At 40.2% G+C, this 129,858-nt stretch overlaps 4 protein-coding genes across 6 annotated transcripts in view; 1 reads left to right on the plus strand and 3 right to left on the minus strand.

Annotated features, from left to right (window-relative positions):
* Positions 1–8,282: 8,282 nt before the first annotated feature.
* LOC144708055 (pentatricopeptide repeat-containing protein At4g04790, mitochondrial-like) lies at positions 8,283–60,678 on the minus strand. Of its 2 annotated transcripts, XR_013582628.1 has the most exons (17): positions 60,370–60,678; positions 60,191–60,253; positions 57,933–58,556; positions 49,664–49,843; positions 45,847–45,911; positions 44,591–44,698; positions 42,364–42,423; positions 38,589–38,684; positions 31,512–31,610; positions 13,732–13,851; positions 13,290–13,394; positions 11,741–11,905; positions 11,100–11,227; positions 10,957–11,026; positions 9,848–10,065; positions 8,746–8,971; positions 8,283–8,438 (listed from the first exon to the last, which is right to left on the minus strand). XR_013582628.1 is itself a non-coding variant. In XM_078581347.1 (16 exons), exons 1-16 carry the CDS (start codon positions 60,662–60,664, stop codon positions 8,827–8,829), a joined length of 2,541 nt encoding a protein of 846 aa, XP_078437473.1. In that variant the 5' UTR covers positions 60,665–60,678; the 3' UTR covers positions 8,650–8,826. The 2 variants fall into 2 exon arrangements, 1 of the variants encoding a protein (XP_078437473.1); XM_078581347.1 differs by lacking the exon at positions 8,283–8,438 and having other exon boundaries at positions 8,650–8,971.
* Positions 60,679–76,194: 15,516 nt separating this feature from the next.
* LOC144708061 (uncharacterized) lies at positions 76,195–77,222 on the minus strand. The gene has a single exon (XM_078581355.1). The coding sequence runs from the start codon at positions 76,786–76,788 to the stop codon at positions 76,537–76,539; it is 252 nt and encodes an 83-aa protein (XP_078437481.1). The 5' UTR covers positions 76,789–77,222; the 3' UTR covers positions 76,195–76,536.
* A 22,780-nt stretch (positions 77,223–100,002) lies between these two features.
* LOC144707859 (peroxidase 56-like) lies at positions 100,003–103,312 on the minus strand. Its single transcript, XM_078581108.1, has 4 exons — positions 103,036–103,312; positions 101,585–101,776; positions 101,343–101,505; positions 100,003–100,524 (listed from the first exon to the last, which is right to left on the minus strand). The coding sequence occupies exons 1-4, from the start codon at positions 103,246–103,248 to the stop codon at positions 100,103–100,105; spliced, it is 990 nt and encodes a 329-aa protein (XP_078437234.1). The 5' UTR covers positions 103,249–103,312; the 3' UTR covers positions 100,003–100,102.
* A 22,067-nt stretch (positions 103,313–125,379) lies between these two features.
* Positions 125,380–129,858, plus strand: part of LOC144707633 (TraB family protein) — an 8,063-nt gene continuing 3,584 nt past the window's right edge. For both annotated transcript variants that reach the window (XM_078580841.1, XM_078580840.1), the window contains exons 1-6: positions 125,380–125,962; positions 126,222–126,269; positions 126,427–126,486; positions 127,162–127,248; positions 127,895–127,999; positions 129,422–129,535. In XM_078580841.1, the coding sequence (XP_078436967.1) occupies positions 125,426–125,962; positions 126,222–126,269; positions 126,427–126,486; positions 127,162–127,248; positions 127,895–127,999; positions 129,422–129,535 (951 nt within the window). In that variant the 5' untranslated portion in view covers positions 125,380–125,425. The remainder of the gene's footprint in view (positions 125,963–126,221; positions 126,270–126,426; positions 126,487–127,161; positions 127,249–127,894; positions 128,000–129,421; positions 129,536–129,858) is intronic.

The raw sequence follows: 129,858 nt of genomic DNA on the forward strand, positions 1-129,858 counted from the left end.
TGACGGTTTTTTCATCCCAGGATGAAAAAATCTTCCTATCCACGAAGATGGAAACTGAGACGGAAATTCGTCCCGAGACGAACAGACGGGATGGTTTTCGTCCACTCGGACAAAAAACCGTCCCGTCTGGAGACGAACCGTCCCGTCCCGTCTGGAGACGGAAATTCGTCCCGAGACGAACAGACGGGACGGTTTTCATCACGTCCCATCCATCATCCACGTCCCAGACAATCCAGAACTATCTCTCCTCATGAGGCATATGCCTTTTCTACAAATATCACCTATCTACATCTCTTTAGAAATTCCTTAATACAAATCACATTCATAAGTTTGAGTATGTGATGCTTATAACAAAGTTCAAGATATGTGAAACAATAAGTGAAATGTTAGTCCCGAAGATTATTTATCTTTAAACATGTATCTGAAACCTTCTTATCCATTAGATATTCTACAAGGAAATAAAAATATTTCGATCGAATAACACAATCCAATCTTGTTCATATGATGATGATGGTTTGTCTTGTACCTATTTTTCTGCAGCCACTACAGATGAATAACAAGTGCTCTTTAGAGAAAGAGTTCCCAAAATTGATCTGCATGGTTTTATATCAAAATGTCTGACGCAACCTTAGTACACGAACGATGTAGGAACACAACTTGAATCCACAAGCCTTACTCTACTTGAAGTAGCTAAGTCCTGAATCCACAGAACTAGCTTCTCCAACCCTTGAGTCCACAAGGGGTTGTATTTGAATCCACAAGCACACAAGCACTCTCTAACAAAGAGAACACTCAGAGGGGAGAAACAACAGTTTCAACAAGACAATAGATTTCAATGATCCTCAGTCATGGGTACATGGGGGCCTTATATAGGCCACAAGAAGTATAGGGCCGTCCATAATGACTGTACCCATGACAAGACAAGTCAAAACATTGAGAAAAACAAATCTGACAAGCTAAAATAGAGGATAAGCAGCATGTCAGGCCTGAACATAGATATCCTGTAGATTCTAAGGCCTGTAGAAGCTGTCAGGAGATATTTGTGTGGCTCAAGAAGATCTTTATGTGACAAAACAGAAGATATGCAGATCTGACAAGTTAGAGCAGAAATCCTGGCAGAAGAAGAATCTGGCAGAGGATTTTGTTAGAAGATCTTATCAGAGGAAATCCTGTCAGAGATAATCCTGTCAGAAGATCTTGTCAGAGAAAATCCTGTTAGAGGATTTTGAGGGGCTCTAGGTATCTTTCTGCAGATCCTATCAGTTCTAGAAGAATCTCCTTCTTGGGCCACACAACTTGCTAATGGGCCTCAGAAGATGGGCTTTTGGGGTACATCAATATCGACTATGCTGAACTATATCATGGTTGTGTAATAGGACCTTAAACCTCACAGATCAAAGACATATCGTGAATGACCAGTTATGTTTCGACTATGACTTAAGACTTTTTATCAAGGGATTCATATAAACTTACTTGGAATGCACCAACAAGTCCAATTAAGTGATTGTGTGGTTACGACTTGATTGTATGCCCTTGGTATTAAAGGATACTGACAAAGTGAAAAAATGTGATGACATCCTTAAAAAATATAGCAGATGTATTTGAAAAAAAGTTCCTCAAAGATTTCCCAATGCATCAGTTATAACTAGAATGACAGATCACGGTGTGATGATTGATCATACCTTAAGACATTATAGATGGATTACACATATGAAGGATTGTACTTATATAGTAAATGATATAAAGTATTATCCAGCGATAAAAAAGGTTCTATGAAAGATTTTATGGACCCCTTAATATTGTGTAGAGCATGCAATGTAGCTTGTCATGTGACATGTTGGCAACTTGACCTATTTATTGCAAAGAAAAGGTTCCGAAGGAAGGGGTACTATGAGCCCTCTGTCCCAGTTCCCTCGCTGCTAGGAAATCTGTTCACCGGTTCCACCGACGTCACCCTTAGATAGGGTCATTCAGCTGATACAGAGGTGAGCTAAAAGTGGGTGGGTGTGTTGTCCCTATTGGGCTGGGCCCTTCCCCATAAGGGCCGACTTTAGGAGGCATAAGCGCCCTCTTGCTACCCATATGCAAGCCACCGTCTTAGCCTTCCTTGACCAGGATCCCTCCCACACCTGTAGCGTTCGTTTTTATTGCAGAACCTCAACTGTGTATCGATCGAAAGGCAGGCGCTACTTTAGGAGCAACCGACGAGAGTGGTGACGTCAAGTAAGTCCCCTCTCGATTCCCGACATGTTAATTCAATATGTTATGTATCAAAGAGTTGTTGGGATTATAGAGTTATGATCTAGAATAGTAAATGGGCCTAACGGGTCACATACACAAGAAGAATTTTACTAAGGGTTTTAATAAATAATATTATTAAGAATAAGAGGGTATAAAGTCCTTAAAAAAAACAACCATGTGATTTTCTCTTAAGTCCCCTCCTACTCTCCATAGGCTCCCTCCCCTCTACTGGGAATCATGGCCTCCAGTTGAATTCAACTTGATTTGCCAACAGAAAACCAAATCATAATAGATGAATATTATAATTAAAAAATATAGATCACAGTACCTTTGGAAGGATTGAGTCTGAATTTTTTTTGTTTCTATAATGAGTATCTTAAAGCCTACAGATGTTCATTCTCTAGACACATCCATGATATCTTCTTAGTGTTAGATCTCTTCTTCTTTCCCCCAAATTATGCAGCTAGAAATCTGATACCCTCAACACCTTGTTTCACTTGAAGCAAAACTCATGAAGAGTATAAAAACGGGTGCCCCCTCTATTTATACTATTTAGATAATTTTCATAAAATTATTTGGGGAATTTTTATTAATTTTTCGTGTTTCCAAGTAAATTTCATAGAAGTCCCCCTCCTTCGAGAATATCCACCAGCATAAAAAATTCTTATGTATGCGATGCTCTAGGACCATGTGTCTATGTAGTCAGTCAACGCTATTAATGAAGTATATATATCTTTATATATTAATATAGGATCAATTTAATCCAATCAACTTATTGAGTTTCAAATGATATGATCCCTGTTGTATCTGAGTCTCTTTCATCATTCCATCCCAACATAGGCATTCTAGTCATTTGAACCTTACATAATTCCTTCAAATAGGACGAAACTTATTGAGGTGGGCATCCAAGAAATATCAATACATGCCATTTGGCTCTTTGGCAATCCAACCCGCAGCTATCCCCCACCGGAGACGTCCACCTCAATAGACCCCCTCCTAGGTGACGTCCATTATTCTTGCCTCGCATCGTGCCAAAGTCCACCCCGACATTTGCTTCCCTGAGCTGATGACCATCCCACTATCTTCTCCCTGACTTCCCATCGTCCCCTCATTACAAAATTTCAAGGTTGTATTATTCTTGCCCCCCCATTGGGGTTCCAAGCTACACTTCACGCTCTAGAGATTCAAAGGAATATGTCAAGTCTCGCATGAAACCTTTACCACCATCATTTACAATGTACATACAATCTTTCCTCGGAATAGGACTCTTGAATGACATAGTTAACACTTAAGACCTTATCAAGCATTCTAGCTTTCACTTATTGTTGATAAATCATCAGAAAATACCTTTGCCAATATTTCCACTACCCTATCCATGCATCAACTACATCCTTTTCCATGAGTCACTCTTTCCTTATAACTAGGGAGAGTAATCCCATCTTGATTACACAATATTCTGCATGGGTTTGTTGCTGCATTTGATCAAAGACAGCTTGGAATCCAGTGATTGGAGACTTTTTTATTGTATTCAAACCAAAACCATTCATCCAAAAGGTTAATTTGGTATCTTAGGTCTAATAAAATTAACATAACCATGACATGAATAAAGTTGATTGGAATGATTTATAATACCATTTTGGGATTGATGCAAAAAATGAGATGAAGTTTTCCCCAGAATAACACTCATAAACTAGAAACTGGGATTAAATATGACATTTAAGGTTTTCGATTTATACAATGATCTTTCCATTTTCCTTAGAGGAAAGAGTGGATAAGAGCTTAATCCTCTGGGTAAAAGTATTGAAAAGAGAATATTAATTACTTTCTATTTGTAGGAGTTTTCTATTTTTAGGACTTAATTTTGATGTAATAAAACTAAAATAGTGAAAAAAATCATATGGATCACAAGAAGATGAGAAACTTAACAGCACAAAAGTAACATAAATGATTTAAGGAAAATAGGAATTTTTACAAAAGGTAATTAAATTATCTTAGACATTCGTACAATAGCGCCAGCTGAGGGGGATCATTGAGTAAGTGGAGTAGAGTTTTTTTTGCACTGTGGACTGCGATACATATGATGGTAGATATGTGGCCGATGAATGACATAATGGCCAAGTGATGTAGATTTACACCCACTATTGGCAACAGAGATGGATGCAGATATATGCAAGCAAATGACATAGTCGATGGTGGTGTGAGATAAAAGGTTTTTTCATCGTGCCTCTTGACCAGATCATTGCTCTCGAGAATGGACCCAAAATAAGGATTTTGCAATAAAAATTCAGAAGCAAATTCAAAGGGTGTATTTTTTACATAGATGGGAATTCTATTTATAAATACAATGGCCATGGATGGGTAGAGAAGAGAGAGATAAAATTAACCCCAAATTCAGCCTCAAACCCAATCAAGATCATAAAATATTACATTTTGAAGTTAAGACATTGATTATTCACCTCTCCTCATAGATCCGCATGACAGATCAGCAGCGTGGAAGAAAAATCTCATGATTCCCAAAGGTTCTGCATCAAAATCCTTGTTGCAAATTAAACTTCAACCATGTGATGCAATGTTTTTCTGTTTTCCCAAAAACTATAATTATTGTACTCAAGTTCACACCTTTATTCACATATTGACAAATATTCCTTGAAACCATTGAAAAATGGCCAATGATTGGCATGTAAATCCATGCTTCAGCGACATATTCATTCATAATCTTCCATGTGTACTGGCAAATGGTAAAAACTAAAAGGAACTTTGACAGTGTTAATGCATTTTCTCATCATTATTCATGCGATGCTGCATATCCTATTTTATATTGCATTTATTTTATTTTAATCCCATCGTTTTTTAATTGGATATGCATTTATGAATATAAAAAGGCGCAATAAAACTATTTTGAAGGGCAACATAATCCTTAGTCTCAACCAGTAATATGTAAAATTTGAACAAATTGGACGTGACACTTTTGATCAACATTTAAGAGTCATAGGCTGTCTGCAACCAAATTCATATGACAATCACCTTGCAACTGTTGAGAATTTCTATAAATAAATGATATATTTGGGCGAGTGAATTTATTTACTCAACCGTTGACTAATACATAAAATTGCACTTTTGACAGCACGACATAACAGTCATTTATCTATATATATTATAATTTCCCCACATTTCAAAACATTATGAAATAGATTAAATAACTAATTTCTTAATAAACTCTAAGTTTGATGCAAAGAATTTATCCCAATGTGATCTTAATAGGTAACTTCCTGAAAATAATAGGAAGATCAAATGTTTTAAATTTAAGTTCTACAGATGAAGCTTGATAAGTTTTATGTTCATGTAATTCTAGCGAAGATATGTGTTACAAACTTTACCTCTGTACAAATTTCACATGTTAGCAGTCCTCTGAAGTGAAATTCTACTAGCATAATTAGTGAAATTGTTTGTTTGAAAATTTATCAAAAGGTAATTGTATATTATTTATTAATTTATGGGAAATAAGACCAATATTTTCTCATTTAATGAAGGAAATAAACTTGTCAATTGCTCCTTAAGATCAATCCAGCATTTCAAAGTTAATCGTGTGGTTAATGCTTTGGCATAACATGCATTATGGGAGATCTTCCAATTCAGAATACACATCTGTGTGAGATGGTAGGAATTTAAAGACCTAGTATGCTCCTTAGTTTTAGCTTTGAAACATTGTTCTCTAAAATAAGTGGAAAGCTATGAACTATATAGAAAAAAATTAATTGGATTCTTGTTCAGGGAAACTAGAGAAGGATGAAAGCCATGTGAAACTCACTTTTACAGTGGTGAAGGGTGCTGTTTTTGGTTAATATGGAACCTTTCTGCAAAAACAAACCAGTAAATTGATGCTAGGTTTTTGGTGCAATTTTTTACTTTATCTTGAATATTCAAGGGGCAATATGCTCACATTTTTCTTCAAAAGTATTAATGAATAGTTTCTTCAGCTATTAGATAAAAAATGTAGATACCTTTAGAAAAATAGAATTTATTTCAAAAAATGAAAACCAAATATATCAGGCAGATTTCCAAATGTAAACTTCTTCCATAGTGTATTAGATTTTTTTTTTTTGAACAATAAAGAAGATCACCCAGCTTGGTGAACATCCGTACACGTGGACAGGGGGTATCTAAGCCAATACAATGGCCCATCGTGCCCCCCATACCCTCCACCTCAGCCAGGACCAAACCAACAGAATAGAAGTCTCTCCACTTCATTAATAGCCCTATCCACCGACATTGCCTTTCTCTTGAATAAGACCTCGTCGCGGTGGGACCATATCGCCCAAAGCACCACAAATCTCAGCCCCTGCTCCTTCTCAAACCCACGTTGACGCCGCGGCAGTGTGACCCATAAGACCGAACTCGACGTAATCTCTGCTAGCCCTTAGCTAGCCCATATCACACGGGCAAGCCGACATTGGAAAAAAAGATGCTCGCACTATTTTTCCTCCTCCGTACACAGAAGGCACAGTGATGATTCTGCCGAGAAAAACCTTTGACTTCTCACGCGGGTCATTGTCCGCTTTCTGGCGAGCATCCAGGCAAACACCATAACCTTCATAGGTATCTTTTGCCTCCAAATTGAGCAACATGCCCCTAAGATGATCGGGTCCTCATTGTGGTGTGTTCTCAACCTCTGGTATACTCCTCGATTGGAGAACGGGCCAAATGCCCATATCCACCCATCTGTCATCCCCTCCATTGGCTGCCAGTTGCCCAGTGTTTGCTGAAGGCTTAAGAAATCCTCCACCCGCTGATTAGAAAAGATGGCCGCAAAAGTTGGACACCACACTATCACAACACTCTTCCACCAATAATTGCCGATGACGGGCTAGGGCATACAGGTGAGGGAAAAGGTCTCGAAAGCGTCCATGCGACGTCCAATCATCCATCCAAAACCTAAAGTTGGCGCCATTCCCTAACCAAGGGGAACACCTTCCTAATCCCTCTCCAAAAGGCCGACTCCCCCCTCACCTTATCCATCAAATTCTCCCAGTCCAAATTGGAGCTGTATCGGTCCCTCAAGACATCCTTAATCAGGTCATCCTCCGGTCCCACGATCCGTCTAACCCGTTTCGTCAGTAGAGCCGCATTCAATGTATCTAGGTGAGGTACTCCAAGTCCGCCCTGTTTAGTTGGCGTGCAAATGTCTTCCCATGAAACCAACGCCATGCCACGCCCCTCCCCTGCATTGGACCCCTTCCAAAAGAATCTCCGCATGACCTGCAGGTGTTTCTCAACACCCACCAGAAGTTTAAACACGGATAAATACAAGGTTGGTATTGCTGATAGTACTGATAGCAATAGCACTAGTCTCCCCCTCGCGATAAAACTCTCTGTTTCCACCCCTCCGAGCGTCTCTCCACCTTCTCCACCACGGGTTGCCAATCTGCTTTATGTAATTTACCGGCGGATAGGGGTAGCCCCAGGTATCGCATAGGCAATGATCCCACTAGCGTACCAAGCGCACTAGAACACTGGGTCTCCTCCTCCGGCGATATTTCATGGGTACTCCATAATGTATTAGATCTCCTAAATATTTCATGGGACATCCCAAGTTAACAAAAATCATGACAAATTTTCATTTTCCAGATGGCACTCAACACATTTAATTTGATGAGTTCATCAATAAAGAAATTCACAAAAAATACAGCTCAAATTCTTGCTCCTAATTGTTTTTGAACATTCATGCTCCTAGTTTCGAATTCCAACATAAAACACTAAACCCCAAAACCATAAATATTATATCATGACTAGAAAATTCAGCTCCTATAATAGGGCATACAAATTATCATTTGACCCTCATCTAATGACATTTTAATGTTCAAATTACCTTTTCTGCAACGTTAACAATAATTAAATCGAGACTGCATTACATACTCAAGTTATACATTTAGTCGAGTCAACTAATTGTCAGAGAACATTACATATTAAAATTTACAATCATTTGGAGGATAAGCTCTCAACATATACATTTTTTTTTTTGGAAGAAACCCAAAGAATGAATCAATCAGAAAGTTGAGGAATCTAATCATAATAAATGATGAATTACAATGTTTCAACAAGACGCCAATCTTTAGGAAATGAGATAGAATGCAGAAGAGAGAAATACAGATAGATAGAGACATAGAGAGAGATGATAGAGCAGGGCAGCAGGAGGAAACCTACATCAAAATTGGGCAGATGAAGAGCAGGGAACACAACCAAATTCAATTAAACTAGAAGGCTCCCTACCCTTAATTCGAATGGAACTCTAGGAAATAAATTACATCCATTTCCTTGCAACAATAACAAGCTTTATTTTGTGAATGACATTTCGTTGTCAACGCTTTATTTAAATCACCCAGAAAGAATGTCGGCTTTTTACATTCAGGCAACAGCTAATCAATCTTCATCATTAGTTATAATTCATTCCAATTATCATATATACTGTAAAATCAACTAAACATGAGATGAGACAGGATTCTTTACCTGACGCTCATTCATCTTGTATGCAGGCAATAGGTTAATATTATAAATTAACTCGGATTAGATTGGCCTCCAACAATATCTTCATTGTATAAGATCATCGTCCCTCATGTAAGTGACCCTGCAGGCCTTCATGATACTGCGCACGTGTTTGTCACCGCATGGAATTATTTTTGAAATCTTCTCTGCAGCAGAGAAATCTCCCCCAGCCATCAACGCATGATACATCCTACAAAAAGGTGCGTCAAATAATGAGTTTTTATTGGAAATTATCTTAAATAGATTGATCCAGATTGAGATCAACATAGAGATAGAAAGGCAGATCTTTAAACTCGAATCACAATGTTTCGTCTTCCTTATTTATAGGGAGACGAGATTCCTAAGTTTAGAATGTAAAAAAGGTCACAAGGATGATGGAACCCTGTAGTTGTATCCTGGAATTGTTTCCAGAGATATTAAAAAAGATTGCGAGGAACAGCGAAACATGAATAGGAGAAAAATTTACAATGTTTCTTCTAGTATTTCGTGTGGCAGAGAAATTTCATTTCTTTTAGTGCCTGAAACTGGTAGAGAAACAAATCATCTTGAATACACAAGAATGATAAATTTTTGAGATGAAAAGAGAGAAGAATAAACACAAGCTGTACGAGGGCAATAATATGCTCAGACAGTAAAGCAGCTGAAAAATCAGTGGGTATGAAAATCCCAAAATAGTAGCTTCCCAGGAGGAGAAGAGAAGTGTGATGGATCGGAAGATACCAAATGCAATGGTAGAGGGAGGGAGAGAAGAGAGAGAGAACTAGACAGATAAATAGATAGATAGAGAGATAGAGAGAGTGTGAGAGAAGGAGAGAGGGAGAAGGATTGCACAATCAAATTTTTAGTAATGTGTTTTATGAATCTGTAATCACATTACTATCTATTTTAGTTGGATGAAATGTAATGGAAATATGCTCCAGAGTGGTGATGGCCTCCCATCCCACTGCCCTACATTCTGCCTTCCCTTCTTCTATTTTGCAAAAGCCGACTATATATGTATATATAGAATGAGCTCAATTCAACTTATAAACTAGAAATCATTAAAATGAAGAGAAGTAACCCTAACCTTAAGTAACTCAAGACGTTGAATGGCAAACCAGCCTTGCTGTATTCTGCCCAAATAGTCTTGCTGGCTTTCAGATCCTTTACCTTCAAGCAGGTACTGAGGAGAAAGTCAAGGCTGGCCCGGGATGGAAGAAGGCCAAGTTCGTTTTTCATGGCTGAAAGCAACCCCATGCCAATCTCCATGTTTTTGGGCTCGCTTTCCCAAATTTGACAAAATGCCTGCTCCATCCAAACCCAAGATAGATCATTCTAAAGCCATACCAGCATTTTACATCTTCTTAGAAAATCTCTACAAGAATTCCAGATGAAATCGTTTAGAAAATATTGTGATCCCCCAATACACTTACAGATTAGCTGATTAAACTCCGAGAAGACATTTTTTGACGAGATAAAAGTTTATTCAACAGTAAACAGATACCCAAGCTGATAAACTCATAAGCAGATTTTTTTTTCTTCACTTTTCAATGATCCCCTATGATGTGCCCACAAAAATCCCAAGGCTGTGGTTCTGTGCGGAAAGGGAACAAATTTAATGGATTTGAAAGTTAGAACAATTTAAAAAATGACATATTATTAGCTATGAGTTCGCTGGCAGTTTCAGTTACGAAGTATCATGCACACAGGTGTTAAATGTATGTAGAGTACTTAATTCCATTGTGGCTGGAGTCACTTGCTCTGGCACTTTACATGCTTTTTTCCCATCCCCTTTTACCAAAAATGAGTCAACTCATAGATTCTTCACAAAAAATATTTTGTGGTAGGGTATTTTTGTAAAATTTCATTTTTAGGGATCATAACCACATATAAAGGTAAGGAACCTCAGTCTCAATTGTGTCGAATTTTCATCTTCATCACACTGCCCGACTCTCAGGGCAGCAGGCTTCCTACTCTCAACTCTTCCAGCACTCTCAGTTCTCTTTGGCTCTCTCTCTTGTTTCTGATATCTATGTCTCCTCCCCAATTAATTTTCACATTATACAATGGCTTCTGTTTCCTTCTACATCGTTCTGATGATTTTTCAACTTTAAGAGAGGTCCATCATGAATAAAGCTGAAACATAGGACGAGACGAAAACCCTAGTACTTGCTATAAGACTGTATAGAGCCAGACCTGGTCAATGACAGCGGACATGCCCTCTTCATCCTTTACCTTCATTGTTTGAAGTAAATCAACTGCTGACCTGAGAAAAAATAAAGAACGGCAATTCAGTAAAGAGATACATTAAATTCATATCAACTAGAGCATTGTTGAACCTTAGGAGATCATTCTTAATGCAGTAGTGAATGACCCGGCCACATGCATCAGACCATAAACTTGAGTTGTCCAAATCAGCAAGAAGCTGGAGCAATCTCTTAATCTGTCCTTTAGACCGATAAAATTCCTAGTGAAAAAGAAGAAAAATAACAACCTTCCTTAGTGACAGATGGGAGGGAGGAGCAATGTTTACATTATCCTCTAGATAAAAAACCTTATTTAAAAAGAAAAGAGGGAGCTTAGAGAGAGAGAGAGAGAGAGGGAGAGTGTGTGTGAGAGTGTGAGAGAGAGGGAGGGAGAGAGTGAGAGAGAGGGAGAGGGAGAGAGAGAGGGAGAGAGAGAGAGGGAGGGAGAGAGAGAGGGAGAGGGAGAGAGAGAGGGAGGGAGAGAGAGAGGGGGAGAGAGGAGAGAGAGGAGAGGAGAGGAGAGGGAGAGGGAGAGGGAGAGGGAGAGAGAGGGAGAGAGGGAGGGAGAGAGTGAGAGAGAGGGAGAGGGAGAGGGAGAGGGAGAGGGAGAGGGAGAGGGAGAGGGAGAGGGAGAGGGAGAGGGAGAGAGAGAGGGAGGGAGAGGGGGAGAGAGAGAGGGAGAGGGAGAGGGAGAGGGAGAGGGAGAAGGAGAGAGAGAGAGCATCATAACTCACAATGATGGTCACAACGGCCTTGGGTTCAACCCAGCATCCCGATTCCTTCATAGTATCATAAATTTCCAGTGCTTCGGTTATCCTCCCCTTCGATGATAGTGCAATTATAAGAGCGCTTTTGATCTCATTGATGTGGTCAACTGGGATCCACTTGTCCATGATAACCTGGTCACAGATAACAATACCAACAACCAGGTTCAGGTTCCTTAAAAACTCTTTAAAAAGGATTTATATTGCTAAATCTTATCATCAGAGAGGAGCAAGAAAGATCATGAGACAGTCCCCAGAAGCCTACAATGTGTGGGGAGAATGTAGGCGTCAGAGAGAAATAATTTATGAGATGATCTTAATATGATCCCCGACCCACCTTCAAGGTTCTTTGCATCATTTTTGCCCATTAGGGCATTCGAATATTTTTCTTTACAGTATGTCTTCCCTTAAAATAGGGCAGATTTTCAATAGGAGGGCAGTCAAGCACAAAATTTAAGTCATTATTGTGTTCTCACATCTCTCTTTCCTGACGAAGTCTGATTCTGCTGCTTCTTCCCTCTCAGCAACGTACTTCCCCCCCTTATTGTTCACTTCTCATCCTCTTGTCTTCAGAGACAATCTTACCACCAATATCCGCCCCTCTCCTCTCCATCTCTTTTTCTCCATCGGTCCTAAACCAAGGGTAAACTTTCATTTCTCTATATTCCAAGTTACGTATGGATAGGATCCCTGCCAGAATCCTATTCGTTCCTTTTTGTATCTAGGGTCAGGTAGGTCATTTCAGTCCTCCAATGACATTTTAGTAATTTCACTGTTATTTTTTCATTCCTTCTGGGTCCTCACCTCAGCTCCCTGCAATTTCCTGCCCTCGTTATCATACCTCCTTCTCCATATCTAGAGCCAATTTCCTTTGGCCAATCCCTACCTTCTCTGTTCAACCTTCCCACCATTCTCCCCATCGATGGAAGCTCACACCAGTTTTGTATAAGTTTAAAAGGGGTATTTTCATCATTTTCCCAGAGTGTAGGGCTCCCAAAAGAAGGGAAGCCCATACATTATAAAAGTGGGCAGGATCCTCCTAAAGGGGACAGATGCTGATCCAGGCCTGGAGCCATTGTCATCTTCCTGTCTTTCTTTCTATTGTTCTCTCTTCTCTTCAACGATTTCTTCCTCTACTGACACATACACCAGATCCCCATCATAATACTTTTCAGGTATTAAACTTTTAAGCTCAATACCAGGATTCTGATTTACTCTAGCAACGTAAAACAGAAATTCACATAGAAGAGTAAAAATCTGTAACTTTACGGTGCTTTTCGCAATTGTTATTTATAACTTGTTTATCATTCTGATGGCAATGCTTTTAGGGGAATTTTGATGAAATTGGAAGAGCCGGAGCTTTCTTAGATCATTCATCATGAAAAATAACTTGTACATGAATTAAGACGGAATCAATTAAGCTCCACAGCCTTGGGGAAAGCAAATCAATTAACAAAGGTGTCGAAGTACATGAATGTTCACTCACAAAGAATAAAAAATATAGGCCAAAATCTTTTACCTCTTTAGCCCGAGAAAACTTCCCACTGTTCGTGTAAGCATTAATGAGAGCAATGTAAGTATGTTTCGTAAAGTCCGCTTGACAATGCTTCATTTCGTCAAGACACTGCATAAAAAATGTAAGATTATGAAAAATAGTTCACAACATAGATTATTTCTATTTCTGACCTCACCCTCCCGTTACAAAATGCTTAACATTCATGCAAATCATATTAAAGTGAGGAATCAAGTTAGAGTTGCATTATAAAAAATGAAACGGAATAGAAAGAATTAAAATAATTTTGAGCCTATGCATTTCATCCCAAACCATAAGTGCATCTTCAATATGACAAACTGCTTTTAAGCACAAGTCCCATGTCTAAATGCATGAAATAGATATGACACAGAGACAAAATAGTAAATTGAATAAAAATAAAATTTTGGGTTAATACATTGTTTCTTACATTATTAATATCTTCTTCACGGTTGCAGTTGAATATCAGGTAACTGAATGTTTCAGAATCTGGCTTCACATCAGCATTCTTCATTTCTTTGAGAACTTTAAGCCCGCCACATATATTTTTCTGCCAAGAGAAATCTAGATCACATCTGAGCTAAAATGAAAACACTAGAAAAACTTCGAGCCAGAAGATGATTTTTTACAGAAGACTAAAGAAAAAACAAGAGTAAGAGGAGTGTAAAGAGTCCACAATTTAGAAAACAAGTGTTTAGCTACAATTAAAAATGAAAATAATGAATCCCATCTTCTATATCATCCTTATTATCCCCGTTTTCAAAACACTTCAAAAAATAATATATATTTGTCTTCAGAATGAGGCCGTCATTCACCTGAGCTCCTTAATTTTGAGAAACTACAGTCACAAAAATTCATAAGAAACACATTAACTTGGGAAAGACAACTTCTTATGGCCTTCACCCTCTCCCATGCACCAGTACTCATCTTACCTTCTCACATGAGTTTATGTTGGAAATAGATGCGTGAGGCGTCGGGTTGGTTGCCATACTCATGCAACACAACCGGCTGGTGGCATATTTCAGTCAGCTTCTCCCTCCAACAGCTTGCACCCGCTCGGCCTATGAGCGTGAGCTGATGGGCATCGTCATTGCCGTACGAAAGTGGCACCACTGCCTACTCTTCTAGCCCTTCATCATCCGCACAGACCAGCAAAGCTTGGAGCACCTATTAGAGCAACATGAAGTCCACGGCAATTACAACAAGTGGCTGTGTAAGCTTCTTGCCTACTGCTTTGCCATCCAGTACAAGGCCATATATACAAATGTGGTCGCAAATGCTTTATCCTGCATTCCCCAGCATGACGACCTCTCCCTTAGCACCATCACCTGGTCTTACTGGGAAGATCTACCAGCCATCTGTCAGGAAGTGTCAGAGGGCCCCAAGCTGTCGGCAATCGTCCGTGATCTCCAAGTAGGCCACACTTCTCCCTTCTCTCCCCTCCCTCCATCCCCTCCCCCTCTTTACCCTCTCTAACAACGCACTCCTTTATGATGGGCAGGGTGTTGCAACCCAAATCCTCCAAGACCACACCATGTGATGGGGGACCATCTAACTAGACGAACTATGGGACGCCAACAACCTCACTGTGCAGCCCAAACCGACGCCCATGATCCTGACTTCAAGTACTCATGGTCGTGAGCGTTTATTTATTTTCTTGTATTTTGATTTCTGAACGATCGGATGGGCCATTGTGTTTGGGCCTTGTCCGTTGTTTTTCATTTTATTTGTTTTGATGCACGTTTAAGGGGAAATTGTTAGTGAGAGGCCTCTCCTAGTGGGTCATGTTCTATAAACCCACTAGGCTCCCTCACTTATCACTAACTCATATTCTCCTCTCTCTCTCTCCTAGGGTATATATACCCCTCCTCATGTATATTCTAGTTAAGGAATTCATTCTTCTCCTTCCTCCAAGCCCTAGCATGGAGTTCAACATGGTATCAGAGCCAAGCTCTTGATCCCCATCTCTAGCCCTAAGCCTGTGTGCGGGCTTCCTCTTCTTCTTCTTCTTCCCTCTCACCATCACCCTCTCAATCTGTTCTTTGCTTTCATGAACTCCTCTCCCTTCTTGATTTGGGGAAAAGGGGGCATTTCGTTCATCGCTGCTGCCCGCGAGCAGCCGCCATGAGCCGCCGCCGCAGCAGCCGCCGCGAGCAGCGCCGCAGGCGCCCGCGCAGCGCCGCCAGCGCCACCGCTCGCGCACTGCGCTCGCGAGCAGCGCCGCAGGAGCGCCGCGCGCGCCCGCCAGCAGCCCGCAGCAGCTGCCTCCCGCAGCAGCTGCTCGCGCGCAGCGCCCGCGCGCAAGCCGCCGCCCGCAAGCAGCCGCCTGCGCGCCGCGCCCGCCAGCAGCTACTGTCCGCCAGCAGTGTCGGACCGTGTTCGGTTCTTCGTTCGCTGCCGCTGCTGCTGTTTGCCGTCATGTCGACTACCTCCAGCATGGGCAGTGATCCGTCTGCATCCACCCCAAGCAGATTTCACCGCGGCTGACTTTGCCCGGGAACTCCCGTCGCCGAAAATCGGTGTTCCTCTCCCTCCGGCTCCGGATAACTGCCGTCTCAGTGCTCCGAACTTGATGTCGTGGCTGAAGTTCGTCGAGTACACTCTGCGCGGCCGTCTGCTCCAGAAACATCTCACCTGCCAGCCCCTCCTCGTCACGGACCCGCATTTCCCGGCCTGGAGTGCCGAGCAGTATTGCCGTCCACTCCTGGCTCTTGACTCACACTCTCTCGGGAGGTCTATGACAAGTTCCTCCACCTGACGACTCCGCGGGAGATCTGGGAGCACGCCCGTCGCTACTGCGGGCATGATGCTGATGACTGGAAGATCTTTACTTTGGCCGAGCGGGCGAGTGCACTCCGACATGGCACCATGTCCATTATGGACTATAGCCTTGCCCACCAAGCCCTGTGGCGAGAGGTGGACTATTACATGCCGGTGGGGATCCGGTGCGTCGACCGCCATGCTCTCAAGCTCCGCTACATGTCATTTCTCGACAAGCTGAATCCGAATATGCGGATGTCCGGCGCCGGGCTCTTCACTCCCAGACTCCTCTTCCGGACTTGATGGTCTGGTTAAGGAGTTGACGGAGGTTGAAAGCAGCCTTCGCCGTCAACGCCCGCTGCTGGACCTGCCTGCTGAGTCCCCGGCGAGAGTGCTGCCCTCCTGTCCCGCCCTCACGGAGCAACCTCCCTTGCTGCCCAAGCCTTCTTGGGCTCGGGCACGGTGGTTTGCTCTACTGCGTAAGCGAATCATCTTGAGGCCCGGTGCATCAAGAAATTTTTGACAGTACCGGGATCCGGAGGCCGCCTCGTCGTCATCAGCTCCTGCCTCGTCGTCTCGCCAGTCCCGCAGCCAGAGCCCATCTTGCCCAGGCACGGCCCGTCGCCTCTCTAGCTCCAGCCATCCAGCCATGACTAATGACCAGCTGACTGCCGAACTTGCCCGTATCAGCTCCCAGCTGGCTGCCCTGCAGACCGCGTCTTCTTCGCAGCCTACCGTGGCTCACTTCAGTGACCGGTGCGTTCTTCCTTCCCAAGTCAGATCAGTGGTATTGTGGACACTGGCCCTCCAAGCTCCCTTCGTTTGGATACCACCTGGGTGCTTGATATCGGCCACAGAGCATATGACCCGTTCAACCACCGGTTTCTGTCTTCTGGCGGCACCTTGGTGGTCGAGCTGTCCACACGGCGGGTGGGGACGACTTCGCGTGACTGGTATCGGTCGATCCATGTGGATGGCCTTGGTATCATTCACAACGCCCTTCATGTTCCGCCCTTCAGACCTTACTTATGTCACCGCGACTTCGTCGATGCGTCCATTGCTCGTTCCACATTCAGTCTGATGGGATCTTTTTGACTGACAAGGTGGGGAAGACTTTGCGAATTAGGCGCCGGATGGCCTACTGCTGTTGGGCGAGAGGGCGGTCGGGGACCGTGCAGCGGTGCTTGTTGACGGTCGAGGACCAGCGCGGGCAGCGGCTTCTACTCACTCACCAGCGGCTCGGGCATCCGTCTTTCCATGTTTTGAAAAGACTTTTTCCGACATTGTGTACTGGCTTGGACCTCTATTCTGTTGTTTGTAATGCATGCAAACTGGCGAAGCATCGCCGGGCCTCCTTCCCTCCGTCGACTTCTCACAGTGATGTTCCCTTATATTGCATTCATAGCGATGTATGGGGTCCGTCGCGACAGGCCAGCCTGAAGGGACACGGTGGTTCTTGATCTTTGTTGATGAGGCCACCGTTACACGTGGACCTACTTGTTGCTGTCCAAGAGCGCCGTCTCCTCGACTGTTCAAGCCATCTGCACCATGCTTCAGACTCAGTTTGGCCGGACTATTCAGCGGTTCCGGTCCGACAATGCGCGGGACTACGTCAACCAGGAGTTGACCTCGTATTTCACCGCCCATGGGATTCTCCACGAGACGTCTTGCGTGGCGACGCCCGAGCAGAATGGCCTTGCCGAGCGGCGTATTGGGTATGTCACGTCGACTGCCCGCACTCTCCTGCTGGACTACCACGTCCCGTGGACTTATTGGGGGGAAGCCGTTCTGACGAGTACTCATCTCATCAACCGGCTGCCCACCCCGACCCTCCAGTTCAGCCCTCCGCTTGACCGGTTGTCGGCTGCCTTTCCCGCCGCGCAGCTCCGCACTCACCTTCTTCCCCGCGTCTTTGGCTGCACGGCATATGTTCATGACACGACGCCCTCCCTGTCGAAGCTGGATGCCCGGGCGCTCAAATGCGTCTTTGTTGGCTACTCTTCGCTTCAGAAAGGGTATAAATGCTTTCATCCCTCTTCTCGTCGGTTTTTCGTCTCCGCCAATGTCACCTTCTCTGAATTTCAACCCTTCTTCTCTCCCTCATCTCCTCCGGCCCCCCACTTGGAGCCGGATCTGGTTCTGGAGCCCGCTGCTCCCTTTCCTCCCACCGTCGTCTCTCCTCCCACAGTCGTTCCACCCTCCTCTTCTTCTCCTCCACCGGTCGGCCTTCCTTCCTCACCCATTGCGCCTACTCCATTATCTTCCTCCCCCGAATCCTCGCCTCCTGCTTCCGCTCCCTCCCCGTCTGCTGAGTTCTCGCCTTCCTCTCTTCCGCCAGCCATTTCCGAGTCGTCTTCTTCTCTTGCTGACGATGACTCCCTGACTTGCCTATCGCTGCGTAAAGGGTCCGCCAGTGCACCCGCACTCCTTTACCCCCTCCTCACTATCGCTCCTTCGCCAGGTTGAGTACTCCTACCGCCTGTTTTTGACCCGCATCGACTCTGTCTTCGTTCCACGCCGCTTAACCGATGCTATCGCTTGTCCTCATTGGAAAGCGGCGATGGATGAGGAGATGCGCGCCTTGCTCAAAAACCACACGTGGGATGTGGTTCCTCTACCGCCCGGGAAGACGGCCGTCTCGTGCAAGTGGGTTCACACCCCCAAGCACAACGCCGATGGCTCCCTGGAACGCCGCAAATCGCGGCTCGTGGCTTGTGGCTTCACTCAGTCCTACGGCGTCAACTACTTTGAGACGTTTTCTCCAGTCGTGAAGATGGACACCGTCCGCCTCCTCCTGGCGCTGGCCGCTCATCATGGGTGGTTGATTCGCCAGTTCGACGTTAAGAACGCCTTCCTTCATGGCGATCTTACCGAGGAGGTCTACATGCATCATCCTCCGGGCTACCCTCTCGGGCCTCCGGGGACCGTCTGCCGACTGCGGAAGTCCTTGTATGGACTGAAGCAGTCCTTGCGGATGTGGTTCGGCCGCTTCAGCTCCGTCATGCGCGCCGAAGGGTACACCCAGAGCAATGGGGAAGCCACTCTCTTCTTCCGTCACGGCCCGGCCGGGGTCGCTATCCTGGTCGTTTATGTGGACGACATCCTGATCACCGGGTCGCACACTGCCGAAGCCTCACGCCTCAGCCGCTCCCTTGCACGCGAGTTCGAGATCAAGGCCCTTGGTCAGCTCCGGTACTTCTTGGTGCTCGAGGTGGCCTACTCGGCTCGTGGTATCTTCATCAGCCAGCAGAAATATACGGTGAACCTGCTGACTTTGACGGGTATGACCGACTGTGCTCCTGTGAAGACCCCCATCGACCCCAACGTCAAGTTGGGCGCCGGGTGACTCTCCGCGTCAGCACCCATCAATATCAGCAGTTGGTGGGGAAACTTCTCTGACCCACACGCGTCCCGACATCAGCTATGCAGTTAGCCTTCTCAGTCAGTTCATGCATGCTCCGCATGAGATTCATCGTCAGGCAGCTCACCGGGTGCTCACCTGAAGGGCTGTCCCGGGAAGGGTTTACTCTTCCCGAGCTCGTGAGCCGACTGTAAAGGTATACAGACGCTGACTATGCAGGCTCGGACATGGACTACCGGTCTACCACCGGTCTTTGCATCTTTGTCTTCGGGGCCTTGTGAGCTGGAAAAGCAGCAAGCAGGATCGTGTCTCGCTCGAGTGCAGAGGCGGAATACCGGGCACTGCGGATGGGGCCTCGAGGCTCAGTGGATTCACGGGGTGCTCCGCGAACTTCGCGAGTACACCCGTCCGATCCACTTTATTGTGACAACAAATCGGCTATTGCCTTGGCTCAAAAATCCGGGCCAGACGGGTCGCATCAAGCACATGGAGATCAACCGCTACTTCTTCAAGGAGCGGATGGACGAGGGCTTGTTCAACTTGTCTTTTGTGCCGTCATCCGACCAGGCGGCCGATGTTCTCACGAATGGATTATCAAATCCTCTCCCTGTTACCCTCTCCAAGCTTGGCATGGATGACATCCATACCTTCGCTATGGGGGCTGTTAGTGAGAGGCCTCTCCTAGTGGGTCATGTTCTATAAACCCACTAGGCTCCCTCACTTATCACTAACTCATATTCTCCTCTCTCTCTCTCCTAGGGTATATATACCCCTCCTCATGTATATTCTAGTTAAGGAATTCATTCTTCTCCTTCCTCCAAGCCCTAGCATGGAGTTCAACAGAAATCCCTCGTCATAAGACGGTTTCCCCTCGTCCATCCCTCCCCTATATAAAAGGATGGCATGCCCAAGGAAGCCTTAGAGTTTAATTGAAAATTGAAAGTCTTCCTCGATTGGGCTCCCCCCTTCTCTCTTTTGGAGTTTATCTTTACCGTTTCTAGATAGAGATCATGGGAGCTTCGTCCGTACGTCGCCAGATTCACCACGTGGAGATCACCCCATGGAAGAACCGCTCGTCGCCAACTTCTTCTCCCCTTATCGTCGTTGTTGCCGCGTCTTCTTGGAGCAATTTCAAGAAAGTCGCCTCGCCCAGATTGCTGGCCTGCAAGAAGCATGCTCTCTGCTTCCATCCCTATACGCCTGCGCCGCGCTGCAGTTCCTGTCAGCCGTTGTCCGCCTTGTTTCCCCAAGAATCTTTTTCTTGTGTGGACGACCTTACAAGAACGCCGTTCTTGAACCTTTCTCAGAGCAGAATCAATAACAGGCCCTCTCTTGAAGCTTTCTTGGAGCTTCTTGGAGTTTTGCTGGAGCTTCTTGGAGCAGATTCAAGAAAAGGCCCTCTCTTGGAGTTTTCTTGGAGATTCTTGGAGCAGATTCAGGAAAAGGCCCTCTCTTGGAGTTTGGCTGGAGCTTCTTGGAGCAGATTCAAGAAAAGGCCCTATTTTGGAGTTTTGTTGGAGCTTCTTGGATAAGATTCAAGAAAAGGCCCTATTTTGGAGTTTTGTTGGAGCTTCTTGGATAAGATTCAAGAAAAGGCCCTATTTTGGAGTTTTGTTGGAGCTTCTTGGATAAGATTCAAGAAAAGGCCCTCACTTGGAGCTTTCTTGGAGTTTTCTTGGAGCTTATTGGAGCAGATTCAAGAAAACGCCCTCTCTTGGAGTTTCTTAAAATTTCTTAGAGATTTTGTGGAGCTTCTTGGAGTAGATTCAAGAAAATGTCCCCTCCAAGAAATCACGGCCTGCAAGAAGCACGCCAATCTCCTGCTCATCATTGTCCTAGCTCCCTTTCCGGCAATCGCCTCTCCGCCTCGCCGCCAAGAACACTTTGGGTCAGTAACCCCGCCAGGTTCTACTATTTCCCTAATTTTTAGCAGTATTATTACTTACCCCAGTGCTGTCTTCTACTGCTTGCTCCGCTGCCGGTTTTATTGACGATTGATAGGATTAGCCACCTACTTGTCGAGAGGTAGGGATTTCTTGAGGTAGCGACTAAGTTCACTAGCAACGGAGGTCGTGGATGCCACTGGACATCTTGTGTCACTCACCACTTAGTACGTCTAGTTGGTCAGAATAGGTCATTGGGAGTCCTACGTGGACTAGTCCACTCCCGATCCATTTAATTGATCGTCATCTTAGTCAGCAGTTGTTGCACATTTCTCAATAAATTTGATCCTACTATGCATTCATCTTGCTAGTTACATATTATCTCGCTGTCTCACTGCGTTGTAACACAAGCCGACCGATTCCGGCATTCTCCGTGTTAGATCACCATGGCGGTGGACGGCCATGACGGTTTCCTCAAGAACTACAAATGCATTCTCCAGCAGTTCTTTTGGCAAGGTATGAAACATGATATCAAAAACTGTCAATGGGTGGCACGTCTGGCAACAAAACAAGACGTCACACCTTCCCCCCCCCTCGGCCTCTTACAGCCTCTTCCTGCGTCCTTGTGCATATGGGAGGAGCTTTCCATGGACTTCACTGAAGGTCTTCCCAAGTCCAATGGCCTCAACGCAATCTTCGTCGTGGTTGTCGGGCTCAGTAAATACGCACACTTCATTGGCCTTCATCACCCTTTTTCAGCCAAGGAGGTGGCTGACAAATTCATCTGGGAGGTCATTAAGATGGATGGGACCCTGTGCACCATCATTTATCATTCCAACAGCATCTTCATGAGCGGATTTTGGCAGCAGTTGCATCCTCTGCAATGTACCCAACTCCACCACAGCTCGACATACTACCTAGAGATGGACGAGTAACTGAGGTTGTCAACCGTAGCCTGGAGGCTTACCTTCACTGTTTTGCAGAAGATCAACCAAGATGCTGGAGTATGAGGTTGAATTGGGTCGAGTTAAGTTATAACACCTTGTACCACTAGATTATCAAAATGACTCTTTTTGAAGCCATTTACAACAGCGCACCCCACCCTCACCTTCTATGGCTCTGCTCCATTCCACTCTGCGAGTGAGATGTCCACCTGAATCTTCTTTGCCAGCATTTTGTCCGCGCCAAGGCCACCATGAACTTCAGTATGTGCCTCTCCCAATGGATATGAGTCCATCCCAGCCTAATGAATATAACCCTGCCATCCCTTGTATCATGTCAATGCTTAGCCATTTAAAGGGTAAGAAATCACATATAATTTTGATGCCTTGAAGAGAATATTTGATCCCCACGCATAGTCCTTGACCCTTGTTGGCCTCCCCATTGCTCAATGTAACTTCAAACAATATGGATGGGTCACTTCGAGAAAGAAATTCATCCACAAATCCCATGCACAAGTTGCGTGGATCACCACTGTCAATTAAGGCTGTCATTATAGTTCCGGATCATCCCGGACGTGGATGGTGGACGGGACGAATTTCGTCCCGTCCAAAGTCTGGTTCAGAGCAGGGACGTGGACGGGACGATTTTTTTGTCTGACGATACAAAAACTGTCCTGTCTATTCATCCCGGGATGAATTTCCGTCCCGTCCAGGGAAAAAACCATCCCGTCCCTCGTCCCGGACGAAAAAAACCCATTTTATATTTTTCATATATTAAAGGTATGTTAAAATTTTTAACATATTAAAGGTATGTTATATTTTTAATACATTATTTATTTTACGCAAATCCATTTGAGCTTCAAATTACTATACTAAAATGATAATGGCATGTCTACAAATGAATTTTACTGTTAATTAATGTGGGGATTGATTAATGAGTTTTGAACATTTTTCTAGAAATCTATTGAATTTTTTCAGAATTTAATTGACGAAGATTTGAATATTTAATTCGCAAAAGGATACAACTATGATAAAAATAAGAGTTTAAAGTAATTTTGAAAATCGGAGGGACTATTTTTCAATTTTTGTTGCATATATGTCCTGTGAACAGTTCTTGGTCGCGTGTTGCAGGCGTAAATATCCAATAAAAATAGTTCCAAGGTCTCATTCAATTAATATGGATTTTTCTAAGTTTTTAAGGGAAATACGGAGAGAGAATGTGGAGGGACATGTGTACAATTACTTTTGAGCAGCGTCAGTTTGCGCTCACGTAAAAAAACAGGGACTTTAATGCAAAATGTCACAACGGGGCCACATGACTAGATCTCAACCATCGGATGTGAATCCAACAGTTTTTCATCCTTCTCCGACTGTTCATCGTCCGAGACCTCCGGATGATCAGTTTTTTTGGCCCATGGGACGAAAACCGTCCCATCCGGTCGTCCCCAGGATGAATTTTTGTCCGGATTTTCGTACATTCCCTTGGAGTGGACGATTTTTTCATCCTGGGAAGAAAAAATCGTCCCATCCGCATCCCTGCGCTATAGCTGTAATTTCCTTCCCCTACAGCTCTCCTGTGAGCTTGATAGATCTTGGGTTTGTCCATCCTAGCATCAATTAGAGGGAGACAAGTGCAGATAATAGTTGTCCTTTTGAAAAGATCTCTTCTTCTTCTTCTGTTTCCAGGATTTCAGTTACCGCTGGTTCCGCCTTCTTTCTTTCTTCTTCACCGACTATCAATATCTGAAGAGTCATCTTGCATCTGTGACCTGGACCGAGTTTGTCGTTACAATGGTAACATAACCCTTCCTCTCTTCTTTGATTGAATTTGATACAAGTCTCCCTCGTACTTTCCTGGAGAAAAGGAAGAAGAAGAGAAGTCGTAATGTCACACATGCCACGTCAGACGACACACGAGAAGAAGAATATGCGGCACAATCCTGCCTAATAGTGAGGAAAATGAGGGATGACTCAGAACAGCTGGAAAAACAGTTGGGGCAGACTGGCTGAGCCAGAGATCCTCCCTTTCAAAGGAAGACGAAAGCGATTCGTCCCATCTATCGAGTCTAGTTCATCCTTCCATCGTTTCCCCTCTCTATCCCCATTCTTCCTGCACATTGTCTTTGGTTTGTCCACTTCTGTGACTCTTTTTTAAACAGCACTGCTATTCTTGGAAACCTCTAATATTTTCTTGGGTATGTTGAATCACAACTTGTGTTGGTCTATTTCTGCATCGATATTCTCCTGGGAGCATATCAGAATTCATCATAGGTGTGTGTGTAATATGTTTTTTTCTGAATTGCATCAAGTTCTAATTGCTTTGATTGGTCTTGGTCTCACCTCCTTCCTTTATGCCATTGGTGGGTGACTCTAGCTTTTGATACTTCCCTGGCAGCAGTGAGTTATCCTGACCCACGGAGGGTCTCCAATGGCCTGATGAAGTATGCTTTGATGCCTCCATCTGGCATTTTTTCGCTCTTTACAATTTGATCATGACAGGTTTGATAAATGGCCTGAAGTATTTTTCTGCCATGAGTGTGACATCCATCAACTTCTGAAGTCTGGTGAAGGTTTCTCGTGAGAGTTTAGCCTTGATATCAACTTTCAGCCCCTTTGCAAACTTTCTCATCATGATATCTTAGGTAATTGGCAGTAATTAAACGGAAAACTTTTCAAATTCATCTTGGTACTCTTTCACGGATCCCATCTGTTTGGTATCTAAGATTGATCCATTAGGTTGTGTGATAATGCATCACTGAATCTCCCACCGACTTGCAATTTGAAATGATTCCAGACTGCAAAGGTGTAGCGATACATGGTCCACAAAACCATTGTAAGGCTTGTCCTTCTGGATAAGGCATCACTGATTCAACCTGGTATGGTATTCACTCTGAAATATCTCCATGCCTCCAGTTTGTTCTTACCTATCACCGTCACCTTTTGGTTCTTATCTCCCCATTAAATGGTAGCACTCCTTCAACTTTGACTGACTTCTGACCTCTGCTCTGGCTTCCACTGATTTTGAGCTTTCGCCTTGACCAAGAACATCAAAACATGGCAAATTGTTCAACATCATTTTCTCTAACGCGGCTTGATTCTCTTCTCTGGAATGCCACACTGCCCCATAAAATGATTCTGTCAGTTTGCACATCTGCACCAAATTCTTCCTGCAATCTCTACCTCTTTTGCCTCAAGTCTTGTTTCCACTTCCTTCAGCGTCATGCTTGCCAAGATTGGGCTCTGATACCAATGATATGTTCTTGTATCATAATTGAAATATGACACTAACAGAATGGGATTTGATCTACTCAATATTTCAAGTGAAATGTCCCCCCTTGTCTCCATCTCCAGCCGAATGCAGCTCCGCCCTCCAAGCTCCTTTGTGCTCCAAGAAAGTGTGATGCCAAAGATGCCCCTCCGTGCTGCCCTCTACTTTATTCACAGTCCTCATTATTTCCTCTCTAAATTACTGGCCAAGAACTGGCGGTTATTCTGCCAGGTCAGTGCCACCAGGGCCTGTGCCTCTTTCCAACATTGAACCTTCCTTTTTCTTCTCAGCGCTTCCTCCTTGTATATACTCTTATTGGAATCGTATCAGTTACTTAATGCGACGACATTGAGAGGTGATTTTCTTACCTCGACTAGATAAAATGCCATCATGCTGATATATGCTGGAGATGGAAAATAAATTAACCTGGTGAGATTTATAAACATGAACTGCAGCCACCTACCTAGGTCTTTGTTAGAATCCAAGGAACAATAACTGCAGCCACCTACCTAAGTCTTTGTTAGAATCTAACTTGAGTAATGATCAAAGAAGAATATCATTTTGAATGATATCAAAGAAGTTGGCTCTATCTTCTTTAAAGGTACTTTTTAACCTACTGGACGAAAGTTCGCACATGCATTTCTACCAACATAAAGGCTTGGAGAGTTCAAAAAAATATTGGAGAACCTGCGGACTGAAAAGAGGGCTATGAAAATCTGCATCGGATAAGAAAGTTCTATACTTTACTAGTAGACAAAAAGGATATAAAAAGACAGTTTGCCTTAATATGTATTAGTGATAGACTATCCCTCATGGGCTAATGGGCCCTATTCTATAAGCCCATTAGCCCTATTATCCTCTCTCCCTCTTAGGGTACATATACCCTTACATGTACTCTGTTCATGTTATGTCATTACCTTCTTCTTCTCTTCCCCAACATGGTATCAGAGCTCCAGAGCTCCTTCCCTAGGGTTTGACATCGCCCACCTATAGCCGCCGCGCACGCACAGAAGCCGCAGCCCGCAGCCGCCGCGCACGCACAACAGCCGCAGCCCGCAGCCGCCGCGCACGCACAACAGCCGCAGCCCGCAGCCGCCGCGCACGCACAGCAGCCGCAGCCCGCAGCCGCCGCGCACGCACAGCAGCCGCAGCCCGCAGCCGCCGCGCACGCACAGCAGCCACAGCCGCAGCACTGCTGTAGCAGCACCATGCCGTTCACCGAGACCGACTTCCTGGAGAAGCCACTGTCCTACAAGGTGGCTCATCCGCTTCCGTCGGTCCCGGAGACGACACTCTTACGGGGCCCGAATCTACTCCCGTGGATGCGCTTCGTCGAGACCACCTTGAAGGCACGCCAGCTCTTCAAGCATTGCACTGAAGACCCCCTTACCGTCGACCACCCACATTATGCAGCGTGGGACGTTGAGGACCAGTTCATCCTCGGCTGGATGTATGCGTACACCTTGGCTCCAGATTTCCGCTACTATCTTCCGCATCAGAAAACGGTGAAAGGCTTCTGGGATCAGGTGCGCTCCTTCTGTGGCCGGGAAAGCGACTGGTGGCGTCTTTATTCCATTGCAAGTCAGGCCAGCAATCTCCGTCAGGGGTCGTTGACGATCTCTGAATATGCACTTGCCCACAAGAAGATGTGGGATGAAGTGGATTACTACCTACCGCCCGACGATCCGACGTCCAAGACGTTCCAGAATGTGCTTCTTCTGCGGATCATGGGCTTCCTCAGCGGCCTGAACCGCGAGTATGATGACGTACGTCGTCGTGCCTTGCACCGCAAGGAAGGTCCTCCTGCCCTCGAGGAGTTGGTGAAGGAGCTTCAAGAAGAGGAAAGCCACTTCCTCCTCCATGGGACTCCCTCCTCCGGCCCCCTGGGTGAGTCGACCGCACTACTTTCTGCCCTCCCTTCAGGAGGCAAGGCACAGTCGATCCTCCCTACGCCCACCTCCGCCGCTCCTCCAGCTGGGACGACGATTTGCTCGTATTGCAGCAAACTGGGCCACGGGAAGAACAAGTGCAAGAAGCGCCTGAATGACTGGCGAAAGAAGAAAGAGGCCGCTTCAGGCAAGGCCATGGTGGCCCATTCTGATTCCTCCTCCGCCAACCCCTCCCCAGTGACCATGGACCCGCTACAGGCAGATTTGGCCCGCCTCCGTGACCAGATGGCTGCCCTGCAGAATCCGTCCACGGCCTACTTCGGTGGCTTCGGTGCGTCTTCCACTCCTTCATCTTCAGATGCGTGGTACTGTGGTCATACGGCCTTCCACTCACCTGTCGTCTCCGATACGACTTGGGTCCTTGACTCGGGGGCTACCGAACACATGACCCCTAGCAATGCCCGGTTTGTATCATATGAGCGGCATCGTGGTGGCCGCACTGTCCTCACGGCCGGGGGTGGACGTCTCCGTGTGGCCGGAATCGGGGCAGTCTATGTGGACGGCCTTGGTGTGGTCCACAACGTTCTCCATGTCCCTGACCTGCGGGCCGTGCTTATGTCTCTGCAGCGCTTAGTTGATGCTATCTCCTGCTCCTTCCACCTACAACCTGACGGCATATTTCTGTCTGACAAGGTGGGCCGGACTACACCGATTAGGCGGGAGAACGGACTGCTGATGCTGGACGATGGAGGCCGCTCCCAGTGCTTCATGGTGCACCGGACTCTTCTCTCGGTGGCTGAGCAGCGTCGGGGACGCCTTCTGATGGAGCATCAGCGACTTGGACACCCACCTTTCTCCACTTTACAGCGTCTTTTTCCCTCGTTGTGTTCGGGCGTGCACCTTAAGACTATGTTTAGTGAACCTTGTCAGTTAGCCAAGCATCGCAGATCCTCCTTTGCTTCATCCTCGTCTCACACATCGACCCCGCTGTTCCGAGTCCACAGTGATGTTTGGGGGCCGGCCCCGCAGATCAGTCTGAAAGGGCGCCGCTACTTTCTACTCTTTGTGGACGAAGCTACCCGCTATACGTGGGTCTACCTCCTGACTGCGAAGTCGGAGGTTGCGCAGAATGTTCGACACTTTTGCGCCATGGTACAGACACAGTTTGGTCGAGGCATCCAGCGTTTTCGTTCCGACAATGCCCGGGACTTCTTCAACGCCGACCTCGCCTCCTTCTTTGCCGACCGGGGCATCCTCCACGAGTCCTCTTGTGTGGCCACGCCCGAGCTGAATGGCATGGCTGAACGTCGCATCGCCTATGTTACCTCGACGGCGCAGACATTGCTGTTGGACTCCAAGGCGCTGGGGCGTTATTGGGGAGAGGCGGTTTTGACGAGTACTCACCTCGTTAACCGTATCCCCACCCCACTCCTGGAGTTCTCCAGCCCCTTGGACCGGATGACTGTGGCATTCCCGAATGCTTATTTGCGGACGGGACTCTTGCCTCGCATCTTCGGCTGCACCACCTACGTCCATGATACTTCTCCCACACGCACGAAGTTTGATGCACGCGCACTCCGGTGTGTGTTTGTGGGTTACTCTTCCCTCCAAAAAGGGTACCGGTGCTATCATCCGCCTTCTCGGCGGTTCTTCATCTCGGCAAACGTCACCTTTGCCGAGCATGAACCCTATTTTGGGGACTACTCTACCTCATCAAGCCTTCCGCTGGATGAGGCTCCCTCGGCCCCCCCCTTGGGGCCAAGTCTGATCGTGGAGTCCACCACTCCCACTCCACCCTCTTCACTTCCGGATCTTTCTCCCCTTGATTCCTCTTCCTCACTTCCTCACTTCCGGGTCCTTGGACGTGTCCTCTACCTCTTCTTCGTTACCTGCCCTTCCCCCTTCGGCAGCTCTCCCTCTCCCATTGGTCTCCGTTCCTCCTTCCGGCCCCCCATCCTTGTCAACCCCCGGTGCGTCACCCTCCTCCTCTCTCGGTGACCAACCCTCGTCACCCCCCTCTCCCGGTCTACCCTCGCCCTCCGGTGAGTCTCCTCCGACTCCCGGTGTGTCGTCCACTGCTCCTCCCGGGGAGTCCCCCATTGCTTCCGCTCCTCCTGTCGATGGTGACGATCAGTTGGGGTGGCCTATTGCTCTACGGAAAGGGGTCCATCAGTGCACTAAGGCCCCCCTCTACCCTCTCTCTCATTACCTCTCCTTTGACTGGCTGAGTCCTCCCTACCGGTTGTTCCTCACCCGCATCGAGTCGGATCTCGTTCCTCGACGCTTAGCCGATGCTATCGCTTCTCCCCATTGGAAAGCGGCGATGGACGAGGAGATGCAGTCTCTCCTCAAGAACCACACGTGGGACGTCGTTCCACTACCTCCGGGCAAGAGGGTAGTGGACTGCAAGTGGATTCATGCCAAGAAGCATCATGCGGACGGTACTCTCGAACGCCTCAAGTCTCGGCTTGTGGCTCGGGGGTTCACTCAGTCCTATGGCGTGGACTACTTCGAGACGTTCTCTCCCGTGGCGAAGATGGAGACTGTCCGGCTTCTTCTGGCCCTTGCAGCGCACTTCCACTGGGCCATTCGCCAGTTCGACGTCAAGAACGCCTTCTTGCACGGCGACTTGACGGAGGAGGTGTACATGCAGCAACCCCCGGGCTACTCACTCGGCCCCCTCGGTCACGTGTGCCGACTGCGGAAGTCCCTCTATGGACTCAAGCAGTCCCCGCGCATGTGGTTTGGGAGGTTCTCCTCTGTTCTGAAGACTGAAGGGTACACTCAGAGCAATGGAGATGCCTCTCTCTTCTTCCGTCACCGCCCGACCGGTGTCTCCATCCTTGTCGTGTACGTCGACGACATCCTTATCACGGGATCTGATGCTGCTGAAGCTGTCCGCCTCAGCATTGCCTTGGCTAAGGAGTTTGAGAGCAAGGCCCTCGGCCTTCTTCGCTACTTCCTTGGCCTTGAGGTAGCCTACTCCCCCCGTGGGATCTTCGTCTCGCAGTAGAAATACGCCGTCGACTTACTGGCACTGACAGGGATGACCGATTGTGCGCCGGTGAGCACTCCCATTGATCCCAACGTGAAGTTGGGCAAAGGGGAGGATTCGCCGCTGACGAATTCCCACCGGTATCAGCAGCTGGTGGGGAAGCTCCTCTACTTGACGCACACTCGGCCCGACATCGCCTTCGCCGTCAACCTGCTCAGTCAGTTTATGCACTCCCCACGGGAGATTCACCATCAGGCCGCCCACCGGGTCCTTGCGTACCTGAAGGGCTGCCCCGGAAAGGGCCTGCTCTTCCCTCGCAGCACTGACCGGACAGTGAAAGTCTACACTGATGCTGACTTTGCCGGCTCCGTTGTGGATCATCGGTCTACCACGGGCTACTGCACGTTTGTTTTTGACAGTCTCGTCAGCTGGAAAAGTAGCAAGCAGGACAAAATCTCCCGCTCTAGCGCCGAAGCCGAGTACCGCGCACTCGCCGATGGGGCCTCTGAGGGCCAGTGGATCTACGGCATCCTTCACGATCTTCGCGTGGAGTATGCTGGCCCGATTCACTTCTTCTGCGACAACAAGTCGACGATCGCGTTGGCCAAGAACCCTGGACAACAGGGCCGCATCAAGCACATGGAGCGCAACCGCTACTTCTTCAAGGAGCGAGTTGACGAAGGGATCTTTGACCTGGACTTTGTTGCATCCGCCGACCAGGCAGCGGACGTCCTTACCAAGGGACTCTCCCGTCCTCTTCTTCAACGTGCCGTCTCCAAGCTCGGTATGGAAGATATCCATACTTCGCTTGCGGGGGGGTATTAGTGATAGACTATCCCTCATGGGCTAATGGGCCCTATTCTATAAGCCCATTAGCCCTATTATCCTCTCTCCCTCTTAGGGTACATATACCCTTACATGTACTCTGTTCATGTTATGTCATTACCTTCTTCTTCTCTTCCCAACAATATGAAAAGGAACACTCCAGCTATACTGACAACATATCTTTTCCTAGGAAAAGCTGAATAGGAAACAGGCCTGAGAGAAAAAAGAAAACCAAAAAGCAATTAAGGGTAAAACTAAAATAAGCAGATACCTGACAAAGATTATTACCTCTTTAAAGCATCCAATCATGACAGCATTGTAGAGGCTAGTATCTATTTCCATACCAGTTCCTTTCAACTCTGCAAGCAGATTGTAGGCACCTTCAAACTGACATTGAAAGGAACACAATCAAACGCCTTCATCACCAAGCAAGACCAGCTTCGAATTTATTATAATCAGAAACGAAATTAAAACAATTAATTTTGAAATTTAGTACAGTCACTAGAACAAAAAATAGCTCCTGATTGTGGAAATTGGGGAAATTGGGTTTTGAGATCCATAAGCGATTTGAGGAAACTGGGTTGTGCAAAAAAGAATCTCGACCTCAACACCACCCATTAATTCTAATAAATTTAATTTCCGTCAGGAGAAGGTGATGTATTGAAATCTACTTGAAGGGACAAAGGTTTTACTGTAGAGTGATTTAACAGTATTCACATTTGCATCAAAACATAGGGACCACTGGCTATTAGTTCACAGCAAATGAAATAAAATGAAGCCATAACAAAATATAAGAAAATACATCTTTGTCCTTTTATGTTGTATCCCGCAGATGGTGAGGTTTGATATGTCAACTTCTGATAAGCGTCTACTGAAGACTTACCAATCTAAGAAAAGTAAAGCCCAAGACGCGACACGTGCGGACTAAACCACACGTGCGAGGGTTTGAAATAAGGCGGGAAGACACAAATTGACGAATGAAGCTTCGAGAATATAAATAAGGAGGAAGGGGAAGAAGTTGGGGATGTGAGATCAGAATACAAGAAACTGCTGCCAGGAGATCCTCCAGGAGGGTGGTCGTCGTCTGATCCGGTCGGCGAATCTTCTACAGTTCGTTATCAAGGCCTCTTCCAGATCAGGCCAAATCACTCTCTCTTCTACTGTTCTTCTCGAGCTCGTCATACCTCCCAAGTTCTCTTGTGTATTGTTCCCACGGAACTCAAGAATATTTTGATAATCTTGTTGGTTATTGGAAATTCAACGTTATCTGCGCTACCTCTTGAGAAATTGCTGCGCTATACTTGTTAGATCTACAGTGTTTTAACAACTTCACTGACTGAAAAAGTTCTAGTAAATAAAAAAACAGTTTTGGTGAGAGTGGTGATTTGAAAATACGATTACTCAAATTGGTATGTGAATTTCCTTAGACATTTCGGTTGAGTACTTGTGATCCACTTTTCGCTTGGATCATGTACCTATTTCTGTTAGCTACACAAAAAATAATGTGTATTTTACGGCATCCAAAAATTGAGCCCTTTCAACTGATCCATCAAATTTGGATACTCGAGCTAGGAATATGACTAAGGTAAACATTATCATTGTTGCATAGAAATATTTAATGTGCTATGTAATACTCTCTCTAGTTTACACAAGACTTGAATATCATTACTGTGTTATGAGCCTGACCTTCACTGGTAAGGACTGCTAGGGGGTTTCCAAATATTCTATTCTGGGAAATCTGTGAGCAGTTTCCAAGAATAGAAGTCCTCTCAAGAAGGACGCCAAAACGAAGATGCCTCAGAGATTGGGATCTCCATGAGAGTGAAAGGGGAGAGCCAGATCGGCCTCTTCCCGACGTAGTTGAAGGCAAACTAAATTGGAGCTCCCTCCTGACGATGGTGGATAATCTCCAACTTCTGCCAACTATAATTATTGTGGAAAATTAATTCCCCTCACAGCTCCTCTGTCTTTATTTACAGCAAGATTCTTCCCCCAGCCTTATTGGAAGACAACATATGGCTTCAGGTCACTTCTTTTTATTCTCATGATAATTCCTTTCTGGGACCTTATAATTACTTCCTAGTCCAAAGACCAGTTGGTCCCCAATTTTTCTCCAATTGGAAAGATTGGGAATTGCTTCTAAATTACATCATGATCTTCCCAAGTTGCTTCACAGTTGGGCAAAATCTTCCACTTAACTAGTAGTTGGAGGCAGTCACCATTGTAGCTTTATGATGATACACATTAAGGATATACCTGCCATTCAAAATCATCAGATAGGTTGGAATATTTGGAGCTGCTTGATTGTTGCCCAAAGCATTCCTGAGCTTGGATATCTGAACCACAGGATGGATTTTTGTGCATGACCGTAAATCAAGTTTATAATTAGCAGGACCAATTTTTTGGAGAATAACGTAGGGCCAGATAACATTGCTGAGTTTTTTCTGAGGGTCTTTTTGCCAAGGACTTCATGTTATAAGGCCTGATCTTCAAAAATACAGAATTCCCTACTGAAAAGTGAACGTCTCTCTGATACGATACCTAATCCAATCACTCTCCTGTGTTTATCAGCTTGATCTTTCATACACACTTGGACAAATGGGTCTATTGGATGCGCTTCTCCCAATCTGCCTCGGAGTCTTGGACAGGTATGGCTCCGAGACAGTCAGGGGGGAGTTCCCCCTTCTGGAGCGGTCTGCGCCAAGCCATACCCCGCATCCACGAGTTCTTTGATCCCATTTGATATGGAGAGGATGAGCGCATGGGGTTGCTTCTAGTAGCGTGGGACGTAATATACATACCTGTGAAGCAAAGAGGGCTGGGGATCCTTCAACTGGAATCCATGAATTTGACACTGTCGACAAAATGGATAGAAAGGATTGACCAAATGGATAGAAAGGATTACGACTGCAGCGGAGGGTCTGGTCCGCAATGTCCTGAGAGACAGGTATGGCTACGAGACAGATTGGGAGAGGCGTTGGGTGTCTCAGTCACTTTGGATGCGCTTCTTCCACTCCATCTCCACTGGTTCAGAGCCCCTCGTTATTTACCGCTCTGAAGTGATTTGCCAGTGCTCGTCCAACAACTTGTATCCCGACATTTTCTCGATCCCTTACTTGCAAACGAAGTATTTGGATTGAGCGCCGTCTTCTGTTTCCTACCAAATGAAACAACCGAGTATTGGCATCCCCTTCATTCAGCCAAAGTTGTCGAGAGCGCTGCCTCAAATCAAGCGCTAGCTTTGAGTATTGACATCCCTTCCAAGAAACAATTACAAAAACACTACCCCTGTTTGATTTGATACACCTGGGAATGTCAAGTAGTCTCCCAATTTCCTTTAGGAATACTTCAGCAATATCTTGCAGTGAACAAAAGTGTTTGTTTTCCATGAAATTGGCAAACTTGCGTAGTTAATCTATCAACACTAGAATGGGCATGAATCCATTGGAGAGAGATAACCCTTCCGCAAAATCCATGGGCATGTCCTCTCATACCTTGTATGGAAAAGGTTATCGAGTCCAGCCAGATTTAACAGAGATGACTTGAAGGTTTGGCAGATATGACATTCAGATAAGTAAGAGTTTATTTTCTTCTTCATACCATGCCAATAGAACTTTGTGCAATTATTTTGTATGTCTTGAGGAGCCATCCATTCCCACCTCATCTTTTTTCTTGATTATTGCTTGACTGGAGAAAAGAACTGTTGGATAGGCATAACAGCAGATCTTGCGCAATGGCTTCTATTTCATTTTTATGCAAATAAGGGTAGCAGTAGGGTCTCGTAATGGTGGGTTTAGATCTGGGTACTAATTGAATTATATTGTCGACTTCTGTTTTAGGCAGCAACATCTTACTGGGATCGATTTTTTTTAAAAAAAACTCTTTCTGGGATTGAAAACCAAGGGATACTTGTCTTGAAATCTGTCTAAAATTGAAGATAGTTTCAGGGTATATACTGTCGATTTTGAAGTATTGCCTACCACATGTAGCTCCCAGAATTGTCACTACCTCAATATTTATTGGGCTTATTGTGTAGATGCAACTTGGGGTTTAAATTTCACATCAGTCTGTAAGATGTAGAGGGGGTCTGGCAAAAGAATTTTGAAAGTCTGTAAGTCACAGTTGGAGTAGAACCAGTCTAATATTTTTAGCCATTGTACTCCCAGACTACATCAAATTGACCCAGTGCCAACAGTAGAAAATCGTGCATAAGTTCCAAGTTCTGTATATGCAATGGTACTTTGAACAGATACCATGTGAGGATTTAAAGAAGCTACCTCCCAGCATGTAGAATGGGAATTGATAACAAAGGCAGGATCACTGAATTTATGAAGTTATATGAAGCTCCTCCATTAATAATTAGTATAACCTATATACCATTGTGAGGCTTCAAAGTAGGCAGCATTCATGCGCAGAGGCCTGTGTGCTTATTGTGAGGACATGTCTGTGTACTTGGACTCAACATAGGGAATCGAGTCCTTGAGCATGAACACCGCATGCATTATGAGTGGTAACACCCGTCCCTCATCTTTAAGCCAATGCCTGTTAGGTACTTGTGCTCGTTGGTGTGCAAGCACGGCAGATCAGGGCAGGCCGCGTGCTTGCTGTGCGTGCAAGCTGCCGAGTGTGCATGCACGCGGGTGCCAAGCACCACGTGCGGGACCCACGTGCTGGGTGGCAGCGACGCGGGTGCTGCGCATGCTCACCGCGTGCACTGTGTGTGCAGGCCGTGGAGCGGGAGACATCGCGCCCAAGACGATTTCGGGCGCGTGGCGCTTGGCGGGTAGTACTGCGGCGCCAAGGCTTGGGGCCCCGAGCATGGCAGTGCCAATGTGGACTGCGCGCAATAGTGTCAGCGTAGGTGCTGGTGGCGCGTGGAGCATTAAGGCTGGGACGGACTGGCGGGTGCGCCGAGGACCATGACTTGGCTGAAGACATCCCGCCATGCCCCGCGCGCCTCAAGGTGCATGAGCGCAATTACTCGTGCACATGGGCCTTGTCTCATTACCCCAGTATCACCTCATGTCTTCCTAATGTAATGGCTACGACTACAATGTAAACCATTCCGATATAATGCAATGACCCAATTCATGCATGGGGCTAAGTACCTACCTTCTCTCCTTAAACTCCAAGCAATCTAAAGCAGCTGCAAGAGACTTCCACAGCACAAGCAAAGGCTGCTCAATGTTCCTGCCCAACCTTTGAGGCCAGGACGTATTCTATTCGAGTGTTGTTTCTAGCTCTTGATTTGACCGTGTGACAACCATTGATACAACCCCAGAATTTTGGAGATGTTGAAAATGTAGTTCTCTGACCTAAACTGAGGTTTACTCTAGACAGAAACAAAGACCCTTCTGCAAAGGGACCATCATCAGTCTGCATCAGATCCTTGTCATCATTCTCTACTGGCACTGGTGTCCCATTTCCTTCTCTAATCAGAATGAGATTTAAATTCTTCTTGTATCTGTCTCCCATTACAGAAAAAACATAACCCTTTGTCCTGTTATTGGTCCTCCAAATCAGTGACTCTCAAATTTATTTGCATGTTGATTCTCACATAGGGATGACAAAGATGCATTTGTTGAATGGTTAACGCCCTAGTATTGAATTTGGCCTGAATTGGTAGTAGACATTCAGAGTTGGACTGGACACTATAGATGAAGAAACATTTTGTTAAGCTGCCATATTGGGGGCAGTTCAGTGTAAGGCGACAAGGACCTCCAGGCTCTGTACAGAATGCTAAATCAGACTCTGCTAGGAGCGAATTGACCATAGTTTCCCAAATCGGTTCTGATTTCGGGACGAAGGCCCCTGAAGTAAGCACTTTCTTCATTTTCAGGTTCTACTAGTGGCAGTTGAGTGACGATGGCCTCAAATTCAGTACGAATCATGTACTGAAGTATTTTGTTGAATCTCAAAGAGCTGCTGGAGTAAAACCTGAACAGGCAAACCTTACCTTCCTATAAAGTGTGCCTTGAAGTCCATCCAAGTAACCATAAAAAAATTTTCCTTAGTATGCAACTAACTGCAGCTTATCATGATCAACCATGGGATGAACACGGAAGAACTTCTCCACGCATTTCAGCCAAGCTTCTGGTTGATAACAATTAAAGGCAGGTAGATCTCCCCGCTGAATGCAATATCAAACTTTACTCCTCTTTTAGGTAAATGTTGGCATTGAGATTTGCCATTTCCTTCATCAGGTGCTCCAATACATTAATAACTTGGTTTTGAATTGCATCAACCTTGTTCACCAATACTTCAATTTATTCTTCCACTGGATTTGCCATATTCCAAGCATTGATTGGCTCTGACGCCATATTCCCTGACCTACAACGTCTTTTCAAGCCTGACCCGGGGAACATACTTGCCCACCATTTCAAGGCCTCTCGTCTCTCCTCTTCTGCTCTAGATCTTTCATTCATGCCTCTATTCAATGTTTTTATCCCATACAGTTACAACTACCTTTTTTTTAATGAAAGTTACAACTACTATTTGCTCCTCTGATTCCTTGTGAAATAAAAAAACACGTCTATATCCATCAAGGGACTATCATTGACCCTAATTACGGACATTTCAACAAGAAAACATATTCATACAGATCAACACCTATTCAACCCAAGTGACCCTAACTTAAGAAGTTTCTATCCAAATTAGTTCAAAAATCAAAACCACAAACTACGGTATTACTAAATATTTAACATAGAATACATAACTAAGACAATCTGTATACATGACTGGACATGAGACGTTTTCTCTAATACTTATGTCAAAAGTGGAAAAGCCAAGAACAACCATAACACAAAATGTTCATTCTCATGGCACATGAAGATGATGAAACTAACTTTATAATTATCAACAGTGAAGTTAAGAATTAGAATTTATGAAACGACCAAGAAACAAGTGGCCTCTTGGCGTTCATGAACTGCACAGAGAAGCCATCCTAGTGACCCTAACTTAAGAAGTTGCTATCCAAATTAGTTCAAAAATCAAAATCACAAAACTACGGTATTATTAAATATTTAACATAAAATACATAACTAAGACAATCTGTATACATGACTGGACATGAGATGTTTTCTCTAATACTAATGTCAAAAGTGGAAAAGCCAGGAACAACCATAACACAAAATGTTCATTCTCCTGGCACATGAAGATGATGAAACTAACTTTATAATTATCAACAGTGAAGTTAAGAATTAGAATTTATGAAACGACCAAGAAACAAGCGGCCTTTTGGCGTTCATGAACTGCACAGAGAGGCCATCCATCAGACAATTAATGTGCTCATTACTCTGAATATTTGGCTGTGAAATATGATTAGCTTTAAAGGATTGTCTCATTTGTAAAAAAGGGTTGCCTTACATCTTTAATCATTATATACAAGTTCATCATACTTCGAAAAGACTCCTTCTCAAGTTGTACGCCATGCCTCCGTGCCTCCGAACATACTTCACGAACCTTAAATTCAAATGCATAAAAAGATGGATCAGAAAAAAAGCCAGAAGAATCATAAGACCAGGAGAGGCTGCATAGTAGCAATAAAAAGGAAATAGGAACCATGGAGTTCGTACAGGGAACAGGGATAGAGAGAAACAGAGAGAGAAAGAGAGGTAGCCGTCATCAGCCAGGGTACGCTGTCACGAGGACCAAATCAGGAGGCAGCGCCATGGTAGTGACCACTGCCACATCAGCAGGTGCGGCCATGCCATCAGAGGTGCAGCGTCCTTAATACATTTTTTTCTACTCTGCACTCAACCTCCAAGCAGACAATGAAGCAAATCACTAACAGCTTAAGAGGGAGTGTTAGAATGCAGGGCTAAATGTCTCTCCGTAATTTATCTGGGGGTTTCTATGTAAAATTGTTTCTATAGAAGCTCAGGGTTTTATTCCCTTACACCCAGGACAGTGAGCTCCTTGTGTTTCCCTGCCTCCACTCTTTCTCTCTCTTTTCCAATCAGCCAAGAGCTGTCAGCCATCCCAGCAACCCCGTGTCACCTCCAGGGCCCTTCGCACCATTCCCAGCATCATCCTTGTCATCTCTCTGAACCCATCATTGCCATCAACCATCTTCTGGGATTATGCAACTTGATACTTGTACAATACGAGCATTCGAACGATGCGTTGTAAATTCGAGACACTACCACCACTGGCAGTTGGTCCTCAGGAATCACCATGATAAGGAAAAGGAGGAAGCATCACTCAACAAGTGTGATCATTCACACACGTGCAAGTTCAGAATCGTGAAAAGGTGAAAGAGAGTAACCCAAAAGAAAGGTGGTCAGGGCTTGACATCTGAATCAAAGCTTACTTTCTTGATTTCCAAGAAATCAGATTACTAGCAAATATATATACCAACTTCAGTTTTCAAAGAGAAGTGGGAATCAGGGGGAGAGAAAAGAGAATGGGGAGGACAGTGGATTGGTGGAGTGGACAATGCCAAAATTTCGAGTATTGGACATGGAAGCTGATCTAGTATGCCTTGTGTTCAGTCATTGTGCTCGTCCGTCCTGCTCTACTTCGTCTAGATTGGACCTGAAGTTCTGTAAACATTCCAGCACATCTTCCCATATGCATTCTTGAATTTACTGCAAGATTCCCTGTTAAGATACCTTTTTAAGTCCGGATCTACTAAAGTTGATCTTATTTGGAAGGGGATCTTAACATTTTGGTATCAGAGCCATTTCTATTCCTCGGATTAAATGACAGATCTAGAAGAAAGGTTGGAAGCATTAGCTAACAAAGTGGATGAGAATCAAAGCAGAGTTACTACTGTGTTGGACCCTATTATGCAAGAAATGGCAAACATGAACGCCCATTTAAAGAACATGGCACCACTGGTGGGGCAGTCCAGCTCAGTCTCAGAAATTCCAGTCAATTACCGGAGAGGGGGATAGAGTTTGATTGGATTCAGCAGAAAACTACTGTTAGCGAGTATCGGACAGAATTTGAAGCCAAATCTGATCTTGGAATACTTTACAGGGCATTCCAAACTGCGCCTCCATATGCTGTGAATACCACCTCAACTCACAAGCACATGTCAGTTCCTATGTCTTAAGCCAACATTACTAATGTAAGTCATTACAAGCCTTCAACCAACAATCAGATAAATTCAACTATGGGCACTCAATCCAACTCCAAAAATCTGCACTATGAGAAACCAGGTAGGAGGAGGAACCTGAGAATCACGGACTCTGAGTATCAGCAAAGAAATGATAAAGGTCTTTGCTATTATTGCAATGACAAATTTACTCCTGGACATCGCTGCAGGAAGAATCTAAATCTCATTCTGATCAGAGAACGTGACAAGACCCCTTTGCACTCAAATCCTATTCAGGAGGAAGATCTAATGCAGACAGATGATAAGCACATAACAGAAGAAGCTTTATTCTTGGTCCGGGTAAATTTGAGGCAGCTGCAAAGACAAACTTTAGCAGGGTGACTAAAATTGGGAATAAATAATGGATCCACTGTGGCAATACTAATCGATGGAGGAGCAACTCACAATTTTATTAACCCAAGTTTATTAGCAGCTTTGAAATCCCTATTTTAGCAGGTCCTTGTTTTGAGGTAATGCCGGGTGATAGTTACCGAATGTCATCTCAAGGAATTTGTCTTAACGTGCCTCTATATATGCAAAGTAAGGACATAGTGCAAGACTTCTTTCCCCTCTCATTGGGTGGATTTGATGTGGTATTGGGGATCCAATGGCTCAAAACCTTAGACTTGTTTTACTCGAACTAAAATTTGCTCACTCTGAAGGTGCTATGGCGAGACCACATATGTGCAACAATCAGATCCTGAATTTTGTCCGTATGGAGACACATCAAATCTTCAACCACAAGACACTGTTAGGAGCAAAAAAACAATTCAAAAGACTGCATGATATATGCAATCCAAATCAAGTACTGGTACTTACTCTTCAACTCGCATTAATTATTCCAAGTACAATTGTCTATATCCTTTGGTGTCAGAGTGGGGCAAGGTTTTACAACCCAAAAGGGACATAGATCATCGAACGCATTTAATCCCTGTTCATCATTGTATTCATCCGTCCTTCTCTACTTCGTCTAGATTGGATCTTAAGTTCTGTAAACATTCCAGTACGTTTTATGTTACACATGCGTTTATAAGTCCGGATCCACTGTTAAGATACCTTTATAAGTCCGGATCTACGACAGTTGATCTTATTCAGAATGGTATCTTAACATAGTATTCCTCTGTGGTTCTTGTTTGTACTGCTTTCTAGGACAAAAATTATGTGATCAATATATTCTAGAAGTTTTTTCACGATTTTATTGTTTGATCTGCCAATCTACGCCAGACTGCAACATTCGGCTCTGACACCAAATTGTTGATATCAGACATTTTCGGCCAAGGAAATTCTGACTCTAATACCAAAATGGTGTGATCCCGGGCACAAGGGAATAAAAACATAAAAAATCAGTAGAAAGGCATATAGACTATGAACACTTTTATATTAAAACCCTCAATAAATTAGGGAGTGACATTTCATCCTGCATTCTAACAGACGCAAAAGATAGTAAAGGGATGGATGGAGGGAGAGGACTAGGACACAGAGAAGGCAAGGAGGATGGCTAACTCACATGGGCCCTCAACTCCAATTCATTCTTCTTGGCTGCCCTCCTAAAGAGAGGGTTACAGATATTTAAAGGGGGAACTAAAGTAATGATAAAAGAACAAAATGCACCATAATGGGCTGAAATGATAGAAATAAGTCCTTATGGAGATAGGGGATTGTATTGAAAACCAAAATGCAATGTTACTCCAAGAATTTTTTTTTTGGAAGATTCTAGAAAATAGAAACTGTCAGGATCCACGTTGAATCATGCAGTCTCTCCTTCTCACTTTCTATTAGCACTTGACGGCTAGGGTTTGTGAGAAAACAGAAACGAAAAAGACATTCTTTACTAACTCATCGTAGCCTGTATAAATACAGGTTACATTGTTAATGGGCCGGGCCCAGTGACGACCCTTAGGTATCCTCATGGATAGTGGGTTTACCAAACGATGCTTTACAAATACATGACAGAAAAAGAGAGTTAGAGACATAAATAAAAGACTTTGGCGAACAGAAACAGTTAGGGAATGAAAAAAGTGGCCTAGATGAAGCACTAACCCAATCGAGTCGGCAAATCTGGCCCCGTCCCTGGACAAGGGGATCTAGAGTTGTACAAATCTGCGACAGTTTTGGAAACAATTCATGAGCCCACATAATAGCATTTCATTGAGAAATAATCATCCATGAATCACGAGCATAAACAATTATTTGGCATTCATATTATACAAAATGATCCTAAAGAAAGAATCCACAGATAACTCACATAATGAGAAAAGAATTTATGACAAATATGATTTCAACCTTGATATTAGGTTGTGTCAATGAAAGGGGAGGGGGAGAGGGTAGATGTACCCATAATCGGAGTGTAAAATAGGAATGATTGATGGAGAGGTCGAAGAGAGGAGGGAGGGATCAACCAGAGACACAGCGCCTGGTGATGCAGTGAAGTATACAGGATCGCAAGGGACTGGGATCACAGAGGGAGAGACATGACTTAGACATCAAGTGGGGGAGGGTACTTCAACTGCACTGGTACTTCTCGGCTACTCCTCTGGGGGGGGGGGGTTGTATTATTTAAAGGTGTCGAGATTACTGATGATCGAATGAGAGAAGATGGCAGAAGTAGAAGAGACAGAGAAGTTCAAATTTTATTCAAAAGGATAAAACATTACAGTAATACATCTATCGGTTTTATAGTAGCCGTCTAAAGGCTAATCTGCCATTGGCTAGCTAACGGCTAGTTTGACAAGCCGTTAGCGTAGTTAGTGGGCCCGACAGAGCCCAAAAGAGGCTTAAAGCTGGGCCCGATAACTCTCTTCTTTAAGCTCGGACTCTTCCTTGTATTTTAGCCCATATTTCAACAAAAGGGAATACTGATAGAGTCCTTACTTGGACCTATCAAAGATGGAAGAGGAGGATGCGCCAACCGTCAAACGTACCAGAACCCACTCGCACAGCAGGGACAGCTTATGCGTTTTCAAACTAAGAGTACGGGGGGAAAACTATAAAGAAAGCAAGAGGGCTATTAGTAGCAGATCATCTTCTCAATATTCTGGATAACAAGACGGCAAACAGAGGAAATTCTCCAGCTTAAGGAGGAGAGGGGTCTGATTGGGCCTGTCTCTCTCTCAACTCTCTCAGTCTTTCCCGATTTAACGTTTTCTGCTCCCTTCAGAGTGCATACGACTTCATAAATTGATTTGTACATTGGAATCCTACTGTTCTTGAATTAGGGATTATATAGAGAACTCAGATTTATTCACAGTACGTTCTCTTCAGGATCCACGATCCTCTCAAATACAAGTCAAAGACCAAATGACCTAAATGTCCCCAATAAGCTGACACGGAGTGCGCTGCCATGGCAAAACAACTGCAGGAGTTAAAAAGAAAGCCTTCAAAAATGAAGTGAAACTTTTTTCCTTTAAAAAAAAGCTTTCAGCACCAAAGATAACCTTGGGGGTATGAACTGTATCACAAAATCCATTAAAATGTAAACAAAAACTCAAATTATTAAATCGTGACGTGACTCCTTCAGCCTCACGATGGCGTTGTCCTCTCCACCATGTCAGCTAGGATTTCTGCCTTGTGTCGCCCTCGCCTTGCCCATGACCTGCACTCTTGGGACTCCAGCATAATCTCAAGAGCACGAATGTGCCTAGGGTTCATCATTCATAACATAATACTGATCAATATTGAAGGTCAACATTCTTCCAGCTAAAATTAAAAAAGAGAATGAAGACAGAAGGCCCCATATGTCTGTTAGAATTCCAGAAATTTCAAGGTGTAATCATTAAATCGAAGGAGATTGAGTAGAGCTTGAGATCAATTATGAGATTTTGATCAAGAGAATTCAAATGAGAGAGAGTGATCAGGAATACACGCTCTTGAAAGAGAGATAAGTTGCGGATCAAGATCCTGGAGCTTCGTTGTATTGATCTTGCTCCTTTGGCATAAGCAGATCTCCTGCCACTAGCCAATTGTCTTTGTGACTCCGACTTCATTGAGTGATTAATTACCTTATCGAATAGATTGACTGGTACAAGTGATCAACTGCATTTTTAGTTGATTCTCCTGCGCAAGGTTACTACTTGAACTGGCACATGCTCCTCTAGGCACTTGTGCTTTGTGCCTCATCTTCATTTTCTTTATCCACCAATAGGAGTTCAGGAGGTCCTTATCTGAGTCATTCTTGATCCGAAGTATGAACGATACAAAACTTCTATGCCACCAGTGAACAAATAAAATAATAGAATACAGAACGCCAAGCAAAAGAATTCCAATTCACCTTGAAAAGATTGCAACAATAAGCAATTAGTTTCTCATATGATCGGCTAGCGGGTTCCAATCCGACCTTTCTGTGAAGTCCTATGAACTTTGAAACAACTTCTTCTACCTACAAAAAAGTGTGAAATTGATCAAAAGCATCACATAAAAAGCATAACCGGGTCTTATGTTCATAAATTAAGCATAAAAATAAACAAATGATAACGAACACGTAACCTGCATTCTGAAAGGATTCATAGACCAATATGCATAGTAAATGTTGGCAATCGCCATGAAGCCAAACGAGCTAGAACAAAAACACGCTTTAGGTCTCAAGATAGATGGTTTCATCTTCCATACTTATTGGAAAGATGAGAACCCTAAGTCCAATAAATTAAGCCCATTAAGGATAAACCTCTCACTTCCAACAGAGAAATTTATATTATGACCTTACAGTGGGGCCTGTGGATCTCAAATGCTACACACAATTTAAGGCTAATCAGATCATTAAATTACAACTTTTATCTCATGTAGGGTCCTCGTTTCAAAAAAAAAAAAATCTCATGTAGGGTCGTCACTAATCTAGCCCAGTACGCACTTGTATATTCTGCCCTCTCTCTTTTAACCAGACAGACAAATTGTGCTGTTTTGATTATCATCCTCTAACGGTTTGTTCTGCCCTCTCTCTCTCTCTGCGCAATCCAAGTCTTTCATTGAGAATTCATTTCAATTTACCAGTGTTTAGGAATTTAATACCAGTCAAAACTCTACTTAAAAGTTGTGCGAACGATAGGGAAAGTAAGCAACATATCGAGTGGATAAGCAAATGCTAAAAAAAGGGAAATATTTCAGAATGAGAAGTACGAAAATAAGTCAAGGAGAATATAGCACAAAATAATGAAAGCAAGAGCCTGCCACAAAGTATTTAGGAAGCTAGCCGCAATTAAAACCTTTACAATGTATCAGTGGTATGGCAAATGATAACAAAGCAAATTTGAGAGTTAGAAAAATAATGAAAACAAGAGCCTGCCACTTAGAATTTGGTATGGTGCTGTAAGTAAGATCTCAACTATGTGAGTTTAACTTTAGGACTTCGCACAAAAAAATCATACACCAACATCAACCTGAAATTGAATCAATATAGATTCACCTGCTCTTACAAATAAATGCTGGTCAGGCCAACAAGAAGTATTCAATAATGGACAAAGATTCATAGATCTTAACGAACCAATCAAAGCAAGTTGGATGAAAATTTTAAGACCATGTGAAAAGACTTACTGAGAGATTGGGCATTTTGGAGGTGTAATCAAGTATCAACAACGAGATATCACTCTCTGCCACATCTAGAATAACAGCAGTCTTCAGATACAGGGATAAAATGATTCAACTCTTCAAATAAACAAATTAAATAAATAATAATAATTACGGGACAACATTAAAATGACTGATGAAATGTAAAACACCTCTGCAGCCTGATCACTTTTCTGTTGTAGGCCACTTCTGCATGGTTCTACTTTTGTTGTGTCGTTCTTCAAGCGAAACTTGGTACCTTACTGGGTCTATGAGAAACACTGACCCCGTAACCATCAGTATCCCTCTTTAAGGCAGCTTTGCTTAGGCGAAGGCATCCAAGACTGAACATGAGTTTCTGGCTCATTGATTCTCTCCCTCCCTCTTAATCATCATAACTCTCTCTCTCTCTCACTATTGGCGACGCAGATGTGTTTCATGAATGTCAGAAGCACCAGTCCAGTGCCTTGTGAAAATATTACCATGGTCACCTCCTTCCTTTGTCTCCAACTCTCATTTCCCTTCCTTGGAAAAAAATTTTGGACACCATTTGAAAAGTATGAGAAGTCTATTCAGTGAAGTTTTCATCTAACTACATTAGGAAAACCGATAAAACCTGGGTTGTATCAGACACCATGTACCCCAAGAACTCCACTTGTTCTTGTAGACCGAGACACTTTTTGGCTTCAGAAAGAGTTGATGCTTGTGTAAGAGGCCACACAGCTAACCTGTTTGTAACGCTCCTCGGATTTGCAGTAAATGAGCACAAACCTTTGGGAGAAATGGAACAGATTGTGGTGGCAGCCCGTGTCAAGGTGACGGCAGTGGATGGCAGAAATGGCTTCAGGATGAGGTGCAGTTTGTTGGTCAATCAATATAACAGAATGATTGATAAACTTTGTTTTTGAAGAAAGGAGGGAAGATCACTGGAGATCGGTGATGAACCCAAAGCTAATAATAAATGAACGTGAAATACATGACAGAGCAGAGTGGTCCGCTTCCCATCCTCCACTCCCTCCAAAACCAGTACGAAATAAAACTCTCCACATCTTGCAAGACAGTATCCATTGAGGCAGCCCTTCCTTAAACATAACCTCATTACCATGCAACCATATCACCCATAACACAGCGAGGAACCTACCCCACTCCATATGTTCCCTGCATGCACCTTCCCGGATCGAGCCCAGCAAGCTTTATTGAAAGTCACATCCAACCTGCTGAGCTTCTGGGAGTTCCATATTGCTCGAGCAAACAGACACTCAAAGAAAATGCAAGAGCAGTCTTCCTCATCCTGTGTACAAATGGGGCACACTGCCAAGGTATCTGGAAACATTCCCTTCCAGAGGACTTGTATCATAATGCATCTTCTTAAGAGCAGCCATCCAAAAATCTTTAATTTTTACGGAACCTTTCGTTTTCATAGGATTCTGCAGGTAAGAATGATTTACTCCTCCATTGGGTCCTCTTGGATCTTCCTGTGAGCATCCCAAACCGAAAAGGATGGGCCTCCCCACATCCAACTGTCCTATGTCCCCCTTAAAGGTCAAATGTGTAATAGAGACTGTTGCATGCTCAACAAATCTCCCACCCTCTGGTCTGAAAAGCCCCCCAAAATTGGATTCCATGTATCCTCCCAACAGTATTTAACTGGAACTTGAGTGTTCTGCGCAAGAGGGAATAGGCCTGGGAACTCCTACAATGTAGCGCAAGCTGACCAGTCATCTCCATCAAAGTTACATTAATATATTTACCATATAGAAGGCAAGATATTACTAATGCTGTGAGCTTCTATTTCAGTTTATGCATGCTACCAAATTCCGTCAGCGGCGAAAACGGAATGCAGGAGGCTTTGACCAGAAAATTTTCACGTGGATACTGATATGAGGGTGAGAGTCTGCACGTATGGTTCTGGCCAATGGAAGGGTATACCTGGAGTGTACCAAAGTGCAGCTGCACAAAGCCTCCTGGAGTGTACCAAAGCCTATAATCCCTTGTCTTAAAGTACGCTTCTTCCTAGCTTTCTCATGATTTTATAGAGAGTGTGACAAAAAAAACGCTCCACATCGGTTCAGAAAGCCAATAGATTGATGTGACCCTTTATCAAATCTAGAGCATTTAAGCCATTTGTCCCACAAGGGCATTTCTGTCGTTTGAACCTGCTATAGGTTGTGTGGTCATTTTAACTTTAGGTTAGTTTTCTTTTTAAATAGATGTAGCCATCCCTTGGGAAAGACAGACAAGAAGTAATTTGAAGATGTCTTCCCCCTCAACATGTCGATGTTGTTCCCAGTGTCCTCATCTCCTTGTCATCATATTCTTCCTTGTGCCTCTGCAGATGTTACTCCCTGCAGGATCAGCAACGTCCCTCTCATCCTGATGAAGATTTTACACCCCCTTATAATCCTACCTTCTCTCTCTCTGGATAGAATCTAAATCAAGGGTCTTGTCCGCTGTTACATCTACTCAAAGTACACTAATAAAATCCCAACCAGGATCCTGTTGTAGATGCCAGATGACCATCAAGGCACTTCATTGGTGAAGGCAAACCACAAAGAAAAAGATCATTTACACATCTTTTTTGTTTGAATAAAAGGATCGTTTACACATCTAGAGATCCAAAATGGAGTTCATACGACTCCATTGTGATATTAGTTGGAAGATTGGTCGGATGGAGGCCTCCTACAGGTGGAGCTTCCACAACTTTTGCCGTTGTACGGAATCCTCACGCCATGTTCTGAGAATGTTGTGATGGTGAATGCATGGAGTCCAACCTTAGAGGTGCTATGTCGAATCAGAGAGTGGAAGAATTGCTGGACATGCAATATGCGCTCATACATATTAAACCGTTGACCAAGACCCAAGATAGCTGAGAGTGGCGGTGCAACTCCTTTTTTATCAGAAATGCCTACATGGAGGTCAGAGGGGAGCATCGAAGGATTCAACAACCATTACAATATGTGGCCTACTGTGGAAACAGAAAGTTCCTAAAAAGGTGTGGATTTTCGGTTGGTTGTTGATGAGGCTGTGAATTGTGCCAAGGGGCCTCCGAAAAAAAATATTCCCAGACGCCCCAACAGAATGTGTTATGTGCGCAAGGGGTGAGGAAGACTGTTCTCATCTCTTGTTTTCATGTCAGGTCAGCAGATAAAATTCTTCATGGAGTGTAGTCTCTTGGGGCATGCTTGTTTAGACAGGGGAAAAGGGGGGACCATTTTAGTCATTGTGTATGTCGACTGTTCATCTACTTAAATTGAATTAGATTCATCGAGATATCAGGTGATCTGAAATATTTTTTCCAAAAACTAAAAATCTTTCAACAGAGAAAATCAAATAAGTTTTCTAGTATGATTCTATAATGACGTAAATAGGCAAGATGGAAGTAAAAAGAATAAATAAACAAGTTGAAACCACAGAAAGTTATAAGTGAAAGAGAATGCATCAATATTCTACAACAAGAAAAAAAATAGCAGAGAATATTGTTGAATTTAGTTCCCCTTGTGCAGCTCTAGTTTTTCCTCCAGCTCCCTCTCCTAAACCTCTCTTGTGGTGGCTAGGGTTTACAAAAACAAGAATTGAACTTCTTACTGATTCACCTATTACAGCTGGTTTAAATACCAGCCAATAAGAGTAAATGGGCTGGGCCCACTCATATTAAGTTATTCTCAAATGGGAATGGCCACTCATATTAAGCCACATGGGTCCACTGATATGAATCTGGCCCACTTACACATAAAGGGAAATATAAAAATAAAAGCCGGAAAATCAACAACAGCTAACAAGTAGCCTACACGATAAACACTCGTACCTCCACCCTTTAGGGACGAGAAGGAGTCCATAGCAAGGTTTTCAAGAGATAATTTTCCCAAAGTCTGAAATATTACTGATAAGTATTCCATTGATGAGACATGCCGCACATCCAAAAAGTTTAACAATTGCAACATCTCTTCCTTCCTATCACCAACACAGAATGCTAATAAATAATTTTCTGTCAAATAAATACATTGTATTAGAATTGTCATTTCAAGGAAACAATCGGATTTACATAATTAAGGATGAAACAATATCAAATAGATTGAAAAAATATTTACTTGCATGACATTATTTTTAGCCAATTGTAAACTGATAGATTCTACTCAAGGAAGTACCAAAGAAAGAGGAAACAAAGATCTGGTCAACGGACTGTTGTCCAGTTGAGTTGACCAAGAAAAGGAGAGGAGGTGCCTCTCTCCTATAAATAATGACTGGCGGACCAGGTATGGCATCTTTGTATTGTTTTCTTGGAGTCATACTCGACGGTTACTTGTCCGGAAGGCCTGAGCGGTGGGTGGGAGTCACCCGCTACTGATCTGGAGGGAGGAGCTTCGCCGAGTGGAGCCGTTTGTGATCGAGAAGGAGCTTCACCAAGGAGGGAGGAGCCATCACGATCTGCACTATCCTTGTTCTTTTGCAAGCTACATTGTCAAGTTTCAGTTACAACTCCAATTACAATATCAATCTAGTAAAGACAGTTTATTGATACTATTGTTAGAGTATCATAAACCATATAACTTTTGAACTTAACATTCTAAACATTCTAAAAAGGATCATAAGACAAGACTAAGCCATCAAACAATGAGCACAAGAGATGTCGTGTATGCTTCAGTTCTTGCCAAAGCTTCTCTATCTCGTCAGAGATTGGCCAATGGCCCAAGAAGACCTCTGGCTAAGAATGACCCACCATGGTGCTTCTTGACCTGCTTGGCAGACTAAAGCCTTAGGTTGGCCAAACTGTGGTCGCCTTTGAATCTTCCAGCAAGTTTCTATGGTGAGTAGAAGCTTCTTGCAATGCAAACATAAGCCGCTTTGGGTCATCACCTGAGGATTTTGCAGGGCTTGAACCCATGTGACTGCTTCTTCAAAGGTAGGAACTCAATGTTTGTTGATCAGCATTGTCTTGAGAATATTAAACTGGAAATTAAGCCTGAGATGAATTTTTAAAGTCGATCCTCCAAAACATGAGCACATTCTTCTGAAGCTGGTCGGCTGTGATACAGTTCAGTCTATACAGCTTCCAGTGTCGTGGCATGCTCATACATGCTCATATCTCCTTTAGCCTAGCTAAACGACTTGAGCAACAACACAGCAATATTTTACTTATCATTTTGCTTTGAACATAGCTTATACTATCTGGCCCATAGATCAAAATTTGATGCAAGGAGCAGAAGAGGTCAGTCGAAAGAGGTATCCATACTTTTAACAACTATGCATTAATGAGGCCATCAGCCTCTAACCAGCTCTCTAACAGTGGTCTGTTTTCACTGGGTGGTTCATCAGACAGATGTTTCATCTTGCGCCCAGCCATAGAAACCATCATCACATATTCTTACTATTCAAGTAGACTCGGACTTTTTGGCAAGGATGATACATTTACAGGAGATAACTTCAAATCTAACAGTGGGTTGTCTTTGCTGGCCATCTCAGACTATGTCAGGATCCCTTCTGGAACTGGTAATCTCCCTCTCTCACTCCTGGCGGCTAGGGTTTGGAAGAGAAGGAAGACGAAAAGCCACATTTCATTAACTTGCAGGATCTGTATAAAGACAGATCCAGTAACAGTTACATTCGTAATGGGCCAGGCCCAATAATGAGAGAAACAGGAAATAGTAAGAAATAGAAAGAGAGAAATAGGAAATTCGAAATAGAGAAATAGGGAAATAGGAAATAGGGCATCGGCTAACAACCCCCCGCAAGTTGGGTATGTATGTTAGTCATGCCCAGCTTGGTGGCTAGCCAGTGTACTCCTGGGCCAGGTAGTCCCCTAGTAAAGATGTCTGATACTTGATCAGCAGATCCAACATAGTCAATAGTAACAATACCAGCTTCAATCTTCTCCTTTATAAAATGGCGATCAATCTCAATATGTTTGGTCTTCTCATGTTGAACAGGGTTGTTAACTATCGAATGTATAAGTTAATGGGACTATACTTATGGGCTATTATCCGATTTATTTAAAATCGGATATATAACGGCTAGTCAAACTAGCCGTTAGAGCTAGTCAAACTAGCCATTATAAACAGACTGTATAAATACTTATGTTGTGCTAATGAAAGTCAAGCTTGTTTTCTCCTTCTTCCTCGTCTATATTCTATTCTTCTCGCCTCCTGCTCTAAGGATTCAGCATTGTTGACATTAACAATGGCATTTGCTGACTTATTATCACAAGACACTTTAATTGGGTCTTCTTCCTTGATTCGTAGCTCTGTCAAGATGCCTTTAATCCACAGTCCTTCACATATGCCCTGGGCAAGTGCTCGGAGTTCTGACTCTGCGCTTGATCTCGCAACAACCGGTTGTTTCTTACTTCTCCATGTTACCAGACTTCCCCCAATAAAAGAACAATAACAGGAAGTTGACCTTCGATCAATCACTGACCCTGCAAAATCTGCATCTGTATAGATATTTACTGATATTTTACCAGTCCATCGGAATAGAAGTCCTTGCCCCCACTGGCCTCTTCAGGTATGCCAAGACTCGATGAGCTGCCTGTAGGTGAATCTCTATTAGATCATTCATATGCTGACTCAATACTCCCAGCAAAGCCAATATACAGGCGAGTGTGATTGAGATAAGTCATCTTCCCAATAAGTCTTTGATAAGCTTCTTGATTAACGGGTGAACTGTCCTCTCCTCTTCCAAGTTTCACATTGGGGTCAATGGGATTAGCTGCTGGTTTGCAGGCAGTCTTTCCTGTTTCCTTCAACAAGTCGAGTATGTACTTGTGTTGTGAAAGGCAGATACCTTCCTTGGAGTGAGCCACTTCTATTCCCAGGAAATAACATAGGGTCCCAAGTGATTTATTTGCAAATTCCTGAGATAGGCATCGACCCAGTCTTCCAGTCTCCTCTATGTCACTGCCAGTGACTATGATATCATCAACATATACTAGTAGAGCATCTTTTCTTCCAATGTCGGCTCGCTCGTGCGATATGGGCTAGCCAGGGGCTAGCAGAGATTACGTTGAGCTCGGTCTTATGGGCCACACTGCTGCGGCGTCAGCGTGGGTTTGAGAAGGAGCGGGGACTGAGATTCGCGGTGCTTTGGGCGATATGGTCCCACCGCAACGAGGTCTTATTCAAGGGGACGGCAATGTCGGTGGACAGGGCTATAAATGAAGTGGAGAGACTTGTGTTTTGTTGGTTTGGTCCTGGCTGAGGTGGAGGGTACGGGGGGCTCGATGGGCCATTTGTTTTTGGCCTAGATCCCTCCTGTCCACGTGTATGGAGGTTCACCAAGCTGGGTGATCTTCTTTATTGTTCAAAAATAAAAACATATACTAGTAGAATAATCAATTTTCCATCTGTACTGTGCTTGAAAAACATAATGTGATCTGCATTACTTTTAAGATATCCCAGCTGCTTCAGAGACCTTGTAAACTTCCCAAACCAAGCTCGAGGTGACTGTTTCAGTCCATATAGAGCGTTCTTCAGTTTACACACCATGCAGGAATGCATTCTTCACATCATACTGAAATATTCCCCAGCTGAAATGAGCTGCCAGTACAATAAGTATCCTGACTGTATTCAATTTTGCCGCTGGTGCAAATGTCTCAAAATGGTCTATCCTATATGACTGAGTAAAGCCTTTTTCCACCAGCCGAGTCTAATACCTATCCAATATTCCATCAGAGTTGTACTTCGGTGAATACACCCATTTGCATCCCACAACTTTCTTTCCCTCAGGTAACTGTATTAGATCCCATTTGTGGTTGTCTCCCAAGGCCTGCATTTCGAGGTCCATTGCTGCTTTCCATTCTGGCAAAGACAAGGCCGCCTCTACAGATTGTGGGATCACCACATCCACCAGGTTACTCAGGAAAGTCTGGTACTGAGGTTACAATCTGTTATAGGCCAAGTAATTGGACATTGGGTAAATAGTCTTCTCGGTACAGGTTCTTACACCCTTTCGAAGGGCTATAGGCCAATAATACTGATCTGCTGGACTTGTTTGATCACTTGCTTTCTCAGGCTCAGGTTGTGGATTATAGTTACCTTCTTCAACTTCTCTGACGCCATTGTCCACTGATGTAATCTCAACAGGTTCAATCTGGCCAATATCAGCTTTGATTTCTGACGAGCTTGGTTTCACAGATGTACTTGAGCCTGACTGGGGGCCCTCTGCTTCAACACTTGAGGGCATCCATTCTAACCATGTACTGTCACTTCCTGATGGCTTCGGGTTGCTCTTGTGGAAATATGACTGCATCTCATCAAAGGTTACATCTGATGAAATAAAGAACTTACCAGTTGTGGGATGAAAACATTTGTACCCCTTCTGAGAGAATGAGTGGCCAACCATAGCACATTTAATGGCCCTTGGGTCAAATTTTCCTCGCCCTTGATTGTGGACATGAACAAATGCCACCGACCCAAAGACTCTGGGCTTGAGTCCTGTCTTCAGATCAACCTGCTTGAACATCCCTGAAAGAAGTTCCAGTGGACTTTGATAAAGAAGCCCTTTTGAAGGGGTCCGGTTTATCAGGTGGACTGAGGTGAAAACAGCTTCTCCCCACAGATTCTTGGGAACATGATTATGAAGCAATAATGTTCTTGCCATTCACACAGTATGGCCTATACGTCTCTCTGCTAGAACATTCTGCTGGGGGGTGTTAACGCAGGAGGATTCATGAATGATCCCATTCTGTTGAAAATAGTGGGGCAAAAACATGTTAAAGTAATCACGTGCATTATCAGATCTGAATCTTTTCACAGTGACCCCAAATTGATTCTTTATCATTTCCATAAAGACTTTAATAGTTTGAACAACTTCCATCTTGGACTTGAGCAAATACACCCACGTCAATCTTGTGGCATCGTCCACAAATATAAGAAACCACCAGTGACCAGATATAGTTGTTGTTGGGCTCGGACCCCGTACATCACTGTGAATGCAATAAGGTGGGTTATCACTCCTCCCAATATGATTACATGAAGTTCTTTTATGTTTTTCCAGTTGACAGGCATCACAAGATAATTGTTCAACCTTAACATCCTTGAATAGAGAAGGAAACCAGGTCTTTAACAAGCCAAAAAGAAGGATGGCCAAAACAGGAATGATCAAGCAAGATTTGAGCAGCTTCATGTGCTCTCTCCCTTCCATCCCGGACAGACTGCAGAGTGGAGGAACACGTTGCTCCTTCTTCAAAAAACAGCAATCCATCCTTAGCCTTAACACGTCCAGTCTTCTGGCCCACCACCTTATCATAAAAATAACATTCATCATTGTCAAGTATAAATCTGTAAGGAAGCTCTTTAACTAACGCTGGGTTGAAATTAATTGTGCCTTCAGCAGTGGAACATGTAACACATTCCTCAGCCTTCCTAGAGGATGAACCTCTAGATCACCGATACCTGTAACCTGCAATGTTTCTCCTCCAGCTGTTAACACCCTCCTTTGGCCATCAATAGGTCTATAGTTAAGAAATTTAGAAACATCGGGGGCCATATGATCTGTTGCCCCACAGTCAATGACCCACAATGTCCTTCTTGACTAAGAAAAAATATGTGCATCACCAAAGTAGGCTTTAGCCTCACCTGAGTGGACGAGTGACGTGGAGCTCAACATGCTCTTCAGTTTTTCAAAATCCTCCTCCAACTGCTCCAGCTCACCCAGCTGGCCTGAAGAAGTAGGCTTCACACACTCGGCTGCTGATGATTTTTGGGGTTCAGTTTGTGAATGAGTGGTTGTATAAGCCTTCCCCTGTTGAGTTGGTTTCCCACGCAGCTTCCAGCACATGTCTTGAGTATGTCGCCAGCGCTTGCAGTAGGTGCAGAATAGATCATCCTTATCATCTCCTTTCTTCACACGTCCCTGTTGAGTTTTGAGTTCGTTACCCTGCTGGTTGGAGTTGCTGTTTTTAGTCTCTGATACAGTAGGGCGTGGAAAAACTCCATCTTTTTTCTTAGTCAAGAAGGTTGTAGCCTCTCCCTTTCCAGGCTCCACCAGCTGCTGTAGCCTCATCTCTTCATCTGGAACGATACTGATTGCCTCCTCAAGATTTGGAACTCTCTCTCTCTGTGCAAGACCTGGCTCCTCAACGCCTCATACACCATGTTAAGCCCCATGAGAAACTTGTAGAGACGATCCTTCATCACATACTGCCATTCTGGTGACTCAGGATTCAGAATTGGCCTATAGTGGTCGATCTCCCGCTAAAGGGCTATCAATTCAGTTGAATATTCGTCCACGGACCGCTCTCCCTGCACCAAGTTAGTAGCACGAGTAACCAAGCTGTAGATGCGCCAGTCAATACCTCGTTTAGAGCTACTCCTCTGTGCATGGTCCCATATTCCTTTTGCAGTCTTCAGGAACAGAAATTTCTTGAATCTTTCCCCAGCCATGCTGCCCAAGAGCCAAGCATGAACCAGTGAGTCCTCTTGCTTCCAAACTTTGTAGTTTGGATCTTCAGAATCGACCACCCTAGTGAGGTGATCAAGGAGTCCCAGTCCATCAATAATCAACTCGACATACTGACTCCAGTGAAGTAGGTTTAAGCTATCATACTTCACCGACTCAGGAACTTTGGGAAAAGTAATCTGTGGAGCTTTCTCACGGTCTCGAAGAGACACCATCCTTTCTGATGAAGCTTGGCTTACTCCAGACCTTGTCTTCATCTCTGCATTGGCCATGACCAGGCGCTCCTTGCTCCAGGCAGGCCGAAATCACTGCTGGTGAACACAGCAGAATGCCCCCGATCAGGGCTCTGATACCATGTCAGGATCCCTTCTGGAACCTGTAATCTCCCTCTCTCACTCCTGGCGGCCAGGGTTTGGAAGAGAAGGAAGACGAAAAGCCACATTTCATTAACTTGCAGGATCTGTATAAATACAGATCCAGTAACAGTTACATTCGTAATGGGCCAGGCCCAATAATGAGAGAAACAGGAAATAGTAAGAAATAGAAAGAGAGAAATAGGAGTTTCATAATAGAGAAATAGGGCATCAGACAACAGACTACCTACAGGAGAATAGAGAGAATAGATAGAATACTGCAAGGTTGCCGATTTAGCCACCTACAGGAGCTTGTTCAGAAATAGGAATTCAACGTACGGCTCAGTAATCCTGGTGGATTTCTCCCGGAGCTCGACCAGGGACCAAAGGAAGGGAAAATGGATGGGAGTAAGGTTTGGTAATCTGGAAAGGTCACCCACAAGAGCTCTTCTTGCAGACTCAGATTGTGCCGCATGTTGTTGATGATAAAAAAACCAGAGGCAGTGAAAAAATGATGTGAGTGAGTTAGAGCATGTATGCCTGAATCAACGTCAGGTCTAATAACATGAAGGACAATATCATATCACCAGCAGAAAGCACATGGTCAGCAGAGCAGCAATGACAATCAACAGCAGAATGGTCACGGAGTACAGAAGTGAGAGAGAGAGAAAGAGATCACGAAAAGGGTTAAGAAAACTCTTTGATTGTCTGTCGTGAATCTGGCCCAGACCCGTTATACCAGATTGCTAAGGTATATTGGAAAGAGAATAAACTGGAACTTCCAACTGTGATGATGAGTCAAGGTTTCCATAACTCTTTAGAAAAATAGGGAATATCACCCATGGCTGGAGATCAACCCAAAGGTTTTATTAACTCATTACCAAATATAAATTTTCAAAAGGGAATATTTTACCTCCCCATATTAGACCTTGCCAATGTTTAATGGCAATTTAAGGAGGAAACTAATGAAAAACGGACTTTAAGGATTTAATCGAAAATGCAACTTATGAAGGGTTTACAATCTGTTGTTACAAAGGCAAAAGGTTCTCTTCATTGGAAAAGTTCTAGTTGGTGCGGCTAAGGTCTTTTATTTGCATAATTAAATACCGAACAGACATATAAATGGCAAAACTTTCTCTAGCATTGGTTGGATCCATCAATTTCAATGGGCCCAAACGATGGAAATGGTCTTCCAACAAGCGTCATCAAAAAATGAATATAGTCACAATGGAAATTATATCATTTCACACAAGAGTTGGTAATACTACAATTGATTATTTAGAAAAACAAGTCAATAAAATACGTCAAAAATTTCAGAAAATACCTTACCCGCTATCCTCATATCACTAATGCTGCCATTTGCTATAATTGAGTGAAAGCATTCCACGATTTTTTCCTCGTTTCTGGACTTGATCCACAGCATCATCTCGTAATATGAAACTCTAGGGTTGGCCTGATGAGATTCATCCTTTAGGATATCAATTAAGGAGTGGAATTCTTCTATCAATCCCATATCAATCAGGTACATGAGCAAAGGTCTGTAACTTTCTTCTTCAATTTTAAAACCTTTTTCTTTCATGGATCCAAAGAGATGAAATGCTTTTTGAACCCGGATAAGGGAATCGTTTACATCGCTGGCCTCTCGAGCTTTCTCAATGCAAAGATCAATCAAGGCACTGTATTCTTTGACACCAGTTTCTTTCCCAAGTTTACTGAGGACTTCAAGTGTATTCTCAGTGCCCAATACTTCAGCGGACTTTTTTATCAGGCGAGAAAAACGAATGTTGTGAGAGTTCTTCAGAGTCCACTTTGCCTTTCTTTCTCGATTCCTTTCCCTTTGCATCTGCAACTTGAAGATATTATGAGTGTCACGGGCCCCACAATTCTCTAGGACTGTACAGCAACCTTTATCAGTCCCTCGTGATCGGCCCACCTTCAATGATTCACTATCACCTAGATAGATAAATGTGATTAGAGGAAGACCAAAATTTACAAAGAAAGCTTTGGAGATCATAATACCGTTAATGTCTAATAAAATTTGATAAAAATAGATTAGAAGAATAATCAATCATAAAGTGAATATAGTTCGCAATGATCATTAGGGCTGGCACACAATGACGCTTTTTCATCTTCATCTGCATCTCTGAAGCCCATCACAATCAAAATTGCCTTTACCTTCTTCAATGAGGATGATGACTATTTAACATCAGATCACAATGATGATGAAATGATTAAATGCTCTATCTAAGCTTGGAGACCAATTGATGACAACAATGATGCCATATCTTGGAATCTATATAATGGTGACGATGATTCATCATTGAACGGTAGAAGCCGTTGATGATGATGAGAATGATGATGATTTTAACTGATCAATGGATACCACTGACAATGAAGACGATAATGGAAACTCTGATAACCGGGATAATGACGATGGTTTATCATTGTCATCATCCACTCGTCATTGTCATTGTAGATGTTGGAGCCTACTGGTCATCAATTTCAACGGAAAATGATAGCTTCTTTGATGCCAAGCCCTTAAGTATGAAGCCTCGAGGAAAATGAGCTTAGAGAACCTCAATAAAATTAATCAGTCAATAATCGTTTACTGGAAAAAATATTCTTTTATTAATATTGTACAAAGTTTATCATCATGCCCTTAGACAAATGCATTCTCTGTAATTATAACACACGTCGGTCAATAGAATCAATATGCTGGTGGTCCAACTAGAAGATTTGTTAACCTCTAAACAGCAAAGACCGTATCTTGTAAACTAGATGATGTCTAGGATGATTCTTTCAGGAAAACAATGTTGATGATGATGTTACAATTCTGGAATGTAGAACTATTTCTGAGTACGAAAACTTCAGGAATTTCCCAAAGCAGCGGTATCCAACCAAGAACGCACAATGCCGAACTGAGTTTAGAAGATAGAGAGAGAAACACAGGGCAGAATGATAGAAGAAACACAATAACCAATGGATTGCATCGGATCTATTCTTTCCTTTCTGGATCTGAGAGAACCCTCTCTGAATCCAGCCTGTAGCCATAGCTCCAAACATTGAAACCAATTCCCCTCCTTGACCGATCAACCTGGTCTTGTTTTTTTCTGTGCCGCTTCCCCCTAAAATGAGTTTGAAATCTCACTTGATAGTTGAGGCAAAAGTGTGTGATGACACCGCCTTCTTTTTTCACTTTATCAGATGATTCATCCTTGATAAAGCTATGAGGAAAAGCTGATGATTCATGATTGGCCTCAGGTGACAATGACGAGGAAGAAAACAAACAACTCGTGATGATGTTTCATCAATGTCATCATCCGTCATTGTCAATTTTGATGCCAAAACCTAATGGGCATCAATTTTAAAGAAAAATAGTAGTGCAATGCCACAAAGCATTAACATTAAAATTCGTGATGTCTCAATCTAACTTTTGTTTTGAAAGATGGCGAAGTCTCAATTTAACCTCCGAGAAATTGAGATTAAATGGCCACAAGAGAATCATCCTCTCTACAATCGTACAAGTAAAAAATTTAATGTCAAAGGAACTGAAAATTTCAATTGAAAATACATTCATTTCTGCGTACCTCGCAACGCGGAAGTGACGTGAAACACCACATCCACAGGCGATTTATCTTCAGAAACACCACCTGCAAACCAAAACAACAGCATTAAAAACCAAAACGTGAAAAGAAATCAGCTAACATTGCATTCTATACAGATGAATGCCACTGCCCTCAAAAACTAAAAACAATAAAAAAAGCACCTGCTCGCGCTTGCTTGAGCACGGACAACACCTTCGACGGGACACTTCCAGGAAATTCGGAGTTCTTACACGAGGGACCCAAATCGGAGATTCCTGGAAACTTTCCGCTGAGGCGTCCAGAAAGGATCGTTCTCTTCCAAGTCGCGATCTTTCCCCCCCCTCCATCACCGTCCGAGGAAGAGGAACCACTTTCTTTCAGGCTTGTGACGAACAGGGAGGACAGCGATTCTGCAGAGACGACTGGCTTTTCGATCGTCGACGCAGCGATGATCTCCTTCAACCTCCCGCCTCGCATCTCACTGCAGAATAGAGTTGTCAATGAACGACCATGAATTCATACTTATATAGTATAGTGCAGGGACGTGGACGGGACGGTTTTTTCGTCTTAGGACGAAAAAATCGTCCCGTGCGCGGGGTTGGACGAAAAACCGTCCGACAAGGGATGGACTAAAATCCGTAATGCTACATTAATTCCTTGACATTTTGCATTAAAGTCCCTGTCTTTTTTTTGCGCTCCCAAAATGACGCCGCCCAAAAGTAATTGTACATATGTTCCTCTACTTTCTCTCTCCTCCATATTTCCCTAAAAACTTAGAAAGATCCGTATTAATTCAATCAGACCTTGGAACTATTTTTACTGGATATTTCTTCCAGGATGAGGGACGGGACGGTTTTCTCCGGACGGGACGAAACTAGCAAAGTTGGGATGCGGACAGGACGACTTTAAAATTCTCTTTCGTCCTGGGACAAAAAAACCATACCGTCCGCGTCCCTGCACTGACAATTCAGATCGTCCAGAATTATATGTTCATCCTCTCTCTCAAATTCTCTTTGTGATTGACCAATTCACTCTGTACTTTTTCTAATCACTTTATAATTTACCATTTGATTCTAGCTTTATAGGTGGAAATCGTTTGACATAATATTCTTCATATAATTGGAAAGCAAAGTGATATTATATATACAAAAATTCAAATCAGCTTCAATTAGTGTAGTTTTTTTATGACAATATTATTCATATAAGGTTGATAGCTGAGTGATTAGGTGTTCAGAAATTCCCGCTAGTTTCAATTAGTTTGGTTATTCAGGACATATTTGTATTTTCATCCTCTCTCTGAGTTTTTTTATTGACAAACTCTCTCTAAACTTCTCTAATAAGATAATCATTTTCCATTTGATATTCCAATAAGTTTTATAGGTAGGACACACTTTAGGACATAATATTCTTTATACACACTAATAGCTGAGTGCCATTAGGTGTACAGAAAGTTGACATAGTTTCAATCAGTTCAGTTATTTTAGGACATATTTATATGGTCATCCTCTCTTTTAATTTTTTTTACTGACTAAACTCTCTCTAAACATACTAATCACTTTGTAATTTGCCAATTGACACTCTTATCATGTTTCGTAGGTAAAAATTATTTTAGCACATAATATTATTTATGTACATTGATAGTGGAGTGCTATTATTAGGTGTACAGAAATTCTACTTCGTTTCAATCGATTCAGTTATTACAGGACATATTTAAATGTTCATCATGGTTTTTAATTTTTTTACTGACTAACTCTCTCTTAAGCATATCAAATCAATTTGATTTTATATTCTTATCAAGTTATATAGGTAGAAATTATGTTAGGACCTAATGTTCCTCATATAAAATGATTGGTGAGTATGATTAGGTTTACAGAAATGTGCATAATGTTTTATATTTTTACATATTACTAGGGCTGAGTTCTATTAATAGATTTATTTTAGGACATAGTATTCTTCATATGCTCCTAGAGCTTAATGATAAAAGGAGGGCAAAGATTCCTCTTGGCTAACAATTCATATGACAATTTTAGGAAAGCATGTTATATATAATATGGGTGAAATAAAAAAATATGAAATAAATTGTTATCAATGAGTGAAACTATTTTGGAATTGATATTCAATTATTTCAGCCGTGAGATATAACTCTGATTAGCCTCAATACATATTATTATGCCATATTTTCAAAAACTGTAGATCCCATATTTCAATTTACAGATTTAGATACTTTTAGTCCCTTGGGAAAATGAATATCCATTTTTTTTTAAAATTATTTGATTATGCCAACTTTTGATTAAAGGTAACTAATGTTTATTATTTGAGATGAAAATATATGTTAGAGATATTCTACTGACAGATATTTTGAAAAATTATTGCATATTTTTCTAATGTTTTAGAATGACTATCCTTTGCCCTTACATTTTGAATCTCCTTTTTGTCTTATATTATGGGTCTCTAGACCAAGGGAACCCACCATAAGAGTATGGGTGAATAAGACTTCGATATTTCTTATTTTCTATCCTTTATGATTTCACAAATCTAATCCTCTTTCACTGTATTTTATGGCCGTGTCTAAATTTTTTTGATCCATAAATCGGTAATCTAGTCTGAAAATGGGATAAGTTCATAGTAGATGGTTGTAAGAGTACATGTTTTCATTTGACGAATGCCTTCAACTGTAAGTGGATCCCATAAAGTACTAGAGATGATGAACACACAGATTGAGATCATTTTATCCCACTTTTAACCTCCAATCATCAACTCATCTCCAACTAATTGTGTTAACTTCAACTCTTAGGATATAGAAACTTCAATCTTCTCGTACTAATTTCATTGTTTTTGTACATTCTCAAAACTTCTTTCAAATTAACTCCCTAGTCAGAATGAAAGAGCACAATTATTAATATTAGTCAATATATTTGACTTTCCCATGATCTATAAGGTTTGTTTTTTCATTTTCTTGTTAAATAGAATATCTAAAATATAGTGAAAATAGAATATCTAATTGTGGAGGAATGAAGACCTTATAATGTCTTACCTAATTATGACTATGAGTACCTAATTACAGTACTTAATTTGTCCATTTATTAACGTTTTGTTAAATAGGTCACATAGCAGTTAATCATAGTGTTTCAAATAACATGTAAATTAAATATTACTACAAAAGCTTGAATACTTTAATTAGGTAGTGTTCCATTAAATATTTTACTTCACTTCCTGATTACTTATCTTGTACTATTTTCACTATATTTTGTTTATAATTGTAACTTCTATTACTCAACTATATAATCTTTTTAACTATGTTTTCTTATCATCCTAAATTTTTCATTGCCCTACCTCAACCATTAAATATGTTTATCATGGCCAGTCCCTGTTGTTCATTCTCAATATACAAGTATCTAGTCATCTTGCAAAAGTTAATTCCAACTAAATGTTAGGACAAATCATGAGATTGTATATCATTAGACAAGTAAAAGGACAACAGTGTCTTAATCATGAGATTTCTCATAGAATATCTCTACAACGAGTGTTTGGTCTTGTTAGGTGCATTTAAGCTTGGAAAATAAAATATACAATGATTATTTTAAAAAATATGAAAATTTGTGTGTCATATGTTCAAGAATCTCACTGTCATACATTAATAAATCTGAAAAATCAAGTAGGTTAGTAACATTATCAAGTGCCAATGACTCTTAGAAAATTAGTTAAATCAAGGACGTCACTAACATCAAGTTTCATTGCTTAGAAGCTTCATTTATCCCATTTATAGATCTATTCAGCTTTCAAACCATATTTTATTTCCCATTGACCTCAAAGCCTTAAGGTTCTTCATGGACACTTCCTCCGTTAACTCACGACTTAGGAAATTCATTTTGACATCCCTCTGATGTAGCTATGAAGCCCTTAAATATTTGGAATGAGTCTTTTGATGAGACATGAAAAAGGTCATAACATTGATGTTGTTCCTATGTGTAAACCCTTTTGTAACAAGTGTTTTGGTCATTGACCCATATCTTCCCTTGATATAAAACTTCCCCTGATGTAATAAGTATACCACATTATCCTATGCAATTGTTGGCCTCCTCTCAAAATTCGGCTTTTATACTTAGGTTAAATGGTAAAATTACGATTTTACCCCTAATCACTAATTATTTTTATCCATCAATGTAGGATTGAGCTGAATGATTCAACCATACACAATATAAAGAGAAGATCAAGATGAGCAAATCCATAAAACAATCACCTCAATCAGAAGCCATTGGATCAAAAGTTATTAATAAATGATAATCAACCAATCTAAGCCGTTGGATCAATTTTTATTTATTTAATTTAATCTTTTACTTATTCCTACATGCAATGTCGTGTCATTCTCTGATTGGCCGATGCATTTGAAATTAAAATGGTGGGTTCTTTCTCGTAATGACACGTAACCCCTGCTAGAAATTAGAAGAAATAGAAAAATAAACATTGTACATAGCGGTGCGTTTGTGCTTCAAACAACCAATGAGTGAATGCCACGTCCCTTCCCCTGCGTGTGCTTTGAATGCACAGCACGAGAGGTGAAATTACCCCCTTGTAGAGAGAATTTTCTAGAATTTTGCAGAAAAGTGGCTCATTAAATATGTGTGTGCAAACCAACGCCACCTAGAAAATATTTATGTATGTCTTTTTCGCTCTCTCTCTCCATTTTTCATAAAACACCATGGAAAAATCGTGATTAATGTTAATAAAACCTTATAACTATTTTAATTGTTTACAGCCATGACTGAGGGCTGTTTTAAGGGGATAATTGCATCAAACTTTATAAATTTCTTAAAAACTCTTCTTTTCCTAATAAATATACTTTATTTTCATATAAAAATTCATTTCTTCCTCAAATAAATTCACAAAAAATTCAATAAAGTTCTAGAAATTATTGAAAATTCAATAATTTGTCCCCACATTAATTAACATAAAAATTAATTTTTAAACCTGCCATTTCATTTAAATAGAATTTTTCCAAGCATAAATAAATTCCCCAAAATTCATAAATTAACAAAAAATTTGGGAAAAATCAGAATTCGCTTGGAAAAATTAATTAACAAGTAATATATGATAACAACCTGATTTTAAACTCTTCAAATGCATATAATTGTGCTAATTTCTTGAATTAAAGACAGAATTTAGGGTGTTATCATGGCTTAAATATAACTCCATCATGGTGGTGTAAGTGGTGCTTAGATATAAGACACCAAAGACATATTGTGGATGGAAGGTAGTACTTTAAATATGACCTATGAGTTCTTAATCATGGAATTCTAAACAATCTTAATTTGGGTGCATCAAGAAGTTCACAAAAAAGATTAAGCGGTCAAGATGAGATAATCCACCCTAGTTATAAGAGGAGAAAAAAATTAAGGAATATGATTCTATGAAATCCTTGGCTAAGGTTGTGAAATATCAAAGAAGAGTTCTCGCATGATTTTCGAATGCATCAATAATAACTAGCAAAATCCATGCATTTTTAGATATTGATTCACTAGAAAATCATTTCGTGGTGCCTTTTGGGCCATCGTATTGATCCATAGTGGTATCTTATTGTTAGGAGGCTTGAGATTAGATTGTGCCACAAGTTGCTCTATAATATGGTGGCATTATAACTGAAGTGCAGAATGCAGTGATTCATGTTGTCGAATCCTCGTTCTTCAAGTGTAGGATAGATGATGGCCTTCTGAAGCTCAAAAATGATTGGGAATCATCTGAATTGTGTATCTGATGATCAATGAGTCTGCAATTCCAGATTATATCATGTGTCTTCTGATGGAAATATAAGTGGACGGCAAGCCAATCACACATTCCACATCTCGTTCCATGTTCATTAATAGAACATATTCATTATAGTGCACGTGTGATGCTTATAATGAAGTCCATGAATACATGATCGGACTTAGTGAATTATAATGAGATCATAATAAGGGGAGTACTAGTCTAGTGAATTAAGCATGTGTTCTAAACATTCCTATTCGAAGGATACACGAGAAGGACATCGAAGTATCCGGATAGAATAACACTATTTAGCCTCACTCATATGATGAGTATGGTCGGTCACGTAGCCATTAGTGTGGAGACACTAAGAATAGATAGTGGGTGCTCTTTAGTGGAAAGAGTTCACTAAATTGATCCATATGAATTCCTGAATGGTATTATACAGAACTGTCAATTAGGTTGATTCACGTCATGATTGTGTAAGTGGTCCTTAGACTTGAGACACCAAAGGCGTCTTGTGGACAGACGACGTTACTTTGACTATGGCCAAGGAGTCTCTAATCATGAGATTCTATACGGTGTTAGTTCGGGTACATCAAGAAGTTCACGAAGATGATTGAGTGGTCAAGATGGGATCGTCCACCCTTGGTATAAGAGGTGATAGCTCAAGAAAGACGATGTGATGAAGTCCTTGGCCAAGGAAGTGAAATATCGCAGAAGAGTTGTCCAATGATTTTTGAATGCATCATTACTAACTCGGATGACTGATTAGGATTGGAAAATTGACCGTACCCTAAGTTGTCTAAGGATCATCAAGTGGATAAGGTATTATACGCACACGATAACCGATGATGAACATGTTCCATGAGCGAGTCGATACAAACTCCTTTGTATTTTCTAGAGAACAAGGTGTAGCTTGACACCCCACGTGTTGGAGACTCGACCTTCGATTGGGTTAAATCGATCTAACATTAATTAATCTATATGATGATATAGTTTAATTAATTTGGAAGGCCAATAAAGGTTATTGGGCCACTGGAGTTGTTAACTAGACTGATACATAGGCCTAGATGGTCACACGTAAATGGTCTTTTGGACGTTGAAAGATATAATAGGGGAAGGCCCTGAACGAAATTCACTCAGGCCAGAATTGTTTAGGGGCCTTTCCCCTTCTCCACTCTTTCCACACCCCTTCTCCATCCCTGATGTGATTGGGACGAAGTAACGATGACGACGGAGATTGAATGGGGCTCGTTAATGAGAAGGAGGAGATTTGACATGTCGAGGATCGTATGGATACGTCTAGAGGCTGCACACTTGAGCAACTTGACTTGTCTCGCTCTGAATTCCAAGAAATTAAATAGGAGAAGGCCCTCAACGAAATCCACCCAGGCCGGAATTATTCAGGGGGCCTTCCCCTTCTTCTCCTTGATGGAAGGCCCTCAACGGCTTCAGAACGATCTCAAAGTGAGCATGTCAATGGTGGAATAAGTTCCCCAAAAGGTAGTTTCAATGTTTTGTTTTTAAAGATCGATTGTGAATCGATTGACATGCTTTTGCATCCATGGAACGTGTTTTCCATGGCCAAACCAAGGCACCGAACCCCAACACTCCTTTTTCCCCACACACCCTCTCCATGCTCGATGAGATCAGGACAGTGTAATGACGATGATGGAGGTAGAACAGGGCTTGTCAAAGAGAAGGAGGAGATCCGACATGCCGAGGATCACGTGGATACATAGGGCTGCACATTTGAGTAGCTTTACTCAACTCGCTCTAGGATCCAAGAAATCACAGGATGTGATCTAATAACATGATAACTACATGTATATTTTCATAGATTTTAGATGTTTTTGGTATTATTTAGAATGTATCATGTTATCACTCTAATTAACTAAATATTTATGCAATAGTATAAATTATAATTTTTGCACATTATGGTTGTTTTTTAGTAAACATCTTGACTTCTTTGAACTCAAGCAATTGTAGTACTGACGAGTATTTTATAGTTTCACATGTGCAGAATTTACAGGAGTGAGAAGATGGTAACTCTTAAAGAGTTAGAGAATTTGTGAGAGCTTAGTTATTCTACAAAAAGGCTTGAAAGGATCAAGCAGAGTTGTGGACCTTCAAGAGAGAAATCTAAAGAAGATGGGAAACTGCCTGACCTGTCCATTGGGATCTCAAAATCCTTATAAAGAAAGAAGCTAAATATTACAAGGGGAAGCTCCCAACCAATGGAGAAAAAGAGGCAAAATGGTAGGAAAATATAGTAGAAAATGCCCAAAAGGGTATTTTAGTAATTCTCCTAAATTATAAATAGAATTTTTCTCCCCCATTTCCTCTCATTATGGGCGTGATCCAGAAAGTGACTCGCCAGCAGGACAAGGCATTTTTCAGAATCCAGGTTGTTCAACCTGCTTAATGTAAGTTTATTGAAGTTTTCTCTTAATCCCATCTCTTTTTGTATTGAAAAACGCATGATCCTGGAAAATATAAGGATCCAGACTTGAGAGGAAGCATTGAGGCCTTATTGAACTTGCACCATGGCTTTAGGATCTTAGATTTCTACTTTCTCCATCATTTCCCATCCATTTACCCTTAAAATCCATTACTTTCCCACTCTAAACACTCATTTTCTCTACTCTCTCTTTAGAATATGTTTTTTCTCTCTCTATAAATTCATCCATATCCCTAGTTACTCCCCTAAAAATTTCATGAAAAATATTCTTCATTTGCACCTTCAAATTCTATCTCAAACTCCTACACTCTCTCTTTATTTTCTCTCTCTATTTCCTCATTTTGGCCCTTTTCTCTAGAATTGGTTCTTTCTCTCTCTAAACTTTCATCCATACCCATATTTCATACCCTAAAATTTTCATAAAAAACTCCTTAATTTACACTTTCAAATTCCTTCTCAAACTATCTCCACACCATCTATTCATTTTCTCTCTCTATTTCTTCATTTTCTCTCTTTATCCTCACATTTCGACATTTTATCTCGCTGAAAATTTTTATTTCTCCCTCTAAAACATCTTCCTAATTCTATCTAGACCCTCAAGCATTCCCCACTTCAAATCCCAAAAAAATATATTAAAATATCACTTTTATCATTTCAAAAATCAAAATTTCCCTCTTCTAATCGCCACTGAGCGCCACCGTGTGCTGCCGTGCGGTGCTTGTGCGGTGGGGACAACTCTCTGCCCGGCAGTCCGCGCATAGGCAGCAAACACTACCTCTGGGCACAGGGTAGCCCTGTGCGGGACTTAGTCAAATCGGCTAATCCTGACCATTGGGTTAAGCCCAATAAGGTTTAAGACCATTTGGCTAAGTCTTCACTTAGCCAAATTTGGCTGAACCTTAGTGGGCTGACCCACTAATGCCAGCTCTATACAAGCCACACCAGGCCCTCCAACCCATCTGGTCTGCTGCCGCTGACGTCGCCGCCATCGGTGTCATCGCTGCTCTGCCGTCGCCACACCGCTACCCGCCGCCACCGCCACTGCTGCAACTACCGCTGCCACCGCTGCTCTCCACCACCTCCGCCGCTGGCGATCGCTGGAGTAGGTAAATTGCATATTTTTAGTATTAAAAATATTATTATGAAATCAGTAAAAATCAGAAAAAAGTAGAAAAAACTATTTTCTGCATATATAATTCTGAAAAAATTCATATAATCAATTTGCAGTCATTTTAACATCTAAAAAAATTCTAAAAAAATCTAACTCTCATTTGTAATTTTTCTAGTGGTTTTTGGTGTAATATAAATTCCAGAAAATTATAAAAATATTTATTTTTGATTTATTTTGTTAAGAAAAATTAGGAACATTAGTTTAAAAATATTTTTTTGTGTTTTTCTTTGTATTTTGGTGTTAACTCAAATCATAAGAAATTATAGAAGCTACCTAAAAATCTAGAAAAATCCCAAAAATTGTATTTTTACTTTTAAAATCATTGTCTTCACCCCAATCTTGAGAAACAATTCTGAAATTAAATTTCTGCCTCTCTATGGATCAACCCCTTACTTTCCCTACATTAATTATAAAGTATTTGAGTGGAAAATTTTCATTAATATTGTTGGTTAAGTCTAGTGGCGACGACATCAACATATCGATACTGGAAGCACCACCACCGTCAACCAAAGTCAACGCCTCCACTACGGACATGCTGCCATCGTCACCAGACCAATTCAACACACTAGCGTCACACACGTCTCCACGCACGCATGCCCCTGCACGCGTCCTGACACATCGCCAAAGGCAGATCAACAACTACCCCTTGACGTGACATGAACCACATCCCTCTTCTTTATTTTTATTAATTTTATTTTTCTCTTTCCTCCAAGGCCTATATGTATAGGTCATTGTTTCAAGAAACAGTTTGGCAAGTCATAATTCAAGAATTGAGTTTTTGTTAGACTCTTCTTGGAGGACTTTCCCTAGCCTCCCCTATCCCCTTTCTCCTTCATGTTGCCGCGGCTGCGGCCGCCTTCGTCGCCGCCGCCGACTACCGTCTCTCTCACTCGCTTGTCCATCCTCTTCCTCTCTTTTCCTTTCTCCCTTCTTCCTTCGATCTCCCTCCGTCTCTCCTCTTCCAGTGCCGGCCACCCATCCAGGGTAGCCCGCGCCAAGCCCAGCGCCGGCCACCTATCTAGGGTCGCCCGCGCCAAGCCCAGCACCATCCACCCCCTTCAGGGCAGCCCGCGCCAAGCCCAGCACCGGCCACCCATCCAAGGTCGCCCGCGCCAAGCCCAGCGCCGGCCACCCTTCAGGGCCGCCCGCGCCAAGCCCAGCGCCGGCTGCCCCTTTCAGGACCGCCCACGCCAAGCCCAGCACTGGCCGCCCCCCTTCATGGCCGCCCACACCAAGCCCAGCGTTGGTCGTCGCCAGTGGGCCATTCAATGCCCGGAACGCCGAGCCTCGTCACGATCAGAATTACTCGCATCCTCTTCACGCACTCCGGTGTCGAGATACACTTGAACTCTTTGGTGTCGAGTGTTTTTTGTCCAGTGCTCCGCGAAAATTCATCCACCGCCGTCGGATTTGTTTCTAGATTTTCTTGGAATCTTAACAACTAGTGGATTAGGTTTACTCGTGATATTTTCCCGTGACGTGAATTCGGATTTATTGAATTTGGAGCTTGATTTAGTCGCGGTGGTTGAAGACAGTACTCCCGCCCTCGATGAGAAAAGGGATTGCACCACTAGTATTTCACCGGATCTAAGTTTTTGAAGCCGATCGTGTGAATTTTTGTGGTCTGATTTATCCCTCCTACCCTAAGGCCTTCCTGTCTCCATCTACCTTTGTCGTCCAACCTGTCCCTATAGCTTATTGTTCAACTTTCCCCTGAGTCGTCCTGCATCAAAGTCTGAATAAAAACATTGAAATAAAACCCCTGAATTTGGACTTATCACGATCCATATAAAGGTACTTCGTTTTATGGTTTTATCAATGTCGTTATGGTTCTGTTACACGTCTTCTACTGCATGGAATCTTTGTCTTCATCCAGATCTAGGCCTCTAGAACTCAATAGTGGTATCAGAGCCAGGCTCTGCCTTGATTTGGATGAAGAATGATATCAAAATCGTCCAAAACAAAGTGCAAAAGATAGTTTTTGCACTATTTTGGTTCATTTTCGTTCGGAAGCCTCATCTGTTCTGTTATGTGCTCTCTAGAGCTTGAATGTACATTGTTCAATGGGTGAACAGGGTTTGTTTAAGCTGGAACGGGTCCCCGTTCAGCTTGAACGGACGCGTGGCTTCCCCATGGCGGAACGGGCCTCGTTCAGCTTGAACGTGGCCTCCCCATGGCGGAATGGGGCTCCATTCTGCTTGAACAAGACCTCCCCTTGTCGGTGGGGCCCTGTTTGGCCTGAACGGGGCCTCCTCCTCAGGGCGGAATGGGGCCCTGTTTGGCCTGAACGGGGCCTCATCCTCAGGGCAGAACGGGGCCCCATTTTTTCCTGAACGAGGCCTCATCCTCAGGGCAAAACAGGGCGCCGTTTGGCCCGAATGGGCCCGTTCAGCATTGACAGGCCATTGCGGCCCGGCTCATCGGCAGCCCAATGGTGGCTGGAACTGGGACGATTGTGCCGTCAGGTTGCCATGACATCCTAATGTAAAATTGGGCTCTTTTTGGATTTTTTGATCCCTAAAAGTAACTATAAAATATGTGAAAATTTTGGAAAAAATCCAAATATTAAAACATGCATATATTACAATATACAGCTCCTTTATGCATGAATTTTTTGGGCTTACTTATCCTTATCAAATATTTTTCCGACTCAAATCTTAAATGTGCTCAAATTAAGCGTTTGAGTGGAATCATTTGATAATGGAAAAAATAACATGAAACCTGATAACATCCAATATAAATCAATAAGTTGTGCTTTCAAATGCATAAATCGCTGAGAGCATGTAGGTAAGATTGATTAAGGTGATCATCCATAAAAGAGTATTTTATAGTAGAAGTGTTCTACTAACCGACAATATAGCTGATACATAGACAAACCCGTTAACTCAATGTATTTTGAGCATCACTAGAAAATGATGGGTTTTTATACTAAGTGTGATTGACTTTTATCTAAGTGGAAAATTGATACTTTGGTTAGTAACCTAATCATACATTTCATATCTCATTCCATGTTCATTAATACAATGTACCCAACAAACCATTAACATATGACATATAGGTTCCATGAGTGAGCAAGTGCACTTCTTGGTATCTTCTAGAGTAGGAGGTGTAGCTTGTGACCCTACCGGCTAGAGAATTGACAAATTGATTCAGTTAAATTGATTTGGCATTAATAAATCTCTATGATGTTATAATTAATTAATTTAGAATGCCAATAAAGGCCATTGGGCCACAAGCGGCATTAAGTAGATTGATACATCAGCCTAGAGAGACACACAAATTGTCTTTTGGATGTCGAAAGATATACTTAAAGTTTTGAGTTTTATAAAAAATAACCACTTAGTATAAATAGGGGAAGGCTCTATTGAAATTCACCCAAGCCAAAATTGTTCAATGCTCTCGCCCTTCTTCTCCCATATACCCCTTGCTCCTGTCCATTCTCAATGTGATCAGAACGGCGTAGTGATGATGACAAAGGGTGAACGGAACTCGTCAAGGCAAAGGAGAATAATTGAGAGGATTGTGTGGATACTTCTAGAGGCTGCACACATGAGAAGCTCCACACAACTCGTTCAAGGATCAAAGGAAGAGATTTGATGTGCCAATGACCACGTGGACACGTCTAAAGGCTGTACATTTGAGCATCTCAATATGTCTCATTGGGGATCCAATAAATCATACATATGATCAGCCTAGTTGACTACAATTTTGTGAAAAAAAGTGAAAAATAAGATGATTAACATTGAAATATGTTAATCTGATTATGGGTGTAGTTGTGTCATGAGGCAGGACAATGACGGTGTCGTCGTCCTGATGAGTATCCGAGGATGATGCTCGGGTACCGAGATAGTGCAGGATGACGACTAGGACGTCATCTGGACCGGGGGGGGGGGTATTTGAGGACGATGCTCGGATGCCGAGGGAGATAATACGTGGAGGTCGTCGAAGACGGCGTCCGTCGGTGTGGACCTACCAAGATGCAACTATGTGATGCCATGCAAGCCTAGATGACGGTACGTGCAGGCCCTAACTCGTGGGGTTCACCGGGCTCCGTGTTCCGGGGCGGGCGACTGATGACGGTGATGGTGACCTCCTGACCCTCGTCGGAGCAACAAAGGAATCTACGGTGCTGAACGTATTAAATCGGTTGGTGCTCTCACGTAACGGACGGGCTCGGCCCATACATAGGGAAGACGCTCTTTGGACGCTCTCGTGTTTGTTATACTCTCACCTACTCTATTCCAAGCGCGGTGGGGTGCAAATCGAAGAGGTATACGACAATGGATAATTAACGGGCGGCTAGAGGAGCGAGGTACCTCTTGGCGACGTCGTCCCGGAGTCGTACGCCTATCAATGCGGAGATATCGGCAAGCAGGGTCGGTAGAGCTGTGCCGATGACGGCCTGGCGCCGCTCGACTGGTGGCGTGGCGTGGCTCAAGAGATGTGGTGCAGGAGCGGAGTCGAAGGAGGAGTGAGGCGCATGAGGCGTGGTGTGGACCATGAGCGTCATGGACCTCGAGCAGCGACGGCACAGACAGCGTGGCGACACGATGGGGGCATGTCAGCGGCGCGGGTGACAACAATGGCAACGCGATGGGGTGGTTCGAGCTGCGACGTCAGTGATGGCGGTGCGTGCGGCGTCCTATAGTTGAGGCGTGGAGTGCGGCGGATGGGCCCGCGGAGGTTCGATGGCAGCGGGATCTGACGGCCGAGCGGCGATCAGACTGGCGGCCTGGGGCTCTAGTGGCGGGGTCCGCAACCTAGGGCGGCCAAGGGTGGCGTTCTAGGGCTATGAAAGCGGAGCGGCGGCCAAATTAGTGGTCTGGGGCTCTGGTAGTGGGGTTTGCGGCATAGGGCAGTCGAGGGAGGACGAGGCGACTGAGGGCAGTGTCCTAGGGTTCCAATGGCAGAGCGGCGGCCAGATCGGTGGCCTGGGGCTCCGGCAGTGGGATCTGCGGCCTAGGGTGACCGAGGGAGGCACTAGCGGCCGAGGGCGACATCCTAGTGCTCTGACGACAGAGCGACGACTGGATCGGCCGCTTGGGGCTCCAGCGGCGGAATCTGCGATCTAGGGTGGCCGTGGCAGCGGGGGGCGGCCGAGGGCTGTGTCCTAGGGTTCTGACGGTGGACAGCGGCCGGATTGGCGGCACTTCGGGCGCCCTGGCGACCGACCGTGGGTGGTCCGACAGAATGGAACGGGGAGCGGGCGACGTCTGTCAGCCTTGTTCCCCATTCCGTTCCTCCTCTCACACTCTTTTTTTTTCTCCGTTTTTTTTCTTCCTTTTTTTCTTCTCCTCTCACAAAAGGACAGAACGGGGTATCCTTTCTTTCCAAAAATTCAAAGACTTCTATCTTTTTAGGGTGCCCTCTCCTTCCCTTATGTAGGGAGGGTGATGGGCCCTAAGGAGGGACCAAAAGAGGGGGGAACCCATTAGAAAAGGGGGCCCTCCTCTTAAGATCACTAATGCAGACGTCTTAAAAAAAACAAAATGGAAGAGGGTTCGAAGGGAAAATGGCGAAACAAAAAGGGCCTTTGCGAGTATAATGGCCCGAGAAAATCAAAACTATCTAGATACGTCTGCCATCGCCTTGGCAGGCCGATCTGGCGGGGTTCGAGCAGGCGGGTGTTGCTGACGATGGCGGGGGCTTCGACGTCCTTGATGGAGCGGGGTCTCGTGCTCCATCATGTCACATATCCCTTGAGTTAAATTTTTTCTACGTGAAAGTAAAAAATATTTTAGGTCTGATGTTTTGTCCATTAATTTTATATACGTGATATTGGAAATATAAGTTATATCATTCTTTTTTTCTTAGGGATGATTTTGATAACCTTTTTGCTTATATTTTGGAGGACAAGGATTGAATTCAAGGAATCAAGCAAATGAAGAAACATAAGAGGATTGAGATCCTATAAGTCTGTCTTCTTGAGGATTGATGAGTATCAGCTACTGCATTATTCATGATAGAAATTTAAAAATGCACATATTTTACAACCAATGTGCAAAGAACTATCTGATAGGGAATGATCTTCAGATTACATATGGCCATAACTTCTGGCAAAGAGTTTGGCTGAATTTTTGTCATAAAGTGATTTGTACTGAAAACTGGAAGATATTTAGAAACTGTTATAATTGTTGAAAGATTAAAGAATATGAATCATCCACTCTATAAACACCACTTCTTGATATCACAAATCCTTGTTTGATCTTATGAGATTTAAAATTTGATTAATGGTCATACTAGAAATAGGGAGAGAAACAGAAAAAGAATTAGTATGGAACAAGACAGAAGTAGAAACTCGTCAAGATTTATTAGACCATTATTTGAATGCTAAAGAACATGGACTCAGATTTTTCCAGGAAAAATATCTCTGCCTCTTCAAGAGCATAACTGAATGACTTAAGCAAAACACAGTAATTCGAGTAAAAAATCGTATGCAATATATCTCCATTAAATCAGTTACTCTTCGACTGAGATTCCTCCTCGATCAATCCTCGCTAAAGATCTAAACTCGTTCAAAAACAGCTAGGGAAGCCATCTATATCAGATATCCCTTGTTAGAGATCTCTCTATGATCTTTAGTGTTTTGAGAACTGAGAAGAAGAAATAAATTTCTAGAGAATGGAGAAGGGGAAACAAGGAGAAACTGCCACACACCCTTTGAATATGACTGAAAGTAGTGCAATTTACAAGGGATTACACATGATATTTATGAAGCCAAATGGACGGTTTTTGCTGCACAAGTCTTCGACTGCTCAAGAGTACCAGAGTGAGTCTTCGACTTTCTCTTTCCCTCTCTTACTCTCCTTCTCCCTCCAGAATAGTTACAAGGTATTCATCTCTTCCGATCTCTACGCATAATCTTACCCAAATTCCAAGTGGGCGATCCCTTCCACCTCGTCAAATCTCTTCAGCCTCTTGCCTGTAATTCTCCCAACAAAACCTAAATTCTATCTTTTAATATGCTGAAGAACATCAATTGGGTCCCCAGCAACTCAGATACATGACAGTTCTCAGAGACTCCTCTTCCTGCTTAACCTTCTCTGCCCTTCCATCAGCCACAACCGGCAATCTCTTCGCCATGCAAAGCGATCCAAAGCTGCTCTTTGCCTCCCTGTGAACAGATCTAAGTGAAGAATTCCAGCGGCAAATTCCTTGATCTTTCAGCGCCTCCACCAAACTCATGCTGGCTGCCACCACCCAAGATCTTCTTCCTCCAGAACTCATATTCTTCTTCTTCTTCTCTCTTTGGATTCTATCTTGGAGTTGTTATGTAAAGGGATTGGTGAAGGCTGGGGATTTATTGAGGTTGGAGATAGTGAAACCTGGGTGCAGAAAGCCGCTGTTTTTTCCGAAACCGAAGGTTGTAGGGGGGAGGAAGAAGGTGATGGGTAGAGAAAGAAAGTGGGTGCAGAAAGCCGCTGTTTTTTCCGAAACCGAAGGTTGTAGGCAGGAGGAAGAAGGTGATGGGTAGAGAAAGAAAGTGGGTGCAGAAAGCCGCTGTTTTTTCCGAAACCGAAGGTTGTAGGGGGGAGGAAGAAGGTGATGGGTAGAGAAAGAAAGTGGGTGCAGAAAGCCGCTGTTTTTTCCGAAACCGAAGGTTGTAGGCAGGAGGAAGAAGGTGATGGGTAGAGAAAGAAAGTGGGTGCTCAATGTCTGCTCCCAAACCCGGGGGACGAATTCAGGCGGTTTTGGAAACTCGGTTGGCAGCTGCCCATGTTTAGGAGATTTCAGTCCTACAGAATTTGACCCTGTATTTATATTAATATACATACTATAATTGCGGTCCAGCCTTCTCTCTCTATCTATCAGTCTATCTCTCGGTATCTATCTCTCTCTATCTACTTATCTCTTTATCTCTGTCTCTCTCTGTCTATTTCTCTGTAGTTATCTCTCTCTCCGTCTGTCTATCTCTCTCTAGGTATATCTCTCTGTATATCTATCTCTTTATCTCTCTCTCCATCTCTCATTATCGATCTTTCAGTCCACATCCATCTCTCTTTTCGTGTTTGCTATGTTCTATATTGGCCTCTTTCTCTGTATATCTATCTCTTTATCTCTCTTTCCATCTCTCATTATGGATTGTTCAGTCCGCATCCATCTCTCTTGTCGTGTTGGCTATGTACTATTTTGGCCTCTCTCTCTGTTTATCTATCTATCTCTTTATCTCTCTCTCCATCTCTCTCTCCATCTCTCATCATCGACCTTTCGGTCCGCATCCATCTCTCTTGTCGTTTTTGATATGTTCTATTTTGGTCCCTCTCTCTCTCCATATCTATCTCTATATATATTTCAGTCCACATCCTTCTCTATCTTGTCAGTTGTGATATATTCGATTTCATTCTCTATCTCCCTCTATCTCTCTCTCTAAATATATCTTTCAGTCCGGATCCTTCTCTCTCTTGTCGCTTCTGCTCTGCTCTATTTCGATCTCTCTCTCCCTCTCTATATATACCTTTATCTCTCCTTATCTCTCTTTACTTATATTTCAGTCCGCATCCTTCTCTATCTTGTGCTTTCTGCTCTGTTCTATTTCGACCTCTCTTTCCATATCTCTCCCTCTCACTCTATCTCTTTGCATTTATATATTTCTGTCCGCATTCTTCTGTATCTTGTCGTTTCTGCTCTGTTCTATTTCGGTGCCTCCCTCTCACTCTTATCTCTCTCTCTAAATATATGTTCCAGTCCGCATCCCTCTCTCTCTCCCTCTCTCTCTCTCTCTCTTGTCGCTTCTGCTCTGTTCTATTTCGGTCTCTCCCTCTCACTCTATATATCTATCTTTCAGTTTTTATCCTTCTCTCTTTTCGTTTCTGCTCTGTTCTGTTTCGGTACAAGTGCACATACTTGAGGTGGAGGAAATTAAATACTAAACCTTCAAATTTAAATTTTTGATGGCCTGATTTTGTGTACCAAAGGATTAGATATAAGATTTTAATTTTACGTTTATATGATATTCTGTTGGCGGATGGTAGATGGATACATTCAGTATATTTGATGGGTGGAAGGTGAATTATAGATGGTGGACGTGTAGATGGTGAATGGATGTATATATGTATAAATCGGTCTGATTTATTTTTTTACTATAACATTATAAAATGCTATGCATCACCTCCATAGCATCAAGATAATAGCATATTAAAAAGATGGTAAGATACTAACAAAACAATAATGGCAAGCAATATCACAAAGTTATAGATAGTAAGTAATACAACAGTTTGAATGAAGGGATGTGCTAAGAACATTTTGTAAAAGGGTAACTATTCATATAGATAATAAATATGTATTCAAATAGGTAATCTAAGTAAATACGGGTTTTAGAGACTAGCCCACAAATCTGATAGCACTAAATATTATAGCTAATATTATGATTATTAAGGACTTGAGTGAGAAAGGGTTCAGATAGCAACAGAACTTTTATAATCGTAATTTTTTTTGAAGAAAATATATAAATGACAAACAACTAAGAATTTTTTAGAATTAATAATAAAATATTAGTTTAGAGATTAGTTTCAAGGTTGAAATATTTATTAATCAAGGTAGATTAGATATTACTAAATTCTATTTGATATTGTTTGTGATACCATAAAAAGTTTATTTCAAGAATTTAACAAGAGTTAAGAAATATATAATACTTAAATTTTATTTTTAGTTATTTTATTTAACTTTTATGAATGTGACACATAGATGACTAATATAGAGTAAAAAATCTAGTTATAAAAATAAATTTAGGGTGTGTATTAAACTACGATTTCTAAAGATTTTCTGTCTATAAAGTATACTAAAATCCGTAAAAAATTTTCCATCTGCAAAGTATTTACATAGATTAAGTTCTAATAGCGTCGCGCTACCAATTTTGGTTAGTATAATTTTGAGTCAGAGAGAAAATTAAAATTAAAATTAATGTTAAGAAAATGTTTAAAATGAAAGCAATAACACTCAATGTTCGTTGATATAATATTTTCATTAAATAGCACATGGGATTGATGACGAATACATTGTCCAACTTAGTGAATTATTATAAGATCATAATATGCAGATCAAAAGTATTTAAACATTTATTATTAATATTTCTACTCAAAGGATACTCTAGAAGGACATCAAAATATCCAAATAGAATAGCCCTGTCTAGTTTTTCTCATAAGGTGAGTATGGTGGATCTAGTAGCCACTGTGGAGGCATAAAGACAGATAGTGGACCCTCTAGGGGAAAGATATTTCTCAAAATATCCATATGAATCCCTGGTCAGTATAATAACAAACTATTAGTTAGGTTATTTCACATCATGATTGTGTAAGTAGTCCTTAGACTTGAGGCACCAAAGATACCACATGGGTGGATGCTTCTGTTTTAAATATGATTGATAAGCTCAAAAATTAGGGTTTTAATTTGTATTCATATTTTTTAGTTTAATCAATAAAAATATAAACCGGTACTCTCTTAAGTAAACTTATCTAGATATCAGTGTAGATTTTCTCTACAAATAACTGTGATGGATCATTTAATAATCTTGAAATAGGTCCACGTCAACTCTATGAATAAAATAATAAACAACTTAGTCAATGATTTGGGCATTATGGCATCGCGATTTGTAGTGCCATAATTTCACCTTCTTACAATGATTATTTCAGCTAATAAATGGTGACGCTTTTGATTGGTCGCCATTCAATCAAATCAAATGGCAACACATGGTGGGGCAAAATTTCAAGCCAAAAATACATTTATAATCATTGAGAAATTAATACTAAGTTACAAAAATATAACATATTTATATATTGACATAGAAGATTCATATGTCCATGACTATATGGTCAAAAAAATTCACAAGAAATATATTCTAATTTAAAAAATTAAATTATTTAAGAATATGATGTCAAAAAATATTTTAAAAACAATTAAGTCTACAAAAATAAGAATATATCTCAAAACATAAATTGTACCATTTAGAGCTTCATAACACACATTTATAAATATTTTTAATGCATAAATATGTGAATTTTATATATTTCGATAATTTGCGTGTTTTCCATGATCTATGTTTTCCTAATCACAGGATTCCAGATTGACCATCTTAACTTGGATGTAGTAACAAGTCCATGGTATTGTAAGGACGAGATGGAATTTTATACCCTTGGTGTAAGAGAAGTAATATAAAGAAGATGATGTAATGAAATCCTTGACCAAGGTAGTGGAATATTAAAGAAGTGTTTTCCAAGGATTTCTCAAGACATTAGTACAAAGTAGGATGACTAATTTGGGTTTACTCTAAATCATACTTGAAGTTATCTAAGGAACGTTGAGAAGATGATGGACTATAAATACATTGAAACTGATGAAAATTAAGTTGTATGGGAGAGTTGACATACTCCTTTTTATCTTCTTGAGCACAAGCCATAGTTTGGCACCTTGATTGATCAATCTGTATTTTGGGATATATATTAATAATACTGACCAATAAAATTTTCCGGTCATTGGAGACATTAACTAAATATATACATGGGTAGAGGGTTACACCCAAATGTTCTTTAGGATGATGGAAGATATATTTCACAGTCATGGGTATTATGAAAAAAATTTGATTAACTGTAAATAGGATAAAGTCATGAAAAATATTCACCTACACATTACCTCTTTATATTCCATCCTTCTTCTCCCTTTTTTTATTGAGATAAATCTAGAGGATGAACACTTGTGTAACTCAACATGTCTCCTGTGAGAAACTTATATCATGGATCCACTTCATGCAAATTTTATTCATTAATTTTAAAGGTCCATTATTACAGTTTCATGTAAATTATGGCCTTAGAATGCAACTCTATGCAGGTGAGAATTGACAAAAAATGATGAAATTATTTACTTCTAAAGATTTAAAAATTAAATCTATTAAGAGTTAAGGGTGTTTCTAAATCTCTAATTTAATTTATAAATAGTATCATATTTTGATTCAGTAATCATTTTGATTGAATATCTTAAATTGATATTTATGTAGATAAATAGAAAACAAGGAAAGTAAATTATTAAATATAAGATTATCTAGTGACCTTGTGTTGAACAAATTCTACTATCATTTTTTTCCTTAGAAATGTCTATTCAAGCTGCTCATGCGTCAACCTCTAGAATTTATCCACATCATCTCTTAAACAATGTATCTCCTCGTGTATTCCTTTAACTCTACTTGAAGATCTGGTTGATCATCTAACCACCCAGTCATAGTAAAATGATATCTAATTTGGAGAGGGAGAGAAAAAAGGAGAGGAGGCCACCAAAGCCTGACATGGATAGACACCTGAAATGGTGTGCTTTTATTAATACTCTTTTGGAAATTTTCATTTAAGTCCTTATAAGATGAAGTAAATCCATCAAAGTCCATAAATCTTATGCATGTGATATGGACTCATAAGATATATGCACAATATGTTTTTGATATCTAGTTAGATATAATACCATATGGGGTTTAGATGGATCAATTTAGTGAACTCTTTCCCTAAAGATCACCTAGTATCCGACCTCAGTGTTTTTATACCAATGGCCACATGATCAGGCATACTTTCAGAACATTTTGATGGACATCTTAATTATCCTTTGAAATACAAATATTTAGCATACATGTTTAAAGACTAGTGATCACTATATTCTGATCTTATCATAAATCAGTAAGTCATTACGTAACACCAAGATGTCATTAAATGACTTAAGGATAACAGTTTACAACATACGATTTTGATTGGCTTCTCAGCCATTCATAAACCTATTTTCATTCATGACAACATACAAATCTTAGAGTCATTCCATGTAACATTTTATATATCTTATATTTATTCTAGTATACATTGTGGAGTAATGAAATTTATACATAATCTTTTAAGGCTATACATTCTCATTTAGAACATTTTCCAAATTTTTTATCTTTAATAAAATTTATCATTTCATAATGAGGTACTGTACATTTTTCAGCGAATAAAATGATGATTTTAAGTGGTCAAAAGCTAGTAGCTGAGAGAGGTGCTAACAACATTCAAGACAGAGGCACAAGCTAGTGAGAGCAGAGTGCTTAAGCTGGCCAACAATGAGAAAGCACCGCCGCACAAGGAGTCCCTGAAAGACCCTGACAAGGAGCTCACCAAAGGCCGACACCGACACAATCACATTCAGGGCCCACGTACATGCACTTGAGGGGATGTACTTTATTTCATTCACTCGAATTCCTGATCAAACTTTATATAGGATTTCTATTTCATAAATATTTTGAACATACTGCGAGCTGACCAGGACTGAAGCCCACACCATAGTGGGCCGATTCTTAAGTTGGGTTTTAATCTCAACCATCCAATCTTGTAAGGAGATTGTATACTATTTAATATCTCATCTTCTTTTATATTCTTTCCCTTTTATCAGCCTCTGATTCATCGGTGACGGCTGACAAAGATGGTGCGACAAATTAGTGAACCAATTAGAGGGGAAAATGTTGATGCGGACTGATGGATATAAGGTGGTTGTCAAATCAAATCACGCCAATATGTTTATATAAGTTTATTGAATAAAATATTATGTTTATTATTGTTATAATGTGATGTTTATAATGAAGTCCATGAATACGTGCAATGACATGGTGAATTATGATGAGATCATACTATATAGATGACTAGTCTTTAAACATGTATTATAAATATTCTTATTTGATGGATAATCAAGATGGGCATACAATTATCCAGATAGTATAGAACTAACTGATCCTACTAATACGAGAAGTATATCTAATCCAATGGCTATTAGTGTGGTGATAGTAAGGACAAATAATGGGTGCCCTTTGGATAAATAGTTCATTAAATTGAAATGTATGAATCCCTGAATGGTATCATACCATTCAGGTTGATTCGTGTCATGATTTTATAAATGATCCACTGATCTGACACATCAAGGGCATCTCATGGATGGACAACTACATTTTGACTATGACTTACGGGTCTCTAATCATGGGATTCAAACAACTCATATCTCATATGTGGTAAGAAGCTCAGAGAGATGATTGAGTGGTCAAGACAAGATCCTCCATCCTCGGTATATGAGGAGATTGTTTCAAGGAAGATGATGCAGAAAATCCCTGGCCAGGTTAGTGAGGATATTGGAGAAGGCGTTCTCCAATGGAAACCCATCAATACTAATTGATGGCGAGGACGCCAACACATCACTGTCAAACGCGTCGCCACAGTCAACCGAAGTCAACACGCCTGCTATGGACCCAACGGCGAAGTCAACCGAAGTCAACCCGCCATGGTCAACTGAAGTCAACACCAAAGTCAACACGCAACAACCATCGACAAGCACGTCTCCACCCGCGCACGTCCCTACGCGCGTCATGACACGACCCCAGATGCAGATCCACAACTGCCCTTTGGTGTGACACGGTGCAGGTCTTTAATTTCTCGTCATTGTTTTCAAGAGTTTTTGTTTAACTCTTCTTGGAGGACTGCCCAAGCCTCCCTATCCCTTCTTCAACCCTACCCCGTCGCCTCCGTCGCCGCCGCCACCACCACCCCCTCGCGTCGTCGGTCGTCAGTGGCGGCCATCTCTTCCTCTTCCTCATCTCATCACTCTCTCTTTTTCTCTCTCACACCTGCCATCCCTAGGCCGCCCAGGCTGCCCCTGCCAGGCCACCCAAGGTCACGCCCAGGCCGCCCCTGCCAGGGCCGCCCCAGCCAGGGCCGCCCACAACCGCCCAGGCCGTCCTTGCCAGGGCCGCCCATGAGCTGCTCTAGGCCGCCCCAACAGGGCCGCCCAGGCCGCCCCAGCCAGGGCCGCCCAAGGTCGCCCCAGGCTGCACCTACCAGGGCTGCCCAGGAGCAGCCCTAGGCCGCCCCAACAGGGTCACCCAAGATCGCCCAGGCCGCCACAGATAGGGTCGCCCAAAGCCGCCCCAGGCTGCCCCTGCCAGTGCCGCCCATGAGCAGCACTAGGCCGCCCCAATAGGGCCGCCCCAGGCCGCCCCAGGCTGCCGCCTAAGGCAGCCCAAGGCCGCCGCCTCAGGCCGCCCCAGGCTGTTGCCCAAGGCAACCCAAGGCCGCCACCCTAGGCCGCCCCACGCTGCTGCCCAAGGCCATCCAAGGCCGCCGCCCAGAGTGCCCCACGCCGCCTTCGCTGCCGACGCCATCCGACAGCGCGCGCCTAGGTGCGCGCGCGCCGCGCAGCGCTCTGCGCGCTCAGCGCCCGCGCGCGCTACTCTGCGCGCTCCATGCGGTGCGCTTCGCACGCGAGGATATTCGCCTACGCCTGACTGCAACAACGACATCTACTCTCTACCAGGGCCGTTCAACGCCCGGAACGCCCAGAATATTCCTCGTCCAATGGGCCGCTCAATGCCCGGATTTGCCCAGCCTCGTCACGATCGGAATTTCCCGCATCCTCTTCACGCACTACGGTGCTGAGGTAGGCCTGAACTCTTTGGTGTCGAAAGTGTTCTCAGTCCAATGTTTTCTTGAGAATTTTCCACGACCGTCAGAATTAGATTTGGTTTGGATTTCCACTTCTTCTCTCTCTTTCTCGAGTGTTTCTTCGTGACACGAATTTGGATATTGATTTCGGTGCTTAGACATCGTCGCGGTGGGGGAAGACAGTACTCCCGCCCTCGATAAGGGTCAGAGCTGCACCACCAGATTTTCATCGGTTTTAAAGTCCGAATTCGACCATGTGATTTATGTGGCTGTTTTATCCCTCCAGTATCCGATCCATCCCGAATCGTCCATCTACTCGTAGTCTGTCCCGTCAACCCAGTCGTCCATTCCTTCGTCGTCCATTCCTTAGTCGTGCATTCTGTAGCCGTCCTACATTACTAATCAAATGACAGATTAGGGTTTGGCGAGCAACCATACTCTACTTCATTCTTGAGTCTCATGAGGATGATGGATTATTCATATACGGTATGCAATGACTATAAAGGTTCCATGATAGAGTACAAATACTATTCGACAACTTCTAGAGCATGAGGTGTAGCTTGGCACCCCACGGGCTGAAAACTTAACCTATCAATTGGGTTAAATTGATCCTTAGTTAATTAATCTATATGTTGATATAGTAAATTAATAAGGTTCGTCAATATTTGTTATTAGACCATTAAAGTTATTATAGAATGATACGTGGGCCTAGAGGGTCACACACATAAGATCATAGGGGTATTGGTGAATATATTTTAGTTTATGGGGTTTTTAAGAAAAACTTAAATATAAATTGGAAAGGGGCACTCATTTCAAGCACCCTGGCTAGACAGATTTGAGAGCGCCCCCCCTGCCCCCACCTTTTCTCCACTCTGATCTCTTCTCAGCTCAACCAAAGAGTGTCTTCATTGTGAAAAGATATTCAAAATTTTCAAGGAGAATCGAAAATGAAGAGATGGAGATCCAAGTACCATATCATAGTGTCGAAACTTCTAGAGGCTGGATACATGAACGGCTTCAGAAAAATCTCAAATAAAGCAAATCAAGGGTGGAACAAGGTCCTCATAAGGTACATGTGATGTATAATTTTATAGATCGATAACAAATGGATTACACGCTTCTACATCATGATTACCATGTTTTCCATGGTTGAATCAAGGCACAAAACCCAACAGGGATAGGGTTCACCCGTCCCGATATCGGTACCGGATGCTGGTATCGGGACGGATGCTGTATCGATACTGGAAAGGCATTTTTTGGTATCCATTTTTTTTGATATCTGGATACCGGATATCAGTTTCGGATATTGGTTGCTACAGTGCCGATATCCGATACTGATATCCGTCTCGATGTCGGCATCTGTCTCCATCTCAATGGGGCAGATGACGATATCGGATATCGGATGCGAATATCGAAAACCGATATCTACATCGAATTATAATAAAAATACTTTAATTTATTAGATATCCTGCATTTCGCATAGATAACGTGGGCACGAGTGAACCGAAAGAGCTTTCTATATGGTCATACATCTCAACTATTATATACAGTTGCGGATTTTTAATTTTTTCCAAATGGGATAGAAGGATTCGGGTTTTGTGTTAAACTCGGAATCCCTTTATCCCATATGGAAAGATATAGAAAATTTTTTTTTCTATTTATTGGACGGTATACTCATTAATTAAATAATATATATATATACAACGCTCTTAAAATATAGCGATAATAGATACAAGCATTATTTTAATATTAAATAATTTATCGGCCTCATTTAATTTATACAGAGAAAATTTTCTAATATCTTCCATGTGGGATAACTGGATTCAGAGTTTACATTAACTTTGAATCCTGTTATCCCATATGGAAGAAAAAAAAATTGCACAGTATATATTAATGGGCATTGATCATAAATCATAACCATACAGTGCGTTTAAAACTAACAGGTAGAATGTGAGATATAATTTATTTTTATCGGTCGATACCGGTTCCGATATCCGGATATCAAAACCCGATATCTGACATTCGGTGTCCGTCTCCAAAATCCGGATATCGGAAAATCGATATCCGGTATCCGATACCCTATTCGTCCTCACCCCCCCATATCCGATACCGATATCTGTCTAACCCCTTCTAGACGGATATCGACTGATATTCGATATCCGATATCCGACACCGTCCAATTTTTTCCCGAATATTGGATATCGGTTGTCCGATACCGGATGACGGACGGATATCGGTTGGGCGAACCCTAAACAGGGACAATTCTGGTGGGGTGCACAGGGGTACGTGATAAATCAAGGGGTCCACAGCTGTGACTTAATCGCATCCATTGGACCCATCCGTGGGCGAGCAAACTGCACAGGTTAAATCCATCCTTCTCTATCCCTGGTATGTTCTCATCGATTGTTTGGCAGAGATCAGTGATGGGGGGACCATAGGCCAATCAAATAGCATGGAAGAGCCTTCAGATTGAGGAAGGTTGATGGTTGCCTAATGGGCCATCTGTCGTCGAAGGAAGAAGAGGTTGTTGTAGAGACCCTTCCAAAGTTTGTAGCACGTGTTTCAGAGTTGTAGTAGCTCCACCATAGCTCAAACATGTTGGGGAGAATCAGATAAGGTCCAAGAAGATAAAAAACTACGCCATCATGAAGGAGAAGAGGGGAAAATCACAAATTGAGGCTGGGGGTGGCAAATGGTGTCCCCACCCCATGTTCTTCAATTCAGAGCTGATTTGGTACCTTCCCTCGGTTGATCCGATTGAAAAATAGTCTATGAACACCTTTGATTAAATAAAGTCAGTCTGATTGGAGTTCATCTCAAATTTTTCTTTATAAAAAATACTGAAAAAATACTTATTAAATATTATAACTATAAACCCAATTCTATTATTAAAATATACTTATTAGTCATATAATATTATGGTTATTAACTCTTGATTCCTCCTAAGTCCTCTTATTATTTTCTACTACTCTTTCTACCTCATCCTTTTACACATAGTTAACTAATATCTTTCTGTTATCTATCCTAATTCTTAGCTCCCATTATTCCTTATCTTACATCTCACTAAAATTACAAAATCCATCTCACTTCTTCTCTAAATATAATATCTCTCTGCTTACCAGATCTATCTCTTCTAGCCTACATATAACTTACTAATCAGAGGATACTTACTAATATCTCTCTTCACCTTATATCTATTACTTCTTAATTACAAATCTAAACATAATTCTTCTACTACCTATCTTAACTTCATCTTCAATTATAATCCATCAATTCATTCCAATATACCCTATTTCCTAAATATTTCTTATGTATATGAAAATACTAACTTTAGATGTAATATAAATAATATCTTACAACATCTCTAGTTATTTCTTAGTCTCACTAACATCATCTAACATCACTTATAACTACAAACTATCTTAAAGTTTTCTCCATTTACCAATCACTTATCTTCTACCATCTTATCATCTTACCCTTTTTATTATTATTAATTATATGGTATATATAATTATATAAATAATATCTATCAATATTCATATTGGACTAACCCCGATCCTCATACTTTGAATTGTAAATCACTTAAAAAAACTGAACTAGAAGACAAGGGATATATGCTCTATCCAAGTGGAGAGTAGGCCAATATAATTTTTTAAATATTTAGATCAGGAAATTATCAGTCTTCTTATGCATTATACCAAACTGCTAAATCAGGGCTAACTGCATGAGTATTGAAATCGTTAGTTTCTAATAAGTGTAAAATTTATGGATAATGATTTTTTTTTAAAAATAATGATAAGACCTTACATTCAGAGTGTTTTTTTAGATTTATATTCAATACTTCTATTAAATCAATTAGAATTGGATAAAGAGCGTGGTTTCTTGTGGAAATCCAAAAAAACCCATTTTATCAACATACTATCATTCAATTTTTTTCATAAAACCGAAATATAATCAGAGTATAATCTTCATATAGTGAAACTTTGGGAATAAATTTCAAAGTGATACGAAGACGGCTTGCAATCTGATGAAAATAAGATAGCAATGAGGGACATAATTCTTCACACGGTGGATGGTATTGATGTTTAATAAAGTTAATTACTAACACAACAGTTATTAGATTCATATCATTATTTTTTCTCTTTTTATTTGCACTAAACTATTATATGTCCATGTTATAAAGCATAAATGAGTAAACCAATTTTTTAAATGGTATTATGATATTACTAGTTTTTGGGTAGTTTATGAATTTTTGTGAAATCATATTCCAATTCATGAACGAAATATTTTTTAAATTGAAATATATTTTTTGTGATTTTTTGACATTATATTTAAGTTGAAATTATATTTCTAACATTTTTTTATGAATAAAAATATTCGTATGGAATTATTCAATGAATTTATGACTTTCCACAATTTCTTCAATTTGCATGCCATTAGGAATTAGATGAGAGCAAACCAACGGGCTGAGAATGATTCAACTTATAATCGCAAAATCAGACACTTCAGAGTATAGATTTTTTTAATTATTTAAATAATTTTAATACTCTTATATTTTCAAAATAATATTCTGATTTCCCCAAATTTATGGTATTTAAATGTAATTTAATTAAAATTTAATAAAATAATAAATTTATAAGTCTGAATATAAAATTTTGTATGTTTTAAAAATTATAATGTGTTTTTGAATGAGTTTATTTGATTTTAATGTCGTATCCAATTTGTCAGATGTGAAAAATGATTCTCGTCAGCCAACGATTTGCTATGGAGAATGACTCATGTTAGCTAACTATTGGTGGTGGACAAATGTTTATCTTAAATGTATTTACTTACAATATAATTTTACATTAAATAATGGGCAGGCATAGAAAATACATTCTTTTTTCATAATAATAGCTCATGGATGCAAGGACACATGATATTATATCAATTGATGAAAAGAAAAAGGGACAGTGAATGCAGCTAAAAGTTTTATCTTTTTAAGTATATTCAGGCATATTATGATTCAGCATGTATTTACCGCTTACAATTCCATGCAAATGATTGACACTTTGTACAAAACTTTAAGGCACATGTGAACAGATTATTGAATAACATATCAAAATGTAGATTAAGATGAATTTGGGAAATCTGAAGTTCTATGCCACGTTGGAAATTCATGATGAGAAGTGATAAAATATCAAATCCCTAGATTTCTCCAACTTCAGGATGATATATAAAATAATCAAAATATTTTCAGGCTGAAATTTAAATGGTACTTCCATCTTAAGCTCCTATATTTATTATTATTTCAGACATATAAATAGATCCCTCATCTTTTTTAAACCGTTGCCCATGGATTTTATTCTGAATTAGTATTAGCAAGTTATTTGGTCATTCAAAATCTCATTTGAGTACGTTCTTGATTTTCAATAGTAAATGATTGAAGGTGTAGTGATTTGATAAAGATTGATGAAGAAGGACATGCACCAGTCAGCTTATTTACACATGATGATGAGGTTAGTGTAACCTTCATCTTTCTCAGATTCATATCTTTGTCCTTTTTTTCCTAGTATATCATCAATACTGATAGCTTAAGTTTTTACCATCCTACATCCCAAAATCAACTTTACCACTTGTCAACACGTATTTGATGCATTATTAGTCATAGTAAGTGATGATATTTTGTTTACCTTCTCCACTTGATTCACACTCATTGACATCAGCCATCACCCAATGCTATCAAAGGTATATGATTAGAATTAGTCTATATTTATTAATACCAAATTCCATAAAAAATTCTAACATTAGAATAATGCTAATAAATTAGGTTAAATAGGAAAAAGGTTATCTGATTGACAAAGAAATATTTTGAATTCATTTTCTCTAATTTGAATTTATTATATGTGAGTTCTTGATTTATATCAATTCCTAATTGTTGAGATCTAGAGGCCTAGATCTGTATGAAGAAATCAAAATGATACGCAGCGGAAGATTTTTGCCAAATCGAATGACATCAATGAAATCATTGAAACGAAATACCTTTGCACGGATCACATACATGAATTCTTGGATATTGGAGTGAGACGAGTCGAACTGCTCAACTGTGCACCCACTAGATGTATCCATTTGGTCCTCAGCACGTCGAATCTTCTCCTTGTTGACGAGCCCCGTTCAATCTCCGCCGTTGTTGTTACGCCATGTCAATTGCATCAGGAGTGGGTATGGGGTGTGGGGAGAAGGGAGAAGAAGGGGAAAAGCCCATGAACAATTCTGGCCTGGGTGAATTTTGTTCAGAGGCTTCCCATATTTACACTAAGTGGGTAGTTTTTATAATAACTCCAAAAACTTAAGTATATCTTTCGACGTCCAAAAGACCATTTGCGTATGACCCTATAGGCCTATGTATTAGTACTGTTAACGACTATAAATTTATATATTAATTATATATTAATATATCATTTTATATATTAATTAACATCGGATCGATTTAACCCATTTGATAGGTTGAGTCTCCAACACGTGGGGTACAAAGCTACACCTCGTGTTCTAGAAGATACAAAGGAGTGTGTATCGACTCACTCATGGAACCTGTTTGTCATCGGTTACCGTGTACGAATAATCCCGCATCCACTTGATGCTCCTTGAATGACTTAGGGTATGGTCAACTGTCAAACCCTAATCCTTCATCCAATTTAGTATTGATGCGTTCGAAAATCATCGGAGAACTCTTCTCCCAATATTTCACTGCCTTGGCCAAGGACTTCACTGCATAGTCTTCATTGATTTGTCACCTCTTATATTGAGGGTGGACGATCCCATCTTGGCTGTTCAATCATCTTCATGAACTTCTTGATACACCCAAACCATGACCGTTTAGAATCCCATGATTAGAGACTCCTTGGCCATAGTCAAAGTACAACCGTGCGTCCACAAGATGTCTTTAGTGTCTCACGTCCAAGGACCACTTACACAACTATGACGTGAATCAACCTGATTGACAGTTTGATATAATACCATTCAGGGATTCGTACGGATCAATTCAGTGAACTCTTTCCACTAAAGAACACCCACTATTTATCCTTGGTGTCTCCACACTATTGGCTATGGGACCAACCATACTCATCATATGAGTAAGGCTAGATAGTGTTATTCTATATGGATACTTGCTGTCCTTCTTGAGTATCCTTCAAATAGGAACATTCAGAACACATGCATAATGACTAGTGATCTATGTTTTACGATCTCATCATAATTCACTAAGTCAAATCATGTATTCATGGACTTCATTATAAGCATCACACATGTATTATAATGAAAATGTTCTTTTAATGAATATGGAACAAGATGTGGAATATGTGAGGCTTTCTGGCCACATATATTTCCATCACTAATAAATAGGAATTCACATCAAAATCATTTTTTCAATACTTACATCGTGTCACTTTGACCCGTGCTTATTTTCTTATTTTAAGGAAATTGTAAAGATTTTTTTTTTAAATCCTTAAAGGACAATTTTAACCTTATTTTCCTGTTTATTATTCAACATCAGAATGTTGTGCCTTTTTCTTGAAAAACCACTTGTACTCTCGATGGTTCACTTCTACACTACAACCATTTTTCCTTCTAAGTAAAAGGATGTAGCTCCTTGAATGATGTAGGTTCTTTATCACCTTAATATATATTAAATACTACTGAGATTATTGTCTCTCACTTTTCTTGTCTAAATAGAATAATATTAAAATTCTCCATGACCTCCTCACCTGATTCTCCTTCTAAACTTAATTTTATGGGTTCTACACATCTCAAACTCCACACAAATCCTCTATCATATACTCCCCTAGAAGAATTCATACTGCCTTGCACATCAGAACATTTCATTGCATCCTTTCTTCAAAAACTGAATCCATGATGAACACAATCTTATGTGCTTTTAGATCTGAAAACCAACAACCCTAATAAAATGCACTACAGAGAATTTGGATCAAGCTTTGATATTTCATCAATAGCTGTAAGGACATAACCTTGACATTCATAAATGCACAACTTGTATTAGTCATAATATTTTAAACTCCACACCTCTTTCATTACCTTCCCACTTGAATACTAATTCTACGATTGATTAATCAATTGAACTACCTCTACCGAAACCTCCTTGGGTAAGTTCACATGCATTCACAATCACCTTACGGTCTCAATAGTTATTTTTTTCAAATTTTCTATTGTGCCATTTTCTGTGTGGTATTCTTTAGTATTCAAAGGTGTTGTAGGACAACCATGCAGATATGTGAAAATACAAACTAATATAATGTAGTATTCAAAAAGTATTTCTGTAGGGCAGAACTGAATCCATGGACTAGGGAATAAGAAATGACCAACCAAGGGATCAATCCAGATGAGCTTAATTTAATGGAAATTGATGGTTCAAGACTACACAATCAGATTATAGAATAGAAGGAACAACGAGAGAGCACAACTAGGTAGAGCCAATCAATAATTATCATCAACAAAAAGTTATCACCAAATCAAGTCATCACAAGGTACCTATGCTAAAAACAAGCCAATATCTTGGTTTTTTGATGTTGTGTTACCTTGTTTGACATTTATTTGAAGCTCCATTGAAAAGAACAAAAGCAAAAGGAAAGGCACGAGAAAGGGAGATAGCAGGGGAGGAATACAACAATGAAGGAGAAGCTCAGAAGAGAAGTGATAGTATGGGAAAGAAAATGAGAAAGATTGGACGGCTAACGAAAGAAGGTGATCACATCCTCAAAGATTGATGGGATAAGGCAAGAAAAGGGATAAATATATCAAGATGGGAGAAAAATAAGAGGAGATATGGAGAGTGTGGGATAAGATGGGATGTAAGGTCAGATAAGGATCAAATATTTAACAGGATGAGGGAAGAACATAAGGTATTGAAGAAAGGGAGAGAGGGAGGCAAGAGAAGCTAATCCATGTAGAATACATGATTATTGCTGATGCCACTATGGTCATTTTCATTGAATTTATCACAAGAATATCACTCTTCTCCGAAGAAAAAATACTTAAAGATAAACTTCAAACAAAGGGTCTTCACAGATATGGTTGTGGCCCTTTTAAATAGAGAGAAAGCATATAGTTAAAAAAAGACAAGGAAACATGGACGGTTAAGAGTGGTAGAGAGAAATGTGGGAGCAATGGTGATGCAGGATGACTAGGACTGATGCGGGTAGGATAGCTAACTCAACTAGATGGATAAAACATACTACAAATCAACACGATCGACTTGGAACACTTAAAGTTGGAGAAAATATTGATGGTCGAGGGCGGGAGGACTGCCTTACAACCACCGTGATGAAAACAAAGCTCCAAATCCAATATCTCAAACAGTCAATTGTGAGAAGATGCACACCTATTCTACTAAGTCTGATGGTGGCGGAAAACACACGAGAAAATACCAAAGAGGGAAATAATGCAGAACACCAAAGAGAGAAGAGTGGACCTTTAGCACCAGCGTAGTGTGATGGGGTGATGCAGAAAGTTGTCGAGGTGTTTGGCGGCTAGAGCGGATGACATGCGCTTTGATACGCCGGAGGCGAATCCAATTATGCAGTCAGTTGGCGGGGGTCAACTGCCCAGCCAATTTACGGGGTTCGGGGCAGCACCCCGAAACGTAAACGGTAAACGGGGCATGCAGTTGCAAAACCACACACTGAGGGCTTTTTTGAAGCAGAAGGGTGATTGCGCAGAGGATGCTGCGCGCAGTGGCCGTGCGGGCGGCGCTGTGAGCGGTTGGCGCGCTTGCGGGTGCTGCGAGCGGTGGCCGTGGGGGTGGGCGCGTCGTGCAGGGGCCCCACGGGCAGGCGCTGTGCGCGGTGGTAGCGATGGCTTGCGATGGACACGCTGGCGGCGACTACATGCAGGAAGATCTTTTTTCAACGGCAGCAAGCGACGGCGGTAGCGGCGGCGGGGGAGAAGAGATTAGGGCAAATTCTTTAGAAGAAAACTTCAATCCCAAAGGAAAATCACGAAGGAGTTAAGTACGGCATTGGCCTATTTATAGGCCAAATAGAAATATAAATTAAATGTAAAAATCAAATCTAATTTTAATTGACGATCAGATCCGGGGTCCGAATTTGGTGCTGACGACGTATCATACATCTCCTATGGTAGTGGTGCCACGTCCGATGATGGTATGCTGTCGTGTGTGCCACCAAATGGTGTACATGGAAAGGGTCAAGTAGATTGTGAAAGAGACTTGAGAGGTATATTTTGAGAAAAATCAATTATGGTGGTTGTAGAGAGGAAAATGAAGAGAGAGAAGTAATGAAAGAAAATAATGGTAGAATAGTAAAAAATGGCGGGAAGTTGAGAGAATGAAAGAGTGGATAGAAAAAAAAGAGAGACTGAATAGGTGGAAGAGAAGAGGCAAATAATGGGGATGAGTGATAAGAGCGAGAGAGAGAGAGAAAAAGAGAGCATGAAAGAAAGATGAGAAAAGTTAAGGGAGAGAGAATGTGTGTGTGAATGAGTGAGATATATATGTATATATATACATATATATAGAGAGAGAGAGAGATAGATAGAGAGAGAGAGAGAGAGAGAGGAGAGGAAGAGGGTGTGAGAGAAGGAAAATGATTTACACAGTTAAGATAAAATCTAGTGTATTCCATGCTGTCATGAACTTGTATGTTCATCCCTCTGTGTCAAAATAGCCGAGGGAAATTTCATGAATGATAATGGCGATGGGAATCGAGAATCCATGAGTATACTGATTTTACTTGCCACAACCAAGGTAGATTATACTTCTCCATCATTAATATCCTTGACCTTCGTGATAATAGAATTTCTCATGTTACTAAAAGCCACCTTCCCATTCTCTAGAACTTATGAAATGTCTTATGTTTCAAAAAGTTGGTGTTTGACTTAGTATCAATGATTTTTCTCTTCTGAGTTCCCATTCTTATTTGGCATTCCATAGTCCTTTTTTTCGTGTGTAGGGCCGGCCTCTCTATAAGAACCTTTTGGTCATTTATTTAGGTGATAATAATCCATCCCTGTTGCATAACCACTTTATAAACCTGTGATTTGCTTTTTTGTAATTAATTCATCACAAGATAATCATTCTACTCAGTAAGATGCAGAAGAAAAAATGTAACTTTGTTCGCGTTAACGAACATTTTCTATATCTTCATCGGATCTGTAATCAACAGGTTAAAATTATTATGTCTGAATAGATAGAGCAGCACCTTCAGAAGTATATAGCTCATGAAATGTATCCCTTCAGAAGTATACATCACTAATGACTTATTCTTCAATGCAGACTTGCTCATAAACATTGATGGAAAGCGCCTTGCCAAGACCTCAATAACAATCAAATTTCTATCAAAATAATACAAATGAATAGTGTTGCAGATTTCTCCTGAAACTTGAGCGAATCAAAAAAATTGTAACACTATAAGGTTTTGGCCCATCCAAAGTCAATGCCAAATCATAAAATAAATACATCGGTACTGGTTGCTGCCACATGGTTACGTATGACAAAGTGCCTAAATTACCAATACTAAAAGGGGGGAGACCGACACCTTAAAATTTTTTTTAAAAAATGCCAAATAGCTTTGATAAAAATCAGGGTAGGCTCTAACAAATGAGGAAACTATCAATCCAGATAAAGTCAATATGGGAAGGTAGAGAGAATTTTGTAGAGTTAACTGTTTCATCTGCATGACATCAGTATCCTCTATCTTCAGTGCTGGGTGTGCTGTTATCGTGTCCAGAAGTCGAACATATCATCCTAATGATTCCAAGACAAGTTAGCAATCTTCACCTATACTGGACAAATGTAGATGGATCGCAAAGAATGAGAGAGATTGAAGAAGACTTCTGGAATAAATAATGATATGGTAATTTTGCTAGAACTGTAAAAGCTCCAAAGTGCAGAGATTTTCCCTAAGTGGACGCATTTCCAACCACTCCCAAACCCCTTGGGCAGTGAGCGGAAAGCAGTTATATGGTGCAAATCTGAACAACCCACCAGACCACGGGAGGCCCCCATAGGATAACATGCTGATCACAAAAAAATCACAACATTTAATGCAAAAATGTGTTTTGAACTCACGACCTTGAAGCACGTACTGAAACTGTAGGCCAAACACCTACATAAATAACTCATTAAAGTTATATTTTTTTAATAAATAACAGATCAAAACTGACAATTTGCTCCAGCCCAGGGCTCATATTGCAAAGGCGGTTCAAAAATTTGCAATTGAGTTTCCTTAGGGAAATAGAAGAAGGGAAACATCTCTAAATAAGATAATCAGTGGGCCTAGAATGGACCCATCAAAGAGGGAAACAAAAAAGAAATTAAGGACTGGAACGCAGCCCTAAATTTTTGAACGTGTCCCACCATAAGCCCACAGTGTGTAGATTGTAATGAATGACAAACATAGGATGATAAAGGTATCTTAAGGCATAGTAGGCAGGGGCTCAAAGACACCTGCTATCATGCGGATGAGCCAAGAGCCTTGTCAGCTTTTGTTCTTGAGTGGACCGGACCATGCATATCTTTCCTTGCATTGAAACTTTCTATCTTGATGCTTTATTTTTTTCCAAACATTCCCATTTAGAGGATTAAGGATAGGCTGAAATACAGAATGAGAGAGATAGAGAGAGCCAGAGTAAGAGAGTTATGGAGAGACGAATATTCTGAATCAAAGATGAACGACCAATTCTTTTGCTAGAACTGTCTGTACCTGTTTCTCCCATCATTGAACGAATTAGTCTCTCTCCCACTCCGAGTTTATCTTTGTCCACTGTACTCTCTCGGTCCCTTCAACCTTTTTCCCCTATCTCTCCTACCACTCATTCGAAAACTCCAATCCCACTCGCTGGAATCTTTTTCTCTAACTCTTTCTCTAACTCTTTCTCTAACTCTCTTACTCTCTCTAGCTTTCTCTCTCTTACTCACTTTCTCTCTCTTACTCCCTCTCTTTCTATCTCTTTCTCTCTCTCTGTCTCACTATTCTTCCTTTCACGCATTCTTGCCCTCAGTCTTTGAGTCTTGGTTGAAGCTCAGTACCATATCGGTCCCATACCGGGAAAAGAAAAGCGAAAGGGCCTTCACTGTAGGAGGAAACCCAGGGCCGACAGTCTACGAAATCAATACCACGTAACTTGTAGGAATATCTATCCAGGAAATGATTACCAACTCCGACTTTGCACGCTTCTCTCCATGACAAAGACAAGCCGTCAACTCGATGTCCAATACGTGCATTCAGGTGAAAGGCAGAGACACTGAGAGATGGTGAGAGAGAGATAGAGCAAAAGAGAACGAAAGAGGGGGACATGGTGTGAGAGAGAGTGATGAAGAGAAAGAGAGAGAGATGGATATAAAGAGAACGAAAGAGAGGGACATGGTGAGAGAGAGATGAAGAGAAAGAGATAGAGATACAGAGAAAGGGAACGAAAGAGAGGGACATGGTGAGAGAGAGAGAGAGATAAAGAGAAAAAGAGAGAGATGCAGAGAAAGGGAACGAAAGAGATGGATATGGTGGGAGAGAGAGAGATGAAGAGAAAGAGAGAGAGATAGATAGAAAGAGAACCAAAGGGAGGGATATGGTGAGAGAGAGAGATGCGGAGAAAGAGAGAGAGATGGAGAGAAAGAGAACGAGAGGAACATGGAGAGAGAGAGAGATACAGAGAGAGAACGAAAGAGAGGGACATGATGAGAGAGAGATGACGAGAAAGAGATGGATCGAAAGAGAACCAAAGAGAGGGACATGGTGAGAGAGAGAGAGATGGGAGAGAGAGCGAAAGAGAGAGAGACAAGAATTCGAGGGAGATGGAGAAAAAAAGAGAGCGAATAAGAGAGCTGGAGAGGGTGTGTCTGGAGGATAAAGAGACGGAGAGAGATGGCATGTGTGATATAGGTGGGGAGAGACACATAGCGAGAGGAGAGAGAGAGAGAGATAAGTTTGAAAGGGTATGTAAGAAACGTAGAAAAAGATAGTGCGAGGCGAGAGTGTTTGATGAAGATGAAGAGAGATACCCAGACAGAGAGAGGGAGAGATCCCGTATAGCAATTTTCTTCCCAGGTTGCGTCTCTGATCCTTCACTTCTGACGGGTTAAAGCAAAGATATATCGCAAAGAAGACGTGCAAAACTCCCTTTTCATCTCACCAAAACCATGTAAACTGTCCTCCAGCTCGGTGGAAAAAAAATGGGTTGAAAGATCCACATCAAGACCTCATTTTATCTCCTATTTCGTTTTCAATTCTAGTTATAGTGATAGCCATTTATCGTCAATAACAGCCTGATGATGCGACACACTAACTAAAATTTCGTTTTACGATGGGATGAGAGATCCAGACCAATATCTCATTTTTATCCCCTATCTCGTTTTAAATTGAAGTTCTAATACTACCTATTTATCGTCAAAAACAACTTGATGATGCCACACACTAAGCATTTATGTTCTTCTCCCAGCCAGTAGGGAAAAAAAGATCCACATCAAGATCACACTTTTCCACAGTTCCTCATTTGTAATTCAGGTTCTAATAATGCCCATTTGTATCGCATTTTTAATTCAATTCATAACCATATTGAAAAAAAAAACAGTTGGAAGATGCGAAATATTCGATATCCTTCCATGTCCTCCCAGCGAACTGGAAAATACATTAGTTGAGAGATCCACATCAAGATCTCACTTTTACCCAGTTTCTCTTTTTTTACTCAAATTCTAGTAGTGTCCATTTGCTATAAAAAAACAGGCTGAATTTCATTCCATGTCCTTCCAGCGAGCTGGAAAATACATTAGTTGAGAGATCCACATCAAGATCTTACTTTTACCCAGTTTCTCATTTTTTACTCGAATTCTAATAGTGTCCATTTGCCATAAAAAACAGACTGAATTTCTTTCCATATCCTTCCAGCGAGGTGGAAACACATTAATGGAGAGATCCACATCTAGATCTTAATTTTACCCTATTTCTCGCTTTTACTAAAAGTTTTAATTATCCCCATTCAACTTCAAAAACAGATTGATGATGCGACAGACTAACAAAGGATGATTACCTTTCTTAGACAGAGAAAGAAAACAAGTATTACAACAGAACCTCTGTTATTACCCATAATTCCCTCATCAAACCCTACCTTATTCAGTTGACACGAGCACAGTTCTTCCTGACCTGCCCAAGCTTACCAGTAAGTACACCGACGTTACCCATATTTACCATGGCCTGACCAAACTCCTTGAAGAACACCGAGTTCTCTAACTTGGCCAGGCGGATGACGTAAGCCCTAGTCTCCGGGTCATCTAGAAGGGCCGAGTCAGACTGGAATAACCCTCTGTTCTTGACCACTAGCTTGAAATAGCTGTTGTCAAAGGTAGTGAAGCTTCCAGGGTCCATTTCTATAAGCTTTAGGGCGTCTTTTGAGCCTGCTGAGCACTTGGCTCTCAGCTTCAGTAAGTAGTTCCTGTCCAGCTTTGGGTCTACGTCCTTGTTGTCTCCTCTTCCTGAGAAGTTGTAGAGTCGCTTAGTAATGGTGAAGCAGTGCGCATTGCCAATGGTGTGTGCCCCTGAAGATGATGATATATACAAGCGTTAAGGCTTTTCTCAGGTTAAGTCCCCTGCACTTGACAATACACAGTAAACTTAACATGCACATATACGTACAATATAGATTGTATAATATAAAATGCACAATATACAGGTTCAAGAACACATACCTGAATCGACCCAAATGTCCTACATGTGGAACCAGAGAACAAAGGGAACAACAAAGAAACCTTCATGGTTTCTTATATAGGTAGAACAGAAAAAAATCTTTATCCGAAATTGACCCATCATCATATTAAGGATAGACTTAGCCTCTATACACAAAATTAATCCTCACACGTAGTTGGGATGTCTAAATCCTGAAGTCCCTTTAGAGGGATTAATATGATAGCAAATAATCCTCAATAATACGTATTCTACTCAACCTAGGAGCTTTAAATGTATTAGATGAATGAAAGAAATGGGGGAGATGGAGTAGAAGTTAGTAGAGAAAGAAGGGTGCCTGAGAGGAGGACAAGGTCGAAATCCCGAATTCAATTTAGAGGGATTGATATGATTGCGAATAATCCTGAAGACTGCGTATTATACTCAATTTAGGAGCTTCAAAAGTATCAGATGAATCAAAGAAATGGGGGAGATGATGTAAAAGTTTGTAGAGAAAGAAGGGTGCCTGAGAGGAGGACAAGGTCTAAATCCAGAATTCACTTTAGAGGGATTGATATGATAGAAAATAATCCTGAAGACTAGGTATTATACTCAACTTAGGAGCTTCAAAAGTATCAGATGAATGAAAGAAATGAGGGAGATGAAGTAGAAGTCAGTGGAGAAAGAAGGGTGCCTGAGAGGAGGACAAGGTCCTCGGCGCTAAGGCCCTTGTTCCTGAACTGGGTCTTCAGCGTAGAGATGTTGGCAGAAAAGGCAGGTAAACCGAGGGCCTCGCTGGCGTTTGATAAGACTCCATCTCTACGCCCTGTGGGCACCTCCCAGAATGGGCCATTATCCTGCTCAAAAACCCATGTTCAGAAACGGATAAAGGAACGTAAACTGTCCACGAACCTTGTTCTCGCTTATGAGTTTTACCGCGTGAACGACGTCCCTTGCGATGAGGGCGATGAGGTCTGCGCAGGAGACGGTGGATGGACAAGCCTTCTCCAGCCGGGCCTTTATCTTGTCGATGAGAGTGAAGCCCCTGAGGAACTGGTTCGGCGGGGCGTTCTTCTCTGTTGGTTTTTTGGGATTTGTAGCGTTGAGTAGAAGTGATGCATCGCATCCCTACAGCAAGACAGAGGGTTCAGCACGTCAATCCTTGTCTCTCTCTCTCTCTCTCTCTCTCTCTCTCTATCTATCTATCTATTTATCTCTCTCTCTCTCTCTCTCTCTCTCTCTCTCTCTCTCTCTCTCTCTCTCTCTATCTCTCTATCTATCTATCTCTCTATCTATCTCTCTCTCTCTCTCTCTCTCTCTCTCTCTCTCTTTCTCTCTCTATCTCTCTCTATCTGTCTATCTATCTATCTCTATCTATCCAACCATCTCTCTCTATCTGTCAATCTATCTCTATATTTCTATCTATATCTCTCTATATCTCTCTCTATCTCTCTCTCTATATATATCTATCTATCTCTCTATTTATCTATCTATCTCTATATCTCTAGCTATCTATCTCTCTATATATATATCTATCTATCAAGCTATCTATCTCTCTATATCTATCTCTCTATTTATCTATCTATCTCTATATTTCTAGCTATCTCTCTCTCTCTCTATATATATATATCTATCAAGCTATCTATCTCTCTATCTATCTATCTATCTCTATCTATTTATCTATCTCTCTATCTATCTATCTATTTATTTATCTGTCTCTATCTATCTGTGTGTGTCTCTCTCTGTTTCTCTCCAAATCTCCATTTGTTTCCATGACTCTCTCTCTCTCCTCAAACCTCCATTTGTTTCCATGTCTCCCTCTCGTCAAACCTCCATTTGTTTCCATGACTCTCTCTCTCTCCTCAAAACTCCATTTGTTTCCATATCTCCCTCTCGTCAAACCTCCATTTGTTTCCATGTCTCTCCCTCTTTCCCTCTCTCTTCTTTCACTTTAGACCTCTGTTTCTTCCCATATATTCTCACTAGTAATATATGTAGTTACCTTGTCTTACAGTATTCATCTAGCATCTATCAGCATTTTTTTCCATGTTTCTGTCCTTCTCTCTTTCCTTATACCTCAGTTTCTTCCCATGTTTCTTCGCTATTTCCCTCTGCCAACATTCTCTTCCATTCCTCCCTATCTCTCTCTCTATCAAACTTCTTCTCCCTCGTACTTATAGCTCGATTCCTCTCCATAACCTGCTCTCTCCCTCTGCCAACCCATCCTTACATCCCTTCGACTACAATCTATATATCTCTCCATCTCTCTTTCTCCCTCTGCCAACCCATCCTTGCATCCCTTAAACTACCATCTATTTCTCTCTCTGAGCACCCCCCCTATATCTCCCTCTTTCTATGTCTTGTTTTTCAAAAGTAATGCAACGTACCCGGACAAAGCAGTCGTGGAAGAAGATCCTAAGTAGAGGGCCTCCGATGGATGATGATTTTCTGATGGCTTTGTTTATCTCCTCAGAAATGATGAACTCTGCATGAGGGCATGACTTTGAGTAAAACCCAACATGGAGCTGGGCTTCTGCTGATCCCACAACGAGTAGAAGACAGAGAATGACAGAGCAGAAGAAGGCAAAGAGACGATCCATCAGAACTCTCTCACTCACAGAACTAACTGGCTTCAAAATGAGCGAGGCAGAGATAATATGAGAGTCTATCCTTTGATCCTCCGTTATATATAGACTCTCTCTCTCTCTCTCTCTCTCTCTCTCTCTCTCTCTCTCCTCCCTCTTACGCTAGATTTGTTGCTCTTTCACTATCTGCCAGTAGCCCTCCACTCAACTTGCTTCCCTCTTGGGACAAAGTCCAGCTCTCCTAACCCTAAGTTGCTGTCTCCCCTTTAACAGATGTCAATCAACTACTGGGTAAGAATACAGCTTAGAGCTAAAACAAGTCATGCTTAAATTTCATTGACCAGTTCCATTTCATAATAATTCAAAAAGGTACGGAAATAACAGCCACAAATTAGTAGACTAAATACAAGTTTACCTATTAATAACTTTCTCATGTTATCTTTAACAATTGTCGGCTAAAGACTAGAAAAGAAACTGTTCATCGGCATCCTGTCTCTCAGTCTCGAATGATTCAGGAGAAAGGAAAGGAAAGATTAATTGTGTTCTGAAGGCGTGAAGAAAGTGAGATTTGAAGTGTTCACCACGTTACGTCATCGACTCGAAGTGGTTTGCGGTATTCTTCACCGGCATGGATGGATGTGAAGATTTCCGATGATAGGTGATCAAACGAAGAAGACTGCAGGGTGGGTATCACCGTAAAATAGGGCTCAGTAAGTGATAAATAGTACAACCATAGAAGAGCAAAAAGTTGGTAAAGAGCGGACTATATTTCAATTATAAGGTGTGTTTGAGATACAATGATTAAAGGCTCCAAGATATATAAATCGGTATTATAGAAATCGATTTTATATGAATAGATTTATAGATATATTCATACACACATAAATATATATGTATATATATCTATATACACACACACACAGATATATATAAGAGAGAGAGAGAGAGAGAGAGAGAGAGAGAGAGAGAGAGAGAGAGATTTCCGTCCATTGGAAACTTATTTTCTGTAGAGATAAGTTGTACTACCGTAAGAAAGAAAAAAGTTGGTAAAGAGTGTTCTGTATTTTGTTGATCAAAGTAGGTATTTTAGATTCAAGTTCTCTTTGGATTACTGTGATTAAGACAGCGTGATAGATAGATAGATAGATAGATAAGTGTTAGTTGGTCTTGCGTTCCTTGAAAACAAATTTTCTGTGGTGATGAATTGTACTTCCATAGGAGTGAAAAAAAAGTTGATAAAAAGAGTATTATTTTTTTTTATACAAATTTTTTATCTCTTTTAGACTACAATGATTAAGGGATTGAGATATATAGATAAAAGATGGAGGGATATAAAGAGAGAGTTATGTATATAGTTATCTGCCTGTTGACTCCATATCCCTCCAGATATAGTCCCTTGTGCTAAAATTATTGGTTCTTAAGATCGGGTATAGGGTGATGATTCAATATTTGAAGAGAGAGATCTAGAGGTGGACATGAAATTAACTCTATAATTTGAATGAAAAGGGTTTCTACTCGACCAAGTCACCATGTCAGCCATGACCTGGACCAATAGGAAGTAATATAAGAGCAGAAAAATAATTATACCCTTCAACTGTACGTGTTATGTGATTAGGGCCTCAGATTCAATATAAGTTTAAAGATGGTAGGATCAAAGATTTACAGTTAGGATTAAATATAGATAGGATAAGAATAGACTGAGAGAATTACATGTATAAGGGTCTATTATGTTGGATATGATATACAGATATGATATATTGTGATAAGGCATTATATTCTTTATTATAAACACAAACATACTTGGAGCAATTATTTTGGGAGGATAAGATAGTATTTAATGAACTGTCTTCAGCATCTCTCCTCTCTCTCAATTTTCTTATTCATTCTTCTCTTCTGGAAATTACTCCATTCTTTCATGATAGCAGACCCACCATCAGCCAATGTCTCAAGGATCATCTGCTCTTAAGACATATACAACAAACACTGTGAATCCAGTCGTTATGACAACAATGGGACAAGTCCCAGTTATTTTTGCCACATGGTTAATGATTTCCCTAAAGCTCACTACCAATAACAACCAGTCGCAGAATAGTTGCATTCCGTGATTTCTAAACAGGTATGATTTACTCAAGTTCATAGAAGAAATTTCTCTACCAATTTTGATTCAAAATTAGAATGGGAATTTCATTGAAAATGCAAATTACAAGATTTGGTGTTAATTAAATCAACAGATTCTTGGATTCCTAAATTTGACTCTTTCCGAACTGATTATTCTGTGCATCAGAAAATTAAAATCATAAAAAGAAGCACGTCAACAACTTGGAAATGCATTTTCGAGTAGAAACCAATCCAGAATCATGGAGCCTCACTAACAATTCCATAATTTGAATAAAAAAATTTATCTTCAAAATAATATGTATGATATTTCAGGTCTACAATAGAGTCCCTTGAAATATCTGGTCAATAGATTCATAAGGCCAATATGATACTTACATTTCATAGAGGTCTTGGATGTAATACTCTCAATTTTTGTCGACATTTATGCAAATAAAAGTTAGATATCATGTATATCTAACTTATCAACAAGTTGCAAAAGCAAAAGGTTTTCCTTTGATGGCAAACAGTATTGAAATTCAAGGATCGATTATATAGAGTTCAGAGGAGTCTATTTTCTAATCTACTGAGAGGAAGAGGAAGATATAGTCATTTTCAACCAAGATACCTAAGCCGGTCTGAATTTGGTCCTAGAGTAAAAGAAAGTCATGAATGACCTACTATAGACAATGCATGTTGGAAGTAGGATGGGTAGAACAACATGGAAAGAACCTCTCATGCATCTCCTTCAGATTATAAGTGATAGAAATATGTGGCTAACAAGCTAATAGGACATTCCATATATTGTCCAATTTTCATTGATACAATATATTCATTATAATGCACGGACAATGCTTATAATGAATTTAAGAACACATGATACTGCTAAGTGAATTATGATGAGATCATAATATGATGACATCACTAGTTTTTAAATGTGTTTGAAACCATTAATGAATTGTCAATTGTCATCAATTGTCATTAATGAAATGTGTTTGACATCAATTGTCACTAGTAAAATATCAAGATAGAATGCCACAATCTAGCACTGCTCATATAATGAGAAGGGAAGATCTCATAACCATTAGCATAGAAACATTTAGGATAAATATTGGTTACTCTTCTATGGGAAGCATTATACACATTCGTATGAATCCCTCATTTTACTATATTAAACTACCAATCATGTTGGTCAATATCACAGTTGTGTAAATGGTAGTTTGACCGAAGACACCAAAAACGTATTATGGTTTGATAGTTGTATTCTAACTATGACCTACGAGTTCCTAATCATAGAATTTCAAAGAGTCTTATCTCGAGCGCAACAAGAAGTTCACAAAGATGCATGACTGGTCAAGATGGGATTGTCCATCCTCTATATAGAAGGAGACATCCCAATGAAGATGATGCGATGAAGTTCCTGGCAAAGATAGTGGAATATCATAGAAGATTTCTTAGTTTATTTTCTAAATCATCATTACTAATTGGAATGACAGATTAAGATTTGACAATTGATCATACCTTAAGTCATCAAAAGAGTATCAAGCAAAAGATGAACTACACATACAAGGTAACTGATGACACCAAGCTTCATGAATGAATTAGTATACATACCCCTTTGTATCATCAATAGAGTGAAGTGTAGCTTCACACCCCACGCACATGAAACTTAACCTATAAATTGGGTTAGATCTTTAATTATTTTATCTGTCTATTTTTAATAAGGTTGTTCGTAAAATATATGTGGCCAGGAAGCCAATCACACATTTCATATATCATTTCATGTTCCTTAATACAATGTATTCATTGTAGTGTGTGTGTGATGCTTATAATGAAATTCATGAATATATGATTGGACTTAGAGAATTGTGATGGGATTGTAATACAAAGATCACTAGTATTGAAGCATGTGTTTAAATATTCATATTCAAAGGATACACGAGACGGTCATCAAAGTATCTGGATATAAAAGCACTATCTAGCATCACTCATATGATGAGTATGACTAGATAGTGTGGCGACATTAAGCATAGATAGTGGGTGTTCTTTAGTGGAAAGAGTTCATGACATTTATCTATATTAATGCATGAATAGTATTATACCAAACTATTAGTTAGGTTGATTTATGCCTGATGAACTCGAATTTTTCGTATTTTAATTATATCGTTGTTGTGATTCGAGTGTCAAGCAATAATTTATGAACCTCACTTAGTATAGTAAACAAGCAGGGGCCGATCCTCAAGGAGCCTAGGTAATGAGTTTAGATGATTTCAATTTAGATGAGAGAGATGTAATTTTAATTATTATAATTTTATGTTAGAAGAGAGATGAAGAATTATGGAAGTTTAGAAGATGGCAGGGAATATGAGATGAGTTTAATGTAGTACTAGATGTATTAAGTGACGTTCTTAGGAGTTTTGGAAAGGGTTGATTAAAGGAACAAGAAATCAAAGAGATATGAACACTAGCGATTATAAAATAAAGGGTGTTAGGTGCGAAGAGGAGAATTGGTGAAATTGAGAAGACTCTAGATAGTAAGAGAGTATAATTATTTAGTAATTACTATTAGAGTAGAGGCTAAATCGAAGTCAGAAGACATTCAATCGAGTAGAAATAGTAAAGAAACCAGTAGGGTTGATTAAAGTGTGAATCGAATTGTCATACACAACCTACTAAATTGAATTGCAAAATAGAACCTACATTATCCATGGAAGAGAATACAGAGAAAGCCCGAATCCAAGCCTTCACACAAATTCCGATTAAAGCCAGTCCTAGGCCGGGTGATGCTTGGTTTGCCACGATCATGAACTTTCACCTGTTCTCGCTTCCACAACACTCTCCAAACATCGATTAATGCAGAGAGTGGGCCTTAAAATTTCCTTTTCCTTCTGGTCGCCTACTGCTGAGAAGGGAACAAAAGACACCGAGAGAGAGAATAAAATAGGTATTTACGCGGCTGCTTGGGGTTAGCTCTAATCGTCTGATTGGTGGATCTGATGATCCACTGAAGATGGATACGTGTCGCGCTCTGATTGAGCACGACCGTGTCCATTTTCTTAACGGCAATGCAGCTCATATGTGGACCATCCGATTGCGATCATCGCGATCAGATGGTCCACGATCCCAGAAACTCAAACTTGTGTAAGTTTGAACTAATAAAAAAATAAAAAAATATCCTAGCATTAATTAATCTACATTAAGGTCATTAACTATATTAATACATAAGCCAATCATGTCATATGAAAATGCTCTTTTTGGCGTCTAAGATATACTTAAATTTAAAGGGTTTAGATGAAAAATACCTATTTTACTATAAGTAGAGGATCCCACGACCTATATCACAGTGAGTTAAGTACAATGCCACTATGACACCTCTTGGTTTTTGAAAATGTATTTGATCTCCATAGATAAATGTATTCAAAATAGAAATGCTTATTTTGAATAAAATAATTTCCAGTTTTTTGAAAAATTTTAAAATTATGTTATTGATTTCTTAACACAAGTAATTTAAAATTTAAACTATTTAATACCAAATAAATCATAAATACAAGTAGGAAATGTATATTTCCCTTTATTTGAGGTGAATAATTTAAAAGATAGATTATTTAATGGCAAATAAATTTCATAAAATTTTGGAAAAATATGTATTTGAATGGATTTAGCAAAATAAATGAGGAATTATTTTATTTGATGACAATAAAATTACTTAACTTTAGGATTGAGCATATTTTTTGGAATAACATAAGAGTTAAACAATTAAATTCAATAAAATTCCGACAATTATTTTAAATTGTATAAAAAGTTTCTTGATTTTCTTTACATTATTGTCATGTTTTAAGTTTAATAATGTGATTAGATGTTCCAATAACATTGCACTTAGTTATTTATTAATGCCTTGAAATATTTTGTTGTTGAAAGTTAGATTGAATAAGAACCTAGAGAAATCAAGATGGACCTAATGTAGGATCCCAAGGATATGGTTGACCAATGCAGAGATAAATTGGGTTTAGAATTTTGATTATGATTGATATTCTAGATGCATTCACATCCTTGCAACATGCATTAGACATATGTATTATTCATATGCCCTAGATGCAGATACATGTGATATGATATGTTACATAGTGCTTATCATGATAGTAAAGACAAAAATTAAAACCACTTAAATTAAACTCTGAGTTGTAGCTTGAGAGAGGCAAACTCAAACATCGTCCTCTTGTAGGGTTGTGGGACTATAGTTCTGATACATGAAAACCTTTTTTCATCAGCGGAATGATTATATCGTTTCTTAAATGATTTTTAAACATGTAAAGCATTGAGTACCTTTTAGGGAATTTTTTTGACCCTTCATTTGCTTTCAAGGAAATTTTCTTCAAGCCAATCAATTGCTCAGCCTCCACTAGTATCCACGTGAATATAATATTTTTGGATCTCCTCTCCTTATTCACCACTCTTTCTTTAAGATCTTGTGATTCTTCTCACCATCAAAAATGGCTTGTGGAATGAGTGGAGAAGGTCGAGAAAGAAGAAAGATGGGGGTGCCCAGATCAGGCTTGCCTGGGCACCTAAAATGGTTGCCCCCTTATTTATACTTATTAAGGATTTTTCACAAAATGTCTCAAAATAAATTATATCTTGCACAAGTCTCTCTTGATCAACCTTATTAATTAACTATATCAAGTTATAGATTAATTAACTAAATATCAATTTAGCCCAATTGATAGGTTAAGTTTCCCCTCTGTGGGGTGCCAAGCTACACCTCATGATCTAGAAGATACAAAATAGTCTTTGAACTCTCTTGTGGACCCTTGTCCATCATCGATTATGGTACATGTATAATCATTCATTTGCAAAAAAATCTTGTATGACTTAGGGTGTGGTTAACTTTCAAACCCTAATGCGTAATTTGGATAGTATTCATGCTTAACGGGGATCATTGGAGAATATTTTCTCCAATATCCTTACTACCCTGGCCATGGATTTAGATGCATCATCTTCTTTGAGTCAATCTCCTCTTTAACTAAGGGCAGATAAACCCGTCTTGACGACACAATCATCTATTTGGGCTTCTTACTACATCCGAACTCAACCTTATTTCAATCCTATGATTAGAGAGTTGAGAGCTGTAGTCAAAACATAGTTCTCCATCCATAAGATGCCAATGGTGTCTCAGGTCAATGGACCACTTGTACAATCGTGACATGAATCAACATGATTGATATTTAGGCATTCATCTGGATCAATTTAATGAACGCATTCTCCAAATATCACCCACCATCTTTCCTTAGTGTCTCCACACTAATGGTCGCAAGACTAACCATACTCCTCGTATATCTAGGATCATGTGGTATTATTTCATCATGGTAATTCAATGCCCACCTTGATAATCTATCAAGTAGGAATATTATGAACACATGTTTAAAGAGTAAGAATCTTTGTATAATGATATCATCATTATTAATTAGTCATTTTATGCATTCATAGACTTCATTATAAACTTCACACTCAATAATAAATAACTAATACTTTACTTAATGAAATTTCATAAAACATAGTGGTGTTCTTTGCCTTGATGGCCACATAATATCCATCACCTCTTTTATTATAATCTTAGGATCCATATTTCTTTAAGTTGGGTTGGTGGACTCCACTCTCACTTATTTGGGAGGCTGGTATAGAGGAAATGTGCATTCTAGTGGGGGTATACTCCAAAATTATAGGCAAGTCTATTTCCGTGAAGTAATGAAGGTAGTTCTAAGACCAAACATAATTCTTGGTGAGGGTATAGTTTTAGGTCACAAAAGCATTTGGGACCAAACTAAAGTTAGATCCCCACTAGGTGAATGCTGATTTCTCTGCCTCCCAACACTTGAAGGATGTATTGAATGATAAAAATTTTAGTGGCAGTCGTGGTTATGAACATTAGATGTGCTAAAAACTAAAGATCTTAATTGACCTAATTTCTTCAAAACACTTCTTGTCACTTAGCCCACTACATTAAGTGTTTGATGCAACTCATTGAAATGTCGATAATTTATGATGTGCTCAAGAACTTGATAAAAGTTAGCTTATGTTCTTACAAATGATCTCATCTTATGATGACACTAGATGTCATTGATGGGATACAAGCAAAGAGTTAGAAATGAAGAGTTCACTATGATTTGATTCAATGTTAGGCACCCTCAATCAGCTATCGTCCATTGAGGTAGCATGAAGACATGGAACCTAAGGCTATGAAACTCTATACGAAAGTCATTTGATGAGTAGAATAGAACTAGTGGACGAACAATCTCTAGATTATATTCAAAGCTCACATGTCCTACAGATATTCTGCATATGAGGATGTGCTAAAAATGACTGAAGTGACAAGGAGCTGATCTACTTGCAGATTGGTTGTCTATTGAATTTGTTGTTGATCTCATCATTCAATTACTTAATGACTCATAGTGAACTTCTTTATGAACATCAAGGATAATCCTTTGGAAGATAATATTCTCAAGATCCTTTGATTGGCTTGACCAAAAAGAAATATGTTCCATGTCCTTGAGAATGACAAGTGAACAAAGCACGTTAAGGTAGCCTTATCACTAAAAGATGTGTGTAACAACAGATATTTACACTACGGTGTGAAAGGTCACTAGAATAGGAACTAGATGTAGTATCTCGTTAAGATATCTTGTAGAAAGCTGAAACAAAGGGTTGTTTTAATTGCTTAAAAGTGGAAGAAAGTTGAGAAAAAAAGAAACATGAATTTGAGACTAGGAAATATCAAAAATATTACAATGATCACTATATGGATAGTGAACCTCAAGCTTCACTTAGGAGATATTCTACCTTTTGAATATTATTATGTTCCTAGCATAATGAAGAACAACACATCTGTTATGAACATATTTGGATATTTTGTAAATATTCTGAAAAATGGTTGTTCCATTTATTTAAGAAATAAATTGATTTATTTGGCATCAATAATGAGGGAATAACTCTACCAGATATTTCTTACCACTATCTCATTTTGATATTGCTCATAACAAGAGCAAGACCTATGTGGCAAAGGCTCATCTTTATTAGCTTATAGAAAATTGGCAAATGTACAGAATGTAAGATGCATGGGAATTTTGAATTCTGAGGCTCATCTTTAATACGCTTTCAGGTAAGATGGACGTTTGATTTTTTAACCATATTCTGGCTGCTAGTCATCCCTTATGGGTAAAGTAACCGAATCTCAAAACTTGTGAAGTGGAGAGCATGCCAATGACATTTTTGAGTTGATACGTGCTAATGTTTTTGTCTACTTACCTGGAAGAGTATTATTTTTTTTTATGAGATCAAAGAGAATGATACTTGAGTATGAAGTTTACATAGGTCATGAAGGATAATGCTACCCTATCTCAACTTACTCGTCAACATAGAACTCAGATGATTGGTTCATCAAAGAGGTGGAGTCACAATTTGTTGGAAGTAGTGGAATCCTGGACAAGCAACTCAAGATTTCTTGTGAACCCAGGGGCAATTGCACTCATTTCAGTTGCACGCCTACTGAACTTGTTACCTAGTAAATATATGACTTATCATCCATAAGAGTTTTGGAAAGAGAAGGAAACCCAACTTTAAGAATGTAAACTTTATCCTATTAGATGAGGCTTGGCTCAAAAAAGCTAGGGTCCATGACTATGATCTGGTAGAGTTAACCCAGGGGTATGGATTTTATGGATATCCGAGTTAGAAAATTTTGTATACTAATTTTACCACCTAAGGAACAAAACTCTTTTGTTGGCTAAAGGTCTGTCTTCTGTGAGAAGATAGCAGGTGAAAAATAGTCTAGGTAGAAACTTCAGATCTAAAATATCACAACTTCATTAGATGAGGATTCAGTCATAAACTTGTTCATAAGTATACCAAATAACTTCATATGTCTAATATTGAGGACTTTAGATCTTGATCCTAATGTTGGGTATCATGATTCAAGTATATGTCAAGATAGTCTATCTTAGGCATGGTGATCTCTATTATATGAAGGGTTTATTCTTAGTTCTAGAATTTGGTCAACACTCCCAAGGTTATGGTACCCATTATAAGTAGATCTTTAGATAAAGAAGTGCTGATGGACAAATTGAAATAGTTGAAAGGGAAAGTTCATGGATGAAGGGATTGTACTATCAACCATAATTGTTCTCACCATTGAACCACACCTTGATTATATAATATTTGAAATGGATTAAGGTGTATAGGATACAACCCAAAATTACATATTGATAACACGCAAATTATTGGGATATTTCTGGGAAATTTACTATTGTTTATGCATTAAAATAATTAAAAATGTGTGATATCAACCTTTAAATAATTAAACCTATTTTTCAGACATCATATTCTTAAATAACACAGTTTTATGAGTTTGAATATATTTTTTATGACTTTTCTTACCTTATATTCTTGATTATATGAATTTTCTCAATCGAAACATATATTTATTTATATACTTTTGCCTTGAATATGCATCTCCCATTTGACCCCTCTCAATTCATTGGATGGAAATCAATCATGACTATCCAAAATGATTAGATGTAAAAAGGCACAATTATGCATCGGGAATCGCTACGATGCAATGACCCAATGATTATTTGACACTCTTTATTTTTATTTGCAGGGCCAACGTGGACCAATAGAAAAAATTGTGATTTCGATAGCAATAAATTTGATGTAATACTTTCGAGAGAAAATAAGAAAAAAAGGAAACAGAGAAGTCAACAACTGTTGCAGTACACGTGACACACAAGTGTACCTGCGCAAACGCGACGAGCGGAAATTTGTGCCACATCAGGCAATGATGAGGGAATATTCCCCCTTTTCTGATGTGAATCACATGCACTCGCATGTCCATCACTTAAAAGGGTAAAAAGGTGGAATCACGTCACACAATGATTAATTAATATATAAAATTTTTTTCTCTTAATCAGCCCAGTTTCACATGGCGTTCTCAGAAAATGAAATTGTGAAATACAAGACAATAATTTCAATGATAAATTGCTAGTGATTGGATGACTTAACCAAAAACAAAAGGACGCGTCAATGCCAATGATGAGGAGAGTGAAAAAAATGAAGGGCTACGATTGCTCCAACTTCAAATCTTGATATCTGGCAATCTAGAGATTTGATTGAGTTGAAATCTTTAGGGATACTATGTCTTCACCCCCTCTTTCCATCCATACCCTCATGTGTATAAATATAGGTGTGGATCACTATCAAATTTGTCCCTAAACTTGCTTCCCACTCATGTGGGGGCTGATTGAATGATGGTGAGTTTCTGAGTGCCCTTGGTGTGTGGGAAGAATTAACAAAGAAGAGGGGGAGCTTACTTGTGCTTTCAAATTGTCGTGATCCTGGTTAAACGTAAGGGTCTACGATAAGTATCCTAACCTTATGTTGTTAGTTCTCGACATCGTCATCATCTCCAAACTTTCTCTTAATCATCTCTTACCACTTTTACACCATTGTCTTATCTTTAAACTATTAATCAATTATCGTATTCAAATCATTCTCTACCTCATTTTCATCATTTTTGGGTCATCATCATTTCATTCTTCATTTCACTCAAACTTATAAAATCTAAATTATCACCATCTACTATTTACACTCCTCAACTTAATATTAAAATCTCGCCTTGCATTGTATCGTGATTCAATTTTTTAATTAGTAGCTCATCTCATCTCAATAATCACTATATTAGATAAAAGAATATTAATCACCATTCCCTCAGGAGATGATCCGTATTCATCACTAGATAAGGTTACTAAGAGAGTATATGTTTTATAATTATCGAATAATCTCAAAATTCTAATGACAAGTTAAAGCCCTAATTTTGTGATTATCACACATCCGATTGTGTAAGATGCAAGAATCCAGTTATGGATTGAAGCAGGCTTCCATGAGTAAGCATGTGAGTGTACATGAAGGCTTCAATGGAGTATACATGAAGACTAGTGGGAGCACAAATACAATCAGAATTGTCAGATTATTTATTTAGAGGACATTTTACTCATTGAGAATGATGTAGGAATTTTGTCCTCAATAAAGTAAAATATATTCTCCATGAAGGAATTCAGGAGAAGCAACCTACGTAAAGAGAATACAGATCCATTGAGATAGGTCACGAACGTTATCACTATCCTCCAAGTACATCAATATTGAAATCATCACCAAAGGTGGTTTTGTGATGATATCTAAGAGAGGTCCACTGCACCATGACAATAAGATAAATCATGTACAACATTCTCTGTGTGAGCTGTAATGTGACCTAAATTTTAATTGTTATGAGCACTAAAACGATATGAGATATGTTACTGATGTCTTCAAAAGACAAAAGCAAATGTTTTAGTTCATGGAGAAGATGAATTCAAACTCAATTGTTACACAAAGTTGTGTTTTCATTGATATACAAATGATAGAAAGTATTCCATTGGAGTTATGCTTATACAACATGGAAGTATAACCTATCGGAAAGTTTTCAAGTTGGTCAACTCAAAACTTGACGATCAGAGCTGAGTGCATCATGGTAGCTGAAGCCTCCAAAAGAGAAAAGAATGATGGAAATATTCATCACCAACCTTGCAGTCACATATTTGATCATAAATCATACTTCATTGTGTCATTGCACAAGTGCAAGAATCTAATTTCATTATAAGGTAAATAACATTCTAAGCCACTTCACTTAGTTAGGCCGATCATCTGTTCATGATATTTCATAATATAAAATGGTCCATTATAAAGACAATGATTTAATAATATGCACTAGTATGAATATGAAGATACTTTTAGTGATTCTATTAGGGGGAGATAATAATATTGAAAGATAATAAATGGAATTTGCAGTCTGACTTTGAGTAAAAAACTAACTTATCACAAACTCATTCTTCCAAGAATAAGTGCTGTAGATGATAGATATCCCATTAAATCACAGTTTGAATCAGAAGAATAAAGATGATTCAGGCTCGTGACTGCCCATGGATTTGTTATCTTTTTTATTATGTCATCTGACTCTGGAATTATAGGGTAAGTGATTCTAGAACCATCCTAAATTTAGAATATAGTTACATTAACGAAGAAAAATACTTTGAATCATTTATTATGTTTTACTGAATTTAGCCAGCGCAAGTTCTAATCTCTCTACTCCCAGTTCTCAAAAATGTTCTCAATATCTTGTGAACTAAATAGGTTTGAAGATTATAATCCTTATGAAATAAGTTAAGAAATCACTAAATTTGAAACAACGTTATTGATGTGAATATACTAAGATTTATATTATGGTAAAGATTAAAAGGAGGGCCTCATAATTGTGAATAAACCTAAAGGTTGTGTTAGTGTGAAAGAGTTTGTGTGGCACTTCCTTGTTCAACAAAAATATAGAAAAGGACTAGAATAAGGTAAAGGCAAAAAAATTATCCAACACTAAGATTACATGATTATTTTCCATGCACCATGACAAAAAAAACTGACATGAACCTTATGGGGAATTTTATTTAGATGGATTTGAAGATCACATCAACAATAATTAATTATTTTCCTTGCAAGGGAAGTAATAGAAATTGATATTTTAGAATTCAAAGTGGAATATTGCAAATCATTCATATTTATAGCCTATGAGTGCAAAAACTAAGTTATGCTATAACCAAGGTGGTTCAGATACTACTCCAAGGAATTAATCAATCATAATAGGTTCATAAATAGACTTGACATGAGTTCAACCATATACACTATCAATGCATGTCTTTTAAACAAGCTCTTAAGAAATCCTAAGGAATTGGAGAAATTGTTGGTCTAGTCATCTTCCTACAAAGTCAAATACAAAATACATATTTCTTTATTGAGTCTATTTGGGCCAATAAAATGTCAATCCTCTATATGTATCAATGTGTTCCTTGGCACATTAATCTCTTTGTTTTCTACTCCATAAGTGCCATAATTAAAACAAGAAATATCTCTTAGTCACTTTTGTAACATTTACAAGTGAGGGCCCTATGAGAGAAAGGAAAAGAAGGAAAAAAGGAGGCAAGTGTCGCATGGGTAATATTTTTGGGTCTTTCTTATGCTTTTATGTTATGGGAGTTTTTCATAAAACCCCCACACAGTAAGCCTTTTTTAACCTTTATGTGAAAATTTTAGCAGTTTTTACATTTTATAACTTACAATAAAGTTTTTTTGTTAAAGACTCTCTTGGCCCCTATACCAACTATGAATCAATATTAACCTAATCAATAGATAAAGCCGCTAGACAATGGGACTAGAAGCTATCACTTGTGCTTTAGAAGGTAAAAATATGTTTTTATACTATTTAACGGAACCTTTCTGAATTCAGTTACAAGATACATAAAATTCCTCATCTATTTGCCAACTATGGTCATTCTTCAAACCCAAACCAGTCTTGTAGTAATGCATTAAAAAATTATTACATAAAACTACTCAAATATTTCTACTACCTTGGGCAAGGAATTTATTCCATTTTCTTACTTCTAATATATTCTCTTATACTGGAGGTGACCAATTACATCTTGAAAATTAAATCATTATGGACTTGTTAGTGCTTCCAATATCAGATATTTTGCAATCCCTTTGCATTTGTATCTTCACAATCAACCACAACCTTCCATCCTCTAGATGTTTAAGATGTCTTAGGTATTAGGACCAATTAGAATTTTCAGATGAATCAACCATATTGATCATTAGTTTTAAAGGAATCTAGAGACTTTTTCATGACCATGAGATAGGACATCTTCTAAGTTAAGAAAAACTCATGTATGATTTTTTAAATGCACCTTGAAAATTCTAACTTATTGTATTATAAAAAGATCAAATACTCAGTTTTATCTCATGTTTTAAACAAAATACACATGATTAAATCAAATTTATAAGTCGTGTATACAGATATAATATCTAATTGCGATTCATGCAACAACTAGTTGATAAGTCATGTTCATATTTTTATGCTTTATAGAGAAAAATTAATACTTCTGCAAAGTGTTGAGCTTGGAAAATTTATGGGAATAGATAATCTAACTAAGAAGGTTTTTCTTGTTGGTTTTTCTTGGGCCTTCATGGATAAATAAACTTTCAGTTTTAGTGGGAGAAATTCAATTTAGTATGAATAATAAAAATTATCAATATCCATCTTATTATCTCACGTGGATTTTTTTCCAATCTTGACTTTCTCCTTGGGAGAGCATCTTCAACACATTCAAATTTCTGGCCTTTGGACGTAGCCACTTGATCAATACAATGATTGGTATACTCTTCTTCATCTCCAACTCTTCTTCAGGATTTATTATATATTCTCACTATGAAGTATCTCAAAGTTAAGTGGAGTGAGATGAAAAAGAAGAAATGGGGGCACCCGGGTCTGATAAGCTTAGGTGCCAAAGATTAATGTCCTTCCTATTTATATTTTGTTACTTAATTTTCAAATAATTATTTACAAATTAATTATACGCACCAATATCCATATGATTATGTGCTAGACCTCCAGACCCAAGTATCAGTAATGTTTTGGACCAACCTTACTAATTAATGTTTTTTTTTACTAAAATCAAAATCAAATTGTAGGGAACAATTAGATTGTATGGAATTTTTTATCGTATTTGTGTTAGATTTTTAACAGAAAACAATAAAATTAAAATTGATGATCAAATGAATGAATTTTCGTGTGAAATTTTCAATGTAGACAGACTAGATATCTAATTCAATTGTAAAACAATTAAATTCCAAATATAGAGAGAGAAAGTAGAGAGAATAAACTAAGAGAGAAAGTGAAGAAAATTAGGGTAAATTGAGTTTTAGATGGAATTTGAATTGGATCTATGAATCTAAGACAGTACATGAGATGATAAATAGGATAGGATGATGTTTTTGTATTTTAATCTTTTACTAGAATCTAATTGCAATGCTCTTCAGCATTTAGAAACTTCCAAGGGTATGTTTATTTCGCCCATGCCTTGGTCTTTTGGAAACATTCAAGAAAGAAATCAAAGGTTAAGAAGACAATTACAATATCAATCCAAGATTCAATAATTTTTTACTGCAGAAGCAGCTGCTCTGTCCTTCTTGGCCAACCAGTTTGGGGAGAGTTTTCTTAGTGGGTTTCCCCCCTTCCCGATATCATTTTACAAATTCCTCAAGTGGATGGAAAGAGTAAAAAAAGACAAAACGAGCCTCAAATTTTCAGGCTGATCTACTGCTGGATCTCGAGATATTAAAGTTTGAATTTTCGTGAATTATGGCCATCTGATTTCTTCATTTGTCTCTCCTCCCTCCTCCAGCTAGTGCCAGCTCATCTTGTCTTCCACATTAAGAAAGTAATCTTTCTTAATGTGAGAAAATGTGGAAAAAGTCCAGAAAATTAGGAAAAACCATGATTAATTCTAAACTAGTCTTTGTCTTGTATATTAATTTCTTTATGAATCTAAAGTCTAAAAATCTATAAAACTTCCATAAAATCTATAAAAATCATAAATTCACACAAAATGCAATATAATCAGTTTAAAGCATGATAACATTCAAATTTTGACATTTCGATGCAGATATTATGATTAATATTTATACTATAATTTACATGCTATCATTAATGTATAACCGTTTCTGTAAATTAATTAGTATGAATATGTTAAAGGAACATAGGAGAACATTTTCTCAAGTATATGCATCATTGTAGCTAGGACTTAATGCTTCTTCTTCCTCAATTTTATCTTCTCCTTGACCATTCAATCACCCTCCTACGCTTCTTGCTATAATTGAGATACACCATAATTCAAATAATTATATATCCGTAAATCTTATTCAAAACGTAACTATTAGTGTAATAGATGTCCTTGGTGTCTCAGATCAACATACCACTTGTGTGATCGTTACATCAATCTTCATGATTGACATTTATGTTTAATAACATAGAATTCATATGGATTAAAATAGTGAACTATTTTACTAAAGAGCACCCACCATGTATCCTTAGTGTCTCGACACTAATGATAACAACATTAGCATACTTGTTGTATAAGTAGGATAATATGTTTTTATTCTTTCATAGATTGTTTAATGTCCATCTTGAGTATCCATAAAATAGAAATATTTAGAATACATATTTAGAAACTAGTCATCATTATATTATGATCTTATCGTAATTCAATATGTCATAGCATGTATAAATGGACTTCATTACTAAAAAATATTTTTGTGGTGGCACTCAAAAACATTGTCAGCTAAAGGCTTTGTCAAGGGTCGGTATGCCTTATGTTGATGGAACCCTTTCCATCGCAATATATCATCTAGAAATCATCTCCCTAATCAAGTAAAAGTGCCTAAAAATGTGACCGTGGCTCTTTATTTTGCACTCATTTTTCTTGTGCTATTGCACAATTATTGGCACACAAAAAAGATTATGTTCTGAGATTGAAGGAAGAACATCAAGTTTTTCAATAAATTTCTTTAATCACACTTCTTTCTGGGCTGCATCAGCTTCTACAATACATTCATATTGTATATTTGGACTTAGAATAGTGATTTACATAGTTCCAGATATAGATTTTCTATCATTTAGTTGTGACTCAAAAGTTAGTGCAACCCTGAAGCATTAGCTCCCTTCCTCCATAAATTAGAAATAAATCCTTAGTCCTTCTCAAGTACTTAAAGATGATCTATTTAGACTTAAAGAAAAATCCAACATTGGGTTTAGACATAGCATTGCGTACATGAGAGATCTGATAGCCGAAGCATATTTGACTTTCCCATCATACCCCTTCCTTTGAGTTCTTTATGACGCACCTTATGACATATCTATGTACATGGATTGGGATAGCCCTAAAACCTCCTCATTCTTATAATTAGAGGTATGTATTTCCTGTAAATGGTGTGAAACATCTCTTAGAGTTCTTTATGCCAAACCTTTTGACAATGGTGTCTATGTATAGAGATTGGGATAACCCTAGACATAACCTTGATATATCTCTATAGGTACGTATTCCTATACATAGGTTACTTCTTCCACATCCTTCAAGAGGATTTCATTGCAAAAATGTGGGATACTAAAAGGTAATTTCATGATTACAAGAGATAATACATAATGAACCGAGTATCAATGAAATTTTTTATCTCCAAAAAAACTAATCTGTGTAGATGAAGAGTCCTGCTACATTTCTGATATTTCTCTCTGCCTAATATTGAGATTTGATCAAATGACTTTAAGGATTTCTAAGTTAAATAAAGAAAATGTGGTACCTTGTTCAGGTCAACCGTAAGAATTAGTGGATTATATGGAGTTACTAAATTTTATTTTGACGGACGGGAGGGTACATATAAATTTTAACACAATTTAAAAAAAATTGAGGAAGCTGAAGGGGGATTAAATTATCCTTGTTAGTATACTTGATTATGGAGTTATTAATTTCACATTCAAAGAAAAGTTCACAATTCAAGTTGAATGGACAAATATTGAAGCCATATTAGAGCTATAACCTTAACCCATGGACACCTCTGATGGACCTTCATGACATTCTTGAAGACTATTATTTTATTTTTTATATTTTTTTACTCTTATACTTCCTTCTACTAGGTTTATTATATTTTTATTAAATTCAATAAATGGCTATTAAAAAAATATATGCTTTCACCATTTTTTATTTCTAGTGCATTTCTTGTATTAAGTAAGATCTTATAGAAGAAAGAAGCTGAATGAGGACAAGGAATCACTATTTTCCATTTATTTCCCTTCCAATTTATTTTCCATCAGAAACAGTTCAATTTCTAAGCTTGGAAGTGAGAAAATTACATTAAAGTGTGTCCAAAAAATTTTAACCATTTCATCAATTTAAGTTTTGGGGAGGAGGAATTAATTTGTTGAAAATATTGATGTTCTGTTGAATATACTCAATCTCTAAAAAAATTTGAAATTCAACCCCTTCATGAATATAGTCAAGTGCCACCTTGGAGAGTTCATTTACTTGAAGTCCTAGATGCAAGTTTCTAGAATTTTGGCTCTTGTAGGAGATAAAATGAATCTCTAGATGGTATGAGACATGGGTCTGGAAACACTTGATCAGTTTTCAAGTTGCCAACATATATATTATGATGAGGAAAATTCATAAAAATCAAACGATAGAAATACTATTATGTTGGAAAGTAGTAATGAGTGAATCCAGTGTACCCACATCCACATGATTAGATCCCATTCATATTTCCTGGATCCTCATTAGAACTAATCTTCATCTAGGAGAAGAAGTGGTCATCTCTTTAAGTCACAAGCACATAATTACCTCCCCCAGGCCACCTAACTCTGGTTTGAAAACCAATGCTATTATATCCATCTCAATAAACACCATCTAAAAACCAAAAACATAGACAAAATAAAATTACATCAATTTTGCATGGATCAAATCAACGATTTCTTAGTTCCTTGAATGAATATCTACAATTTATTTAGATGTATAGACTCCAGATGTATCCACGAAATCTTTGGAGTGCTATATCTTCTCTTCTTTACCGCAAACTTGAGTAACAAAAATTAAATTTCCTCTCCATCTTGTCGCAATAGAAGCAGAGCCTTAAAAGAGCAAGAGAAGGGGAGGGTGCTAAAATGACTCGCAAGGGTATCAAATGAGGGTACCCCTTCTAATTATACTCTTTGGAAAATTTTCATAAAATTACTTATCCGTGGTTAACATTTAATAAAAATCCTCAAACATAGAGTATATCCACGAATGTTCAAATTTTTTAGGTATGACCTATGTATTAGTCTAGTTAATAACTTAAGTAGAAAATGAACTCTCTCATCAAAATTTTACGGACATCGGTTACTATCTATGTATAATACTTCATCCATGCAAGAAGCTTGAATGAGTTAGGGTATTACTAATTGTTAAACCTTAATCTGCCATTCTAGTTCGTATTGGTGCATGATGAAATCATTGGATGATACCTTTCTCTGAAATTTTCATCACTCTGGTCATGGATTCAACTACATCATCTAATATCGAGGGTGGACAGCATCATCTTCGTGAACTTCCTGTTGTACCTGAGTCAAAGCACTACAATTCATCTAAGATATATTTTTTGTGTCTGAGTTTTATAGGCCATTTACACAACCATCATGTAAACCAACATGATTGATTGGTATTATCAATCCACCCAATTGATTAGTATTAACAATCAACATGATGGATTTGCATTATCAATCAATGTGATCAATAATACCAATCAGCGATTCAATAAACAATTCAGTGAAATATTTTTCTTCAAGAGCACCCACTACATATCCTTATTGTATTTATACTTATGGCTACGAGATTGACGGTATTCATATTATGAATGAGACTAGACAGTGATACTCTATGTAGACATTTTGATGTCAATCTCGAGTATCATTGAAATAGAAATATTTAGACAACATGTTTAAAGATTAGCGATAGGCATAATATGATATCATTATAACTCATTTTGTCATTGCATGCATTCAATGGACTTCACTTTGTCATTGTATACAAGCATCGCACTTGCATTACACTAAATGCATTGTTTCAATTGAGATTGAACGAGATACAGAATGTGTGATTGGTTTAGAAGCCATTTATATTTCAAAAAACTTATCCATCAATTACCTAATTTGTTTTCTTGTAACCCACTTCAAATTTTGTGATAAAAATGAGAGGCAAAGAGTTTCTATGTTTGAGTTTTTGGTGGGAGGAATGCCAAAGGGAATTTGTAGGCATTAAATGGCCACACATGGTGAGAGAGATTGAGATTTAGAGTTGTGAGTGCCATTCTTACAGTAAGTTATTTAGATCTTTTCATAATGGCAGTGTCATGTATAGTGAGAAGTAAGCTTCCTTCCTCATGATTGCTAGCTCTTTACCTCACCATGAGGGAGTTAATCATAGGTGTTCTATTGATTCATGGGAATATCATAGTGAGATTTATATGATTAACATGTCATGCTCGACTCTTCAAGTTTCCCACAAATAAATACATACTATGTGGAAGATTCAAGCGCATTGCTAAGAGAGTAGCAATGAATTAAGTATGTGGGTATGATAACACACTAGTTAGTACATAATTCTCTTAAATTTTACATTTTTAGTTTGATAAATAAACATCTTTACGTCTTTTTAAGCTTAAAGTATTGAAAATTTTAGTCTATGAAAAAATGTGATTATGTTTACCCTATAAAAGCCTAGAAAGAGACTTTATCCTTTGCTTTTGAAGCCAAAAGTCAAAGATTGAAGGAAAGATGAAATCTTGGATTGACATAGGTCCAAATATTGAATATTGCAGCCTAATCTGTAAACTATGATATTTTTTGCCCCCTTAAAATCCACAGAGAGAGACCTCTTCTCTTCATGTGGCCAAAAGTCAAAGATTCAAGGAATGAATGAAAGGGCGAATGGACATAGGTCCAAATATTGAAAATTGGATTCTAATACAAAAATTACGAAAATTGTGTGCCCTCTCAAATCCATAGAGCAACACCTCATCTTTGCTAGTTGTTTCCAAAATTCAATAAAAAAGGAATGAAAGAAAACTTTAATAGAGAAAAGTCCAAATACTGAAAATAGCAGTCTAATATGAAAAATATTATATTTTTGTGGCCTACAAAGTCCACAAAGAGAGACTTCGTCTTCTGATTTTGAAGTCAAAAGTCAAAGACCGAGGGAACGAATGAAAACTTGAATGGACATAGGTCCAAATATTGAAAATTATGATATTTTATTCCATAAAAAACCCACTCAGAATGACCTCATTTTCTGGTGCTTATGTGGTCATAAGTCAAAATATTTAAATGTGCAGTCTAATCTGCAAAAATGCAATATTTTTGTGACATAGGTCCAAATATTGACAAATATGATATTATACGCCATCAAAAACCCACACAGAATGACCTCATCTTCTGTCAATTACCAAATATCTAAAGTTGGATATAAACTTACCTTGCCATAATCTAAAGTAAAAATATTGAAAAATGCGGACTAATCTGCAAACATGCGATATTTTTGTGTCCTATAAAAGCCCAGAGTGTGAGATAGTCAAAGCGTAACGGCCTACCTGCAGCGTCGCTGCTCGGCTGATGAATCTCTTCGCTGGTGGCAAGTTCGAAGCTTCTCTCCTTCGATCGTCGCTTCTCCGCTGCAAATCGCTCCCGGCTCGTCGTTCTTCAGTCCGAAGTTCAACAAATCGTCGTCGGATTGACTCCGATTTGCTCCGATTCCTCGGATTTCGATCTATTCAAGCTCATTTTCGCGTTCCTGTCGTCCTCTTGTTTAGATCTCTTTTGATGGACGGGACAAGGGATTCGTCGCCGGAATCGACGGCTTTGGACGGAGAAGGATTCGTTCATGTGTCGGAAGCTGAGAGATTGACGGAGGATACTGGTTCTGAAGCGGGGATTTCCAGGGAGGCTTGGTTGGAGCCCGCGGTGTGGCCGGGAGAAGATTCGGCGAGGGTTTTTGGTGAGGAATTTGAGTGTTCTGTGGTTGATTCGGAGGAGCCGAAGAAAATTCTGCCCGAGGAGTTGGCGAAGGGGGTCGTGGTTTTGGAGTGTGAGTCTACGGCAGGTGGAGGGTCTTGTGATGTCTACTTGATTGGAACTGCACATGTCTCTCAGGTGATTGTTCTTCTGCGGAATTTGCCGTTGGTTTTCGAATTCATGGAGGAATCATCCTAAATAATAATCAATAGCTCGTAGGAGTCATAAATGTATAAGCGAAATCGGCATTATGCACCAAACAGAACGCCTTGTATGTATTCATTTTCTGAGTCATACCGCAGAAATTAGTACAACCCTTCAATGTTATACATGACGTGACAAATTTATTCATCTTCACGTGTAGTGATCTTGTTCGTTTTCTGTAATATTGCATCAGGAATCATGTAGAGAAGTCCAGGCCGTCATCAGCTACTTGAAACCACAGGTATAACTTATTTTGATGTTCATGGCTGCTTTGTTCTTCTCGGTATCTTTCTTGTGTTAATTTTGCGACATGCTTCATCGTATATACCGGATCCCATTTTACATTTGATGTTCTTTTATCATCATCTAAAATTTATGACTGCCTTTTCAAATCTTAGGTTGTATTTCTAGAGTTGTGTACAAGCCGTGTTGCCGTGTTGACTCCCCAAGATCTTAAGGTATTACATAATTCATTTGGTTTTGTTTCCGATGAAATAATGTGATGTGACTGCATTCAATTTCGTTTGTTGCAGAATATTTTGCTACTTTTCTACTTTCTGACATTTTATGACGAAATGAGAAAGTTATTCCTTGGAGCATTAATCAATTTTTTAATATTAAAGCTTGTAGACAAACAGCCATTGATCTGTGTCGTTGTAAGTTGCCGGATCTGCCTCTTCTCCAGCTGGCTGCAAGCTTAGCAGGAACTAGGGTTTTTGGGCGAGAGAGTTCAGATTAGACCAAGCAACAACTTTTTTTCATAGTTCTTCCCATACTTATGGGATTAGAAGTGGGCCAGAATATTATTGGGCCTATGGGATTACGACTACATAGAAAGGTAAAATAAGGAAAAAAGAGAGAAAACAGGAAATAAGAAGAAATAAAAGCGGGAAGCACTTCCGACTGGCATCAGTCTTTTCATCTCTCCCTCGATAGGAGCTATTTTGCTTTACGACAATGACAATGTCTTTACTCCTCCAACTTGAACGCATGAGGAAGTAAAATCACCTCGTCACTAAAGATTAGTTTTATTTGCGCTATTATTTGTACAGCAGCGCCTTGATTTTGTGATCCTAACTTCTTATTCAGAGGGCTTCTACTTTTTTACTTTCAACATTATATTTTCTCTGCAGGTGCCAACTATGAACGAGATGGTAGATATGTGGAGGAAACGAGATTCCAATATTTTTGGAATTCTTTACAGTTATTTCCTTGCCAAGGTGGGCTGGCTTTTTTCATTATTTTCACTTTTCATAATATTACGAACCAAGTAGAGTTGTAGATGTGTTGAAGTCCATGTATGACTCCTTAGGTTGGAGGAGGAGAGAGAGAGAGAAAGATAACAGAAGTGGTAGAGAATTAGGAAGAACAGATATGAATGCATGGGAGTTGGGCTGATGGAAGAAAGAAATGCCAACCTCTCTTAAAAATAAGGATCCCCATACTTAGAAAAGAGTAGGAAACCTATTGACTAATTATACAGAGAACCTTGCTTCTAACAATATTTTTAGGGTACTTTATTTCATGAAGCATTGTGGCTATAATTTTTATAGATATACATCAACTACTGCCTCCCACCAACTACTGGAGTTCTTTAAAAAGAATTATGGAAATATTTCTTTTGTGATTATACATCAACTAATGTATTGCACTATTTGCCTAATGAGATTTTTATGAAAATTAATAATTAGTTTTTTAAAGAATTAGAGACTTTGTGTTAACCCCGTGCATACTGGTGAGACAAGATACTGAAGATGAATGTCTGCTTCAAAGTAGAAATTTAGGATAGTCTTCACCGTTGTCGAATTTTGTCAGCACTTTTCTGTATAACCTTAATACAATAAGATTTTACGTCTATTTTTTAAGGTTGCAAGTAAACTTGAAGTGCTCCCTGGGGCTGAATTTCGTGTAGCCTTTGAAGAGGCAAGAAACTTTGGCGCTAAGGTGGTCTTGGGTGACCGGCCTGTCCAAGTAAGTTCATTGTTCATTCATTGCAATTTCAGTAGAGGATTTGATGGCTAAAATTTCTACTAAAATCTTCAGTTGCATGTTTAGTTTTGGTATCTATGAATAATCTGTTTTACCCACTGGAGTGAAAAAACATTGGTGCTTTAACTTTAGCCTAAATTTTCCATAAAATTAAGTTTGGCGTTAATAGAGAGATAATTTATGTTTGTAAAATCTACTGACCATTGGGCATCACACCAATAATTGCAAGTGTATGTATTTTGGGAGAGAGTTCCATCAGATGGCCTCTGAACGCATCTTATGAAGCATCATAAAACATTCTTCATTTGTCTCTGTCGATTTTCACAATCTTTATGCACAAACATCCATGTTTTTTGCTCTCGACAAGTGAAAGTGATAGGATCTCACTCGGGACGTATCGTCTCCGATGTAGTTTGATGATAAAGAGGGTTCCCGAGATGAAGAGGAGAACGGGAATGATCGAGGAGAGGTCGAGCAGAGGGGTAGGGGTTGGCCGAGGATGAGCTGCCAGAAGATGCAGTGAAAAGGAGAACAATCACCAGAGACGGGGATCGCCTAGGAAGGGATGAAGTTCAGACGCAGTGGAGAGAAAGGAATGATTACTTCCAATAACAAATACTTCTTTGGCTGCCCTCCTAAAGGGAAGTTAGTGGATTAAGGATCATATCAGAAAGTTGGAAGTCGAACATATCTTTCTCATATTGAGTAACTCAATACTCCACATAAGCATAACTTTTTCTTTCAAACTTTAAGCTAAGGTTTAAATGGCACTTGTCACTCTGTAGAAAAGATCCGATGAATGAAGCTCTGCATTCATCTGAAGAAAAACTAGAATTATATCGATAGATGAAGATGCGTTCAAGGTGTAGATGCTTTGTGATATGAAATCATACATGTTCAGTCAATCAGAAACCTTGAAATCAAAGTAGCAGAGCAGAGGGAGAAATCTTTGGAAGACAAGAATAGAGAAAAGGTTCAATTCAGCTTCAACGTGAACAGGTTACCTCGTTTGGATCGTATATAGACTGGAGTAATCACAACCTTTACAACAGTCAGAGTCTAAAAGTTCAGTACAAATCTCAAGATATGAAAATTATGGAGATTAAGAAAATTATTATTAAATGTTGAATTTCTCCAACTTGGATAGATGCACACATCTCACTGATATTTCTTATCTTCTGTGTTGATTAGTGCGGTGGGCTTTGAATTTGCATACAGATTGGAGATCGTTTTCCTGAACTCTGTCACATTGGACTTTTATAGGCAGAATGTTTATTTCATAAAGAAACGCATTCAAAAATTATAAAATAATATATTTCTCTGTTTCTTACTGCGAAAGACGTTGACATTTTTCTTTGTGGGGTTCTTGCTGATACGGCTTTCTTCTACGTGGGATTATTTTAGATTACTCTACGGAGAACATGGGGAAAAATGACGCTCTGGCACAAAGCAAAGTTTCTGTCCCATATAATCTTCCAGTCATTATTTCTACCAAGTTCTGATGACCTAAATAAATTGGTAAGCTTGGTCCACCGGTGTATATTTCTTTCATTTTATGTTCTTTTTAAAGCGTATATTGTTATGAATCGTTTCTTATTGGCTGGTGTTTATTCTCTTGATCTCATTCTTTTGCTGCATTAAAGACATCTATCAGGGTGGATATATCATCTGTTTCTAAACTGCTCTGTTTACACCTACTTTTGATTCCCCTTTCTTTTTTGATTCCCATGGGAAAAATAACAAATCTGCCACGAAGAAAGTATGCTCTGGAAACTGAGGATTTATTTTCTGTTGAACTTATCTCAACTAAAAATCACAAATAAGAGCAGTATTACTTTTTT

This window comes from Wolffia australiana, chromosome 9 (assembly GCF_029677425.1).
Source record: "Wolffia australiana isolate 7733 chromosome 9, ASM2967742v1".
In the NCBI taxonomy this organism is placed as follows: domain Eukaryota; kingdom Viridiplantae; phylum Streptophyta; class Magnoliopsida; order Alismatales; family Araceae; genus Wolffia; species Wolffia australiana.

Coding starts and splice junctions, on each gene's coding strand:
- LOC144707859 (XM_078581108.1), bottom strand. CDS start 103,248: ATGGATCGTCTCTTTGCCTTCTTCTGCTCTGTCATTCTCTGTCTTCTA. Junction 101,777..103,035: donor TCCACGACTGCTTTGTCCGG/GTACGTTGCATT, acceptor GTCTTGCTGTAG/GGATGCGATGCATCACTTCT. Junction 101,506..101,584: donor CAAGGGACGTCGTTCACGCG/GTAAAACTCATA, acceptor GTTTTTGAGCAG/GATAATGGCCCATTCTGGGA.
- LOC144708055 (XM_078581347.1), bottom strand. CDS start 60,664: ATGCGAGGCGGGAGGTTGAAGGAGATCATCGCTGCGTCGACGATCGAA. Junction 45,912..49,663: donor CTCGTCCCTAAAGGGTGGAG/GTACGAGTGTTT, acceptor CTGTTATTCTAG/ATGTGGCAGAGAGTGATATC. Junction 11,228..11,740: donor AGGCCGTTGTGACCATCATT/GTGAGTTATGAT, acceptor CTTTTTCACTAG/GAATTTTATCGGTCTAAAGG.
- LOC144708061 (XM_078581355.1), bottom strand. CDS start 76,788: ATGAGTTCTGGAGGAAGAAGATCTTGGGTGGTGGCAGCCAGCATGAGT.